At 38.8% G+C, this 144,179-nt stretch overlaps 1 pseudogene; it reads left to right on the forward strand.

The window, feature by feature from the left end:
* The first annotated feature begins 1,796 nt into the window (after positions 1-1,796).
* Positions 1,797-2,510, forward strand: LOC148026487 (uncharacterized; annotated as a pseudogene).
* Positions 2,511-144,179: the final 141,669 nt, after the last annotated feature.

Genomic DNA, 144,179 nt, shown 5'->3' on the forward strand with positions numbered 1-144,179 from the left:
TGAAAAGATGGTTTGGGCCATACATAGTCAGACATGTCTTTGATAATGCAACATATGAGTTGACAGAATTGGATGGGACAGTGCTTAGAGTGCCAATTGCTGGAAAAAGAATCAAGATTTTCAAGAAAAGAGATGATGAGGATTATGCATTGGAAGAATTTTCGAGAGAAGAGCAACGACAAGAAACTCCAGTGGAAGAGACAGATGATATGGCTGGAAATCTTGTTGATCTACCGGTAATGCATAACGAAGAGATTGATTTGTTTGTGGATCTTGATGATAATGATCATGGGTAGTTGGCCCATCCGGAGGATGCGCAGGATTAGAGGGGGTGGATGTCGTATTGCTGCGCATTTGAGGTGTGAAAACCACCCAAAAGTTGTACATGAGATTTGTTACTTTGTACATACTTTGGCGTAGACGTTGTGCTTTGCTTTGCTTGAACATTTTTCTTTCAGTTGGTTCATGTTCAATTTTACAGAAGAGACAAGCGCTGTTTGGGATTGAATCTGATATTTGGTATAAACAAATTAGAAGGAGAACGAGTTCTAGATCTGCAATGAGTATGGTTTTTCCGAGCTTCACAAGTTGTTTGCTTATGCTGGAGATGCAAATGGTATCAACAAGGGAGTTTAAGAAGACCAGTGAATTTTCAGATGAACATGAGGCTCATGTGTTATCCTTGATCATGGAACCACTGCTTGCCAAAATTCATTAGCACTATTGTTCATGTACTCAGCTGAGTGGATTTTACAGAACAGAAAAGTTTGAACCTTTGACATGCATTCAATATGCTTACATACACATGTGATGCTGAAATTGTGCTTTTCTTCCGAGCGGGAACACTTTCGATTGAAGTTCTTTGGCATTACAGCTCGCGGCTTTTCTGATTCTAGAGGGAAGCTAATTTGAGAGGAAGCAAAAGGGGAAAAGAAAACACGAAAAGAAGAGAAAAAAGAGGGGATTTTTGAAAAGCTAAAGAAGGAGGGAAAAAAGGGGAACAGAGGATACGAATGAAGAAAAGAAGGGGAGCTATTTTGAAAAGAAAAGAGGTATTTTGGGAGAGAGGAACGCGGCAGGAAAGGGAGGGGGATGAGGATATTCGAGGACAGAGGAAGGCGATGAAGGAGAAAGGAAACACTCGGCTTTTCAGGATATGCTGGAGCTTTGAGTGCAAGGGAAAAGAAAGCATTGATTTGGAGTTGAGGGAGTAGAGGGAGTCGAAGAGCTCTGCGGCTGATTGGAGGAAGGGGATGATGGTGTTTTCACAATTTTTGAATATCAAAAAAAGGAGTAGTGATCGATGGTAATCTGCGCTGTACAAGGGAAAAGAAAGGAGTTTTTTTTTAGCTCTGCTGGAATGCTACGGGCCTAATCTCTGTCTAACGCTGTGTACCGGAGTGGATTGGAGGGACCACGGTTCTTTTCAGCATGCCGAACTTGGGAAGCAATGCCATCGAAAGTGCGCACAAAGAGATCGCTCTCTGGTTTCCTGAGGGCGTAACTGACTGGCAAAGCAGCTTGCACTCTTGGATCTATGAGTAGAGAGCCTTTTCAATCTCGAATCCACTAGTGAAAAGTTTTTTTTCTGGCATTGGAGCCCGAGTTATGCTGAAGTAGCAGTATGCTGCAGTATGGTTTGAATTTACCATCACTCAATTGTCCGCTACGACGTAGTTCTTGCGGCAACAATTTTTTGTGTTTTGGGAGGGAGGCATGATTCTGAACGGCGAAAAAAAAAAAACAATGGAAATCGGATAGCTCTTCCTTATGCGCATATATCTGCATTCAGGGAGATGCTGTACAGTTTCTTCTCCCATCAGCAAGTTCGAGCTGATATTGCAGATGCTAACTTACCTTTGCAACTTTGTGCTTTGCTCTCAGGCCCTCCTCGCAGTGGCAAAACTTCCCTTCTGTATCAGTTTGCTTACAACTGTGCTAGACAAGAGTCCTCAGAAGTTGTCTTCATATGCAGCAAGTTTCGGAGAGGAAACCTCCTGTTTTATCCCAGGATGTTGATGCCGATTCAGAAGTATTTGAACGTGTTCGTATGAAGTATGCTGAGGATCATGAGGATATTCAAAAATATTTTGCTGCATTCGACCTGCATGAGAATCCACCGAGAGCAGTTATCATTGATGATTTCTGCGAGCTTTTGATGACTAAAAATTGTATGGACATCTGCGGTCAAGGGAAATTGCTATAATTAAGACCCTGGCACTTTGTAGATATGCTGTGGATTATGCAAATAAAGTTTCTTCGAAGGACAGGGGTTGCAAGCTCATGGTTTCAGATACACACGTTGGACAAGGCCCCGCCTACTTTACATGTATCAACGGTGGCTTCCCACAATTCTGACAATTGAAGCGCTTGGGTCGAGTTTCGTTTTGAGAACCCATCGGTTTGGCAATAGCCAAGAGGACACTCCTGCTGCAAGCGCGTGATATACTCTAGCACAGGAGAGTTTGAAGCTGGAAGCAGCCCATACCCATGGGCTGAGCTTCAGTTAGAATAGAACTGTGAGTAGCAGGAGATGAAAGCTTAGCCTTTGTCATCTCACCTGAAGGGCTTGGATTTGATCACTTTCAAGATCATGTTGAGTTTACCCAACAAAATTCTCTTCGTATTATGCAGTTTGCCTTTGAAGATGAAGTTAGCCTATTGATGTTTTGAAAGGCAGAAATACATTGATGCAAACTTACAAACTTGCATTAGAAGCTCCTCATGTTACTAATGTTGTGCATGAATGTACCCTGGTTATTTACAGATTTAGAGACTAAAAATGATGCAGAAATAGAGCTTTCAAATTGACTTTGATATGCTAAATTGACCTTCTATCCTGAAATTATTCAAAGTCCTCTGTGGTTGCGACATTGCTTTCACAAACCCTTCGACAGCGTTGAGTGAGAGATAGGATATCCCAAGCTGTAGGTAGATGTGGGTCCTAGGGGAAAGTAAAGTGAGGAAAATGGTACATCCCTGGATACGAAATAATTGGTACCTTGAGAGAACTATGTGCGAAGTGTTATATATGTTTAGTGACGCATCGAGGGGCCAATCCCAAGGTGTGGGAGAGTCATAGTGAGGTAGCGGCAGTCAGCCCCCATGGGAGAACCTCCTATGTTTGTACTTCGTGCTATTTGGCAATGTGCTAGGACTCCCTCTGAGGAGTGTTAATTGGGTTATGTTGGACTACGAGACGTGATACAAACGCAAGATGTTTAGGAAGATGATTTATGTGTCATCAACGCTCCTGGCCGCGAGCCGTGGGGTTGTTGAGTGCATGATAGAGGTCCGGCTAGTGCATGAGCCAGTGCCGGCCCGTTTTAGGTCCCATCAGTGGTGCGTCTACTGGGAGCCACTTATAAGTGGTGGTATTCGGATCTAGGGTTTCTAGGGACCAAAAGGAAGTTGGTTTATGTCCTCTGACAAGGACCGTCAAGCCGAAATCCAAAAAGCAGAACGTGCTGAGAGGGCTAGGTGGCGGTTAGAGATCGTAAACCGTTATTCTCCTCAATGGAGTAGTCCAGTACATATATGAAGCAGTGGTCTTAGTCGCTTAGCTGCTCCACCTATTCCATTAGGTGCAGGAGGAAGTGTAAGATCTTCATCCCCTCCACCAAGTTTACCCACTTCAAGTGGGGGTGTGAATGCGTCACTTCAAGCACCTATTACTAATCCGATAGTTACCATAGCACAGCCTATTGCGATTCCTGCAGGGACGCCGGATTTACCAGCCTTAGGAGTTCCCTTGTCCATTTTTAATGGGTTAGCAGAAGAGGATGCAGAATTTCACATTTGTGAATTTCAGAGGTTGATGTTCAATTATCGCATCCAAGACGAGGGACATCTCATGATGTTCTTCAATATGACATTAAAAGGAAGGGCTGCGATATGGTATCACAGCATAGAGTCTGGAACCATAACCACCATCGATCAATTCTATGCAGCTTTCCGAGTGGAATATGCCCCTGAAAGAGGTGGCCAATATTGGTTGCGGGTCTTGAATGTGATACGTCAAGATCCTCACGAGAATGTGAAATCATATGCTAAGAAGTTGAAGGAAGTATTCCGTAAGTTGCAAACTTACATTCCCATTCCACCAGCTGCCCAATTGCAATACTTTTTGCATGGGTTGGATTTTAACATCCAAGTACAATTGAGCAGTGTGGCCTTAGCTGATATAGACATCGCTATTACGCGGGCAGAGGGAGTAGAAGCACGATTACAAACGGCCTACTCCTCTCGAATGAATGTTAATGGGGGTTTAGTACCTAATGGCAATCCATCATTGACGAATGGAAGTCAAGGGATGCCTATGACTAACCCTATTGGGAGAGGGAGTATGGTTCAGAATGTACCTTTATTATCGGCTCCTCCCAGTGTGACTATGCCCATGGCAAGTTAGTTGGCTCCATCAAATGTTGGAGGTCAAGTTTCAAATTCTAACATTGTTCCTATGGGTCAACAGCCAATAACAAATCAGATGGTTAGGCCAATGGAATGACGGGTTGATGATCGAGGCTACGAGTCGAGTGCATCTAATGTCCTTGGCAAAGTTAAGGACATGATGAAGCATTATACCGATATGATTTCCGAACAATATCAACAAATAGCCGTCGACATTAATTTCTTGAAGAAGCAACAAAATTTGATAGGGATTCGATGCCTTGAAGAGGGTGGACTCTCTAGATTCAGTTGTAAATGGTGTGGTGGACAGCACTTCCCCAGAAACTGTCCAAATGTGAAATGTGACATTTGTGGGAAGTCGGGTCATCTAGCTACTACCTGTTGGAGTAAGATTAGTTCTCTCCAACAAGGTAGTAAACAATCGAGCCCAGTGAATCATAGAGCGCAAGGAAATAACTTGTAGCAGAATGATGCACCTAGGCAAATATTACAGAGGGGAAAAACAACTGTAGAAGAGTTGCCACAAGGCAACGGAGTCAGCCTTATTGAGGCTGTACGAGTCCATGATGCTGAAACCTCTAACTTAAGAGTCATGACAAGAGGCCAAAAGGCTAAAGAGGTTGACAAAGATAAGGAAAAACTGGTTGAGGCAAACCCTAAACAAGGGGATAAGGGGACGCAAGTCCAGAGTCCTAGCATAGGGCCGGTTGATGGAAAAGGCAACCCTAAGAAGGATGAGGCAGTGCCAAGAAAGAAGGCGAGAGCCAAGAAAGAAGCACCAAAACCGGTCCAAAGACCAAAAGAGAGGATGGTTTGGCGAGAAAAGAGAGCTTTGGCTACTTATCATGACTTTGATTTAGCAAGTTCTCTTTGCGAAGTTAAACCAGATGTGAACCTCCTACAGTTGATTAAATTACCTCCAGGAGTACGCAAGGAATTTAAGAAGATCCTGCATATCGGGTATATTGTGGAACCTCTGGGCATAGCACGAGTAGGGGAAGATTGGTTTGACCATGTTGAAAAGAACTGCCCTAGGGTTCCAGCTTATGTAGATGGAATATTAGTGGAACATGCCATTGTAGACACTGGATCCTCTGTCAACATCATGAGTTCAGAATTGATGGAGAGGTTGGGCGTAGGCATCCAGAAAGATAGCTCCACCCTTCTGAGAATGGCTGATGATAGTCTAAGACAACTAGAAGGTTGCATTACTAAGGTCCATGTTATAGTTGCAAGTGTAGAATGCTTCTTGGACTTTAGGGTGATAAGATTCGCAGGACGTCCTAGCTATCGGGTTTTGCTAGGGAGGCCTTGGATCTTACGAACAGACTGTCAAGTCGACATACCCGCCGGTCGAGTGGTTCTAGGTAGAGGTGCTAATCGAGTAATAGTCGATGCGTATCCTGAGTCTCCTCAAAGTGAGAGAGCTCCTTTATCTTCTACGTAATTAGAAACAACAGACGATCCATCTGGTAGTGAGACATCATCTAGTGATGAAACTAAAGAGGGGTCCACTACAGAGGATATCTATCAGATAACTCTAAATGAGCCGATAGAGCCTCAAGATAGGATAAGAGATGCGGATGTGATTGAGTTAGACCTTGGCACGCCAAATGATTTGCGGCCAATTAAATTAGGTTCCATGCTCAGTTCAGCAGAAAGGGAGGACTATATGTCCTTGATCCAAGAATTCTGCGATATCTTTGCTTGGAGTTATGATGAGTTGAGAGGCATCCCTCCCAGCCTGGCTGTTCATACTATTCCTGTAAAAGAAGGCAGTCGTCCTATGCATCAGAAGATAAGGTGTATGCCTTTTGAATTGAGGGACGGGCTATTTGAGGAGTTACAGAAGCTAAGGAAAGCTGGGTTAATCTTCCCCCTACAACACACAGAATGGTGTTCACCCATTGTTATCAGGAAGAAGAAAAATAACCAGATCCGACTATGTGTAGATTTTAGAGAGCTGAATAAGCAGATAGTTAAGGTTTACTACTTGTTGCCATTTATTGACCAGATCTTGGATCAATTAGCGGGTAGGGAGATATATTCGTTCATGGATTGCTTTGCAAGATATAACCAGATGGCAATTGCAAAGGAGGACAAGTTGAAAACCACTTTTATTACGGTCTTTGGTACTTTTGCGTACCATGTGATGGCCTTTGGTTTGTGCAATGCACCTGGATCATGGCAACAAACAGCAGACAAGACCTTTGGTGACATCTCCCCAGATGCATTGAAAGTATTTATTGACGACCTGGGGGCAACCACTATAAAGGAAAGGATGTTGGTTATTTTGAGAAAGTGCTTTGAGCGTTGCAGACAATTTTGTATCGCTCTTAACCCACATAAGTGTGTCTTTGGAGTACCTTATGGGCTATTTCTAGGCCATGTGGTCAGTTCAGTAGGGATAGCAACTGACTCTGAAAAGATCAAGGTCATAGTCGCTATGAGCCCGCCATGTACTCCAAAAGAGGTACACAGCTTTCTGTCATCAATAGGATATTATCAGAGGTTTATAAATGCCTTGGCAGAAAGAACGTTGCCATTAACGAATTTATTATCCTTTAGCTGTTCATTTGAATGGAGCGATCCTTGTAAGGTAGCTTTTGAGGATGTGAAACAGGAGCTAGTAAAAGCACCTGTTTTAAAAGCACCTAAAAGAGGTGATGTGTTCTATATATTTTCAGCAGCCACCATGCATAGTATCTACTGCTTAGCCCAAATTTGGAAAGAAAAGTGGTATCATCCGATAGCTTTCGCTAGTTGGAAATTGGGCATTTCAGAGATTAACTATACCTACATGGAGAAGTTGTGTCTTGCGATGGTCTTTGGGACTAAGAAATTCAGGCACTAAATCCTCTATGAAAAGGTAGTGTTCTATACGAAGGCGGAAGGACTTAGACTGCTTATGAACAAGCTGCAGCCGCCTGATCGTTTGGCAAAGTGGTTAATCACTTTACAGGAGTTCGATTATGAGATTAAGAGTAAGCCACCGAGGTTGCAGGGTATTGTGGACTGCCTTGTGGATTTCGAGGAGCCGAAAGAGACTCTGGCTGAAGGAAATGATATTGAGGAAATGTTTAAAATTGATACAATTTCTATCCCATCTTGGTATGCTGTTATTACGCGCTCTCTATCAACAGGAGAGATGAGAGTTGGTTTGTCCAAGTCTGAAAAGAGGAAGATCAAACAATAGGCAATCGGCAGGGTGTTGATGATATCTATCGCCAATGTGTGATGCCTGACGAGGTTCCTTTTATCTTAGAAGAGTGTCATGACTCTGCATGTGGAGGGCACTTTGCAGGACGGTTCACGGCGCAGAAAGCTTTAAGAGCTGGATACTGGTGGCCGTCCATCTTCCAAGATTCTTTTGAGTATGTAAAGAAATGTGATACCTGTCAGATACATGATAGTAGAGAGAATAGGAAACGTCCACTTACGCCTATCATGGCTATCCTTCCATTTGAGAAGTGGGGCATTGATTTTGTGGGTCCCATCACCTCGTTGTCTACTACCCAAAAGAGGTACATTATAGTAGCCACTGATTATTTTACAAAATGGTCAAAAGCGCGGGCGACGAGGCAGGACAATGCAAAAGAGACTACAAGTTTCCTGTTAGAGCAAATTATCTGTCGCTTTGGTCCACCGAGAGAATTAGTGTTCGACCGTGGAACCCATTTCCTGAATAAGGTGATCAAAAGCTTGACTGAGGCTTGGCAAATCAAGCACAATAAAACAACTCCTTATAATCCGCAAGCAAACGGGCAGGTGGAAAGTACTAATAAATAGCTTGTGGGGATCTTGTCTAAGATAGTCTCTGAGAAGAAACGAGATTGGGACAAGAAGCTGTATGTGGCAGTATGGGCGTATAATACCACGTTCAAGCGAGCTACCGGCCATACTCCATTTAAATTGGTTTATGGGGAAGAGTGTGTGTTACCCCTTGAAATTGAATTGCCGACCATACGGTTTGCAATTAACCATTCTTTGGGAGATAAGGATTCCCTTTTTAAACATTTCACGACTATAGCCCACTTGGATGAGCTGAAGTTGCAGAGCTTGTTACACCAGGAGGTAGCCATACGTTGGATGAAGCAATTGCATGACCTTAGAGCGAAGAAATATACCTTTAAAAAAGGGCAATCAGTCCTCTATTATGATGCGCGTAGGGAGCTGTTTCTAAGGAAGCTGGAACCTAAATGGGATGGTCCCTACAAGATTGTCAGGTTAGGGAAAAATAGGTCTACGGCCCTATTAGCTGATCTACAGGGAGTAGAGTTTAAAAATAAGGTTAATCTTAATAAGATTAAACCTTATTATTTCTAAGTCTGCTAATATAAAAAAATGCATTGCAGGTCCATGCTAGGGATGATTTGAGACCTGCGGAAAAGAGCTTAAAGTTGGTTGATGGGTTGGTTAATCCATTATTTGGAGCACCCATATCTGGAGTAGAGATATCATCAGGGGAAACTCATCTGGTGGAGCAAAGGATACAAAGTGATTGAGCAAGAAGACGGAACCTTTGTGTGGAAGATTAAAGACTTCTGCCATCACTACTTATGACTGTTGACAAGTATCCCTGTTGAGTTTAATGAAGAAGGTGGGATGGAGCCGTCAGTTCATCCTCTTAACATGCTAAACTTTGATTACCATAATTACGAATAGAGGAGTTCGTGATGGCAGGCTGTGTAAACCCATTGTGGACATATACATTATATTTTGATGGAGCGTCCAGGGGCCCTAATAAAAAAGGGAGTGTTGGAGTAGTAATCCGAGATCCCCGACGAAGAGTTACGATGAAGGTAGCTGCTTATCTCGAGGTAGGATTCACTAACAATATGGCGGAGTATAAAGCCTTGATTATGGGATTGCATATTGCCAAACAAGGTGGTATTCGTCGGTTGTTAGTAAAAGGGGATTCCCAGTTGATCCTGAATCAGCTAGATGGGACATACACAGTGCAGAATCCCATTCTTTGTATGTATCATCAAACTGCCATGACCCTACTTGAGGAGTTTGAGAGAGTGTCTTTTCAGCTGATTCCACGTTACTGGAATCAGTTTGCGGATTCATTGGCAAATCTTGCTTATGAGGAAGACCTCTTCTTTAATTGTGGTCCTAGTTTGGATATTGTGATCAATGATGAAATAGGACCCGGTCGCTTGTGGAGAATGTTATCAGAGCATGCAATATATGGCAGATGATGGTTGATATGGGTGATGCAAAGAGTAGCCGAGACCAAACTACCGTTATTATCCTGGACCCATAGGTTAATTAGACAACATGTTATCCATACGCCTCTTGCTATCTATGTAGGAGGGATGGGTCATAACCTTATGAATTTAGTTTAGGGCTACGAACCTGTTTTTCCTCCTTAGGAGGGAGCCTATTATTATAAATCTGGATTCTTCCAGGGAAGGATGTGTAGGTGTTATTCTATTTGATCTTGTTAGGCCAAGAGGGCCGATTAAGTTTTGTAGTGAAGTGCTTTCTTTCATTAGGCCAAGAGGGCCAGTTGTCTGTTTAGTGTAGGTGCGATTAATGGTTTCTTGTTTTAGTTTTGTGCTAGACAGGTTCGAAGAAGAGCTTGGAAGGAGCCTTTTGTTGTGCAGAAGCTTCTCGTGGCCCTATCCAGGTGATATCTCTCCTTTATGAGTACTGTGGTTTTCATGGTATATGTGTTTGTGTACTTGTTAAGGGGTTTTTCGTTTCTTATTGGGGACCGACGTCCAAAGCATGAAGTCACGAGATTTAGGATAAGTATGTCTGAGGGAGGTCTGAGTAGTTGTTGCCTTCTGTAAAGACATTGTCAGGCATTGAAAGACTTGTTTTAGAAGGGAGTCCTAGTGACTCTGTTCTGCTAGCCTGCTAGGCAGCTGTTCTAGGAGTTCTTGTTAGTTGTGAGGCAATTAGGGAAGCCTGCAGAAGGAACATAAAGATGATAAAGGAAAAGAAATCCTGAATATCTTACAGACACTAAATATATACAAAGGTGTGTAAAAAGGGGTTCTAACCCCTATCCAAAGAAAAGAAAAGAAAGGAAAATTTATGAGCAATTGATCATTGCCTTGCGAGGGCCTGGTAGGTTCCTGGGGACGAGTCAGACCCGGGGCCGATGCCTTGTCTTCCTAGGGGTGGCATCTTGCTGGAAAAGAAGAAATTAAGGAAGGTTGGAGCGAAAATAAAAGTGAGCGTCAGAAAAGTGAGCCTTGGTTCTGCTAGAGGGTAAGGTGCGCGTTTTGCTGTGTTTAGTGTGTATTTATTTTGTATCAGCTTGATGCTTCCTTTGGTTGTTTTGTGCAAATCTACTGTGGGATTCAACGGGCTAAGTCGCCCTATCCCGTGGTCGCCAATGAGAGCAAAATTTTGATGTTGAGAAATGCTTAAAAATAGCTAAAAATTACGAATATCAAGAGAAAAATATTCAACGTCGAAGGCGGCGGCTCGACCTAGGACGATTTTAAGCGGCAAAGTGCTTTAAAAGCGCCCGAGCGACACTTGTTGATTTTTCATAAATTTTCAGACTGACGTGCGGGTTGACAAGAGTTACTGGCCAATGCAGGATGTCAAGCCGGATACCCAGGATTTTTCAAAGTTCAATTCGGAGTCCGAATGGGGAAGGAGCCAAGAAACCGGTCAAGATACAAAAAGGTGGACATTAGAGTGGCTAAATGTAAGTGACCTTTGGGGGGGGGACATCTAACATTTTATGCAACAACCAAATCGTGGCATCTTCAAGAGCATGAAATGTGAGGAGAGTGTGCATCCTGATGGCGCCGAAATTTGCGCTTGATGCATGAAGATGGATCATGCAACCTCAATACAACCCCTGCAAATGATCATTGCCCTTGCTTCCCCTCTACCTGCTGGTCATATCAACGTGCTTCGCTCCTCCAATGGTGGCCTTTATGAAGATCTCTGATTTCAGTCTTTCTCTCTCCTCCCTCTCTCTCCTCTAAGGGCAGATTCATGCGGTGAAGAAGAAGAAGAAGAATGGATGATGGATGCTTGTCCAACCGAGACCGGATTGCTCCGTGGTGCAAGAGGAATGAAGATTGCTGATTGTGGACTATCATGAGCATTAATGGTTGCTGGAAATCAGTCCCGAGATATGGCGAATAAAAACCCACAACCCGCAAAGAACGGTAATTTCATTTTTACAAAGGAAATTGATGTTGTATGCAATTTGCTTCGGGAATATTTGTTCCCATGGGATGATTATGCATTATGTTGTTGTTTGCGATGAGTTTGATCAGTTTATGCTCAGAAAATCAAAAAATCATAAGTGTTGTGACTAAAATTAATGGGGTAAAACCCGTAAAATACGCGAAATAGGGGAAAATTGGGTTTTTTTATATATATATGGAAAATATAATAAGACACACCAACTAAATTTATATTTTGCTGCAAATGAACTAAGGGCCATAGCCCATAACCTGTTTTGAGTCTTTAGTAATTAAAAAATACAAAGAAAATAGGGAAAAACCACTGAAAATAGGGGAAAAATGGATTTTGAGTGCCGAAAAATAAGGAAAAATAAGAACCATATTTGTGAATATATGGGGGTCTGAAATATGGGGTTTAGCCTCAGTTCAGGCCTACCTTTATGTTTTAGTGAGTTTTTATTGCTTTTTATACAATAAAAACATGGAAAATATTACCCTAAACCTATCCATCGTGCACAATCTAAACGGCAAGGGGGTAGAGAGAATGAGAGTGGTGTTTAAGTGCTGAGAGCAAGAAAAGGCTGATTGTTTTCATCTATGCATATCATATAGATCGATCGTTAATTTAAAATAAGAACCTAGTAGCACGAGGGTTTCTCAGTGCTAGGTTCATGCAACGCCACATACGAGCAATAGTCAAAATCATTGAAAGAAATGTTTTCCACATGTGCACAAATGCTGACTTTCTTAATTGTTTGAGCACGTGGGCATTCACTACTTGCATAAATCATAAAGAAACTTAAAGGTATCAGGAACTCGTGGATGCATGGCAATTGTTTTCTAGAGGAACATGACCCGCGTTGAGTGAGAGACAGGATACCCCAAGCTGTAGGTAGACGTGGGTCCTAGGGGAAAGTAAAGTGAGGAAAATGGTACATCCCTGGATACGAAATAATTGGTACCTTGAGAGAACTATGTGCAAAGTGTTATATATGTTTAGTGACGTATCGAGGGGCCAATCCCCAAGGTGTAGGAGAGTCGTAGTGAGGTAGTGACAGTCAGCCATGGGAGAACCTCCTATGTTTGTACTTCGTGCTATTTGGCAATGTGCTGGGACTCCCTCTGAGGAGTGTTAATTGGGTTAGAGTTGGACTACGAGACGTGATACAAACGCAAGATGTTTAGGAAGGTGAAGTATGTATCATCAACGCTCCTGGCCGCGAGGCTGTGGGGTTGTTGAGTGCATAATAGAGGTCCGGCTAGTGCATGAGCCAGTGCCGGCCCGTTTTAGGTCCCATCAGAAAGAGATAGACAGTACACAAGAGATAAGAGGAGAATCAGTAAATTCTTTAACTCCAAACAACTGATACAAAGATGGCTCTGTCCACCCATGTGCTTCCACTGTGTGAAGCTTAGATGGCGATCTAGATAGAAGATAGGTGAAGAGCTTAAGGCTAGCTGGAACAACAACTCTGACTGGGTGAAAGATGAGTGATGGATGGTTGTGAAGGGGTTTAGCTTTTATAGCTCGCGAAGGCTAATAGGTCGGCCTGACCGACCTACCATTTGAGCCTCCACTAGTCGGCCAAGGAATATTTTCTTTACCATCGAGCCGGGGGCACCACCCCCAGACCCCTACCAGGGGGGCCGCTGGCCCCCGCGGGACCCCCCAGCCAGGGGCCACTTTCGTGGCCTCCGGACCCCAAAATAGGGCCCCCTCTTAACTCCCTTACACTGCAACTCGATGCAATGCGCCTCGAGTTGCTACCAGCTTAACCACTCCATCTAACCCAAAGATTAGACCCACAACGGTCACCTTTTTACCATCCGATCACATAGACCTCATCTGATATACAAGTCAGGACTCAATCAATGTCCGGGCTCACATTTGGCTTCTCCTCATAATGGGGGTCTTACAACTTTGAGCACCATAGATCATTGGTGGCACCTAATGAGGGTGGGATATTGATCATATCTAACACAACATCAAGGATATTTCTACTTACATCTCTATCATGTGAAAAGGGTTGTCTTGCCTGCTTACCAAACTGACATGCTTTGCATCTTATGAAATTCTGCAATTCTAAATGTAGAAAAACCTGTAACCAACCCTTTGGACTGCATTAATTTTAGCCTTTGTACATTTGCATGTCCAACGCGTTTGTGCCAAAATTCAATATCTGCAACAATACCTTTTCCTTTAGCATACATAGCAGCATTCATAGTAGAAATTCCAGCATCCAGAGTAAACATACGTCCAACTCTACTTCCCTTTGCAACCAATCTGCACTTGTCATTGAAGTCTTCTACAAAGCAACCCTTTGCATTAAATCTGACTTGTAGCCCTTGCTCTACCATCTGACCGATTGACACCATGTTCTTTGTAATAGATGGCACATGTAATACATCTAAAAGACTCTTTGTCTTACCATCATGCAAGGACAAGGGAACTTTTCCAATGTGTGAAATTGGGTGGCATGAATCATCACCCGTCTGCACATAACCTGTATTTTGCAAATCTTGCATCTCTCCAAATCATTCTACATGGCTGGTCATATGATTGGATGCACCTGAATCAACATACCAAACATCATCATGTGTTCCCTTTCCTTTAATAGCATTCAGCATATGCTGCATAACAAAAAGATATTCATTTTTGTCTTCATTCTGTCGTGAAGATGATGCATAGTTTCCTTGCTGCAACTTACCACTGCGAATATCATTTTTCTTAGCATAACATTGGGTTGCAATATGACCTGTTTTGCCACAGTAGTGACACACAATACCAGAGTTGTTAGAACCTCTATTCTGCCATCCACCTCTTCCTCTAAAGCTCCCCTGCCTCTAAATTTACCACGACCTCCTGAAACTTGCATATCGCCAAATTGCTGATTCAATTTGTTTTGCTGCTTGTCACTACCATGTCCTGTACCACGGCCTCTTGAAGAGGACCTGCCACATCCCCTTCCTGAACTGGAGTAGAAAGCTTGGACCTGTTCACCACTTTTTTCAGATGTCTCACTCTACATGTTGATCTCTTCAGTGATCATAAGGGAGACCAACTCATCGAAATCTGGAAATGACTTTCTGACATATACGGAAGTTACAAAAGACTTCCAAGCCTTTTCATTGTTAAGTCCACCCAAGGTAGACGACACCAAATCATCATTATCGGGCATTGCATCAATCGCTACCAAGGCATCTGCAATGCTCCTTACCTTCAATGCATACTCATTGATAGACATCTTCCCTTTCTTCAATGTATTCAACTACGATTAGAAATGCAAAAAGCATTGATTATATCAATCTCGCAAACCTATCAATCTATGTTTGAGGTCATTTGAGATGAACAACTGAGACACTGCAAGGCATCATGTCAATGAAAAGAAGTTAAAAACACTTTTGCTTATATGATAATGCTTTGATAAAGCATAAGGTTTTTAGCTTTTAAGACTTTTGATGGGCTTGATCACATGATTTTCAAGAAGAGAATTGAATACTCATTGGGATAGCATAAATGGAGCTGAACTTGTTAGTTGAAGGGCCTGAAGCAAAACAATATAGAGCTTCAATTAAGAGTTGGTCATGATAAGAGTTTCTAGCAAGATTGAGCTTGCCTAGAGAGGCAAATCTCATTGCAAATTAGATTATTGAGGAACTTTGTTCTTCTACTTTGTATACTATTTTCTCATGATATAAAGAGTTTCTTAATGTCATTTTGGTCACATATTTATTTTCTCATTGAGTTGATCCCCCTGCGGATTGCAACTAGATACACTACCCCCTAACATCTTTGGTAAACCCAACATGAAGAGCTACATCAAACTTTTAGTGAGATGGGTGAATAGCAATCATGAAGCATAAACCATCATGAATAGGGAAATAATCTTCAATACTACAAATGTGCATATGATACATGAACTTCACAATTTTATGTGGACCTATGAAGCCATAAATTATGAAAAATTTGTATCAATGGCACTTCAAGCAATTGTTACTGAGATAAAGATGTTCGATGGAAGATATATTCAAAATTTCTTCAAGTTATCAATAGAAATTGGAGTTTATGAATATGATAGCCAATGAAATGTCATGCTACTTTAGTAGAGTAGTTACTTATGAGCTGTGTAACTGAATCCATACCTTATACAAGACACATGGTAGAACATGGAAAAACTTCAAGAAGGCTTTAAAAGACTATTTTTTCTTAGAAGATGCGGATCACGTGATAAAGCACTCATTCTTGGAATGGATCATGAAGCACGAAAAGGGCTTATTTATTGCAAAGCTACAAAGGGAATTTGAACAAAGATTTGACCAGCTTAGTGCAATTGAGCAATTGGAAAGCCATTTCAAAGCTTGTAAAGAGACAAGGAAGGCATGAGTAGTTAATGGATCCACAACCTATGGTTTCTCCTTCGTGACCTACACCACCATCCATACCACAACCTACCCTGCATGCTCCCACTTTAGATAAACGTGATCTTATTGATCAGCTGGTTAAATATATGAGAGATTTGAAAATTAAGCTACATTTGAAGGAGGATTCAAACTGAGCTAGGTCTTCTCAGGCTCCTCCTAGGAGAAATCTTGTATGCAAGTGTATTTGATGCGACAACACTAACTATGAATGTAGGGAATGTAAAGCTTTTGATGATTCACATAAGCAAAATTTGGTCTTTTGGAAGAATAACAATATTTGTTTTTCAAAAATAGGGTAGTCATTGGTTGTGAACTTTGGGAAAGGAGGAATGAAGAAGATGTTTAAAGATACATTTGTGCTCTCATTTTATTGGGAGCTCTCATCGTATGGTAGATTCCTTGATGCTTCAACCTATGGTTTGCATCTTGAGTCAGCATCTGGGGCTAGGATAAAATTATGAAATGAGAGCACAAATGGCACTTCAAGCAATTGTTACTGAGATAAAGATGTTCGATGGAAGAGATATTCAAAATTTCTTCAAGTTATCAATAGAAATTGGAGTTTATGAATATGATAGCCAATGAAATGTCATGCTACTTTAGTAGAGTAGTTACTTATGAGCTATGTAATTGAATCCATACCTTATACAAGACACATGGTAGAACATGGAAAAACTTCAAGAAGGCTTTAAAAGACTATTTTTTCTTAGAAGATGTGGATCACGTGATAAAGCACTCATTCTTGGAATGGATCATGAAGCACGAAAAGGGCTTATTTATTGCAAAGCTACAAAGGGAATTTGAACAAAGATTTGACCAGCTTAGTGCAATTGAGCAATTGGAAAGCCATTTCAAAGCTTGTAAAGAGACAAGGAAGGCATGAGTAGTTAATGGATCCACAACCTATGGTTTCTCCTTCGTGACCTACACCACCATCCATACCACAACCTACCCTGCATGCTCCCACTTTAGATAAACGTGATCTTATTGATCAGCTGGTTAAATATATGAGAGATTTGAAAATTAAGCTACATTTGAAGGAGGATTCAAACTGAGCTAGGTCTTCTCAGGCTCCTCCTAGGAGAAATCTTGTATGCAAGTGTATTTGATGCGACAACACTAACTATGAATGTAGGGAATGTAAAGCTTTTGATGATTCACATAAGCAAAATTTGGTCTTTTGGAAGAATAACAATATTTGTTTTTCAAAAATAGGGTAGTCATTGGTTGTGAACTTTGGGAAAGGAGGAATGAAGAAGATGTTTAAAGATACATTTGTGCTCTCATTTTATTGGGAGCTCTCATCGTATGGTAGATTCCTTGATGCTTCAACCTATGGTTTGCATCTTGAGTCAGCATCTGGGGCTAGGATAAAATTATGAAATGAGAGCACAAATGGCACTTCAAGCAATTGTTACTGAGATAAAGATGTTCGATGGAAGAGATATTCAAAATTTCTTCAAGTTATCAATAGAAATTGGAGTTTATGAATATGATAGCCAATGAAATGTCATGCTACTTTAGTAGAGTAGTTACTTATGAGCTATGTAATTGAATCCATACCTTATACAAGACACATGGTAGAACATGGAAAAACTTCAAGAAGGCTTTAAAAGACTATTTTTTCTTAGAAGATGTGGATCACGTGATAAAGCACTCATTCTTGGAATGGATCATGAAGCACGAAAAGGGCTTATTTATTGCAAAGCTACAAAGGGAATTTGAACAAAGATTTGACCAGCTTAGTGCAATTGAGCAATTGGAAAGCCATTTCAAAGCTTGTAAAGAGACAAGGAAGGCATGAGTAGTTAATGGATCCACAACCTATGGTTTCTCCTTCGTGACCTACACCACCATCCATACCACAACCTACCCTGCATGCTCCCACTTTAGATAAACGTGATCTTATTGATCAGCTGGTTAAATATATGAGAGATTTGAAAATTAAGCTACATTTGAAGGAGGATTCAAACTGAGCTAGGTCTTCTCAGGCTCCTCCTAGGAGAAATCTTGTATGCAAGTGTATTTGATGCGACAACACTAACTATGAATGTAGGGAATGTAAAGCTTTTGATGATTCACATAAGCAAAATTTGGTCTTTTGGAAGAATAACAATATTTGTTTTTCAAAAATAGGGTAGTCATTGGTTGTGAACTTTGGGAAAGGAGGAATGAAGAAGATGTTTAAAGATACATTTGTGCTCTCATTTTATTGGGAGCTCTCATCGTATGGTAGATTCCTTGATGCTTCAACCTATGGTTTGCATCTTGAGTCAGCATCTGGGGCTAGGATAAAATTATGAAATGAGAGCACAAATGGCACTTCAAGCAATTGTTACTGAGATAAAGATGTTCGATGGAAGAGATATTCAAAATTTCTTCAAGTTATCAATAGAAATTGGAGTTTATGAATATGATAGCCAATGAAATGTCATGCTACTTTAGTAGAGTAGTTACTTATGAGCTATGTAATTGAATCCATACCTTATACAAGACACATGGTAGAACATGGAAAAACTTCAAGAAGGCTTTAAAAGACTATTTTTTCTTAGAAGATGCGGATCACGTGATAAAGCACTCATTCTTGGAATGGATCATGAAGCACGAAAAGGGCTTATTTATTGCAAAGCTACAAAGGGAATTTGAACAAAGATTTGACCAGCTTAGTGCAATTGAGCAATTGGAAAGCCATTTCAAAGCTTGTAAAGAGACAAGGAAGGCATGAGTAGTTAATGGATCCACAACCTATGGTTTCTCCTTCGTGACCTACACCACCATCCATACCACAACCTACCCTGCATGCTCCCACTTTAGATAAACGTGATCTTATTGATCAGCTGGTTAAATATATGAGAGATTTGAAAATTAAGCTACATTTGAAGGAGGATTCAAACTGAGCTAGGTCTTCTCAGGCTCCTCCTAGGAGAAATCTTGTATGCAAGTGTATTTGATGCGACAACACTAACTATGAATGTAGGGAATGTAAAGCTTTTGATGATTCACATAAGCAAAATTTGGTCTTTTGGAAGAATAACAATATTTGTTTTTCAAAAATAGGGTAGTCATTGGTTGTGAACTTTGGGAAAGGAGGAATGAAGAAGATGTTTAAAGATACATTTGTGCTCTCATTTTATTGGGAGCTCTCATCGTATGGTAGATTCCTTGATGCTTCAACCTATGGTTTGCATCTTGAGTCAGCATCTGGGGCTAGGATAAAATTATGAAATGAGAGCACAAATGGCACTTCAAGCAATTGTTACTGAGATAAAGATGTTCGATGGAAGAGATATTCAAAATTTCTTCAAGTTATCAATAGAAATTGGAGTTTATGAATATGATAGCCAATGAAATGTCATGCTACTTTAGTAGAGTAGTTACTTATGAGCTATGTAATTGAATCCATACCTTATACAAGACACATGGTAGAACATGGAAAAACTTCAAGAAGGCTTTAAAAGACTATTTTTTCTTAGAAGATGCGGATCACGTGATAAAGCACTCATTCTTGGAATGGATCATGAAGCACGAAAAGGGCTTATTTATTGCAAAGCTACAAAGGGAATTTGAACAAAGATTTGACCAGCTTAGTGCAATTGAGCAATTGGAAAGCCATTTCAAAGCTTGTAAAGAGACAAGGAAGGCATGAGTAGTTAATGGATCCACAACCTATGGTTTCTCCTTCGTGACCTACACCACCATCCATACCACAACCTACCCTGCATGCTCCCACTTTAGATAAACGTGATCTTATTGATCAGCTGGTTAAATATATGAGAGATTTGAAAATTAAGCTACATTTGAAGGAGGATTCAAACTGAGCTAGGTCTTCTCAGGCTCCTCCTAGGAGAAATCTTGTATGCAAGTGTATTTGATGCGACAACACTAACTATGAATGTAGGGAATGTAAAGCTTTTGATGATTCACATAAGCAAAATTTGGTCTTTTGGAAGAATAACAATATTTGTTTTTCAAAAATAGGGTAGTCATTGGTTGTGAACTTTGGGAAAGGAGGAATGAAGAAGATGTTTAAAGATACATTTGTGCTCTCATTTTATTGGGAGCTCTCATCGTATGGTAGATTCCTTGATGCTTCAACCTATGGTTTGCATCTTGAGTCAGCATCTGGGGCTAGGATAAAATTATGAAATGAGAGCACAAATGGCACTTCAAGCAATTGTTACTGAGATAAAGATGTTCGATGGAAGAGATATTCAAAATTTCTTCAAGTTATCAATAGAAATTGGAGTTTATGAATATGATAGCCAATGAAATGTCATGCTACTTTAGTAGAGTAGTTACTTATGAGCTATGTAATTGAATCCATACCTTATACAAGACACATGGTAGAACATGGAAAAACTTCAAGAAGGCTTTAAAAGACTATTTTTTCTTAGAAGATGCGGATCACGTGATAAAGCACTCATTCTTGGAATGGATCATGAAGCACGAAAAGGGCTTATTTATTGCAAAGCTACAAAGGGAATTTGAACAAAGATTTGACCAGCTTAGTGCAATTGAGCAATTGGAAAGCCATTTCAAAGCTTGTAAAGAGACAAGGAAGGCATGAGTAGTTAATGGATCCACAACCTATGGTTTCTCCTTCGTGACCTACACCACCATCCATACCACAACCTACCCTGCATGCTCCCACTTTAGATAAACGTGATCTTATTGATCAGCTGGTTAAATATATGAGAGATTTGAAAATTAAGCTACATTTGAAGGAGGATTCAAACTGAGCTAGGTCTTCTCAGGCTCCTCCTAGGAGAAATCTTGTATGCAAGTGTATTTGATGCGACAACACTAACTATGAATGTAGGGAATGTAAAGCTTTTGATGATTCACATAAGCAAAATTTGGTCTTTTGGAAGAATAACAATATTTGTTTTTCAAAAATAGGGTAGTCATTGGTTGTGAACTTTGGGAAAGGAGGAATGAAGAAGATGTTTAAAGATACATTTGTGCTCTCATTTTATTGGGAGCTCTCATCGTATGGTAGATTCCTTGATGCTTCAACCTATGGTTTGCATCTTGAGTCAGCATCTGGGGCTAGGATAAAATTATGAAATGAGAGCACAAATGGCACTTCAAGCAATTGTTACTGAGATAAAGATGTTCGATGGAAGAGATATTCAAAATTTCTTCAAGTTATCAATAGAAATTGGAGTTTATGAATATGATAGCCAATGAAATGTCATGCTACTTTAGTAGAGTAGTTACTTATGAGCTATGTAATTGAATCCATACCTTATACAAGACACATGGTAGAACATGGAAAAACTTCAAGAAGGCTTTAAAAGACTATTTTTTCTTAGAAGATGCGGATCACGTGATAAAGCACTCATTCTTGGAATGGATCATGAAGCACGAAAAGGGCTTATTTATTGCAAAGCTACAAAGGGAATTTGAACAAAGATTTGACCAGCTTAGTGCAATTGAGCAATTGGAAAGCCATTTCAAAGCTTGTAAAGAGACAAGGAAGGCATGAGTAGTTAATGGATCCACAACCTATGGTTTCTCCTTCGTGACCTACACCACCATCCATACCACAACCTACCCTGCATGCTCCCACTTTAGATAAACGTGATCTTATTGATCAGCTGGTTAAATATATGAGAGATTTGAAAATTAAGCTACATTTGAAGGAGGATTCAAACTGAGCTAGGTCTTCTCAGGCTCCTCCTAGGAGAAATCTTGTATGCAAGTGTATTTGATGCGACAACACTAACTATGAATGTAGGGAATGTAAAGCTTTTGATGATTCACATAAGCAAAATTTGGTCTTTTGGAAGAATAACAATATTTGTTTTTCAAAAATAGGGTAGTCATTGGTTGTGAACTTTGGGAAAGGAGGAATGAAGAAGATGTTTAAAGATACATTTGTGCTCTCATTTTATTGGGAGCTCTCATCGTATGGTAGATTCCTTGATGCTTCAACCTATGGTTTGCATCTTGAGTCAGCATCTGGGGCTAGGATAAAATTATGAAATGAGAGCACAAATGGCACTTCAAGCAATTGTTACTGAGATAAAGATGTTCGATGGAAGAGATATTCAAAATTTCTTCAAGTTATCAATAGAAATTGGAGTTTATGAATATGATAGCCAATGAAATGTCATGCTACTTTAGTAGAGTAGTTACTTATGAGCTATGTAATTGAATCCATACCTTATACAAGACACATGGTAGAACATGGAAAAACTTCAAGAAGGCTTTAAAAGACTATTTTTTCTTAGAAGATGCGGATCACGTGATAAAGCACTCATTCTTGGAATGGATCATGAAGCACGAAAAGGGCTTATTTATTGCAAAGCTACAAAGGGAATTTGAACAAAGATTTGACCAGCTTAGTGCAATTGAGCAATTGGAAAGCCATTTCAAAGCTTGTAAAGAGACAAGGAAGGCATGAGTAGTTAATGGATCCACAACCTATGGTTTCTCCTTCGTGACCTACACCACCATCCATACCACAACCTACCCTGCATGCTCCCACTTTAGATAAACGTGATCTTATTGATCAGCTGGTTAAATATATGAGAGATTTGAAAATTAAGCTACATTTGAAGGAGGATTCAAACTGAGCTAGGTCTTCTCAGGCTCCTCCTAGGAGAAATCTTGTATGCAAGTGTATTTGATGCGACAACACTAACTATGAATGTAGGGAATGTAAAGCTTTTGATGATTCACATAAGCAAAATTTGGTCTTTTGGAAGAATAACAATATTTGTTTTTCAAAAATAGGGTAGTCATTGGTTGTGAACTTTGGGAAAGGAGGAATGAAGAAGATGTTTAAAGATACATTTGTGCTCTCATTTTATTGGGAGCTCTCATCGTATGGTAGATTCCTTGATGCTTCAACCTATGGTTTGCATCTTGAGTCAGCATCTGGGGCTAGGATAAAATTATGAAATGAGAGCACAAATGGCACTTCAAGCAATTGTTACTGAGATAAAGATGTTCGATGGAAGAGATATTCAAAATTTCTTCAAGTTATCAATAGAAATTGGAGTTTATGAATATGATAGCCAATGAAATGTCATGCTACTTTAGTAGAGTAGTTACTTATGAGCTATGTAATTGAATCCATACCTTATACAAGACACATGGTAGAACATGGAAAAACTTCAAGAAGGCTTTAAAAGACTATTTTTTCTTAGAAGATGCGGATCACGTGATAAAGCACTCATTCTTGGAATGGATCATGAAGCACGAAAAGGGCTTATTTATTGCAAAGCTACAAAGGGAATTTGAACAAAGATTTGACCAGCTTAGTGCAATTGAGCAATTGGAAAGCCATTTCAAAGCTTGTAAAGAGACAAGGAAGGCATGAGTAGTTAATGGATCCACAACCTATGGTTTCTCCTTCGTGACCTACACCACCATCCATACCACAACCTACCCTGCATGCTCCCACTTTAGATAAACGTGATCTTATTGATCAGCTGGTTAAATATATGAGAGATTTGAAAATTAAGCTACATTTGAAGGAGGATTCAAACTGAGCTAGGTCTTCTCAGGCTCCTCCTAGGAGAAATCTTGTATGCAAGTGTATTTGATGCGACAACACTAACTATGAATGTAGGGAATGTAAAGCTTTTGATGATTCACATAAGCAAAATTTGGTCTTTTGGAAGAATAACAATATTTGTTTTTCAAAAATAGGGTAGTCATTGGTTGTGAACTTTGGGAAAGGAGGAATGAAGAAGATGTTTAAAGATACATTTGTGCTCTCATTTTATTGGGAGCTCTCATCGTATGGTAGATTCCTTGATGCTTCAACCTATGGTTTGCATCTTGAGTCAGCATCTGGGGCTAGGATAAAATTATGAAATGAGAGCACAAATGGCACTTCAAGCAATTGTTACTGAGATAAAGATGTTCGATGGAAGAGATATTCAAAATTTCTTCAAGTTATCAATAGAAATTGGAGTTTATGAATATGATAGCCAATGAAATGTCATGCTACTTTAGTAGAGTAGTTACTTATGAGCTATGTAATTGAATCCATACCTTATACAAGACACATGGTAGAACATGGAAAAACTTCAAGAAGGCTTTAAAAGACTATTTTTTCTTAGAAGATGCGGATCACGTGATAAAGCACTCATTCTTGGAATGGATCATGAAGCACGAAAAGGGCTTATTTATTGCAAAGCTACAAAGGGAATTTGAACAAAGATTTGACCAGCTTAGTGCAATTGAGCAATTGGAAAGCCATTTCAAAGCTTGTAAAGAGACAAGGAAGGCATGAGTAGTTAATGGATCCACAACCTATGGTTTCTCCTTCGTGACCTACACCACCATCCATACCACAACCTACCCTGCATGCTCCCACTTTAGATAAACGTGATCTTATTGATCAGCTGGTTAAATATATGAGAGATTTGAAAATTAAGCTACATTTGAAGGAGGATTCAAACTGAGCTAGGTCTTCTCAGGCTCCTCCTAGGAGAAATCTTGTATGCAAGTGTATTTGATGCGACAACACTAACTATGAATGTAGGGAATGTAAAGCTTTTGATGATTCACATAAGCAAAATTTGGTCTTTTGGAAGAATAACAATATTTGTTTTTCAAAAATAGGGTAGTCATTGGTTGTGAACTTTGGGAAAGGAGGAATGAAGAAGATGTTTAAAGATACATTTGTGCTCTCATTTTATTGGGAGCTCTCATCGTATGGTAGATTCCTTGATGCTTCAACCTATGGTTTGCATCTTGAGTCAGCATCTGGGGCTAGGATAAAATTATGAAATGAGAGCACAAATGGCACTTCAAGCAATTGTTACTGAGATAAAGATGTTCGATGGAAGAGATATTCAAAATTTCTTCAAGTTATCAATAGAAATTGGAGTTTATGAATATGATAGCCAATGAAATGTCATGCTACTTTAGTAGAGTAGTTACTTATGAGCTATGTAATTGAATCCATACCTTATACAAGACACATGGTAGAACATGGAAAAACTTCAAGAAGGCTTTAAAAGACTATTTTTTCTTAGAAGATGCGGATCACGTGATAAAGCACTCATTCTTGGAATGGATCATGAAGCACGAAAAGGGCTTATTTATTGCAAAGCTACAAAGGGAATTTGAACAAAGATTTGACCAGCTTAGTGCAATTGAGCAATTGGAAAGCCATTTCAAAGCTTGTAAAGAGACAAGGAAGGCATGAGTAGTTAATGGATCCACAACCTATGGTTTCTCCTTCGTGACCTACACCACCATCCATACCACAACCTACCCTGCATGCTCCCACTTTAGATAAACGTGATCTTATTGATCAGCTGGTTAAATATATGAGAGATTTGAAAATTAAGCTACATTTGAAGGAGGATTCAAACTGAGCTAGGTCTTCTCAGGCTCCTCCTAGGAGAAATCTTGTATGCAAGTGTATTTGATGCGACAACACTAACTATGAATGTAGGGAATGTAAAGCTTTTGATGATTCACATAAGCAAAATTTGGTCTTTTGGAAGAATAACAATATTTGTTTTTCAAAAATAGGGTAGTCATTGGTTGTGAACTTTGGGAAAGGAGGAATGAAGAAGATGTTTAAAGATACATTTGTGCTCTCATTTTATTGGGAGCTCTCATCGTATGGTAGATTCCTTGATGCTTCAACCTATGGTTTGCATCTTGAGTCAGCATCTGGGGCTAGGATAAAATTATGAAATGAGAGCACAAATGGCACTTCAAGCAATTGTTACTGAGATAAAGATGTTCGATGGAAGAGATATTCAAAATTTCTTCAAGTTATCAATAGAAATTGGAGTTTATGAATATGATAGCCAATGAAATGTCATGCTACTTTAGTAGAGTAGTTACTTATGAGCTATGTAATTGAATCCATACCTTATACAAGACACATGGTAGAACATGGAAAAACTTCAAGAAGGCTTTAAAAGACTATTTTTTCTTAGAAGATGCGGATCACGTGATAAAGCACTCATTCTTGGAATGGATCATGAAGCACGAAAAGGGCTTATTTATTGCAAAGCTACAAAGGGAATTTGAACAAAGATTTGACCAGCTTAGTGCAATTGAGCAATTGGAAAGCCATTTCAAAGCTTGTAAAGAGACAAGGAAGGCATGAGTAGTTAATGGATCCACAACCTATGGTTTCTCCTTCGTGACCTACACCACCATCCATACCACAACCTACCCTGCATGCTCCCACTTTAGATAAACGTGATCTTATTGATCAGCTGGTTAAATATATGAGAGATTTGAAAATTAAGCTACATTTGAAGGAGGATTCAAACTGAGCTAGGTCTTCTCAGGCTCCTCCTAGGAGAAATCTTGTATGCAAGTGTATTTGATGCGACAACACTAACTATGAATGTAGGGAATGTAAAGCTTTTGATGATTCACATAAGCAAAATTTGGTCTTTTGGAAGAATAACAATATTTGTTTTTCAAAAATAGGGTAGTCATTGGTTGTGAACTTTGGGAAAGGAGGAATGAAGAAGATGTTTAAAGATACATTTGTGCTCTCATTTTATTGGGAGCTCTCATCGTATGGTAGATTCCTTGATGCTTCAACCTATGGTTTGCATCTTGAGTCAGCATCTGGGGCTAGGATAAAATTATGAAATGAGAGCACAAATGGCACTTCAAGCAATTGTTACTGAGATAAAGATGTTCGATGGAAGAGATATTCAAAATTTCTTCAAGTTATCAATAGAAATTGGAGTTTATGAATATGATAGCCAATGAAATGTCATGCTACTTTAGTAGAGTAGTTACTTATGAGCTATGTAATTGAATCCATACCTTATACAAGACACATGGTAGAACATGGAAAAACTTCAAGAAGGCTTTAAAAGACTATTTTTTCTTAGAAGATGCGGATCACGTGATAAAGCACTCATTCTTGGAATGGATCATGAAGCACGAAAAGGGCTTATTTATTGCAAAGCTACAAAGGGAATTTGAACAAAGATTTGACCAGCTTAGTGCAATTGAGCAATTGGAAAGCCATTTCAAAGCTTGTAAAGAGACAAGGAAGGCATGAGTAGTTAATGGATCCACAACCTATGGTTTCTCCTTCGTGACCTACACCACCATCCATACCACAACCTACCCTGCATGCTCCCACTTTAGATAAACGTGATCTTATTGATCAGCTGGTTAAATATATGAGAGATTTGAAAATTAAGCTACATTTGAAGGAGGATTCAAACTGAGCTAGGTCTTCTCAGGCTCCTCCTAGGAGAAATCTTGTATGCAAGTGTATTTGATGCGACAACACTAACTATGAATGTAGGGAATGTAAAGCTTTTGATGATTCACATAAGCAAAATTTGGTCTTTTGGAAGAATAACAATATTTGTTTTTCAAAAATAGGGTAGTCATTGGTTGTGAACTTTGGGAAAGGAGGAATGAAGAAGATGTTTAAAGATACATTTGTGCTCTCATTTTATTGGGAGCTCTCATCGTATGGTAGATTCCTTGATGCTTCAACCTATGGTTTGCATCTTGAGTCAGCATCTGGGGCTAGGATAAAATTATGAAATGAGAGCACAAATGGCACTTCAAGCAATTGTTACTGAGATAAAGATGTTCGATGGAAGAGATATTCAAAATTTCTTCAAGTTATCAATAGAAATTGGAGTTTATGAATATGATAGCCAATGAAATGTCATGCTACTTTAGTAGAGTAGTTACTTATGAGCTATGTAATTGAATCCATACCTTATACAAGACACATGGTAGAACATGGAAAAACTTCAAGAAGGCTTTAAAAGACTATTTTTTCTTAGAAGATGCGGATCACGTGATAAAGCACTCATTCTTGGAATGGATCATGAAGCACGAAAAGGGCTTATTTATTGCAAAGCTACAAAGGGAATTTGAACAAAGATTTGACCAGCTTAGTGCAATTGAGCAATTGGAAAGCCATTTCAAAGCTTGTAAAGAGACAAGGAAGGCATGAGTAGTTAATGGATCCACAACCTATGGTTTCTCCTTCGTGACCTACACCACCATCCATACCACAACCTACCCTGCATGCTCCCACTTTAGATAAACGTGATCTTATTGATCAGCTGGTTAAATATATGAGAGATTTGAAAATTAAGCTACATTTGAAGGAGGATTCAAACTGAGCTAGGTCTTCTCAGGCTCCTCCTAGGAGAAATCTTGTATGCAAGTGTATTTGATGCGACAACACTAACTATGAATGTAGGGAATGTAAAGCTTTTGATGATTCACATAAGCAAAATTTGGTCTTTTGGAAGAATAACAATATTTGTTTTTCAAAAATAGGGTAGTCATTGGTTGTGAACTTTGGGAAAGGAGGAATGAAGAAGATGTTTAAAGATACATTTGTGCTCTCATTTTATTGGGAGCTCTCATCGTATGGTAGATTCCTTGATGCTTCAACCTATGGTTTGCATCTTGAGTCAGCATCTGGGGCTAGGATAAAATTATGAAATGAGAGCACAAATGGCACTTCAAGCAATTGTTACTGAGATAAAGATGTTCGATGGAAGAGATATTCAAAATTTCTTCAAGTTATCAATAGAAATTGGAGTTTATGAATATGATAGCCAATGAAATGTCATGCTACTTTAGTAGAGTAGTTACTTATGAGCTATGTAATTGAATCCATACCTTATACAAGACACATGGTAGAACATGGAAAAACTTCAAGAAGGCTTTAAAAGACTATTTTTTCTTAGAAGATGCGGATCACGTGATAAAGCACTCATTCTTGGAATGGATCATGAAGCACGAAAAGGGCTTATTTATTGCAAAGCTACAAAGGGAATTTGAACAAAGATTTGACCAGCTTAGTGCAATTGAGCAATTGGAAAGCCATTTCAAAGCTTGTAAAGAGACAAGGAAGGCATGAGTAGTTAATGGATCCACAACCTATGGTTTCTCCTTCGTGACCTACACCACCATCCATACCACAACCTACCCTGCATGCTCCCACTTTAGATAAACGTGATCTTATTGATCAGCTGGTTAAATATATGAGAGATTTGAAAATTAAGCTACATTTGAAGGAGGATTCAAACTGAGCTAGGTCTTCTCAGGCTCCTCCTAGGAGAAATCTTGTATGCAAGTGTATTTGATGCGACAACACTAACTATGAATGTAGGGAATGTAAAGCTTTTGATGATTCACATAAGCAAAATTTGGTCTTTTGGAAGAATAACAATATTTGTTTTTCAAAAATAGGGTAGTCATTGGTTGTGAACTTTGGGAAAGGAGGAATGAAGAAGATGTTTAAAGATACATTTGTGCTCTCATTTTATTGGGAGCTCTCATCGTATGGTAGATTCCTTGATGCTTCAACCTATGGTTTGCATCTTGAGTCAGCATCTGGGGCTAGGATAAAATTATGAAATGAGAGCACAAATGGCACTTCAAGCAATTGTTACTGAGATAAAGATGTTCGATGGAAGAGATATTCAAAATTTCTTCAAGTTATCAATAGAAATTGGAGTTTATGAATATGATAGCCAATGAAATGTCATGCTACTTTAGTAGAGTAGTTACTTATGAGCTATGTAATTGAATCCATACCTTATACAAGACACATGGTAGAACATGGAAAAACTTCAAGAAGGCTTTAAAAGACTATTTTTTCTTAGAAGATGCGGATCACGTGATAAAGCACTCATTCTTGGAATGGATCATGAAGCACGAAAAGGGCTTATTTATTGCAAAGCTACAAAGGGAATTTGAACAAAGATTTGACCAGCTTAGTGCAATTGAGCAATTGGAAAGCCATTTCAAAGCTTGTAAAGAGACAAGGAAGGCATGAGTAGTTAATGGATCCACAACCTATGGTTTCTCCTTCGTGACCTACACCACCATCCATACCACAACCTACCCTGCATGCTCCCACTTTAGATAAACGTGATCTTATTGATCAGCTGGTTAAATATATGAGAGATTTGAAAATTAAGCTACATTTGAAGGAGGATTCAAACTGAGCTAGGTCTTCTCAGGCTCCTCCTAGGAGAAATCTTGTATGCAAGTGTATTTGATGCGACAACACTAACTATGAATGTAGGGAATGTAAAGCTTTTGATGATTCACATAAGCAAAATTTGGTCTTTTGGAAGAATAACAATATTTGTTTTTCAAAAATAGGGTAGTCATTGGTTGTGAACTTTGGGAAAGGAGGAATGAAGAAGATGTTTAAAGATACATTTGTGCTCTCATTTTATTGGGAGCTCTCATCGTATGGTAGATTCCTTGATGCTTCAACCTATGGTTTGCATCTTGAGTCAGCATCTGGGGCTAGGATAAAATTATGAAATGAGAGCACAAATGGCACTTCAAGCAATTGTTACTGAGATAAAGATGTTCGATGGAAGAGATATTCAAAATTTCTTCAAGTTATCAATAGAAATTGGAGTTTATGAATATGATAGCCAATGAAATGTCATGCTACTTTAGTAGAGTAGTTACTTATGAGCTATGTAATTGAATCCATACCTTATACAAGACACATGGTAGAACATGGAAAAACTTCAAGAAGGCTTTAAAAGACTATTTTTTCTTAGAAGATGCGGATCACGTGATAAAGCACTCATTCTTGGAATGGATCATGAAGCACGAAAAGGGCTTATTTATTGCAAAGCTACAAAGGGAATTTGAACAAAGATTTGACCAGCTTAGTGCAATTGAGCAATTGGAAAGCCATTTCAAAGCTTGTAAAGAGACAAGGAAGGCATGAGTAGTTAATGGATCCACAACCTATGGTTTCTCCTTCGTGACCTACACCACCATCCATACCACAACCTACCCTGCATGCTCCCACTTTAGATAAACGTGATCTTATTGATCAGCTGGTTAAATATATGAGAGATTTGAAAATTAAGCTACATTTGAAGGAGGATTCAAACTGAGCTAGGTCTTCTCAGGCTCCTCCTAGGAGAAATCTTGTATGCAAGTGTATTTGATGCGACAACACTAACTATGAATGTAGGGAATGTAAAGCTTTTGATGATTCACATAAGCAAAATTTGGTCTTTTGGAAGAATAACAATATTTGTTTTTCAAAAATAGGGTAGTCATTGGTTGTGAACTTTGGGAAAGGAGGAATGAAGAAGATGTTTAAAGATACATTTGTGCTCTCATTTTATTGGGAGCTCTCATCGTATGGTAGATTCCTTGATGCTTCAACCTATGGTTTGCATCTTGAGTCAGCATCTGGGGCTAGGATAAAATTATGAAATGAGAGCACAAATGGCACTTCAAGCAATTGTTACTGAGATAAAGATGTTCGATGGAAGAGATATTCAAAATTTCTTCAAGTTATCAATAGAAATTGGAGTTTATGAATATGATAGCCAATGAAATGTCATGCTACTTTAGTAGAGTAGTTACTTATGAGCTATGTAATTGAATCCATACCTTATACAAGACACATGGTAGAACATGGAAAAACTTCAAGAAGGCTTTAAAAGACTATTTTTTCTTAGAAGATGCGGATCACGTGATAAAGCACTCATTCTTGGAATGGATCATGAAGCACGAAAAGGGCTTATTTATTGCAAAGCTACAAAGGGAATTTGAACAAAGATTTGACCAGCTTAGTGCAATTGAGCAATTGGAAAGCCATTTCAAAGCTTGTAAAGAGACAAGGAAGGCATGAGTAGTTAATGGATCCACAACCTATGGTTTCTCCTTCGTGACCTACACCACCATCCATACCACAACCTACCCTGCATGCTCCCACTTTAGATAAACGTGATCTTATTGATCAGCTGGTTAAATATATGAGAGATTTGAAAATTAAGCTACATTTGAAGGAGGATTCAAACTGAGCTAGGTCTTCTCAGGCTCCTCCTAGGAGAAATCTTGTATGCAAGTGTATTTGATGCGACAACACTAACTATGAATGTAGGGAATGTAAAGCTTTTGATGATTCACATAAGCAAAATTTGGTCTTTTGGAAGAATAACAATATTTGTTTTTCAAAAATAGGGTAGTCATTGGTTGTGAACTTTGGGAAAGGAGGAATGAAGAAGATGTTTAAAGATACATTTGTGCTCTCATTTTATTGGGAGCTCTCATCGTATGGTAGATTCCTTGATGCTTCAACCTATGGTTTGCATCTTGAGTCAGCATCTGGGGCTAGGATAAAATTATGAAATGAGAGCACAAATGGCACTTCAAGCAATTGTTACTGAGATAAAGATGTTCGATGGAAGAGATATTCAAAATTTCTTCAAGTTATCAATAGAAATTGGAGTTTATGAATATGATAGCCAATGAAATGTCATGCTACTTTAGTAGAGTAGTTACTTATGAGCTATGTAATTGAATCCATACCTTATACAAGACACATGGTAGAACATGGAAAAACTTCAAGAAGGCTTTAAAAGACTATTTTTTCTTAGAAGATGCGGATCACGTGATAAAGCACTCATTCTTGGAATGGATCATGAAGCACGAAAAGGGCTTATTTATTGCAAAGCTACAAAGGGAATTTGAACAAAGATTTGACCAGCTTAGTGCAATTGAGCAATTGGAAAGCCATTTCAAAGCTTGTAAAGAGACAAGGAAGGCATGAGTAGTTAATGGATCCACAACCTATGGTTTCTCCTTCGTGACCTACACCACCATCCATACCACAACCTACCCTGCATGCTCCCACTTTAGATAAACGTGATCTTATTGATCAGCTGGTTAAATATATGAGAGATTTGAAAATTAAGCTACATTTGAAGGAGGATTCAAACTGAGCTAGGTCTTCTCAGGCTCCTCCTAGGAGAAATCTTGTATGCAAGTGTATTTGATGCGACAACACTAACTATGAATGTAGGGAATGTAAAGCTTTTGATGATTCACATAAGCAAAATTTGGTCTTTTGGAAGAATAACAATATTTGTTTTTCAAAAATAGGGTAGTCATTGGTTGTGAACTTTGGGAAAGGAGGAATGAAGAAGATGTTTAAAGATACATTTGTGCTCTCATTTTATTGGGAGCTCTCATCGTATGGTAGATTCCTTGATGCTTCAACCTATGGTTTGCATCTTGAGTCAGCATCTGGGGCTAGGATAAAATTATGAAATGAGAGCACAAATGGCACTTCAAGCAATTGTTACTGAGATAAAGATGTTCGATGGAAGAGATATTCAAAATTTCTTCAAGTTATCAATAGAAATTGGAGTTTATGAATATGATAGCCAATGAAATGTCATGCTACTTTAGTAGAGTAGTTACTTATGAGCTATGTAATTGAATCCATACCTTATACAAGACACATGGTAGAACATGGAAAAACTTCAAGAAGGCTTTAAAAGACTATTTTTTCTTAGAAGATGCGGATCACGTGATAAAGCACTCATTCTTGGAATGGATCATGAAGCACGAAAAGGGCTTATTTATTGCAAAGCTACAAAGGGAATTTGAACAAAGATTTGACCAGCTTAGTGCAATTGAGCAATTGGAAAGCCATTTCAAAGCTTGTAAAGAGACAAGGAAGGCATGAGTAGTTAATGGATCCACAACCTATGGTTTCTCCTTCGTGACCTACACCACCATCCATACCACAACCTACCCTGCATGCTCCCACTTTAGATAAACGTGATCTTATTGATCAGCTGGTTAAATATATGAGAGATTTGAAAATTAAGCTACATTTGAAGGAGGATTCAAACTGAGCTAGGTCTTCTCAGGCTCCTCCTAGGAGAAATCTTGTATGCAAGTGTATTTGATGCGACAACACTAACTATGAATGTAGGGAATGTAAAGCTTTTGATGATTCACATAAGCAAAATTTGGTCTTTTGGAAGAATAACAATATTTGTTTTTCAAAAATAGGGTAGTCATTGGTTGTGAACTTTGGGAAAGGAGGAATGAAGAAGATGTTTAAAGATACATTTGTGCTCTCATTTTATTGGGAGCTCTCATCGTATGGTAGATTCCTTGATGCTTCAACCTATGGTTTGCATCTTGAGTCAGCATCTGGGGCTAGGATAAAATTATGAAATGAGAGCACAAATGGCACTTCAAGCAATTGTTACTGAGATAAAGATGTTCGATGGAAGAGATATTCAAAATTTCTTCAAGTTATCAATAGAAATTGGAGTTTATGAATATGATAGCCAATGAAATGTCATGCTACTTTAGTAGAGTAGTTACTTATGAGCTATGTAATTGAATCCATACCTTATACAAGACACATGGTAGAACATGGAAAAACTTCAAGAAGGCTTTAAAAGACTATTTTTTCTTAGAAGATGCGGATCACGTGATAAAGCACTCATTCTTGGAATGGATCATGAAGCACGAAAAGGGCTTATTTATTGCAAAGCTACAAAGGGAATTTGAACAAAGATTTGACCAGCTTAGTGCAATTGAGCAATTGGAAAGCCATTTCAAAGCTTGTAAAGAGACAAGGAAGGCATGAGTAGTTAATGGATCCACAACCTATGGTTTCTCCTTCGTGACCTACACCACCATCCATACCACAACCTACCCTGCATGCTCCCACTTTAGATAAACGTGATCTTATTGATCAGCTGGTTAAATATATGAGAGATTTGAAAATTAAGCTACATTTGAAGGAGGATTCAAACTGAGCTAGGTCTTCTCAGGCTCCTCCTAGGAGAAATCTTGTATGCAAGTGTATTTGATGCGACAACACTAACTATGAATGTAGGGAATGTAAAGCTTTTGATGATTCACATAAGCAAAATTTGGTCTTTTGGAAGAATAACAATATTTGTTTTTCAAAAATAGGGTAGTCATTGGTTGTGAACTTTGGGAAAGGAGGAATGAAGAAGATGTTTAAAGATACATTTGTGCTCTCATTTTATTGGGAGCTCTCATCGTATGGTAGATTCCTTGATGCTTCAACCTATGGTTTGCATCTTGAGTCAGCATCTGGGGCTAGGATAAAATTATGAAATGAGAGCACAAATGGCACTTCAAGCAATTGTTACTGAGATAAAGATGTTCGATGGAAGAGATATTCAAAATTTCTTCAAGTTATCAATAGAAATTGGAGTTTATGAATATGATAGCCAATGAAATGTCATGCTACTTTAGTAGAGTAGTTACTTATGAGCTATGTAATTGAATCCATACCTTATACAAGACACATGGTAGAACATGGAAAAACTTCAAGAAGGCTTTAAAAGACTATTTTTTCTTAGAAGATGCGGATCACGTGATAAAGCACTCATTCTTGGAATGGATCATGAAGCACGAAAAGGGCTTATTTATTGCAAAGCTACAAAGGGAATTTGAACAAAGATTTGACCAGCTTAGTGCAATTGAGCAATTGGAAAGCCATTTCAAAGCTTGTAAAGAGACAAGGAAGGCATGAGTAGTTAATGGATCCACAACCTATGGTTTCTCCTTCGTGACCTACACCACCATCCATACCACAACCTACCCTGCATGCTCCCACTTTAGATAAACGTGATCTTATTGATCAGCTGGTTAAATATATGAGAGATTTGAAAATTAAGCTACATTTGAAGGAGGATTCAAACTGAGCTAGGTCTTCTCAGGCTCCTCCTAGGAGAAATCTTGTATGCAAGTGTATTTGATGCGACAACACTAACTATGAATGTAGGGAATGTAAAGCTTTTGATGATTCACATAAGCAAAATTTGGTCTTTTGGAAGAATAACAATATTTGTTTTTCAAAAATAGGGTAGTCATTGGTTGTGAACTTTGGGAAAGGAGGAATGAAGAAGATGTTTAAAGATACATTTGTGCTCTCATTTTATTGGGAGCTCTCATCGTATGGTAGATTCCTTGATGCTTCAACCTATGGTTTGCATCTTGAGTCAGCATCTGGGGCTAGGATAAAATTATGAAATGAGAGCACAAATGGCACTTCAAGCAATTGTTACTGAGATAAAGATGTTCGATGGAAGAGATATTCAAAATTTCTTCAAGTTATCAATAGAAATTGGAGTTTATGAATATGATAGCCAATGAAATGTCATGCTACTTTAGTAGAGTAGTTACTTATGAGCTATGTAATTGAATCCATACCTTATACAAGACACATGGTAGAACATGGAAAAACTTCAAGAAGGCTTTAAAAGACTATTTTTTCTTAGAAGATGCGGATCACGTGATAAAGCACTCATTCTTGGAATGGATCATGAAGCACGAAAAGGGCTTATTTATTGCAAAGCTACAAAGGGAATTTGAACAAAGATTTGACCAGCTTAGTGCAATTGAGCAATTGGAAAGCCATTTCAAAGCTTGTAAAGAGACAAGGAAGGCATGAGTAGTTAATGGATCCACAACCTATGGTTTCTCCTTCGTGACCTACACCACCATCCATACCACAACCTACCCTGCATGCTCCCACTTTAGATAAACGTGATCTTATTGATCAGCTGGTTAAATATATGAGAGATTTGAAAATTAAGCTACATTTGAAGGAGGATTCAAACTGAGCTAGGTCTTCTCAGGCTCCTCCTAGGAGAAATCTTGTATGCAAGTGTATTTGATGCGACAACACTAACTATGAATGTAGGGAATGTAAAGCTTTTGATGATTCACATAAGCAAAATTTGGTCTTTTGGAAGAATAACAATATTTGTTTTTCAAAAATAGGGTAGTCATTGGTTGTGAACTTTGGGAAAGGAGGAATGAAGAAGATGTTTAAAGATACATTTGTGCTCTCATTTTATTGGGAGCTCTCATCGTATGGTAGATTCCTTGATGCTTCAACCTATGGTTTGCATCTTGAGTCAGCATCTGGGGCTAGGATAAAATTATGAAATGAGAGCACAAATGGCACTTCAAGCAATTGTTACTGAGATAAAGATGTTCGATGGAAGAGATATTCAAAATTTCTTCAAGTTATCAATAGAAATTGGAGTTTATGAATATGATAGCCAATGAAATGTCATGCTACTTTAGTAGAGTAGTTACTTATGAGCTATGTAATTGAATCCATACCTTATACAAGACACATGGTAGAACATGGAAAAACTTCAAGAAGGCTTTAAAAGACTATTTTTTCTTAGAAGATGCGGATCACGTGATAAAGCACTCATTCTTGGAATGGATCATGAAGCACGAAAAGGGCTTATTTATTGCAAAGCTACAAAGGGAATTTGAACAAAGATTTGACCAGCTTAGTGCAATTGAGCAATTGGAAAGCCATTTCAAAGCTTGTAAAGAGACAAGGAAGGCATGAGTAGTTAATGGATCCACAACCTATGGTTTCTCCTTCGTGACCTACACCACCATCCATACCACAACCTACCCTGCATGCTCCCACTTTAGATAAACGTGATCTTATTGATCAGCTGGTTAAATATATGAGAGATTTGAAAATTAAGCTACATTTGAAGGAGGATTCAAACTGAGCTAGGTCTTCTCAGGCTCCTCCTAGGAGAAATCTTGTATGCAAGTGTATTTGATGCGACAACACTAACTATGAATGTAGGGAATGTAAAGCTTTTGATGATTCACATAAGCAAAATTTGGTCTTTTGGAAGAATAACAATATTTGTTTTTCAAAAATAGGGTAGTCATTGGTTGTGAACTTTGGGAAAGGAGGAATGAAGAAGATGTTTAAAGATACATTTGTGCTCTCATTTTATTGGGAGCTCTCATCGTATGGTAGATTCCTTGATGCTTCAACCTATGGTTTGCATCTTGAGTCAGCATCTGGGGCTAGGATAAAATTATGAAATGAGAGCACAAATGGCACTTCAAGCAATTGTTACTGAGATAAAGATGTTCGATGGAAGAGATATTCAAAATTTCTTCAAGTTATCAATAGAAATTGGAGTTTATGAATATGATAGCCAATGAAATGTCATGCTACTTTAGTAGAGTAGTTACTTATGAGCTATGTAATTGAATCCATACCTTATACAAGACACATGGTAGAACATGGAAAAACTTCAAGAAGGCTTTAAAAGACTATTTTTTCTTAGAAGATGCGGATCACGTGATAAAGCACTCATTCTTGGAATGGATCATGAAGCACGAAAAGGGCTTATTTATTGCAAAGCTACAAAGGGAATTTGAACAAAGATTTGACCAGCTTAGTGCAATTGAGCAATTGGAAAGCCATTTCAAAGCTTGTAAAGAGACAAGGAAGGCATGAGTAGTTAATGGATCCACAACCTATGGTTTCTCCTTCGTGACCTACACCACCATCCATACCACAACCTACCCTGCATGCTCCCACTTTAGATAAACGTGATCTTATTGATCAGCTGGTTAAATATATGAGAGATTTGAAAATTAAGCTACATTTGAAGGAGGATTCAAACTGAGCTAGGTCTTCTCAGGCTCCTCCTAGGAGAAATCTTGTATGCAAGTGTATTTGATGCGACAACACTAACTATGAATGTAGGGAATGTAAAGCTTTTGATGATTCACATAAGCAAAATTTGGTCTTTTGGAAGAATAACAATATTTGTTTTTCAAAAATAGGGTAGTCATTGGTTGTGAACTTTGGGAAAGGAGGAATGAAGAAGATGTTTAAAGATACATTTGTGCTCTCATTTTATTGGGAGCTCTCATCGTATGGTAGATTCCTTGATGCTTCAACCTATGGTTTGCATCTTGAGTCAGCATCTGGGGCTAGGATAAAATTATGAAATGAGAGCACAAATGGCACTTCAAGCAATTGTTACTGAGATAAAGATGTTCGATGGAAGAGATATTCAAAATTTCTTCAAGTTATCAATAGAAATTGGAGTTTATGAATATGATAGCCAATGAAATGTCATGCTACTTTAGTAGAGTAGTTACTTATGAGCTATGTAATTGAATCCATACCTTATACAAGACACATGGTAGAACATGGAAAAACTTCAAGAAGGCTTTAAAAGACTATTTTTTCTTAGAAGATGCGGATCACGTGATAAAGCACTCATTCTTGGAATGGATCATGAAGCACGAAAAGGGCTTATTTATTGCAAAGCTACAAAGGGAATTTGAACAAAGATTTGACCAGCTTAGTGCAATTGAGCAATTGGAAAGCCATTTCAAAGCTTGTAAAGAGACAAGGAAGGCATGAGTAGTTAATGGATCCACAACCTATGGTTTCTCCTTCGTGACCTACACCACCATCCATACCACAACCTACCCTGCATGCTCCCACTTTAGATAAACGTGATCTTATTGATCAGCTGGTTAAATATATGAGAGATTTGAAAATTAAGCTACATTTGAAGGAGGATTCAAACTGAGCTAGGTCTTCTCAGGCTCCTCCTAGGAGAAATCTTGTATGCAAGTGTATTTGATGCGACAACACTAACTATGAATGTAGGGAATGTAAAGCTTTTGATGATTCACATAAGCAAAATTTGGTCTTTTGGAAGAATAACAATATTTGTTTTTCAAAAATAGGGTAGTCATTGGTTGTGAACTTTGGGAAAGGAGGAATGAAGAAGATGTTTAAAGATACATTTGTGCTCTCATTTTATTGGGAGCTCTCATCGTATGGTAGATTCCTTGATGCTTCAACCTATGGTTTGCATCTTGAGTCAGCATCTGGGGCTAGGATAAAATTATGAAATGAGAGCACAAATGGCACTTCAAGCAATTGTTACTGAGATAAAGATGTTCGATGGAAGAGATATTCAAAATTTCTTCAAGTTATCAATAGAAATTGGAGTTTATGAATATGATAGCCAATGAAATGTCATGCTACTTTAGTAGAGTAGTTACTTATGAGCTATGTAATTGAATCCATACCTTATACAAGACACATGGTAGAACATGGAAAAACTTCAAGAAGGCTTTAAAAGACTATTTTTTCTTAGAAGATGCGGATCACGTGATAAAGCACTCATTCTTGGAATGGATCATGAAGCACGAAAAGGGCTTATTTATTGCAAAGCTACAAAGGGAATTTGAACAAAGATTTGACCAGCTTAGTGCAATTGAGCAATTGGAAAGCCATTTCAAAGCTTGTAAAGAGACAAGGAAGGCATGAGTAGTTAATGGATCCACAACCTATGGTTTCTCCTTCGTGACCTACACCACCATCCATACCACAACCTACCCTGCATGCTCCCACTTTAGATAAACGTGATCTTATTGATCAGCTGGTTAAATATATGAGAGATTTGAAAATTAAGCTACATTTGAAGGAGGATTCAAACTGAGCTAGGTCTTCTCAGGCTCCTCCTAGGAGAAATCTTGTATGCAAGTGTATTTGATGCGACAACACTAACTATGAATGTAGGGAATGTAAAGCTTTTGATGATTCACATAAGCAAAATTTGGTCTTTTGGAAGAATAACAATATTTGTTTTTCAAAAATAGGGTAGTCATTGGTTGTGAACTTTGGGAAAGGAGGAATGAAGAAGATGTTTAAAGATACATTTGTGCTCTCATTTTATTGGGAGCTCTCATCGTATGGTAGATTCCTTGATGCTTCAACCTATGGTTTGCATCTTGAGTCAGCATCTGGGGCTAGGATAAAATTATGAAATGAGAGCACAAATGGCACTTCAAGCAATTGTTACTGAGATAAAGATGTTCGATGGAAGAGATATTCAAAATTTCTTCAAGTTATCAATAGAAATTGGAGTTTATGAATATGATAGCCAATGAAATGTCATGCTACTTTAGTAGAGTAGTTACTTATGAGCTATGTAATTGAATCCATACCTTATACAAGACACATGGTAGAACATGGAAAAACTTCAAGAAGGCTTTAAAAGACTATTTTTTCTTAGAAGATGTGGATCACGTGATAAAGCACTCATTCTTGGAATGGATCATGAAGCACGAAAAGGGCTTATTTATTGCAAAGCTACAAAGGGAATTTGAACAAAGATTTGACCAGCTTAGTGCAATTGAGCAATTGGAAAGCCATTTCAAAGCTTGTAAAGAGACAAGGAAGGCATGAGTAGTTAATGGATCCACAACCTATGGTTTCTCCTTCGCGACCTACACCACCATCCATACCACAACCTACCCTGCATGCTCCCACTTTAGATAAACGTGATCTTATTGATCAGCTGGTTAAATATATGAGAGATTTGAAAATTAAGCTACATTTGAAGGAGGATTCAAACTGAGCTAGGTCTTCTCAGGCTCCTCCTAGGAGAAATCTTGTATGCAAGTGTATTTGATGCGACAACACTAACTATGAATGTAGGGAATGTAAAGCTTTTGATGATTCACATAAGCAAAATTTGGTCTTTTGGAAGAATAACAATATTTGTTTTTCAAAAATAGGGTAGTCATTGGTTGTGAACTTTGGGAAAGGAGGAATGAAGAAGATGTTTAAAGATACATTTGTGCTCTCATTTTATTGGGAGCTCTCATCGTATGGTAGATTCCTTGATGCTTCAACCTATGGTTTGCATCTTGAGTCAGCATCTGGGGCTAGGATAAAATTATGAAATGAGAGCACAAATGGCACTTCAAGCAATTGTTACTGAGATAAAGATGTTCGATGGAAGAGATATTCAAAATTTCTTCAAGTTATCAATAGAAATTGGAGTTTATGAATATGATAGCCAATGAAATGTCATGCTACTTTAGTAGAGTAGTTACTTATGAGCTATGTAATTGAATCCATACCTTATACAAGACACATGGTAGAACATGGAAAAACTTCAAGAAGGCTTTAAAAGACTATTTTTTCTTAGAAGATGTGGATCACGTGATAAAGCACTCATTCTTGGAATGGATCATGAAGCACGAAAAGGGCTTATTTATTGCAAAGCTACAAAGGGAATTTGAACAAAGATTTGACCAGCTTAGTGCAATTGAGCAATTGGAAAGCCATTTCAAAGCTTGTAAAGAGACAAGGAAGGCATGAGTAGTTAATGGATCCACAACCTATGGTTTCTCCTTCGCGACCTACACCACCATCCATACCACAACCTACCCTGCATGCTCCCACTTTAGATAAACGTGATCTTATTGATCAGCTGGTTAAATATATGAGAGATTTGAAAATTAAGCTACATTTGAAGGAGGATTCAAACTGAGCTAGGTCTTCTCAGGCTCCTCCTAGGAGAAATCTTGTATGCAAGTGTATTTGATGCGACAACACTAACTATGAATGTAGGGAATGTAAAGCTTTTGATGATTCACATAAGCAAAATTTGGTCTTTTGGAAGAATAACAATATTTGTTTTTCAAAAATAGGGTAGTCATTGGTTGTGAACTTTGGGAAAGGAGGAATGAAGAAGATGTTTAAAGATACATTTGTGCTCTCATTTTATTGGGAGCTCTCATCGTATGGTAGATTCCTTGATGCTTCAACCTATGGTTTGCATCTTGAGTCAGCATCTGGGGCTAGGATAAAATTATGAAATGAGAGCACAAATGGCACTTCAAGCAATTGTTACTGAGATAAAGATGTTCGATGGAAGAGATATTCAAAATTTCTTCAAGTTATCAATAGAAATTGGAGTTTATGAATATGATAGCCAATGAAATGTCATGCTACTTTAGTAGAGTAGTTACTTATGAGCTATGTAATTGAATCCATACCTTATACAAGACACATGGTAGAACATGGAGAAACTTCAAGAAGGCTTTAAAAGACTATTTTTTCTTAGAAGATGTGGATCACGTGATAAAGCACTCATTCTTGGAATGGATCATGAAGCACGAAAAGGGCTTATTTATTGCAAAGCTACAAAGGGAATTTGAACAAAGATTTGACCAGCTTAGTGCAATTGAGCAATTGGAAAGCCATTTCAAAGCTTGTAAAGAGACAAGGAAGGCATGAGTAGTTAATGGATCCACAACCTATGGTTTCTCCTTCGCGACCTACACCACCATCCATACCACAACCTACCCTGCATGCTCCCACTTTAGATAAACGTGATCTTATTGATCAGCTGGTTAAATATATGAGAGATTTGAAAATTAAGCTACATTTGAAGGAGGATTCAAACTGAGCTAGGTCTTCTCAGGCTCCTCCTAGGAGAAATCTTGTATGCAAGTGTATTTGATGCGACAACACTAACTATGAATGTAGGGAATGTAAAGCTTTTGATGATTCACATAAGCAAAATTTGGTCTTTTGGAAGAATAACAATATTTGTTTTTCAAAAATAGGGTAGTCATTGGTTGTGAACTTTGGGAAAGGAGGAATGAAGAAGATGTTTAAAGATACATTTGTGCTCTCATTTTATTGGGAGCTCTCATCGTATGGTAGATTCCTTGATGCTTCAACCTATGGTTTGCATCTTGAGTCAGCATCTGGGGCTAGGATAAAATTATGAAATGAGAGCACAAATGGCACTTCAAGCAATTGTTACTGAGATAAAGATGTTCGATGGAAGAGATATTCAAAATTTCTTCAAGTTATCAATAGAAATTGGAGTTTATGAATATGATAGCCAATGAAATGTCATGCTACTTTAGTAGAGTAGTTACTTATGAGCTATGTAATTGAATCCATACCTTATACAAGACACATGGTAGAACATGGAGAAACTTCAAGAAGGCTTTAAAAGACTATTTTTTCTTAGAAGATGTGGATCACGTGATAAAGCACTCATTCTTGGAATGGATCATGAAGCACGAAAAGGGCTTATTTATTGCAAAGCTACAAAGGGAATTTGAACAAAGATTTGACCAGCTTAGTGCAATTGAGCAATTGGAAAGCCATTTCAAAGCTTGTAAAGAGACAAGGAAGGCATGAGTAGTTAATGGATCCACAACCTATGGTTTCTCCTTCGCGACCTACACCACCATCCATACCACAACCTACCCTGCATGCTCCCACTTTAGATAAACGTGATCTTATTGATCAGCTGGTTAAATATATGAGAGATTTGAAAATTAAGCTACATTTGAAGGAGGATTCAAACTGAGCTAGGTCTTCTCAGGCTCCTCCTAGGAGAAATCTTGTATGCAAGTGTATTTGATGCGACAACACTAACTATGAATGTAGGGAATGTAAAGCTTTTGATGATTCACATAAGCAAAATTTGGTCTTTTGGAAGAATAACAATATTTGTTTTTCAAAAATAGGGTAGTCATTGGTTGTGAACTTTGGGAAAGGAGGAATGAAGAAGATGTTTAAAGATACATTTGTGCTCTCATTTTATTGGGAGCTCTCATCGTATGGTAGATTCCTTGATGCTTCAACCTATGGTTTGCATCTTGAGTCAGCATCTGGGGCTAGGATAAAATTATGAAATGAGAGCACAAATGGCACTTCAAGCAATTGTTACTGAGATAAAGATGTTCGATGGAAGAGATATTCAAAATTTCTTCAAGTTATCAATAGAAATTGGAGTTTATGAATATGATAGCCAATGAAATGTCATGCTACTTTAGTAGAGTAGTTACTTATGAGCTATGTAATTGAATCCATACCTTATACAAGACACATGGTAGAACATGGAGAAACTTCAAGAAGGCTTTAAAAGACTATTTTTTCTTAGAAGATGTGGATCACGTGATAAAGCACTCATTCTTGGAATGGATCATGAAGCACGAAAAGGGCTTATTTATTGCAAAGCTACAAAGGGAATTTGAACAAAGATTTGACCAGCTTAGTGCAATTGAGCAATTGGAAAGCCATTTCAAAGCTTGTAAAGAGACAAGGAAGGCATGAGTAGTTAATGGATCCACAACCTATGGTTTCTCCTTCGCGACCTACACCACCATCCATACCACAACCTACCCTGCATGCTCCCACTTTAGATAAACGTGATCTTATTGATCAGCTGGTTAAATATATGAGAGATTTGAAAATTAAGCTACATTTGAAGGAGGATTCAAACTGAGCTAGGTCTTCTCAGGCTCCTCCTAGGAGAAATCTTGTATGCAAGTGTATTTGATGCGACAACACTAACTATGAATGTAGGGAATGTAAAGCTTTTGATGATTCACATAAGCAAAATTTGGTCTTTTGGAAGAATAACAATATTTGTTTTTCAAAAATAGGGTAGTCATTGGTTGTGAACTTTGGGAAAGGAGGAATGAAGAAGATGTTTAAAGATACATTTGTGCTCTCATTTTATTGGGAGCTCTCATCGTATGGTAGATTCCTTGATGCTTCAACCTATGGTTTGCATCTTGAGTCAGCATCTGGGGCTAGGATAAAATTATGAAATGAGAGCACAAATGGCACTTCAAGCAATTGTTACTGAGATAAAGATGTTCGATGGAAGAGATATTCAAAATTTCTTCAAGTTATCAATAGAAATTGGAGTTTATGAATATGATAGCCAATGAAATGTCATGCTACTTTAGTAGAGTAGTTACTTATGAGCTATGTAATTGAATCCATACCTTATACAAGACACATGGTAGAACATGGAGAAACTTCAAGAAGGCTTTAAAAGACTATTTTTTCTTAGAAGATGTGGATCACGTGATAAAGCACTCATTCTTGGAATGGATCATGAAGCACGAAAAGGGCTTATTTATTGCAAAGCTACAAAGGGAATTTGAACAAAGATTTGACCAGCTTAGTGCAATTGAGCAATTGGAAAGCCATTTCAAAGCTTGTAAAGAGACAAGGAAGGCATGAGTAGTTAATGGATCCACAACCTATGGTTTCTCCTTCGCGACCTACACCACCATCCATACCACAACCTACCCTGCATGCTCCCACTTTAGATAAACGTGATCTTATTGATCAGCTGGTTAAATATATGAGAGATTTGAAAATTAAGCTACATTTGAAGGAGGATTCAAACTGAGCTAGGTCTTCTCAGGCTCCTCCTAGGAGAAATCTTGTATGCAAGTGTATTTGATGCGACAACACTAACTATGAATGTAGGGAATGTAAAGCTTTTGATGATTCACATAAGCAAAATTTGGTCTTTTGGAAGAATAACAATATTTGTTTTTCAAAAATAGGGTAGTCATTGGTTGTGAACTTTGGGAAAGGAGGAATGAAGAAGATGTTTAAAGATACATTTGTGCTCTCATTTTATTGGGAGCTCTCATCGTATGGTAGATTCCTTGATGCTTCAACCTATGGTTTGCATCTTGAGTCAGCATCTGGGGCTAGGATAAAATTATGAAATGAGAGCACAAATGGCACTTCAAGCAATTGTTACTGAGATAAAGATGTTCGATGGAAGAGATATTCAAAATTTCTTCAAGTTATCAATAGAAATTGGAGTTTATGAATATGATAGCCAATGAAATGTCATGCTACTTTAGTAGAGTAGTTACTTATGAGCTATGTAATTGAATCCATACCTTATACAAGACACATGGTAGAACATGGAGAAACTTCAAGAAGGCTTTAAAAGACTATTTTTTCTTAGAAGATGTGGATCACGTGATAAAGCACTCATTCTTGGAATGGATCATGAAGCACGAAAAGGGCTTATTTATTGCAAAGCTACAAAGGGAATTTGAACAAAGATTTGACCAGCTTAGTGCAATTGAGCAATTGGAAAGCCATTTCAAAGCTTGTAAAGAGACAAGGAAGGCATGAGTAGTTAATGGATCCACAACCTATGGTTTCTCCTTCGCGACCTACACCACCATCCATACCACAACCTACCCTGCATGCTCCCACTTTAGATAAACGTGATCTTATTGATCAGCTGGTTAAATATATGAGAGATTTGAAAATTAAGCTACATTTGAAGGAGGATTCAAACTGAGCTAGGTCTTCTCAGGCTCCTCCTAGGAGAAATCTTGTATGCAAGTGTATTTGATGCGACAACACTAACTATGAATGTAGGGAATGTAAAGCTTTTGATGATTCACATAAGCAAAATTTGGTCTTTTGGAAGAATAACAATATTTGTTTTTCAAAAATAGGGTAGTCATTGGTTGTGAACTTTGGGAAAGGAGGAATGAAGAAGATGTTTAAAGATACATTTGTGCTCTCATTTTATTGGGAGCTCTCATCGTATGGTAGATTCCTTGATGCTTCAACCTATGGTTTGCATCTTGAGTCAGCATCTGGGGCTAGGATAAAATTATGAAATGAGAGCACAAATGGCACTTCAAGCAATTGTTACTGAGATAAAGATGTTCGATGGAAGAGATATTCAAAATTTCTTCAAGTTATCAATAGAAATTGGAGTTTATGAATATGATAGCCAATGAAATGTCATGCTACTTTAGTAGAGTAGTTACTTATGAGCTATGTAATTGAATCCATACCTTATACAAGACACATGGTAGAACATGGAGAAACTTCAAGAAGGCTTTAAAAGACTATTTTTTCTTAGAAGATGTGGATCACGTGATAAAGCACTCATTCTTGGAATGGATCATGAAGCACGAAAAGGGCTTATTTATTGCAAAGCTACAAAGGGAATTTGAACAAAGATTTGACCAGCTTAGTGCAATTGAGCAATTGGAAAGCCATTTCAAAGCTTGTAAAGAGACAAGGAAGGCATGAGTAGTTAATGGATCCACAACCTATGGTTTCTCCTTCGCGACCTACACCACCATCCATACCACAACCTACCCTGCATGCTCCCACTTTAGATAAACGTGATCTTATTGATCAGCTGGTTAAATATATGAGAGATTTGAAAATTAAGCTACATTTGAAGGAGGATTCAAACTGAGCTAGGTCTTCTCAGGCTCCTCCTAGGAGAAATCTTGTATGCAAGTGTATTTGATGCGACAACACTAACTATGAATGTAGGGAATGTAAAGCTTTTGATGATTCACATAAGCAAAATTTGGTCTTTTGGAAGAATAACAATATTTGTTTTTCAAAAATAGGGTAGTCATTGGTTGTGAACTTTGGGAAAGGAGGAATGAAGAAGATGTTTAAAGATACATTTGTGCTCTCATTTTATTGGGAGCTCTCATCGTATGGTAGATTCCTTGATGCTTCAACCTATGGTTTGCATCTTGAGTCAGCATCTGGGGCTAGGATAAAATTATGAAATGAGAGCACAAATGGCACTTCAAGCAATTGTTACTGAGATAAAGATGTTCGATGGAAGAGATATTCAAAATTTCTTCAAGTTATCAATAGAAATTGGAGTTTATGAATATGATAGCCAATGAAATGTCATGCTACTTTAGTAGAGTAGTTACTTATGAGCTATGTAATTGAATCCATACCTTATACAAGACACATGGTAGAACATGGAGAAACTTCAAGAAGGCTTTAAAAGACTATTTTTTCTTAGAAGATGTGGATCACGTGATAAAGCACTCATTCTTGGAATGGATCATGAAGCACGAAAAGGGCTTATTTATTGCAAAGCTACAAAGGGAATTTGAACAAAGATTTGACCAGCTTAGTGCAATTGAGCAATTGGAAAGCCATTTCAAAGCTTGTAAAGAGACAAGGAAGGCATGAGTAGTTAATGGATCCACAACCTATGGTTTCTCCTTCGCGACCTACACCACCATCCATACCACAACCTACCCTGCATGCTCCCACTTTAGATAAACGTGATCTTATTGATCAGCTGGTTAAATATATGAGAGATTTGAAAATTAAGCTACATTTGAAGGAGGATTCAAACTGAGCTAGGTCTTCTCAGGCTCCTCCTAGGAGAAATCTTGTATGCAAGTGTATTTGATGCGACAACACTAACTATGAATGTAGGGAATGTAAAGCTTTTGATGATTCACATAAGCAAAATTTGGTCTTTTGGAAGAATAACAATATTTGTTTTTCAAAAATAGGGTAGTCATTGGTTGTGAACTTTGGGAAAGGAGGAATGAAGAAGATGTTTAAAGATACATTTGTGCTCTCATTTTATTGGGAGCTCTCATCGTATGGTAGATTCCTTGATGCTTCAACCTATGGTTTGCATCTTGAGTCAGCATCTGGGGCTAGGATAAAATTATGAAATGAGAGCACAAATGGCACTTCAAGCAATTGTTACTGAGATAAAGATGTTCGATGGAAGAGATATTCAAAATTTCTTCAAGTTATCAATAGAAATTGGAGTTTATGAATATGATAGCCAATGAAATGTCATGCTACTTTAGTAGAGTAGTTACTTATGAGCTATGTAATTGAATCCATACCTTATACAAGACACATGGTAGAACATGGAGAAACTTCAAGAAGGCTTTAAAAGACTATTTTTTCTTAGAAGATGTGGATCACGTGATAAAGCACTCATTCTTGGAATGGATCATGAAGCACGAAAAGGGCTTATTTATTGCAAAGCTACAAAGGGAATTTGAACAAAGATTTGACCAGCTTAGTGCAATTGAGCAATTGGAAAGCCATTTCAAAGCTTGTAAAGAGACAAGGAAGGCATGAGTAGTTAATGGATCCACAACCTATGGTTTCTCCTTCGCGACCTACACCACCATCCATACCACAACCTACCCTGCATGCTCCCACTTTAGATAAACGTGATCTTATTGATCAGCTGGTTAAATATATGAGAGATTTGAAAATTAAGCTACATTTGAAGGAGGATTCAAACTGAGCTAGGTCTTCTCAGGCTCCTCCTAGGAGAAATCTTGTATGCAAGTGTATTTGATGCGACAACACTAACTATGAATGTAGGGAATGTAAAGCTTTTGATGATTCACATAAGCAAAATTTGGTCTTTTGGAAGAATAACAATATTTGTTTTTCAAAAATAGGGTAGTCATTGGTTGTGAACTTTGGGAAAGGAGGAATGAAGAAGATGTTTAAAGATACATTTGTGCTCTCATTTTATTGGGAGCTCTCATCGTATGGTAGATTCCTTGATGCTTCAACCTATGGTTTGCATCTTGAGTCAGCATCTGGGGCTAGGATAAAATTATGAAATGAGAGCACAAATGGCACTTCAAGCAATTGTTACTGAGATAAAGATGTTCGATGGAAGAGATATTCAAAATTTCTTCAAGTTATCAATAGAAATTGGAGTTTATGAATATGATAGCCAATGAAATGTCATGCTACTTTAGTAGAGTAGTTACTTATGAGCTATGTAATTGAATCCATACCTTATACAAGACACATGGTAGAACATGGAGAAACTTCAAGAAGGCTTTAAAAGACTATTTTTTCTTAGAAGATGTGGATCACGTGATAAAGCACTCATTCTTGGAATGGATCATGAAGCACGAAAAGGGCTTATTTATTGCAAAGCTACAAAGGGAATTTGAACAAAGATTTGACCAGCTTAGTGCAATTGAGCAATTGGAAAGCCATTTCAAAGCTTGTAAAGAGACAAGGAAGGCATGAGTAGTTAATGGATCCACAACCTATGGTTTCTCCTTCGCGACCTACACCACCATCCATACCACAACCTACCCTGCATGCTCCCACTTTAGATAAACGTGATCTTATTGATCAGCTGGTTAAATATATGAGAGATTTGAAAATTAAGCTACATTTGAAGGAGGATTCAAACTGAGCTAGGTCTTCTCAGGCTCCTCCTAGGAGAAATCTTGTATGCAAGTGTATTTGATGCGACAACACTAACTATGAATGTAGGGAATGTAAAGCTTTTGATGATTCACATAAGCAAAATTTGGTCTTTTGGAAGAATAACAATATTTGTTTTTCAAAAATAGGGTAGTCATTGGTTGTGAACTTTGGGAAAGGAGGAATGAAGAAGATGTTTAAAGATACATTTGTGCTCTCATTTTATTGGGAGCTCTCATCGTATGGTAGATTCCTTGATGCTTCAACCTATGGTTTGCATCTTGAGTCAGCATCTGGGGCTAGGATAAAATTATGAAATGAGAGCACAAATGGCACTTCAAGCAATTGTTACTGAGATAAAGATGTTCGATGGAAGAGATATTCAAAATTTCTTCAAGTTATCAATAGAAATTGGAGTTTATGAATATGATAGCCAATGAAATGTCATGCTACTTTAGTAGAGTAGTTACTTATGAGCTATGTAATTGAATCCATACCTTATACAAGACACATGGTAGAACATGGAGAAACTTCAAGAAGGCTTTAAAAGACTATTTTTTCTTAGAAGATGTGGATCACGTGATAAAGCACTCATTCTTGGAATGGATCATGAAGCACGAAAAGGGCTTATTTATTGCAAAGCTACAAAGGGAATTTGAACAAAGATTTGACCAGCTTAGTGCAATTGAGCAATTGGAAAGCCATTTCAAAGCTTGTAAAGAGACAAGGAAGGCATGAGTAGTTAATGGATCCACAACCTATGGTTTCTCCTTCGCGACCTACACCACCATCCATACCACAACCTACCCTGCATGCTCCCACTTTAGATAAACGTGATCTTATTGATCAGCTGGTTAAATATATGAGAGATTTGAAAATTAAGCTACATTTGAAGGAGGATTCAAACTGAGCTAGGTCTTCTCAGGCTCCTCCTAGGAGAAATCTTGTATGCAAGTGTATTTGATGCGACAACACTAACTATGAATGTAGGGAATGTAAAGCTTTTGATGATTCACATAAGCAAAATTTGGTCTTTTGGAAGAATAACAATATTTGTTTTTCAAAAATAGGGTAGTCATTGGTTGTGAACTTTGGGAAAGGAGGAATGAAGAAGATGTTTAAAGATACATTTGTGCTCTCATTTTATTGGGAGCTCTCATCGTATGGTAGATTCCTTGATGCTTCAACCTATGGTTTGCATCTTGAGTCAGCATCTGGGGCTAGGATAAAATTATGAAATGAGAGCACAAATGGCACTTCAAGCAATTGTTACTGAGATAAAGATGTTCGATGGAAGAGATATTCAAAATTTCTTCAAGTTATCAATAGAAATTGGAGTTTATGAATATGATAGCCAATGAAATGTCATGCTACTTTAGTAGAGTAGTTACTTATGAGCTATGTAATTGAATCCATACCTTATACAAGACACATGGTAGAACATGGAGAAACTTCAAGAAGGCTTTAAAAGACTATTTTTTCTTAGAAGATGTGGATCACGTGATAAAGCACTCATTCTTGGAATGGATCATGAAGCACGAAAAGGGCTTATTTATTGCAAAGCTACAAAGGGAATTTGAACAAAGATTTGACCAGCTTAGTGCAATTGAGCAATTGGAAAGCCATTTCAAAGCTTGTAAAGAGACAAGGAAGGCATGAGTAGTTAATGGATCCACAACCTATGGTTTCTCCTTCGCGACCTACACCACCATCCATACCACAACCTACCCTGCATGCTCCCACTTTAGATAAACGTGATCTTATTGATCAGCTGGTTAAATATATGAGAGATTTGAAAATTAAGCTACATTTGAAGGAGGATTCAAACTGAGCTAGGTCTTCTCAGGCTCCTCCTAGGAGAAATCTTGTATGCAAGTGTATTTGATGCGACAACACTAACTATGAATGTAGGGAATGTAAAGCTTTTGATGATTCACATAAGCAAAATTTGGTCTTTTGGAAGAATAACAATATTTGTTTTTCAAAAATAGGGTAGTCATTGGTTGTGAACTTTGGGAAAGGAGGAATGAAGAAGATGTTTAAAGATACATTTGTGCTCTCATTTTATTGGGAGCTCTCATCGTATGGTAGATTCCTTGATGCTTCAACCTATGGTTTGCATCTTGAGTCAGCATCTGGGGCTAGGATAAAATTATGAAATGAGAGCACAAATGGCACTTCAAGCAATTGTTACTGAGATAAAGATGTTCGATGGAAGAGATATTCAAAATTTCTTCAAGTTATCAATAGAAATTGGAGTTTATGAATATGATAGCCAATGAAATGTCATGCTACTTTAGTAGAGTAGTTACTTATGAGCTATGTAATTGAATCCATACCTTATACAAGACACATGGTAGAACATGGAGAAACTTCAAGAAGGCTTTAAAAGACTATTTTTTCTTAGAAGATGTGGATCACGTGATAAAGCACTCATTCTTGGAATGGATCATGAAGCACGAAAAGGGCTTATTTATTGCAAAGCTACAAAGGGAATTTGAACAAAGATTTGACCAGCTTAGTGCAATTGAGCAATTGGAAAGCCATTTCAAAGCTTGTAAAGAGACAAGGAAGGCATGAGTAGTTAATGGATCCACAACCTATGGTTTCTCCTTCGCGACCTACACCACCATCCATACCACAACCTACCCTGCATGCTCCCACTTTAGATAAACGTGATCTTATTGATCAGCTGGTTAAATATATGAGAGATTTGAAAATTAAGCTACATTTGAAGGAGGATTCAAACTGAGCTAGGTCTTCTCAGGCTCCTCCTAGGAGAAATCTTGTATGCAAGTGTATTTGATGCGACAACACTAACTATGAATGTAGGGAATGTAAAGCTTTTGATGATTCACATAAGCAAAATTTGGTCTTTTGGAAGAATAACAATATTTGTTTTTCAAAAATAGGGTAGTCATTGGTTGTGAACTTTGGGAAAGGAGGAATGAAGAAGATGTTTAAAGATACATTTGTGCTCTCATTTTATTGGGAGCTCTCATCGTATGGTAGATTCCTTGATGCTTCAACCTATGGTTTGCATCTTGAGTCAGCATCTGGGGCTAGGATAAAATTATGAAATGAGAGCACAAATGGCACTTCAAGCAATTGTTACTGAGATAAAGATGTTCGATGGAAGAGATATTCAAAATTTCTTCAAGTTATCAATAGAAATTGGAGTTTATGAATATGATAGCCAATGAAATGTCATGCTACTTTAGTAGAGTAGTTACTTATGAGCTATGTAATTGAATCCATACCTTATACAAGACACATGGTAGAACATGGAGAAACTTCAAGAAGGCTTTAAAAGACTATTTTTTCTTAGAAGATGTGGATCACGTGATAAAGCACTCATTCTTGGAATGGATCATGAAGCACGAAAAGGGCTTATTTATTGCAAAGCTACAAAGGGAATTTGAACAAAGATTTGACCAGCTTAGTGCAATTGAGCAATTGGAAAGCCATTTCAAAGCTTGTAAAGAGACAAGGAAGGCATGAGTAGTTAATGGATCCACAACCTATGGTTTCTCCTTCGCGACCTACACCACCATCCATACCACAACCTACCCTGCATGCTCCCACTTTAGATAAACGTGATCTTATTGATCAGCTGGTTAAATATATGAGAGATTTGAAAATTAAGCTACATTTGAAGGAGGATTCAAACTGAGCTAGGTCTTCTCAGGCTCCTCCTAGGAGAAATCTTGTATGCAAGTGTATTTGATGCGACAACACTAACTATGAATGTAGGGAATGTAAAGCTTTTGATGATTCACATAAGCAAAATTTGGTCTTTTGGAAGAATAACAATATTTGTTTTTCAAAAATAGGGTAGTCATTGGTTGTGAACTTTGGGAAAGGAGGAATGAAGAAGATGTTTAAAGATACATTTGTGCTCTCATTTTATTGGGAGCTCTCATCGTATGGTAGATTCCTTGATGCTTCAACCTATGGTTTGCATCTTGAGTCAGCATCTGGGGCTAGGATAAAATTATGAAATGAGAGCACAAATGGCACTTCAAGCAATTGTTACTGAGATAAAGATGTTCGATGGAAGAGATATTCAAAATTTCTTCAAGTTATCAATAGAAATTGGAGTTTATGAATATGATAGCCAATGAAATGTCATGCTACTTTAGTAGAGTAGTTACTTATGAGCTATGTAATTGAATCCATACCTTATACAAGACACATGGTAGAACATGGAGAAACTTCAAGAAGGCTTTAAAAGACTATTTTTTCTTAGAAGATGTGGATCACGTGATAAAGCACTCATTCTTGGAATGGATCATGAAGCACGAAAAGGGCTTATTTATTGCAAAGCTACAAAGGGAATTTGAACAAAGATTTGACCAGCTTAGTGCAATTGAGCAATTGGAAAGCCATTTCAAAGCTTGTAAAGAGACAAGGAAGGCATGAGTAGTTAATGGATCCACAACCTATGGTTTCTCCTTCGCGACCTACACCACCATCCATACCACAACCTACCCTGCATGCTCCCACTTTAGATAAACGTGATCTTATTGATCAGCTGGTTAAATATATGAGAGATTTGAAAATTAAGCTACATTTGAAGGAGGATTCAAACTGAGCTAGGTCTTCTCAGGCTCCTCCTAGGAGAAATCTTGTATGCAAGTGTATTTGATGCGACAACACTAACTATGAATGTAGGGAATGTAAAGCTTTTGATGATTCACATAAGCAAAATTTGGTCTTTTGGAAGAATAACAATATTTGTTTTTCAAAAATAGGGTAGTCATTGGTTGTGAACTTTGGGAAAGGAGGAATGAAGAAGATGTTTAAAGATACATTTGTGCTCTCATTTTATTGGGAGCTCTCATCGTATGGTAGATTCCTTGATGCTTCAACCTATGGTTTGCATCTTGAGTCAGCATCTGGGGCTAGGATAAAATTATGAAATGAGAGCACAAATGGCACTTCAAGCAATTGTTACTGAGATAAAGATGTTCGATGGAAGAGATATTCAAAATTTCTTCAAGTTATCAATAGAAATTGGAGTTTATGAATATGATAGCCAATGAAATGTCATGCTACTTTAGTAGAGTAGTTACTTATGAGCTATGTAATTGAATCCATACCTTATACAAGACACATGGTAGAACATGGAGAAACTTCAAGAAGGCTTTAAAAGACTATTTTTTCTTAGAAGATGTGGATCACGTGATAAAGCACTCATTCTTGGAATGGATCATGAAGCACGAAAAGGGCTTATTTATTGCAAAGCTACAAAGGGAATTTGAACAAAGATTTGACCAGCTTAGTGCAATTGAGCAATTGGAAAGCCATTTCAAAGCTTGTAAAGAGACAAGGAAGGCATGAGTAGTTAATGGATCCACAACCTATGGTTTCTCCTTCGCGACCTACACCACCATCCATACCACAACCTACCCTGCATGCTCCCACTTTAGATAAACGTGATCTTATTGATCAGCTGGTTAAATATATGAGAGATTTGAAAATTAAGCTACATTTGAAGGAGGATTCAAACTGAGCTAGGTCTTCTCAGGCTCCTCCTAGGAGAAATCTTGTATGCAAGTGTATTTGATGCGACAACACTAACTATGAATGTAGGGAATGTAAAGCTTTTGATGATTCACATAAGCAAAATTTGGTCTTTTGGAAGAATAACAATATTTGTTTTTCAAAAATAGGGTAGTCATTGGTTGTGAACTTTGGGAAAGGAGGAATGAAGAAGATGTTTAAAGATACATTTGTGCTCTCATTTTATTGGGAGCTCTCATCGTATGGTAGATTCCTTGATGCTTCAACCTATGGTTTGCATCTTGAGTCAGCATCTGGGGCTAGGATAAAATTATGAAATGAGAGCACAAATGGCACTTCAAGCAATTGTTACTGAGATAAAGATGTTCGATGGAAGAGATATTCAAAATTTCTTCAAGTTATCAATAGAAATTGGAGTTTATGAATATGATAGCCAATGAAATGTCATGCTACTTTAGTAGAGTAGTTACTTATGAGCTATGTAATTGAATCCATACCTTATACAAGACACATGGTAGAACATGGAGAAACTTCAAGAAGGCTTTAAAAGACTATTTTTTCTTAGAAGATGTGGATCACGTGATAAAGCACTCATTCTTGGAATGGATCATGAAGCACGAAAAGGGCTTATTTATTGCAAAGCTACAAAGGGAATTTGAACAAAGATTTGACCAGCTTAGTGCAATTGAGCAATTGGAAAGCCATTTCAAAGCTTGTAAAGAGACAAGGAAGGCATGAGTAGTTAATGGATCCACAACCTATGGTTTCTCCTTCGCGACCTACACCACCATCCATACCACAACCTACCCTGCATGCTCCCACTTTAGATAAACGTGATCTTATTGATCAGCTGGTTAAATATATGAGAGATTTGAAAATTAAGCTACATTTGAAGGAGGATTCAAACTGAGCTAGGTCTTCTCAGGCTCCTCCTAGGAGAAATCTTGTATGCAAGTGTATTTGATGCGACAACACTAACTATGAATGTAGGGAATGTAAAGCTTTTGATGATTCACATAAGCAAAATTTGGTCTTTTGGAAGAATAACAATATTTGTTTTTCAAAAATAGGGTAGTCATTGGTTGTGAACTTTGGGAAAGGAGGAATGAAGAAGATGTTTAAAGATACATTTGTGCTCTCATTTTATTGGGAGCTCTCATCGTATGGTAGATTCCTTGATGCTTCAACCTATGGTTTGCATCTTGAGTCAGCATCTGGGGCTAGGATAAAATTATGAAATGAGAGCACAAATGGCACTTCAAGCAATTGTTACTGAGATAAAGATGTTCGATGGAAGAGATATTCAAAATTTCTTCAAGTTATCAATAGAAATTGGAGTTTATGAATATGATAGCCAATGAAATGTCATGCTACTTTAGTAGAGTAGTTACTTATGAGCTATGTAATTGAATCCATACCTTATACAAGACACATGGTAGAACATGGAAAAACTTCAAGAAGGCTTTAAAAGACTATTTTTTCTTAGAAGATGTGGATCACGTGATAAAGCACTCATTCTTGGAATGGATCATGAAGCACGAAAAGGGCTTATTTATTGCAAAGCTACAAAGGGAATTTGAACAAAGATTTGACCAGCTTAGTGCAATTGAGCAATTGGAAAGCCATTTCAAAGCTTGTAAAGAGACAAGGAAGGCATGAGTAGTTAATGGATCCACAACCTATGGTTTCTCCTTCGTGACCTACACCACCATCCATACCACAACCTACCCTGCATGCTCCCACTTTAGATAAACGTGATCTTATTGATCAGCTGGTTAAATATATGAGAGATTTGAAAATTAAGCTACATTTGAAGGAGGATTCAAACTGAGCTAGGTCTTCTCAGGCTCCTCCTAGGAGAAATCTTGTATGCAAGTGTATTTGATGCGACAACACTAACTATGAATGTAGGGAATGTAAAGCTTTTGATGATTCACATAAGCAAAATTTGGTCTTTTGGAAGAATAACAATATTTGTTTTTCAAAAATAGGGTAGTCATTGGTTGTGAACTTTGGGAAAGGAGGAATGAAGAAGATGTTTAAAGATACATTTGTGCTCTCATTTTATTGGGAGCTCTCATCGTATGGTAGATTCCTTGATGCTTCAACCTATGGTTTGCATCTTGAGTCAGCATCTGGGGCTAGGATAAAATTATGAAATGAGAGCACAAATGGCACTTCAAGCAATTGTTACTGAGATAAAGATGTTCGATGGAAGAGATATTCAAAATTTCTTCAAGTTATCAATAGAAATTGGAGTTTATGAATATGATAGCCAATGAAATGTCATGCTACTTTAGTAGAGTAGTTACTTATGAGCTATGTAATTGAATCCATACCTTATACAAGACACATGGTAGAACATGGAAAAACTTCAAGAAGGCTTTAAAAGACTATTTTTTCTTAGAAGATGTGGATCACGTGATAAAGCACTCATTCTTGGAATGGATCATGAAGCACGAAAAGGGCTTATTTATTGCAAAGCTACAAAGGGAATTTGAACAAAGATTTGACCAGCTTAGTGCAATTGAGCAATTGGAAAGCCATTTCAAAGCTTGTAAAGAGACAAGGAAGGCATGAGTAGTTAATGGATCCACAACCTATGGTTTCTCCTTCGCGACCTACACCACCATCCATACCACAACCTACCCTGCATGCTCCCACTTTAGATAAACGTGATCTTATTGATCAGCTGGTTAAATATATGAGAGATTTGAAAATTAAGCTACATTTGAAGGAGGATTCAAACTGAGCTAGGTCTTCTCAGGCTCCTCCTAGGAGAAATCTTGTATGCAAGTGTATTTGATGCGACAACACTAACTATGAATGTAGGGAATGTAAAGCTTTTGATGATTCACATAAGCAAAATTTGGTCTTTTGGAAGAATAACAATATTTGTTTTTCAAAAATAGGGTAGTCATTGGTTGTGAACTTTGGGAAAGGAGGAATGAAGAAGATGTTTAAAGATACATTTGTGCTCTCATTTTATTGGGAGCTCTCATCGTATGGTAGATTCCTTGATGCTTCAACCTATGGTTTGCATCTTGAGTCAGCATCTGGGGCTAGGATAAAATTATGAAATGAGAGCACAAATGGCACTTCAAGCAATTGTTACTGAGATAAAGATGTTCGATGGAAGAGATATTCAAAATTTCTTCAAGTTATCAATAGAAATTGGAGTTTATGAATATGATAGCCAATGAAATGTCATGCTACTTTAGTAGAGTAGTTACTTATGAGCTATGTAATTGAATCCATACCTTATACAAGACACATGGTAGAACATGGAAAAACTTCAAGAAGGCTTTAAAAGACTATTTTTTCTTAGAAGATGTGGATCACGTGATAAAGCACTCATTCTTGGAATGGATCATGAAGCACGAAAAGGGCTTATTTATTGCAAAGCTACAAAGGGAATTTGAACAAAGATTTGACCAGCTTAGTGCAATTGAGCAATTGGAAAGCCATTTCAAAGCTTGTAAAGAGACAAGGAAGGCATGAGTAGTTAATGGATCCACAACCTATGGTTTCTCCTTCGTGACCTACACCACCATCCATACCACAACCTACCCTGCATGCTCCCACTTTAGATAAACGTGATCTTATTGATCAGCTGGTTAAATATATGAGAGATTTGAAAATTAAGCTACATTTGAAGGAGGATTCAAACTGAGCTAGGTCTTCTCAGGCTCCTCCTAGGAGAAATCTTGTATGCAAGTGTATTTGATGCGACAACACTAACTATGAATGTAGGGAATGTAAAGCTTTTGATGATTCACATAAGCAAAATTTGGTCTTTTGGAAGAATAACAATATTTGTTTTTCAAAAATAGGGTAGTCATTGGTTGTGAACTTTGGGAAAGGAGGAATGAAGAAGATGTTTAAAGATACATTTGTGCTCTCATTTTATTGGGAGCTCTCATCGTATGGTAGATTCCTTGATGCTTCAACCTATGGTTTGCATCTTGAGTCAGCATCTGGGGCTAGGATAAAATTATGAAATGAGAGCACAAATGGCACTTCAAGCAATTGTTACTGAGATAAAGATGTTCGATGGAAGAGATATTCAAAATTTCTTCAAGTTATCAATAGAAATTGGAGTTTATGAATATGATAGCCAATGAAATGTCATGCTACTTTAGTAGAGTAGTTACTTATGAGCTATGTAATTGAATCCATACCTTATACAAGACACATGGTAGAACATGGAAAAACTTCAAGAAGGCTTTAAAAGACTATTTTTTCTTAGAAGATGTGGATCACGTGATAAAGCACTCATTCTTGGAATGGATCATGAAGCACGAAAAGGGCTTATTTATTGCAAAGCTACAAAGGGAATTTGAACAAAGATTTGACCAGCTTAGTGCAATTGAGCAATTGGAAAGCCATTTCAAAGCTTGTAAAGAGACAAGGAAGGCATGAGTAGTTAATGGATCCACAACCTATGGTTTCTCCTTCGTGACCTACACCACCATCCATACCACAACCTACCCTGCATGCTCCCACTTTAGATAAACGTGATCTTATTGATCAGCTGGTTAAATATATGAGAGATTTGAAAATTAAGCTACATTTGAAGGAGGATTCAAACTGAGCTAGGTCTTCTCAGGCTCCTCCTAGGAGAAATCTTGTATGCAAGTGTATTTGATGCGACAACACTAACTATGAATGTAGGGAATGTAAAGCTTTTGATGATTCACATAAGCAAAATTTGGTCTTTTGGAAGAATAACAATATTTGTTTTTCAAAAATAGGGTAGTCATTGGTTGTGAACTTTGGGAAAGGAGGAATGAAGAAGATGTTTAAAGATACATTTGTGCTCTCATTTTATTGGGAGCTCTCATCGTATGGTAGATTCCTTGATGCTTCAACCTATGGTTTGCATCTTGAGTCAGCATCTGGGGCTAGGATAAAATTATGAAATGAGAGCACAAATGGCACTTCAAGCAATTGTTACTGAGATAAAGATGTTCGATGGAAGAGATATTCAAAATTTCTTCAAGTTATCAATAGAAATTGGAGTTTATGAATATGATAGCCAATGAAATGTCATGCTACTTTAGTAGAGTAGTTACTTATGAGCTATGTAATTGAATCCATACCTTATACAAGACACATGGTAGAACATGGAAAAACTTCAAGAAGGCTTTAAAAGACTATTTTTTCTTAGAAGATGTGGATCACGTGATAAAGCACTCATTCTTGGAATGGATCATGAAGCACGAAAAGGGCTTATTTATTGCAAAGCTACAAAGGGAATTTGAACAAAGATTTGACCAGCTTAGTGCAATTGAGCAATTGGAAAGCCATTTCAAAGCTTGTAAAGAGACAAGGAAGGCATGAGTAGTTAATGGATCCACAACCTATGGTTTCTCCTTCGTGACCTACACCACCATCCATACCACAACCTACCCTGCATGCTCCCACTTTAGATAAACGTGATCTTATTGATCAGCTGGTTAAATATATGAGAGATTTGAAAATTAAGCTACATTTGAAGGAGGATTCAAACTGAGCTAGGTCTTCTCAGGCTCCTCCTAGGAGAAATCTTGTATGCAAGTGTATTTGATGCGACAACACTAACTATGAATGTAGGGAATGTAAAGCTTTTGATGATTCACATAAGCAAAATTTGGTCTTTTGGAAGAATAACAATATTTGTTTTTCAAAAATAGGGTAGTCATTGGTTGTGAACTTTGGGAAAGGAGGAATGAAGAAGATGTTTAAAGATACATTTGTGCTCTCATTTTATTGGGAGCTCTCATCGTATGGTAGATTCCTTGATGCTTCAACCTATGGTTTGCATCTTGAGTCAGCATCTGGGGCTAGGATAAAATTATGAAATGAGAGCACAAATGGCACTTCAAGCAATTGTTACTGAGATAAAGATGTTCGATGGAAGAGATATTCAAAATTTCTTCAAGTTATCAATAGAAATTGGAGTTTATGAATATGATAGCCAATGAAATGTCATGCTACTTTAGTAGAGTAGTTACTTATGAGCTATGTAATTGAATCCATACCTTATACAAGACACATGGTAGAACATGGAAAAACTTCAAGAAGGCTTTAAAAGACTATTTTTTCTTAGAAGATGTGGATCACGTGATAAAGCACTCATTCTTGGAATGGATCATGAAGCACGAAAAGGGCTTATTTATTGCAAAGCTACAAAGGGAATTTGAACAAAGATTTGACCAGCTTAGTGCAATTGAGCAATTGGAAAGCCATTTCAAAGCTTGTAAAGAGACAAGGAAGGCATGAGTAGTTAATGGATCCACAACCTATGGTTTCTCCTTCGTGACCTACACCACCATCCATACCACAACCTACCCTGCATGCTCCCACTTTAGATAAACGTGATCTTATTGATCAGCTGGTTAAATATATGAGAGATTTGAAAATTAAGCTACATTTGAAGGAGGATTCAAACTGAGCTAGGTCTTCTCAGGCTCCTCCTAGGAGAAATCTTGTATGCAAGTGTATTTGATGCGACAACACTAACTATGAATGTAGGGAATGTAAAGCTTTTGATGATTCACATAAGCAAAATTTGGTCTTTTGGAAGAATAACAATATTTGTTTTTCAAAAATAGGGTAGTCATTGGTTGTGAACTTTGGGAAAGGAGGAATGAAGAAGATGTTTAAAGATACATTTGTGCTCTCATTTTATTGGGAGCTCTCATCGTATGGTAGATTCCTTGATGCTTCAACCTATGGTTTGCATCTTGAGTCAGCATCTGGGGCTAGGATAAAATTATGAAATGAGAGCACAAATGGCACTTCAAGCAATTGTTACTGAGATAAAGATGTTCGATGGAAGAGATATTCAAAATTTCTTCAAGTTATCAATAGAAATTGGAGTTTATGAATATGATAGCCAATGAAATGTCATGCTACTTTAGTAGAGTAGTTACTTATGAGCTATGTAATTGAATCCATACCTTATACAAGACACATGGTAGAACATGGAAAAACTTCAAGAAGGCTTTAAAAGACTATTTTTTCTTAGAAGATGTGGATCACGTGATAAAGCACTCATTCTTGGAATGGATCATGAAGCACGAAAAGGGCTTATTTATTGCAAAGCTACAAAGGGAATTTGAACAAAGATTTGACCAGCTTAGTGCAATTGAGCAATTGGAAAGCCATTTCAAAGCTTGTAAAGAGACAAGGAAGGCATGAGTAGTTAATGGATCCACAACCTATGGTTTCTCCTTCGTGACCTACACCACCATCCATACCACAACCTACCCTGCATGCTCCCACTTTAGATAAACGTGATCTTATTGATCAGCTGGTTAAATATATGAGAGATTTGAAAATTAAGCTACATTTGAAGGAGGATTCAAACTGAGCTAGGTCTTCTCAGGCTCCTCCTAGGAGAAATCTTGTATGCAAGTGTATTTGATGCGACAACACTAACTATGAATGTAGGGAATGTAAAGCTTTTGATGATTCACATAAGCAAAATTTGGTCTTTTGGAAGAATAACAATATTTGTTTTTCAAAAATAGGGTAGTCATTGGTTGTGAACTTTGGGAAAGGAGGAATGAAGAAGATGTTTAAAGATACATTTGTGCTCTCATTTTATTGGGAGCTCTCATCGTATGGTAGATTCCTTGATGCTTCAACCTATGGTTTGCATCTTGAGTCAGCATCTGGGGCTAGGATAAAATTATGAAATGAGAGCACAAATGGCACTTCAAGCAATTGTTACTGAGATAAAGATGTTCGATGGAAGAGATATTCAAAATTTCTTCAAGTTATCAATAGAAATTGGAGTTTATGAATATGATAGCCAATGAAATGTCATGCTACTTTAGTAGAGTAGTTACTTATGAGCTATGTAATTGAATCCATACCTTATACAAGACACATGGTAGAACATGGAAAAACTTCAAGAAGGCTTTAAAAGACTATTTTTTCTTAGAAGATGTGGATCACGTGATAAAGCACTCATTCTTGGAATGGATCATGAAGCACGAAAAGGGCTTATTTATTGCAAAGCTACAAAGGGAATTTGAACAAAGATTTGACCAGCTTAGTGCAATTGAGCAATTGGAAAGCCATTTCAAAGCTTGTAAAGAGACAAGGAAGGCATGAGTAGTTAATGGATCCACAACCTATGGTTTCTCCTTCGTGACCTACACCACCATCCATACCACAACCTACCCTGCATGCTCCCACTTTAGATAAACGTGATCTTATTGATCAGCTGGTTAAATATATGAGAGATTTGAAAATTAAGCTACATTTGAAGGAGGATTCAAACTGAGCTAGGTCTTCTCAGGCTCCTCCTAGGAGAAATCTTGTATGCAAGTGTATTTGATGCGACAACACTAACTATGAATGTAGGGAATGTAAAGCTTTTGATGATTCACATAAGCAAAATTTGGTCTTTTGGAAGAATAACAATATTTGTTTTTCAAAAATAGGGTAGTCATTGGTTGTGAACTTTGGGAAAGGAGGAATGAAGAAGATGTTTAAAGATACATTTGTGCTCTCATTTTATTGGGAGCTCTCATCGTATGGTAGATTCCTTGATGCTTCAACCTATGGTTTGCATCTTGAGTCAGCATCTGGGGCTAGGATAAAATTATGAAATGAGAGCACAAATGGCACTTCAAGCAATTGTTACTGAGATAAAGATGTTCGATGGAAGAGATATTCAAAATTTCTTCAAGTTATCAATAGAAATTGGAGTTTATGAATATGATAGCCAATGAAATGTCATGCTACTTTAGTAGAGTAGTTACTTATGAGCTATGTAATTGAATCCATACCTTATACAAGACACATGGTAGAACATGGAAAAACTTCAAGAAGGCTTTAAAAGACTATTTTTTCTTAGAAGATGTGGATCACGTGATAAAGCACTCATTCTTGGAATGGATCATGAAGCACGAAAAGGGCTTATTTATTGCAAAGCTACAAAGGGAATTTGAACAAAGATTTGACCAGCTTAGTGCAATTGAGCAATTGGAAAGCCATTTCAAAGCTTGTAAAGAGACAAGGAAGGCATGAGTAGTTAATGGATCCACAACCTATGGTTTCTCCTTCGTGACCTACACCACCATCCATACCACAACCTACCCTGCATGCTCCCACTTTAGATAAACGTGATCTTATTGATCAGCTGGTTAAATATATGAGAGATTTGAAAATTAAGCTACATTTGAAGGAGGATTCAAACTGAGCTAGGTCTTCTCAGGCTCCTCCTAGGAGAAATCTTGTATGCAAGTGTATTTGATGCGACAACACTAACTATGAATGTAGGGAATGTAAAGCTTTTGATGATTCACATAAGCAAAATTTGGTCTTTTGGAAGAATAACAATATTTGTTTTTCAAAAATAGGGTAGTCATTGGTTGTGAACTTTGGGAAAGGAGGAATGAAGAAGATGTTTAAAGATACATTTGTGCTCTCATTTTATTGGGAGCTCTCATCGTATGGTAGATTCCTTGATGCTTCAACCTATGGTTTGCATCTTGAGTCAGCATCTGGGGCTAGGATAAAATTATGAAATGAGAGCACAAATGGCACTTCAAGCAATTGTTACTGAGATAAAGATGTTCGATGGAAGAGATATTCAAAATTTCTTCAAGTTATCAATAGAAATTGGAGTTTATGAATATGATAGCCAATGAAATGTCATGCTACTTTAGTAGAGTAGTTACTTATGAGCTATGTAATTGAATCCATACCTTATACAAGACACATGGTAGAACATGGAAAAACTTCAAGAAGGCTTTAAAAGACTATTTTTTCTTAGAAGATGTGGATCACGTGATAAAGCACTCATTCTTGGAATGGATCATGAAGCACGAAAAGGGCTTATTTATTGCAAAGCTACAAAGGGAATTTGAACAAAGATTTGACCAGCTTAGTGCAATTGAGCAATTGGAAAGCCATTTCAAAGCTTGTAAAGAGACAAGGAAGGCATGAGTAGTTAATGGATCCACAACCTATGGTTTCTCCTTCGTGACCTACACCACCATCCATACCACAACCTACCCTGCATGCTCCCACTTTAGATAAACGTGATCTTATTGATCAGCTGGTTAAATATATGAGAGATTTGAAAATTAAGCTACATTTGAAGGAGGATTCAAACTGAGCTAGGTCTTCTCAGGCTCCTCCTAGGAGAAATCTTGTATGCAAGTGTATTTGATGCGACAACACTAACTATGAATGTAGGGAATGTAAAGCTTTTGATGATTCACATAAGCAAAATTTGGTCTTTTGGAAGAATAACAATATTTGTTTTTCAAAAATAGGGTAGTCATTGGTTGTGAACTTTGGGAAAGGAGGAATGAAGAAGATGTTTAAAGATACATTTGTGCTCTCATTTTATTGGGAGCTCTCATCGTATGGTAGATTCCTTGATGCTTCAACCTATGGTTTGCATCTTGAGTCAGCATCTGGGGCTAGGATAAAATTATGAAATGAGAGCACAAATGGCACTTCAAGCAATTGTTACTGAGATAAAGATGTTCGATGGAAGAGATATTCAAAATTTCTTCAAGTTATCAATAGAAATTGGAGTTTATGAATATGATAGCCAATGAAATGTCATGCTACTTTAGTAGAGTAGTTACTTATGAGCTATGTAATTGAATCCATACCTTATACAAGACACATGGTAGAACATGGAAAAACTTCAAGAAGGCTTTAAAAGACTATTTTTTCTTAGAAGATGTGGATCACGTGATAAAGCACTCATTCTTGGAATGGATCATGAAGCACGAAAAGGGCTTATTTATTGCAAAGCTACAAAGGGAATTTGAACAAAGATTTGACCAGCTTAGTGCAATTGAGCAATTGGAAAGCCATTTCAAAGCTTGTAAAGAGACAAGGAAGGCATGAGTAGTTAATGGATCCACAACCTATGGTTTCTCCTTCGTGACCTACACCACCATCCATACCACAACCTACCCTGCATGCTCCCACTTTAGATAAACGTGATCTTATTGATCAGCTGGTTAAATATATGAGAGATTTGAAAATTAAGCTACATTTGAAGGAGGATTCAAACTGAGCTAGGTCTTCTCAGGCTCCTCCTAGGAGAAATCTTGTATGCAAGTGTATTTGATGCGACAACACTAACTATGAATGTAGGGAATGTAAAGCTTTTGATGATTCACATAAGCAAAATTTGGTCTTTTGGAAGAATAACAATATTTGTTTTTCAAAAATAGGGTAGTCATTGGTTGTGAACTTTGGGAAAGGAGGAATGAAGAAGATGTTTAAAGATACATTTGTGCTCTCATTTTATTGGGAGCTCTCATCGTATGGTAGATTCCTTGATGCTTCAACCTATGGTTTGCATCTTGAGTCAGCATCTGGGGCTAGGATAAAATTATGAAATGAGAGCACAAATGGCACTTCAAGCAATTGTTACTGAGATAAAGATGTTCGATGGAAGAGATATTCAAAATTTCTTCAAGTTATCAATAGAAATTGGAGTTTATGAATATGATAGCCAATGAAATGTCATGCTACTTTAGTAGAGTAGTTACTTATGAGCTATGTAATTGAATCCATACCTTATACAAGACACATGGTAGAACATGGAAAAACTTCAAGAAGGCTTTAAAAGACTATTTTTTCTTAGAAGATGTGGATCACGTGATAAAGCACTCATTCTTGGAATGGATCATGAAGCACGAAAAGGGCTTATTTATTGCAAAGCTACAAAGGGAATTTGAACAAAGATTTGACCAGCTTAGTGCAATTGAGCAATTGGAAAGCCATTTCAAAGCTTGTAAAGAGACAAGGAAGGCATGAGTAGTTAATGGATCCACAACCTATGGTTTCTCCTTCGTGACCTACACCACCATCCATACCACAACCTACCCTGCATGCTCCCACTTTAGATAAACGTGATCTTATTGATCAGCTGGTTAAATATATGAGAGATTTGAAAATTAAGCTACATTTGAAGGAGGATTCAAACTGAGCTAGGTCTTCTCAGGCTCCTCCTAGGAGAAATCTTGTATGCAAGTGTATTTGATGCGACAACACTAACTATGAATGTAGGGAATGTAAAGCTTTTGATGATTCACATAAGCAAAATTTGGTCTTTTGGAAGAATAACAATATTTGTTTTTCAAAAATAGGGTAGTCATTGGTTGTGAACTTTGGGAAAGGAGGAATGAAGAAGATGTTTAAAGATACATTTGTGCTCTCATTTTATTGGGAGCTCTCATCGTATGGTAGATTCCTTGATGCTTCAACCTATGGTTTGCATCTTGAGTCAGCATCTGGGGCTAGGATAAAATTATGAAATGAGAGCACAAATGGCACTTCAAGCAATTGTTACTGAGATAAAGATGTTCGATGGAAGAGATATTCAAAATTTCTTCAAGTTATCAATAGAAATTGGAGTTTATGAATATGATAGCCAATGAAATGTCATGCTACTTTAGTAGAGTAGTTACTTATGAGCTATGTAATTGAATCCATACCTTATACAAGACACATGGTAGAACATGGAAAAACTTCAAGAAGGCTTTAAAAGACTATTTTTTCTTAGAAGATGTGGATCACGTGATAAAGCACTCATTCTTGGAATGGATCATGAAGCACGAAAAGGGCTTATTTATTGCAAAGCTACAAAGGGAATTTGAACAAAGATTTGACCAGCTTAGTGCAATTGAGCAATTGGAAAGCCATTTCAAAGCTTGTAAAGAGACAAGGAAGGCATGAGTAGTTAATGGATCCACAACCTATGGTTTCTCCTTCGTGACCTACACCACCATCCATACCACAACCTACCCTGCATGCTCCCACTTTAGATAAACGTGATCTTATTGATCAGCTGGTTAAATATATGAGAGATTTGAAAATTAAGCTACATTTGAAGGAGGATTCAAACTGAGCTAGGTCTTCTCAGGCTCCTCCTAGGAGAAATCTTGTATGCAAGTGTATTTGATGCGACAACACTAACTATGAATGTAGGGAATGTAAAGCTTTTGATGATTCACATAAGCAAAATTTGGTCTTTTGGAAGAATAACAATATTTGTTTTTCAAAAATAGGGTAGTCATTGGTTGTGAACTTTGGGAAAGGAGGAATGAAGAAGATGTTTAAAGATACATTTGTGCTCTCATTTTATTGGGAGCTCTCATCGTATGGTAGATTCCTTGATGCTTCAACCTATGGTTTGCATCTTGAGTCAGCATCTGGGGCTAGGATAAAATTATGAAATGAGAGCACAAATGGCACTTCAAGCAATTGTTACTGAGATAAAGATGTTCGATGGAAGAGATATTCAAAATTTCTTCAAGTTATCAATAGAAATTGGAGTTTATGAATATGATAGCCAATGAAATGTCATGCTACTTTAGTAGAGTAGTTACTTATGAGCTATGTAATTGAATCCATACCTTATACAAGACACATGGTAGAACATGGAAAAACTTCAAGAAGGCTTTAAAAGACTATTTTTTCTTAGAAGATGTGGATCACGTGATAAAGCACTCATTCTTGGAATGGATCATGAAGCACGAAAAGGGCTTATTTATTGCAAAGCTACAAAGGGAATTTGAACAAAGATTTGACCAGCTTAGTGCAATTGAGCAATTGGAAAGCCATTTCAAAGCTTGTAAAGAGACAAGGAAGGCATGAGTAGTTAATGGATCCACAACCTATGGTTTCTCCTTCGTGACCTACACCACCATCCATACCACAACCTACCCTGCATGCTCCCACTTTAGATAAACGTGATCTTATTGATCAGCTGGTTAAATATATGAGAGATTTGAAAATTAAGCTACATTTGAAGGAGGATTCAAACTGAGCTAGGTCTTCTCAGGCTCCTCCTAGGAGAAATCTTGTATGCAAGTGTATTTGATGCGACAACACTAACTATGAATGTAGGGAATGTAAAGCTTTTGATGATTCACATAAGCAAAATTTGGTCTTTTGGAAGAATAACAATATTTGTTTTTCAAAAATAGGGTAGTCATTGGTTGTGAACTTTGGGAAAGGAGGAATGAAGAAGATGTTTAAAGATACATTTGTGCTCTCATTTTATTGGGAGCTCTCATCGTATGGTAGATTCCTTGATGCTTCAACCTATGGTTTGCATCTTGAGTCAGCATCTGGGGCTAGGATAAAATTATGAAATGAGAGCACAAATGGCACTTCAAGCAATTGTTACTGAGATAAAGATGTTCGATGGAAGAGATATTCAAAATTTCTTCAAGTTATCAATAGAAATTGGAGTTTATGAATATGATAGCCAATGAAATGTCATGCTACTTTAGTAGAGTAGTTACTTATGAGCTATGTAATTGAATCCATACCTTATACAAGACACATGGTAGAACATGGAAAAACTTCAAGAAGGCTTTAAAAGACTATTTTTTCTTAGAAGATGTGGATCACGTGATAAAGCACTCATTCTTGGAATGGATCATGAAGCACGAAAAGGGCTTATTTATTGCAAAGCTACAAAGGGAATTTGAACAAAGATTTGACCAGCTTAGTGCAATTGAGCAATTGGAAAGCCATTTCAAAGCTTGTAAAGAGACAAGGAAGGCATGAGTAGTTAATGGATCCACAACCTATGGTTTCTCCTTCGTGACCTACACCACCATCCATACCACAACCTACCCTGCATGCTCCCACTTTAGATAAACGTGATCTTATTGATCAGCTGGTTAAATATATGAGAGATTTGAAAATTAAGCTACATTTGAAGGAGGATTCAAACTGAGCTAGGTCTTCTCAGGCTCCTCCTAGGAGAAATCTTGTATGCAAGTGTATTTGATGCGACAACACTAACTATGAATGTAGGGAATGTAAAGCTTTTGATGATTCACATAAGCAAAATTTGGTCTTTTGGAAGAATAACAATATTTGTTTTTCAAAAATAGGGTAGTCATTGGTTGTGAACTTTGGGAAAGGAGGAATGAAGAAGATGTTTAAAGATACATTTGTGCTCTCATTTTATTGGGAGCTCTCATCGTATGGTAGATTCCTTGATGCTTCAACCTATGGTTTGCATCTTGAGTCAGCATCTGGGGCTAGGATAAAATTATGAAATGAGAGCACAAATGGCACTTCAAGCAATTGTTACTGAGATAAAGATGTTCGATGGAAGAGATATTCAAAATTTCTTCAAGTTATCAATAGAAATTGGAGTTTATGAATATGATAGCCAATGAAATGTCATGCTACTTTAGTAGAGTAGTTACTTATGAGCTATGTAATTGAATCCATACCTTATACAAGACACATGGTAGAACATGGAAAAACTTCAAGAAGGCTTTAAAAGACTATTTTTTCTTAGAAGATGTGGATCACGTGATAAAGCACTCATTCTTGGAATGGATCATGAAGCACGAAAAGGGCTTATTTATTGCAAAGCTACAAAGGGAATTTGAACAAAGATTTGACCAGCTTAGTGCAATTGAGCAATTGGAAAGCCATTTCAAAGCTTGTAAAGAGACAAGGAAGGCATGAGTAGTTAATGGATCCACAACCTATGGTTTCTCCTTCGTGACCTACACCACCATCCATACCACAACCTACCCTGCATGCTCCCACTTTAGATAAACGTGATCTTATTGATCAGCTGGTTAAATATATGAGAGATTTGAAAATTAAGCTACATTTGAAGGAGGATTCAAACTGAGCTAGGTCTTCTCAGGCTCCTCCTAGGAGAAATCTTGTATGCAAGTGTATTTGATGCGACAACACTAACTATGAATGTAGGGAATGTAAAGCTTTTGATGATTCACATAAGCAAAATTTGGTCTTTTGGAAGAATAACAATATTTGTTTTTCAAAAATAGGGTAGTCATTGGTTGTGAACTTTGGGAAAGGAGGAATGAAGAAGATGTTTAAAGATACATTTGTGCTCTCATTTTATTGGGAGCTCTCATCGTATGGTAGATTCCTTGATGCTTCAACCTATGGTTTGCATCTTGAGTCAGCATCTGGGGCTAGGATAAAATTATGAAATGAGAGCACAAATGGCACTTCAAGCAATTGTTACTGAGATAAAGATGTTCGATGGAAGAGATATTCAAAATTTCTTCAAGTTATCAATAGAAATTGGAGTTTATGAATATGATAGCCAATGAAATGTCATGCTACTTTAGTAGAGTAGTTACTTATGAGCTATGTAATTGAATCCATACCTTATACAAGACACATGGTAGAACATGGAAAAACTTCAAGAAGGCTTTAAAAGACTATTTTTTCTTAGAAGATGTGGATCACGTGATAAAGCACTCATTCTTGGAATGGATCATGAAGCACGAAAAGGGCTTATTTATTGCAAAGCTACAAAGGGAATTTGAACAAAGATTTGACCAGCTTAGTGCAATTGAGCAATTGGAAAGCCATTTCAAAGCTTGTAAAGAGACAAGGAAGGCATGAGTAGTTAATGGATCCACAACCTATGGTTTCTCCTTCGTGACCTACACCACCATCCATACCACAACCTACCCTGCATGCTCCCACTTTAGATAAACGTGATCTTATTGATCAGCTGGTTAAATATATGAGAGATTTGAAAATTAAGCTACATTTGAAGGAGGATTCAAACTGAGCTAGGTCTTCTCAGGCTCCTCCTAGGAGAAATCTTGTATGCAAGTGTATTTGATGCGACAACACTAACTATGAATGTAGGGAATGTAAAGCTTTTGATGATTCACATAAGCAAAATTTGGTCTTTTGGAAGAATAACAATATTTGTTTTTCAAAAATAGGGTAGTCATTGGTTGTGAACTTTGGGAAAGGAGGAATGAAGAAGATGTTTAAAGATACATTTGTGCTCTCATTTTATTGGGAGCTCTCATCGTATGGTAGATTCCTTGATGCTTCAACCTATGGTTTGCATCTTGAGTCAGCATCTGGGGCTAGGATAAAATTATGAAATGAGAGCACAAATGGCACTTCAAGCAATTGTTACTGAGATAAAGATGTTCGATGGAAGAGATATTCAAAATTTCTTCAAGTTATCAATAGAAATTGGAGTTTATGAATATGATAGCCAATGAAATGTCATGCTACTTTAGTAGAGTAGTTACTTATGAGCTATGTAATTGAATCCATACCTTATACAAGACACATGGTAGAACATGGAAAAACTTCAAGAAGGCTTTAAAAGACTATTTTTTCTTAGAAGATGTGGATCACGTGATAAAGCACTCATTCTTGGAATGGATCATGAAGCACGAAAAGGGCTTATTTATTGCAAAGCTACAAAGGGAATTTGAACAAAGATTTGACCAGCTTAGTGCAATTGAGCAATTGGAAAGCCATTTCAAAGCTTGTAAAGAGACAAGGAAGGCATGAGTAGTTAATGGATCCACAACCTATGGTTTCTCCTTCGTGACCTACACCACCATCCATACCACAACCTACCCTGCATGCTCCCACTTTAGATAAACGTGATCTTATTGATCAGCTGGTTAAATATATGAGAGATTTGAAAATTAAGCTACATTTGAAGGAGGATTCAAACTGAGCTAGGTCTTCTCAGGCTCCTCCTAGGAGAAATCTTGTATGCAAGTGTATTTGATGCGACAACACTAACTATGAATGTAGGGAATGTAAAGCTTTTGATGATTCACATAAGCAAAATTTGGTCTTTTGGAAGAATAACAATATTTGTTTTTCAAAAATAGGGTAGTCATTGGTTGTGAACTTTGGGAAAGGAGGAATGAAGAAGATGTTTAAAGATACATTTGTGCTCTCATTTTATTGGGAGCTCTCATCGTATGGTAGATTCCTTGATGCTTCAACCTATGGTTTGCATCTTGAGTCAGCATCTGGGGCTAGGATAAAATTATGAAATGAGAGCACAAATGGCACTTCAAGCAATTGTTACTGAGATAAAGATGTTCGATGGAAGAGATATTCAAAATTTCTTCAAGTTATCAATAGAAATTGGAGTTTATGAATATGATAGCCAATGAAATGTCATGCTACTTTAGTAGAGTAGTTACTTATGAGCTATGTAATTGAATCCATACCTTATACAAGACACATGGTAGAACATGGAAAAACTTCAAGAAGGCTTTAAAAGACTATTTTTTCTTAGAAGATGTGGATCACGTGATAAAGCACTCATTCTTGGAATGGATCATGAAGCACGAAAAGGGCTTATTTATTGCAAAGCTACAAAGGGAATTTGAACAAAGATTTGACCAGCTTAGTGCAATTGAGCAATTGGAAAGCCATTTCAAAGCTTGTAAAGAGACAAGGAAGGCATGAGTAGTTAATGGATCCACAACCTATGGTTTCTCCTTCGTGACCTACACCACCATCCATACCACAACCTACCCTGCATGCTCCCACTTTAGATAAACGTGATCTTATTGATCAGCTGGTTAAATATATGAGAGATTTGAAAATTAAGCTACATTTGAAGGAGGATTCAAACTGAGCTAGGTCTTCTCAGGCTCCTCCTAGGAGAAATCTTGTATGCAAGTGTATTTGATGCGACAACACTAACTATGAATGTAGGGAATGTAAAGCTTTTGATGATTCACATAAGCAAAATTTGGTCTTTTGGAAGAATAACAATATTTGTTTTTCAAAAATAGGGTAGTCATTGGTTGTGAACTTTGGGAAAGGAGGAATGAAGAAGATGTTTAAAGATACATTTGTGCTCTCATTTTATTGGGAGCTCTCATCGTATGGTAGATTCCTTGATGCTTCAACCTATGGTTTGCATCTTGAGTCAGCATCTGGGGCTAGGATAAAATTATGAAATGAGAGCACAAATGGCACTTCAAGCAATTGTTACTGAGATAAAGATGTTCGATGGAAGAGATATTCAAAATTTCTTCAAGTTATCAATAGAAATTGGAGTTTATGAATATGATAGCCAATGAAATGTCATGCTACTTTAGTAGAGTAGTTACTTATGAGCTATGTAATTGAATCCATACCTTATACAAGACACATGGTAGAACATGGAAAAACTTCAAGAAGGCTTTAAAAGACTATTTTTTCTTAGAAGATGTGGATCACGTGATAAAGCACTCATTCTTGGAATGGATCATGAAGCACGAAAAGGGCTTATTTATTGCAAAGCTACAAAGGGAATTTGAACAAAGATTTGACCAGCTTAGTGCAATTGAGCAATTGGAAAGCCATTTCAAAGCTTGTAAAGAGACAAGGAAGGCATGAGTAGTTAATGGATCCACAACCTATGGTTTCTCCTTCGTGACCTACACCACCATCCATACCACAACCTACCCTGCATGCTCCCACTTTAGATAAACGTGATCTTATTGATCAGCTGGTTAAATATATGAGAGATTTGAAAATTAAGCTACATTTGAAGGAGGATTCAAACTGAGCTAGGTCTTCTCAGGCTCCTCCTAGGAGAAATCTTGTATGCAAGTGTATTTGATGCGACAACACTAACTATGAATGTAGGGAATGTAAAGCTTTTGATGATTCACATAAGCAAAATTTGGTCTTTTGGAAGAATAACAATATTTGTTTTTCAAAAATAGGGTAGTCATTGGTTGTGAACTTTGGGAAAGGAGGAATGAAGAAGATGTTTAAAGATACATTTGTGCTCTCATTTTATTGGGAGCTCTCATCGTATGGTAGATTCCTTGATGCTTCAACCTATGGTTTGCATCTTGAGTCAGCATCTGGGGCTAGGATAAAATTATGAAATGAGAGCACAAATGGCACTTCAAGCAATTGTTACTGAGATAAAGATGTTCGATGGAAGAGATATTCAAAATTTCTTCAAGTTATCAATAGAAATTGGAGTTTATGAATATGATAGCCAATGAAATGTCATGCTACTTTAGTAGAGTAGTTACTTATGAGCTATGTAATTGAATCCATACCTTATACAAGACACATGGTAGAACATGGAAAAACTTCAAGAAGGCTTTAAAAGACTATTTTTTCTTAGAAGATGTGGATCACGTGATAAAGCACTCATTCTTGGAATGGATCATGAAGCACGAAAAGGGCTTATTTATTGCAAAGCTACAAAGGGAATTTGAACAAAGATTTGACCAGCTTAGTGCAATTGAGCAATTGGAAAGCCATTTCAAAGCTTGTAAAGAGACAAGGAAGGCATGAGTAGTTAATGGATCCACAACCTATGGTTTCTCCTTCGTGACCTACACCACCATCCATACCACAACCTACCCTGCATGCTCCCACTTTAGATAAACGTGATCTTATTGATCAGCTGGTTAAATATATGAGAGATTTGAAAATTAAGCTACATTTGAAGGAGGATTCAAACTGAGCTAGGTCTTCTCAGGCTCCTCCTAGGAGAAATCTTGTATGCAAGTGTATTTGATGCGACAACACTAACTATGAATGTAGGGAATGTAAAGCTTTTGATGATTCACATAAGCAAAATTTGGTCTTTTGGAAGAATAACAATATTTGTTTTTCAAAAATAGGGTAGTCATTGGTTGTGAACTTTGGGAAAGGAGGAATGAAGAAGATGTTTAAAGATACATTTGTGCTCTCATTTTATTGGGAGCTCTCATCGTATGGTAGATTCCTTGATGCTTCAACCTATGGTTTGCATCTTGAGTCAGCATCTGGGGCTAGGATAAAATTATGAAATGAGAGCACAAATGGCACTTCAAGCAATTGTTACTGAGATAAAGATGTTCGATGGAAGAGATATTCAAAATTTCTTCAAGTTATCAATAGAAATTGGAGTTTATGAATATGATAGCCAATGAAATGTCATGCTACTTTAGTAGAGTAGTTACTTATGAGCTATGTAATTGAATCCATACCTTATACAAGACACATGGTAGAACATGGAAAAACTTCAAGAAGGCTTTAAAAGACTATTTTTTCTTAGAAGATGTGGATCACGTGATAAAGCACTCATTCTTGGAATGGATCATGAAGCACGAAAAGGGCTTATTTATTGCAAAGCTACAAAGGGAATTTGAACAAAGATTTGACCAGCTTAGTGCAATTGAGCAATTGGAAAGCCATTTCAAAGCTTGTAAAGAGACAAGGAAGGCATGAGTAGTTAATGGATCCACAACCTATGGTTTCTCCTTCGTGACCTACACCACCATCCATACCACAACCTACCCTGCATGCTCCCACTTTAGATAAACGTGATCTTATTGATCAGCTGGTTAAATATATGAGAGATTTGAAAATTAAGCTACATTTGAAGGAGGATTCAAACTGAGCTAGGTCTTCTCAGGCTCCTCCTAGGAGAAATCTTGTATGCAAGTGTATTTGATGCGACAACACTAACTATGAATGTAGGGAATGTAAAGCTTTTGATGATTCACATAAGCAAAATTTGGTCTTTTGGAAGAATAACAATATTTGTTTTTCAAAAATAGGGTAGTCATTGGTTGTGAACTTTGGGAAAGGAGGAATGAAGAAGATGTTTAAAGATACATTTGTGCTCTCATTTTATTGGGAGCTCTCATCGTATGGTAGATTCCTTGATGCTTCAACCTATGGTTTGCATCTTGAGTCAGCATCTGGGGCTAGGATAAAATTATGAAATGAGAGCACAAATGGCACTTCAAGCAATTGTTACTGAGATAAAGATGTTCGATGGAAGAGATATTCAAAATTTCTTCAAGTTATCAATAGAAATTGGAGTTTATGAATATGATAGCCAATGAAATGTCATGCTACTTTAGTAGAGTAGTTACTTATGAGCTATGTAATTGAATCCATACCTTATACAAGACACATGGTAGAACATGGAAAAACTTCAAGAAGGCTTTAAAAGACTATTTTTTCTTAGAAGATGTGGATCACGTGATAAAGCACTCATTCTTGGAATGGATCATGAAGCACGAAAAGGGCTTATTTATTGCAAAGCTACAAAGGGAATTTGAACAAAGATTTGACCAGCTTAGTGCAATTGAGCAATTGGAAAGCCATTTCAAAGCTTGTAAAGAGACAAGGAAGGCATGAGTAGTTAATGGATCCACAACCTATGGTTTCTCCTTCGTGACCTACACCACCATCCATACCACAACCTACCCTGCATGCTCCCACTTTAGATAAACGTGATCTTATTGATCAGCTGGTTAAATATATGAGAGATTTGAAAATTAAGCTACATTTGAAGGAGGATTCAAACTGAGCTAGGTCTTCTCAGGCTCCTCCTAGGAGAAATCTTGTATGCAAGTGTATTTGATGCGACAACACTAACTATGAATGTAGGGAATGTAAAGCTTTTGATGATTCACATAAGCAAAATTTGGTCTTTTGGAAGAATAACAATATTTGTTTTTCAAAAATAGGGTAGTCATTGGTTGTGAACTTTGGGAAAGGAGGAATGAAGAAGATGTTTAAAGATACATTTGTGCTCTCATTTTATTGGGAGCTCTCATCGTATGGTAGATTCCTTGATGCTTCAACCTATGGTTTGCATCTTGAGTCAGCATCTGGGGCTAGGATAAAATTATGAAATGAGAGCACAAATGGCACTTCAAGCAATTGTTACTGAGATAAAGATGTTCGATGGAAGAGATATTCAAAATTTCTTCAAGTTATCAATAGAAATTGGAGTTTATGAATATGATAGCCAATGAAATGTCATGCTACTTTAGTAGAGTAGTTACTTATGAGCTATGTAATTGAATCCATACCTTATACAAGACACATGGTAGAACATGGAAAAACTTCAAGAAGGCTTTAAAAGACTATTTTTTCTTAGAAGATGTGGATCACGTGATAAAGCACTCATTCTTGGAATGGATCATGAAGCACGAAAAGGGCTTATTTATTGCAAAGCTACAAAGGGAATTTGAACAAAGATTTGACCAGCTTAGTGCAATTGAGCAATTGGAAAGCCATTTCAAAGCTTGTAAAGAGACAAGGAAGGCATGAGTAGTTAATGGATCCACAACCTATGGTTTCTCCTTCGTGACCTACACCACCATCCATACCACAACCTACCCTGCATGCTCCCACTTTAGATAAACGTGATCTTATTGATCAGCTGGTTAAATATATGAGAGATTTGAAAATTAAGCTACATTTGAAGGAGGATTCAAACTGAGCTAGGTCTTCTCAGGCTCCTCCTAGGAGAAATCTTGTATGCAAGTGTATTTGATGCGACAACACTAACTATGAATGTAGGGAATGTAAAGCTTTTGATGATTCACATAAGCAAAATTTGGTCTTTTGGAAGAATAACAATATTTGTTTTTCAAAAATAGGGTAGTCATTGGTTGTGAACTTTGGGAAAGGAGGAATGAAGAAGATGTTTAAAGATACATTTGTGCTCTCATTTTATTGGGAGCTCTCATCGTATGGTAGATTCCTTGATGCTTCAACCTATGGTTTGCATCTTGAGTCAGCATCTGGGGCTAGGATAAAATTATGAAATGAGAGCACAAATGGCACTTCAAGCAATTGTTACTGAGATAAAGATGTTCGATGGAAGAGATATTCAAAATTTCTTCAAGTTATCAATAGAAATTGGAGTTTATGAATATGATAGCCAATGAAATGTCATGCTACTTTAGTAGAGTAGTTACTTATGAGCTATGTAATTGAATCCATACCTTATACAAGACACATGGTAGAACATGGAAAAACTTCAAGAATGCTTTAAAAGACTATTTTTTCTTAGAAGATGTGGATCACGTGATAAAGCACTCATTCTTGGAATGGATCATGAAGCACGAAAAGGGCTTATTTATTGCAAAGCTACAAAGGGAATTTGAACAAAGATTTGACCAGCTTAGTGCAATTGAGCAATTGGAAAGCCATTTCAAAGCTTGTAAAGAGACAAGGAAGGCATGAGTAGTTAATGGATCCACAACCTATGGTTTCTCCTTCGCGACCTACACCACCATCCATACCACAACCTACCCTGCATGCTCCCACTTTAGATAAACGTGATCTTATTGATCAGCTGGTTAAATATATGAGAGATTTGAAAATTAAGCTACATTTGAAGGAGGATTCAAACTGAGCTAGGTCTTCTCAGGCTCCTCCTAGGAGAAATCTTGTATGCAAGTGTATTTGATGCGACAACACTAACTATGAATGTAGGGAATGTAAAGCTTTTGATGATTCACATAAGCAAAATTTGGTCTTTTGGAAGAATAACAATATTTGTTTTTCAAAAATAGGGTAGTCATTGGTTGTGAACTTTGGGAAAGGAGGAATGAAGAAGATGTTTAAAGATACATTTGTGCTCTACCATACGATGAGAGCTCCCAATAATACTGTAAGTGAGTTTTATGTTGCATGTCCGAACATGAGGGTATCCATAGAGGATGTATCAAATGATCATAATTTCTTCATACAAGATTCCTACTCCTATCCGATCGTATTGGGGGAGTATTGGGGTAGCCATATATTACTAAGGTAAGGATGAAAACTAAAGTGATGAACTATATGCTCAAGTCAAGAACGGGGATAGAATGAGAGAAATGCAATTTATAATTGTATGTGTGAATCATCATAGAAACAAGAATACATTGCAAGCTTCCCCATTACTGGCTGAGGAGATAGATTTTCCTAGGTATCACTATTCTACGAGATGATGGTGGTGTGAGAAGAAGGAAAAAGATTTCACCTCCTAGTAGTAAGGATTTTTCTATGGCATTTGATATGTCTAATGTAGATATCCTAGAGTTGACTAGTTTAATAGGAGAAAAGAGAAAAAGATGAAGAGAAAGGGACTTTTGCATGTTGCAAATTATTTGAGTATGCTAAAAAATAAAGTTTACAAGAGATCCTATCTTATGCAAGGTAAAAAACATGAGTATGATAATTTTATATAGCAAGGTGAGTTAGAGGCTAAGGCATTCAACAAGTAAGGTTTCTTGCTGAATTATTTTAATAAGAAGAGTTCCAAGGGGATGAAAATAACTAGCTAAGAGAGTTTATAGCTAAAGTAATCCAACCAACAAAGTTAGGGGTTGAGAATTCTCAACAAATAGAGATACTTGCTTATTTATTTTAGCACAAGGGTTGCAAACGACTGAAAATTTTCAGCCAATTGAGTTATGTGCTTATTCAATTCAGCAAAATGATTACATGATTGATTATGAGTCACTTGAAAAACTTGTCGATGAACTATTAGATTCATTGGGTAGTGGTGATGCAGGGTTTGTGAATGATATTATGGTAGGGATAGAGATACAAGAGGATGATATTCTTGATAAGATAATGAGTGTTACTGATATGTTGAATGAATTGCTTAAGGATACCTATATGAAAGATACATAGGCTAGGGAAGAGCATGATGTAGACAATGAGAAGACATTACTACATGGTTTTTCTAAACAAGAACATATGATAGATTATGAGATTATAGGATATGGTATAGATAATGGTTTACCCTATGACCCAAAAGGGAGTACATGGATATAGAGCCGGATTTTGGACTCATGTGAAATAAAAGAAAGAGAAGCTGCAAGAAATAAAATCATCAAAATATAGGGATTGATGAATACGAGCTATTTGCAAAGTCTACAGATGATGGAGATGGGTAGATTTGGCCCATTTAGAGGATGTGCAAGTTTAGAGCATGTGGATAACATGATGTTGCACATCCACTTGCAAAGAACATTAGAGAGACATCATATAGTATGGTTTCAATGTATGATCATCACTGTATCCATAGAAGCCTTGCAAAACTTGAAGATAAAAGAGTAAGTGTGTGTGAAATGCCTAACAAACTAATTCAAGTCTAGATTGTGTGAAAAAATCAAAGCAGATTACTTCCAAATCATATGTGGTGATTAGAAGAAGAAGCTTAGAAGCTTCTAAGACTTTTGCCTACTTCTGCAAACAATGATTAAAAATGCAAAATGCATTGATTTTGTGGATCTTGTAGACCTCTCAGTCTATGTTTGAGATCATTGATGATGAATAGTCCAAGACATTGCAAGGCATCATGGCAATGAGCAAAAATTAGAAACACTTTTGCTTACATGATGATTTGGTAAAGCATAAGGCTCTTAGCTTTTAAGCCTTTTTGAAGAGCTTGATCACATGGATTTCAAGCAAAGCATAATGCTTTTTTTTTGCTAGAAAAAATGTATTGGGATCTTGGCCACCTAACATGTGCGCGTGTGAAGTTGACACATTCTGATATAGTTTGGTATTTTTAAAATTATATTGCACCAAAAGTATGGATGGATCTATAATCGAGAAATGAATGTTGTGATTACGAGCCCTTAGAAACTTTGCACCACATAGACTATATAGAGGTATCAAGAGTAAAGTCTCAAATGCGAAATGGAAAATTTTCACATGTTTTCCCTATTGAAATTGACAGTGCTAGCAAAAACAACAGCGAAGATGCACATTGAAGTTGAGAGTGAAGGATGAGAGAAAAAACTTAATTAATATTTCTAGGCGAGTACAATAGTTTTGTGATCAAATATAGTCATGTGTATAGTGCACAAGGAGTACACTACACTATTCTGAAAAAGATAACATTACAAACTATATTCATTCCATTGGAATGAACATATCCTCCATTGCTTAAATATTTCTTACAAGTTGGAAGTCCTTGGTAGTTACAATGATGAACTTCACATGTATTGCACCATGTTGAGCATTAGCCATCAAGTCTACCAAAAAGGCCTCTGTATCACACTACAAAGCATGAAGACATTCTTTTGTTAAGAAATTGGGTGTATCCTAACCTTTTGCAAGAAGCCACCTCCTACTTTCTGTGTGGTAGAGGTCTTGCACAATCTCGTGAACAAGTTTTAAGAAACTTGCCTTTGAAATGATAAGATTATAAGAGCATTGAAACTTTTTTATTTTCTTAAGGCCACTACATCTGGCTTCCACTTACATTTCTTGTGCTTAGGGTGACTTGAGGAAGCTAGGTTAGGTTGAGAAGGGGATGGTTGGTCATTGTCTAAGACTATACTTGAGCTAGTAGGCACTCCATGAAGTTGAATATGATATGGGGCTCTAAGGGGAAGCTTTTGGTGGCTACCTTAGACCTAGCCATCTTTTCTACATAGTAAGAGATTTGAAATCTCAATGGATAAGATAGAAAGTGAAACCATCTTATATATTGCTTAAAGTTTAAGACTCATTCACATAAGTGCACTCTCTCTTTCTCTCTTAAATAATGAATTGCATTCACAATGAATACATTCTTCATCTTACTATTTTAACTCTTTTGAACCCATTTGCTGCCTTCTCAAAGCCTTATTTCTAGCCACTTGACATGGTTTTCTTTGGCACTTGAGGTATCATGACACACTCTTTTAGTGACACAAAGTGATTCAATCACATCTATAGCCGATTGAGAGCCGCGTTTTAGGAGCCAACTTTGGGGCATTCTTGAAGCATTTAAGGCCGGTTCTGGCAGAAAAGTGCCCGAGAGACGCCAAAGAGCGACTTTTCATGGAAAATTCAACGATGACAGATAGCGGAGCTGGAGTTTTCCTAGGTTCATTTCGACGCTAGGAATCCAATGCAAGTCTCGGTTCATCGATTGGAGGTCGTTTGACCCCCCATTTAATCCCCGCAAGGTTCAGCGCTCTAAAGCGGCTATTGGATATGGAAGCTAGCAAGGGCGGATGGGGTCCAGATTTGTAGATTTTCGATGTCACAAAGCCACCCATCTAGATAGATCTCAATTTTGACGTCGTTAGGCCCCTCAAAACTAAAAAAACCACTTGCTAGTAGTGTGAAACCAAAAGGCTGGAACCAGTTTTTTCAAAGTTTAAAAGCTTAAAGCTCTTAATGAAGATTTAAAAAAAACGTTTTTTGCATATGTTTGTCGAGGGGGGGTGCAAATTTTTTTGCGCCCCCTCAAATCTTCGATTGATGCTAGGGGATGTAGAGAGAGAAAGGGAGATTGGTAATCTACTCCCTGAGAGGAACATGATGGCTTCAATCTTGCAGAATATAGTGGAGAATTGGAAAAACTTGTTTTTAGTCTTTCTCTCTCCCCTCTAAGGGGCTGCTCCTGTGCACTACCTTGAAGAAAGAATCGGAAAGGAGATTGAAGCAAACGATTATGGAAATTAATGGAGATGCTGAAGATTAATGTGCAGCATGGAATTGAGAGCAATGGAGACTCTGTCTGCTGGTCACGCAGTCATTTAATGCGTCTCGGGTTTCATAAAAACACAATATGACTAATTTTTATGAAGGAAATGAAGTTTTTTTGATATTTTATGATGGAAATGATGTTCTTATGCGATGAAAATTTGTTTGAGTGTTGTTTACATTATTTTTAATTGCTGTACATCATAAAATTCCAATTTCATAATGATTTACATGCACTATTTAAATCCCGCAAACCCAAAATGCGATTTTAAAAAATGGTAAAATGATGGTTTTGTCATTTGGGTGAAATGTGTTCATATGGGGGAAAATAGAAAATAAAATTTAATTGTAGTATGTTGAAATGATTGGAATGAAAAAATTAGAAATAATAGTGATTATTTTTGAATAAATATATAAAAATATAAAAAAGTAAAAAAAATAAAAATATGCTTCATTAAAAAAAGGAAAAATACAATGAGTGTTTGTGAATGTATGGTAGTAGCGGAGCATGAGGTTTAGCCTCATTTTTTCCTATCTTTTTGTCAAATTTCATGATAACCCCTACAACTATACAACGGAAGCAATACCTAAACGTAGGGGTGGGGTATTTGAGTGATGCGATTTAGGTGCTCTTTATTACTGATTTTACTGATGCATATCATGCTATAGAGCTCATTGTATTTTAATTAAGAGGATAGTAGCATGAGCATTATCTCAGTGCTATCCTTACATCATTGCAATGAGTTAGTGAATGAGCATCGAAAAGCCTAGTTATGCATGACACCTTTCTAATTGAAAATTATGTTTGAGCACATTAGGATCATCCAATTTTGCATGTGCATATCAACCATGGTATCGGAATATGAATAACTGGATGCATAGCACCTGTTTTCCATTATGATGACCTACGCTTGAGAGTGTAAGGGACAATCTAATCCGTAGGCTAGTCGATCGGGTTTCTTGGGAAATTATTTGGTAAGGGCCCATGGTATCTCTTGGAATACATTCAAAATGAAAGAGTGGAGCTTGTATCGTGTGTACTTTATGTTGGAGCGACACATCTGGGGGCCAATCCCCGAGGTATAGGAGAGTCGCAATGGAGCCGTGACAATCAGCCGAGAGGTGCTTCCTTATGTTTGTGCTACGAGACACTATGCCTATATGTTATGGGATCTCCCTCTGAGGAGAAGAGATGGTGAACGTTGGACTATGACTCAATACAAAGGCAGAATCGATTAGTGTAGAGTGAGACTTAGACTCTCCTGGCCCATGAGGCCGTGTGGTGGGGTTGTCTGTTGTGTGCATGAGGTCGGCTAGTGCCATAGCCAATGCGGGCCCATTTTAGATCCCATTAGTGGTGCATCTGCCAAGAGCTGCCAATAAGTGCTAGTTTCGAATTTAGGGTTTCTAGGACCAAATAGTTGGTTTATGTCCTTTGACAAGAACCGTCAAGCTGAAATACAAAAAGCAGAATAATGTGCTGAGAGGGCTAGACGACAGTTGGAGATTTTAAGGTGTTATTATCCTCAAAGAAGCAGCCCGTTACGCATAAATGGTAGTGGTTCTAATAACCTAAGTGTCATAAGTATCCCTTTGAGTGCAAGTGGAAGTCTTAGTACTTCCCCGCTTCCAGTCAACCAACCCATTCAAGTGGGGGTGTAGTTTTACCTACACAAACTCCTGTTGTCAATCCAGTTGTAGCCATGTCACAACCCATCGCAATTCCAGTAGGGACACCAAATTTATCAGCATTAGGAGCACCTTTTTACATCTTCCATGGGTTAGTAGAAGAAGATGGAGAACTCCATATTAAGGAGTTTCAAATGCTCATGTTCAACTATCGAATCCAAGACAAAGAACACCTAATGGTGTTCTTCAATATGACGTTAAAAGGAAGGGTGGCAGTATGATATCACGGTCTAGAGGCTGGAACCATAACTAGCACTGACCAATTCTTCACGACCTTCCATAGAGAGTTTGCTCTTGAGAGGAGTGGATAGTATTGGTTGCGTGTCTTGAATGTAACACGCCAAGAGCCAAATGAGAATGTCAGGCCTATGCCAAGAAACTAAAGTAAGTTCTTCGCAAACTCAATACTTATATCCCCATTCCACTGATTGCACAGTTGCAATATTTTCTACATGGATTAGATTTCAATATCTAGGTGCAGCTTAGTAGTGTTGCTTTGGCCAATATTGACATTGCTATAAGCCAAGCTGAAGGAGTAGAGTCGCGTTTGCAAGCGGCTTACACAACAAGTGTAAATTGGAATGGTAATAATTTGGAACTGACCAATGGGGGTCAAGGGGACCCTATGTCAAATGCGAATATGGCAGAGGGAGTATCATGCCAAATTTGCCTATGTTACCAGCTCCTCCCAGTAGTATGACTATGCCTATGGCTAGTCAGACAGCCCCACTAAATGGTGGAGGCAAAATAATCCTAATGTTGTCCTAGTAGGTCAGCGGCCAATTCCTAATCAAGTGGTTAGGTCGATGGGATGACAAACAGATGATCGTGGTTATGAGTCGAGTGCCTATAATGTCCTTGGTGAAGTTAAGGACATGATGAAGCACTAGACCGACATGATTAGCGAACATTATAGATAAATAGATGTGGATGTTAATTTCCTTAAGAAGGAGCAGAATTTGATAGGGAGCTGACGTCCTGAAGAGGGTGACCCCTCAAGATTCAGCTATAAGTGGTGTGGTGGCCAACATTTCCCTAGGAATTATCCAAATGTCAAATGCGATATTTGTGAAAAGTTTGGCCACTTGACTGCTACCTATTGGAGTAAGATTAGTTCTCTCCAACAAGGGAGTAAACTGCCAGGTCCAGTTAACCATCACGCACAAGGGAATAATCTCTAGTAAGATGAGGGACCAAGACAAATACTGCAAAGAGGAAAGGCTATTGTAGAGGAGTTGTCTCATGGCAGTGGAGTTAGTATTATTGAGGCCGTGTGTGTCAATGATGCTGAAACTTCTAATCTATGAGCGTAACAAGAGGTTAAAAGATTAAAGAGGGTGATAAAGGAACTGTAAAACCTGTCGAGGAAAACCCTAAGCAAGATGCTAGGGGAAACCAAGTTCTAAATCCTAATATGGAAGGTGGATCTCTAAGGCCTACTGATAGTAATGTTGATTCCAAGAAGGATAAAGGATTGCCAAGAAAGAAGGCAAAAGTTAAAAAAGAGGCACCAAAGCCGATCCAAAGACCAAAGGAGAGAATGGTTTGGCACGAGAAGAGAACTTTGGCTAACTACCATGACTTTGATCTAGCAAGTTCTCTTTGCAAAGTTAAATCAGACGTGAACCTCTTGCAATTGATTAAACTTTCTCTAGGAGTACGCAAGGAATTCAAGAAAATCTTATGTATTAGGTATATTGTAGAACCTTTGGGCATAGCACGAGTGGGAGAAGATTTGTTTGATCATGCTGAAAAGCATTGCCCTAGGGTTCTAGCGCACGTGGATGGAATATTAGTGGAGTACGCTATCATGGACACTGGATCCTCCATCAATATCATGAGTTCAGACTTAACAGAGAGGCTAGGTCTAGAAATTTAAAAAGATGTCTCCACACTTCTTAGGATGGTGGATGACAGTCTAAGACAACGAGAAGGTTGCATCACTAAAGTCCACGTTACCATTGTGAGTGTGGAATGCTATCTAAACTTTAGGGTGATAAGGTTTGCAAGATGTCTTAGCTATCGAGTTTTCCTAGGCAGGCCATGGATTTTACAAATAGATTGCTAAGTCGATATAACTATTGGTCGAGTGATTCTAGGTAGAGGTGACAATCGTGTAATAGTGGATGCTTACCCTGAGTCTCCTCAGAGTAAGAGAGCTCCTTTAGCCTCTGCTAAACTAGAAATAGTAGATGATCCATCTGGTAGTGAGACGTCATCGAGTGATGGATCTAAAGAAGGGTCCACTATAGAGGACATTTATCAGATAACATTGAATGAGCCGATAGAGCCTCAAGATTGAATAAGAGACACGAATACTATTGTGTTGGACCTTGGTACGCCTAATGATCCGTGGCCAATCAAAGTAGGTTCCATGCCCAGTTCGGAAGAGAGAGAGGACTATGTGTCCCTAATTCAGGAGTTCCGTGACATCTTTGCTTGGAGCTATGACAAACTTAGGGGCATTCCCCTTAGCCTGGCTGTACATAATATTTCTGTAAAGGAAGGTACATGTCCTATATGTCAGAAAGTAAGGCGCATGCCTTTTGAATTAAGGGACGGGTTGTTTGAGGAGCTTTAGAAGTTGCAAAAAGTGGGTTTGATCTTCCCTAATCAACATACTGAATGGTGTTCACTAGTTGTGATTTGGAAGAAGAATAATAATCAAATCTGGCTTTGTGTAGACTTTAGAGAGTTGAACAAATAGACTATTAAAGACTACTACCCCTTGCCCTTTATTGACCAAATTTTGGATCAATTTGCAGGTAGGGAAATATATTCTTTCATGGATTGCTTCAGGGGGTATAAACAAATGGCGATTGCTGAGCAAGACAAGCTTAAAATGACATTTATTACTATCTTTGGTAGCTTTGCATATCATGTGATGGCATTTATGTAATGCACCTGGTTCGTGGCAAAGAACAGTCGACAAGACCTTTGGTGACATCTCCCCATAGAAGTTGAAAGTATTCATTGATGACCTAGGGGTAGCCACCACAAGAGAAAGGTAGTTGATTATTTTACGGAAGTGTTTTGAGCATTGTAGACAATTTTGCATAGCTCTCAATCCACGAAAGTGTGTCTTTGGAGTGCCTTATGGGCTATTGTTAGGCCATGTGGTCAGTTTAGTAGGGATCGTGCAACTGACCTTGAAAAGATCAAGGTCATAGTCACCATGAGTACGCCTCGTACTCCAAAGGAAGTACATAGCTTTCTGTCATCAGTAGGGTATTATTGGAGGTTTATCAATGCCCTAGCAGAAAGAACATTGCCATTGACGAACCTATTGTCCTTAAACTATCAGTTTGCATCATGGAGTGATGCTTGCAAAGTATGTTTTGATGATGTGAAGCAGGAGCTGGCCAAAGCACCTGTTTTAAAAGCACCTAAAAGGGGCGAAATGTTCTATATATTTTTAGAGCCACCATGTATAAAGACAATATTAGTGAGTTTGGGAATCTCTCAATTCCCATTTTTTGAATACTAAAAAGATGGCACCCGAGTAACATGCTCATAAGTTTCTCAAAACTATATGATGTGACCTATCATTGGAAAGCATTTGAAAAATGGAATCTATTGATCTATAGAGTGCTCAATTTGGAGTTATAATGTTTAAGTTATGACAAATCCAAAGATTTGACCACGTGTCCCAAACTTGTGGAAAATTCCCATATTCCCCAATATGGTGTTTATAGTATCAACTACTGCGTATCCCAAATTTAGGAGGAAAAGTGGTACCATCCAATAGCCTTTGCTAGTAGGAAGTTGGGCATATAAAAAATTAACTATATCTATATGGAGAAGTTGTGCCTTGTGATGGTATTTGCGACCAAAAAGTTTAGGCACTACATTCTCTATGAGAAGGTGGTTTTTTATACGAAGGCGGAAGGGATTTGATTGTTGCTGAACAAGTTACAGCCACCGGATCATTTAGCAAAGTGGTTAATCACTTTGCAGGAGTTTGATTATGAGATCAAGAGAAAGCCACCGAAGCTACAGGGCATTGTAGAATGCCTTGTGGATTTCAAAGATCCAAAAGAGGTCTTGGTTGAAGGAAGTGACATCAAAACATTGTTTAAGATTGTACGACGTCTATTCCCTCCTGGTATGCTGCTCTAACGCACTATTTATCTACGGGAGAGACTAGAGCTACTCTATCCAAATCGAGAAGAGAAAAATTAAATAGCAGACATTGAAATTTTCCTTGCTCGTAGGAACACTATATCGATAGGGTGTTGATGATATCTATCGTCGATGTGTGATGCCTGACGAGGTTCCATTTATCTTGGAGGAGTGCCATGACTCGGCTTCTTGTGGAGGGTGCTTTGCTGGGCTGTTGATGGCACAGGAGACTTTACGAGCTAGATATTGGTGTCCGTCCATCTTCCAAGATTCATTTGAGTATGTTAAGAGATGTGATACATGTCAAAGACATGAGACTAGAGAGAATAGGAAGCGTCCACTTACGCATATTATGGCTATCCTTCCATTTGAGAACTGGGGCATTGACTTTGTGGATCCTATTACCCTGTCATCTACTACTCAGAAGATATATATTATAGTAGCCACTGATTAATTTACAAAGAGGTCAGAAGCATGGGTGACAAGGCAGGACAATGCAAAGGAGATTGCCAGTTTTCTACTTGACCAGATCATTTGCCATTTCAATCCGCCAAAGGAAATAGTATTGGACTGTGGAACTCACTTTTTGAATAAGGTGATTAAAAGTCTGACTGAAACTTGGAAAATTAAGCATAACAAGACAACTCCCTATAATCCGCAAACAAATGGACAAGTTGAAAGTATTAATAAGCAGCTTGTGGATATTCTATCCAAGATAGTCTCCGAAAAGAAATGAGACTAGGATACAAAACTGTATGTGGTGGTGTGGGTGTATAACACAGCGTTTAAATGGGCCACTAGCCACACCCCATTTAAATTAGTTTATGGTCCTTATAAGATAGTTAGGATAGTTATGGCCACTAGCCACTAGCCCTTAGAAATTGAGTTGCCGACCATAAGATTCACAATTAATCATTCTTTGGGTGATGAAGACGCCCTATTCAAGAGGTTTGCGACTATAGCCCACTTGGATGAGCTTAAATTGCAGAGTCTATTGCACCAAGAGGTAGCTAAGTGTCGGATGAAGCGGTTTCATGATCTAAAAGCAAATAAATATATATTTAAAAAGGGGCAGTTAGTATTGTATTATGATGCACGTAGGGAGCTATTTCCAAGGAAGTTGGAACCTAGATGGGATGGTCCTTATAAGATAGTTAGGATAGGTAAAAATAAGTCCACGGCTTTATTATTTGTTCTACAGGGTGTGGAAGTTAAAAATAAGGTCAATCTTAATAAGATTAAATCTTATTATTTTTAAATACACTAATGCAATAAATGCATTGTAGGTCCATGCTGGGGTTGATTTGAGACCTGCAAGAGAGCTTAAATTGGTTGATGGGGCAGTTAATCCCTTATTTTGAGGACCCATATCTAGAGAAAAGATATCATCAGGGGAATCTAGTGGAGCAAATGATACAAAGTGATTGAGCATGAAGATGATACCTTTGTGTGGGAGATCAAAGTTTTCTGCCATCACTGTTTACAAATTTTTACAAGCATCCATGTTTGAGTTTAATGAAGGAGGTAGGATGGAGCCGTCAGTTCATCCTGTAAATGTCAAGATTGTGGGAGAGAAGGAAGGAGTCTCACTTGTAGCTTTCTTGCTTGCACAATGGGGGAATACACACAAAGGTGGAGGCTAAAAACAGTTTTCCTCTTCTTAGTTGTGTAAGCCAAAAGAACTCACGTACATAGAAATAGAAGAACCCTATATATGGGTCTCAAACCAAACTCAACTAACTAAGGTGTCATAATAACTGAGCCACAAACTAGAGTAGATAAGGATAGCTGTCATCTAGCTATTATCATGGGCGGTGTACCAACCGCATCTGCAAACAACTGACAACTCGGTGACATAAATGCACAATGGTCACCCTGGCATATCACGAGTGGAGCTCGATATCTCAACACTCCCCCTCGAGCTCAATCCCAATTCCTGCACACCAAGCAGGTCTCTGAACTTGCGTAGCTTCTCTGTGCCCAATGCCTTCGTAAATATGTCAGCTACCTGATCCTCTATGCTGACATAAACTAGATTAATAAGACTTAGTAAAACCCTCTCCCGCACATAGTGATAATGCACCTCAATGTGCTTTGTTCTAGCATGATAGACTGGATTATTTGCTAAGTGTATACTGCTCATGTTGTCACAATAAATGACAACTGGCCCATCTGTAGGCTGATGCATATCATAAAGTAGCTTATGCAACCAAGCTACCTCACATGCAGCCATTGCTGCACCCCTGTACTGAGCCTCTGTGCTTGACAAGGCAACTATAGGCTACTTCTTACTGCTCCAAGTGACTGCAGCACTTCTAAGAGAGAACACATATCCATTAGTAGATCGTCTATCAGAAATACTACCAGCCCAATCAGCATCAGTGTATCCATGCAACTATATCTGAATCCCAGTCTCATAAAATAGTCCATACTACAATGTGGACTTCACATACATGAGTATGCGTCTAGCTGCATCCAAATGCGGTTTCCTTAGAGCCTGCATAAACTGACTTACCAATCCAACAACATAGCTCAAATATGGCCTGGTAATAGTCATATAAATCAAACTTTCTACTATGCGTCTGTACATAGTAGGGTCTTCGAGAAGCTCACCTGCATCTGCGCTCAACTTCACATTCTGCTCCAAAGGAACTGAAATAGGTTACAGCCTGTCATCCCATATTTGGACAGCATGTCCAATCCATACTGCCTTTGCAAGAGCCATATCGCACTTGGTGATCTAATCACCTCAATGCCCAAGAAATAACGCAGCTCTCCCAAATCCTTCATCTCAAACTTCTGCTTCAATAGCATTTTCACATGAAGGATATCTTCATCACTATCACCTGTGATAATCAAATCATCAACATAAATGACAAGCAGCATAATACCTTTCTCTGTTTTTCTCATATAAAGTGAGAAATCTGCCTTGGAAATCTGAAAGCCAATAGTGACAAGATACTATCCTATCTTGTCAGACCATGCTCTAGGTGCTTGCTTCAAGCCATATAGGGCTTTCTTCAACCTGCAAACAAACTCAGGATGAACAGCACGCACATAACCTGGTGGCTGCTCCATATAGACCTCTTCTTGAAAATCGCCATGCAAGAAAGCATTCTTTACATCCATCTGATGTAAAGACCATCCCTTTGATGCAGCCATAGCAATGGCTACTCTTACGGTTGCCATCCTTGCAACTGGACTGAATGTTTCTTCATAATCAATGCGATATGTTTGTGCATATCCCTTGACTACTAATCTTGCCTTGTATGTGTTCACAGAACCATCTGCATTGTGCTTCACCTTATAAACCCACTTACAACCAATTGCATTCTTATCTTTAGACAAAGGTACCAATTCCCATGTAGCATTTTCTTCCAAAGCATCCATTTCTTCATCCCTGGCTTTCTCCCATTTTTCTTTTCCCATGGCTTGCTCAAAAGACGTGGGTTCTGGTTCCTGTATCACTTTGACTATATAGGCATAGTGAATGGCTGTAAATCCATCATATTTCAACCTATCCACAGGATACCTAGCTCTGGTAGACCTGTGCAAAGTAGGCTCACTTCTAGATGCTCTCAAAACATCCCTGGTCTTCCTTACTCCAGGTGTAATAACAAAAGGAATACCCAACTCATCATCAATGCTCTGTTCTGAGCCACTGGATTCACCATCCACATAAGAGTGACCTACATTCACATCAAGCATGGGCTGATCTACCTTCTCTTTTCCTTTTCATGATACCTGCATACCACTATCTGCATTACTTTGAGAAGATTCTCCTGATCTCAATCTGCCTGTCCATGGTGAAGAATGTCAACCACTGCTAGAGGACACTCCAGGTCCACTAATATTTTCTGACTGCTGCTGTGAATTCTGTGCAGCATTACCATTTTGTGCATCTACATCATCAATCACATTTACTGGTTTATACCAGCTACTCATCTCATCAAAAACAACATCTCTGCTCACTGTAAACTTACGAGTAGAAGGGTTATAACATCTATACCCTTTCTGCTTGCAGAGAGTAACCAATAAAGATGCATTTCTCAGCTTTTGGATCCAACTTGGATCTCAACTCATCTGGCACATGAACATAGGCAATGCAACAAAAAATCTTCAAATGAGAAATATCTGGTTTCCTACTAGTATACCTCTTCTTTGGAGTCATCCCATGTATTGCTGCAGTGGGAGTCCTGTTCATTATGTAGACTGCTGTAGCAACTGCTTCAGCCCGTAAAAATCTGGCAAGTCTTTTTCGTTGAGCATGACACAAGATACCTCTCCAATATGCCCATTTTTCCTTTCTGCAATTCCATTTTGTTGTGGGGTATGACTGTATGAATATTGCTGCTTTATGCCAAGCTCCTGTAGGAACCTTGCAAACTCATTTGAGAGGTACTCTCCCCCTCCATCTGATCTTAGGCATTTTAATTGCATACTTGTTTCTTTTTCAACCATAGCTTTAAGAGATTTGAAATGCCCAAACACTTCACTTTTCTTTTTCATAAAATACACCCAAACTTTTCTGCTATAGTCATCAATAAAATTGACAAAATAATGACAGCCTCCAAGAGATGCAACTTTAGTAGTCCACACATCAGAGTGGATTAATTCCAATGGCTTCTTACTCTCTTGAACATGTCTAGGAAATGGTTTCCTTGCCTGTTTTCCAAACTGACAGGCTTCACAGTATGCATTTCTGCAACCTTGAATTTAGGCAATCCTGCAATAATATTTTGGGCCTGTATTGATTTAAGTCATTGTACATTAACATGACCAATGCGTTTATGCCAGATATCAATATCTGCAACTACACCGGTCCCATGTGCAAACATTGCTGCACTCAATTCAGACATGTGTGCATCAAATGTAAACATTCTGCCCTTCTTCTTTCCTTTTGCTATCAAGCGACCTTTATTTTTCATATCCTCAACAAAGCATCCATGAGGATTAAATCTGACCTGCAAACCCTACTCAACCATTTGACCAACAGAAACCAGGTTCTTGGTGATATTCGGGACATGAAATACATCCGACAGGTATTTCTTTTTCCCATCCTACATAGACAAATGAATTTTTCCAATCTGCACAATAGGATGTGCAGTATCATCACCAGTCTCCACAAATCCTAGTTTTTCCATTTTCCTTGCATCCTACATCCATTCTGCATGACCTGTCATGTGGTTTGATGCACTTGAGTCAACATACCACACTTCGTTGCTTTCTTCTGCACTTGTCACAGAATTGTTCATGTGCTGCACCATAAACAAATGCTCATTTCTGTCATCACCCTATCTACTAGAAGATGAATAATTTCCTTGTTGTAATTTTCCATTCATGATGTCATTTTGCTTTTTATAGCAGTCTTTAGCCATATGACCCATTTTACCACAATAGTAGCATTCAACATTGCTGTTTGCATTTTGGCCTCTTTGCCATCCACCATGACCTCTTTGGCTTCCCCTGCCACTAGAGTTACCATGTCCTCCTCCATAGGACTGGTTTTCTTGAGTTTGCTGCATATTCTGATTTCTACCATGGCCTCCAGATTGGCCTCCTCTACCTCTGCCTCTGCCTCTTCCAGCATTTGAGTAGAAGACAATTTCTTTTGAAGTTCCTCCTGAAGAAGATGCACCACCATTTCTCTGCTTCTCAGAAATTAGAAGAGCAATCAACTCCTCAAAGTCAGTAAATCTTTCACGGACGAAAATGGATGTTCGGAACTATGCATAATCCTTTCCTAGACCATTCAAGGTCATAGAAACTAAATCATCATCTTCCACTGGCGACTCAATGGAAGCAAGTGCATCTGCAATCTTCTTCACCTTCATGTGGTAGTCATTGATGCTCATACTTTCTCTTTGCACATTGTGCAACTCTTGCTTGAGCTGCATTTTCCTGGCTTGTGTATTCGTGCTATACATTTTTGACAAAGTATCCCATGCCTCCTTTGGCGTACTTGCATCTTGAATATGCAGAATCATAGAGTCTAAAATACTGATAGACAACCAGTACATAACTTTTCTGGCTCTCTCATGCAATCCTTTAAATACCTGCATTTGCTGTTGATTGGGAACATCAGGAAGAACTGGTTCTTCTTCATTTCCTACAACAAATTCCTAATATCCTTTTCCCATAAGGAAATTCGTCATTCTAAACTTCCATGCTTGGAAGTTGTTCTTGTCAAGCTTTTCAGTGACAATCTGTGAAAGAGAATCAGACGCCATTACAAAACACTGCAAAAAATTCTGTCACTGCAAAGAACACAGCTTCAGCCTCACAAGGGCAAATCTGCAAAACTGACGAAAGTGGTATTTGACCACACAGTCACTTCCTAGTGACGATTTTCCATCAACAGGCAACAAGGATGATTCTGTAACTCCCAATGTCTCTGCGCACAGGCATACGATGCAATTTCTACAGTAACTTTTCATCGACCTGTAGAACAGTGGTCGCACAGCATAAAATAGGGCCTTTTCTTGAGTGCGTGGAGAAAACTTCCGCCTCCAAAACAGGCCCCGAAATGGCCTCAAATAAAAAAAACAGAGCAACCAAGGGCTAAAGCCCTTACCCGCAGCATATACTGCCCTCTTGCTACACCGCGAAGGGTCTCTCAATCTGAGACAATGCACTCTTGCACTTTCCGGCTGTGCTACCTGTAGAGACTTGCTCCCAAAATAGAAAAATGAAAGCAACACTGGTCCTCTTACCAGAACACCGTGAACTTGGTTTGCTTTCTTGAGCTCCTTACCACGAACAAGGCTCTGATACCATGTCAAGATTGTGGGAGAGAAGGAAGGAGTCTCACTTGTAGCTTTCTTGCTTGCACAATGGGGGAATACACACAAAGGTGGAGACTGAAAACAGTTTTCCTCTTCTTAGTTGTGTAAGCCAAAAGAACTCAAGTACATAGAAATAGAAGAACCCTATATATGGGTCTCAAACCAAACTCAACTAACTAAGGTGTCATACTAACTGAGCCATGAACTAGAGTAGATAAGGATAGCTGTCATCTAGCTATTATTCATGGGCGGTGTACCAACCGCATCTACAACTGACAAGTCGGTGACATAAATGCACAACGGTCACCCTGGCATATCACGAGTGGAGCTCGATATCTCAACAGTAAATATGTTGAATTCTGATTATCATAATTAAGAATAGGGGAGTTCTTGATTGCTAGCTATGTAAACCCATTGTGGACGTACACGTTATACTTTGATGGAGCGTCCAGGGGCCCTAATAAAAAAGGGAGTGTTGGAGTAGTTATCTGAGATCCTCGACATAGAGTTACAATGAAATTAGCTATTTATCTCGGGGTAAGATTCACTAACCACATGGCAGAGTATAAAGCCTTGATTATGGGACTAAATATTGCCAAGAAAGGTGGTATTGGATGGTTGTTAGTAAAAAGGGATTCCTAGCTGATCATAAATCAACTAAATGGGACATACACAGTCAGTAATCCTATCCTTCATATGTATCATCGAACTGCTATGACCCTACTTGATGAATTTGAGAGCATATCTCTTCAGTTGATTCCACATTCTAGGAATCAGTTTTGCAGATTCCCTAGAGAATTTTGCTTATGAAGAGGATATCTTCTTCAACTGTGGTCCTAGTTTGGATATTGCTATTGATAATGAGACAAGACCTGGTTGCTTGTGGGAAAATTTATCAGACCACGTGTTATATGGCAAGTGATGGTTGAATGGGTAATGCAAAGAGTGGCCAAGACCCATCTACCACTATTATCTTGGACTCATAGGTTGATCAAATGATATGTTATGCGTACGTCTCTTGCTATATATGCAAGAGGGATGGGTCACAACTTGATGCATTTAGTTTAGGGCTGAGAGCCCTATTTTTTCCCTTGGGCTAGATCATATTTTTGTATATCTACCTTATTCCAAGGAGGGATGCGTAGGTGTTGTTCTGTTTGATCTCATTAGGCCAAGAGGGCCAATTGCTTTAAGGTTTTAATGTTTGATTTTATTAGGCCAAGAGGGCCAGTTATTTTGCAGTGAAATGTGCTATTTCTTTAAGCTAAGAGGGCCCTATGTTTGCTTGGTGCAAGTACGTTTAATGGTTTGTTGTCTTAGTGATTGCATCATACAGGTTGACGAAGTTGCTGGAGGGAGCCTTTGCTGTGGAGGAGCTTCTTGTGGCCATTCCAGGTGGTTTTGTCCCCTTTCTAAATCTTTTTTCCTTAAGCAAATAATGATACATGTGTATGTAAGGGTGCTTTCTTTTTGTTTGTTGGGGACCGACAATCAAGGCATGAAGTCCCAGGTTTAGGTTAGTTATGTATGTGGGAGGTTTGAGTAGTCATTACCTCCTGCAAAGGCATTGTCAAACACTGAAAGACCTATTTTTGAAGGCAATCCTAGTGACCCTATTCTGTTGACCTGGTAGGTGGCCATGCTAGGAGTTCCTATTAGTGTGGGGGTAGTTAGAGAAGCCTACTATAAATAACCAAAAGAAAAAAACCCTAAATATTTGAAAGAAAATACATGATTATACAAAGGTGTGTAAAAAGGGGTCCTAACCCTATAAAAATAAAAAAGAAAGAAAAATATTTGAGCAATTATTTATCACCTTGCGAAGGCCTAGTAGGTTCCTAGGGACGAGACAAGACTTGGGGCCAAGGCCCAGGGCCGATGCCTTGTTTTTCTAGGGTTGGCATCTAGTTGAAAAGCAAATAACAATAAGGAAGGTTGGAGCGAAAATAAAAGTGAGAGTCAGAAAAGGATTAAGTGACGCCTTGAGAGGGCTTGGGAGGCTCAAGGGAGGCTCTTGGGTACTGAGACATGACCTAAGGCCAATGCCCTGTTCTCCTTGGGTCACTACGCTTAGCTCCCTCCTTTTTACACACTCGAGTATGCAAAATCAAGGGCTACAAGGAAAATGTACTAAAAGATGTCAAGATTGTGGGAGAGAAGGAAGAAGTCTCGCTTGAAGCTTTCTTGCTTGCACAATGGGGGAAGACACACAAGGGTGGAAGCTGAAAACAATTTTCCTCTTCTTAGTTGTGTAAGCCAAAAAAACTCCAGTACAAAGAAATAGAAGAACCCTAGATATGGGTCTCAAACCAAACTCAACTAACTAAGGTGGCATACTAACTGAGCCACGAACTAGAGTAGATAAGGATAGCTATCATGTAGCTATTATTCAGGGGCGGTGTACCAACCGCATCTGCAACTGACAAGTCGGTGACATAAATACACAACGGTCACCCTGGCGTATCACGAGTGGAGCTCGATATCTCAACACTCCCCCTCGAGCTCAATCCCAATTCCTGCACACCAAGCAGGTCTCTGAACTTGCGCAGCTTCTCTGCACCCAATGCCTTCGTGAATATGTCAGCTATCTGATCCTCTATGCTGACATAAACTAGATCAATAAGACCTAGTAAAACCCTCTCTCGCACATAGTGATAATGCACCTCAATGTGCTTTGTTCTAGCATGATAGACTGGGTTATTTGGCAAGTGTATACTACTCATGTTGTCACAATAAATGACAACTGGCCCATCTGTAGACTGATGCATATCATAAAGTAGCTTATGCAACCAAGCTACCTCACATGCAGCCATTGCTGCACCCCTGTACTCAGCCTCTGTGCTCGAACAAGGCAACTGTAGGCTGTTTCTTGCTGCTCCAAGTGACTGCAGCACTCCCAAAAGAGAACACATATCCACTGGTAGATCGTCTATCAGAAATACTACCAGCCCAATTAGCATCAGTGTATCCATACAACTGTATCTGAACCCCAGTCTCATAAAATAGTCCATAGTGCAATGTGGACTTCGCATACCTGAGTATGCGTCTAGCCGCATCCAAATGTGGTTTCCTTGGAGCCTGCATAAACTGACTTACCAATCCAACAGCATAGCTCAAGTCTGGCCTGGTAATAGTCATATAAATCAAACTTCCTACTATGCGTCTGTACATAGTAGGGTCTTCTAGAAGCTCACCTGCATCTGTGCTCAGTTTCACATTCTGCTCCAAAGGATTTGAAATAGGCTTACAGCCTGTCATCCCATATTTGGACAGCATGTCCAATCCATACTGCCTCTGCAAGAGCTGTATCCCACTTGGTGATCTAATCACCTCAATGCCCAAGAAATAACGCAGCTCTCCCAAATCCTTCATCTCAAACTTCTGCTTCAATAGCATTTTCACATGAAGGATATCTTCATCACTGTCACCTGTCGTAATCAAATCATCAACATAAATGACAAGTAGCATAATACCTTTCTCTGTTTTTCTCACATAAAGTGAGAAATCTGCCTTGGAAATCTGAAAGCCAATAGTGACAAGATACTGTCCTACATTGTCAGACCATGCTCTAGGTGCTTGCTTCAAGCCATACAAGGCTTTCTTCAACCTGCAAACAAACTCAGGATGAACAGCATGCACATAACCTGGTGGCTGCTCCATATAGACCTCTTCTTGCAAATCACCATGCAAGAAGGCATTCTTTACATCCATCTGATGTAAAGACCATCCCTTTGATGCAGCCATAGCAATGACTGCTCTTACGGTTGCCATCCTTGCAACCGGACTGAATGTTTCTTCATAGTCAATGCCATATGTTTGTGCATACCCCTTGACTACTAATCTTGCCTTGTATCTGTTCACAGAACCATCAGCATTGTGCTTCACCTTATAAACCCACTTATAGCCAATTGCATTCTTACCTTTAGGTAAAGGTACCAATTCCCATGTAGCGTTTGCTTCCAAGGCATCCATTTCTTCATCCATGGCTTTCTCCCATTTTTCTTTTCCCATGGCTTGCTCAAAAGAAGTGGGTTCTGGTTCCTGTATCACCTTGACCATATATGCATAGTGAATGGCTGTAAATCCATCATACTTCAGCCTATCCACATGATACCTAACTCTGGTAGACCTGTGCAAAGTGAGTTCACTCCCAGGTGCTCTCAAAACATCCCTGGTCTTCCTTACTCCAGGTGTAACAATAGAAGGAATACCCAACTCATCATCAATGCTCTGTTCTGAGCCACTGGATTCACCATCCACATAAGAGTGACCTGCATTCACATCAAACATGGGCTGATCAACCTTCTCTTTTCCTTTTCGTGATACCTGCATACCACTATCTGCATTGCTTTGAGAAGATTCTCCTGATCTCAATCTGCCTGTCCATGGCGAAGAATGTGAATCACTGCTAGAGGACGCTCCAGGTCCACTAATATTTTGTGACTGCTGCTGTGAATTCTGTGCAGCATTACCATTTTGTGCATCTACATCATCAATCACATTTACTGGTTTATACCAGCTACTCATCTCATAAAAAACATCTCTGCTCACTATAAACTTACGAGTAGAAGGGTTATAGCATCTATACCCTTTTTGCTGCAGAGAGTAACCAATAAAGATGCACTTCTCAGCTTTTTGATCCAACTTGGATCTCAGCTCATCTGGCACATGTGCATAGGCAATGCAACCAAAATTTTTCAAATGAGAAATATCTGGTTTCCTACCAGTATACCTCTCCTCTGGAGTCATTCCATGTATTGCTGCAGTGGGAGTCCTGTTCATTATGTAGACTGCTGTAGCAACTGCTTCAGCCCAATAAAAATCTGGCAAGTCTTTTTCATTGAGCATGGCACGAGATACCTCTCCAATATGCCTGTTTTTCCTTTCTGCAATTCCATTTTGTTGTGGGGTATAACTGCATGAATATTGCTGCTTTATGCCATGCTCCTATAAGAACTTTGCAAACTCATTTGAGAGGTACTCTCCCCCTCCATCTGACCTTAGGCATTTTATTTGCAGACCTGTTTCTTTTTCAGCCATAGCTTTAAGGGTTTTGAAATGCCCAAAAACTCCACTTTTCTTTTTCATAAAATACACCCAAACTTTTCTGCTATAGTCATCAATAAAAGTGACAAAATAATGATAGCCTCCAAGAGATGCAGCTTTAGTAGTCCACACATCAGAGTGGATTAATTCCAATGGCTTCTCACTCTCTTGAACATGTCTAGGAAATGGTTTCCTTGCCTGTTTTCCAAATTGACAGGCTTCACATACCTTATGCATTTCTGCAACCTTGAATTTCGGAAAACCTGCAACAATATTTTGGGCCTGCATTGATTTAAGTCGTTGTACATTAACATGACCAATGTGTTTATGCTAGATATCAATATCTGCAACTACACCGGTCCCATGTGCAAACATTGCTGCACTCAATTCAGACATGTCTGCATCCAATGTAAACATTCTGCCCTTCTTCTTTCCTTTTGCTATCAAGCGACCTTTATTTTTCATATCCTCAACAAAGCATCCATGAGGATTAAATCTGACCTGCAAGCCCTGTTCAACCATTTGACCAACAGAAACCAGATTCTTGGTGATATTCGGGACATGAAATACATCGGACATGTATTTCTTTTTCCCATCCTGCATAGACAAGGGAATTTTTCCAATCTGCACAATAGGATGTGCAGTATCATCACCAGTCTCCACAAATCCTGGTTTTTCCATTTTCCTTGCATCCTCCATCCATTCTGCATGACCTGTCATGTGGTTTGATGCACCTGAGTCAACATACCATACATCGTTGCTTTCTTCTGCACTTGTCACATAATTGTTCATGTGCTGCACCATAAACAGATGCTCATTTTTATCATCACCGTGTCTACTAGAGGATGCATAATTTCCTTGTTGCAGTTTTCCATTCATGATGTCATTCTGCTTTTTATAGCAGACTTTAGCCATATGACCCATTTTACCACAATAGTAGCATTCAACATTACTGTTTGCATTTTGGCCTCTTTGCCATCCACCACGACCTCTTTGGCTCCCCCTGCCTCTAGAGTTACCACGTCCTCCTCCATAGGACTGGTTTTCTTGAGTTTGCTGCATATTCTGATTTCTACCACGGCCTCCAAAGCGGCCTCCTCTACCTCTGCCTCTATCTCTTCCAGCATTTGAGTAGAAGACAACTTCTTTTGAAGTTCCTCCTGAAGAAGATGCACCACCATTTCTCTGCTCCTCAGAAATTAGAAGAGCAATCAACTCCTCAAAATCAGGAAATCTTTCACGAACTGAGATGGATGTCCGAAACTGTGCATAATCCTTTCCTAGACCATTCAAGGTCACAAAAACTAAATCATCATCTTCCACTGGTGACCCAATGGAAGCAAGTGCATCTGCAATCTTCTTCACCTTCATGTGGTAGTCATTGATGCTCATATTTTCTCTTTGCACATTGTGCAACTCTTGCTTGAGCTGCATTTTCCTGGCTTGTGTATTTGTGCTATACATCTTTGACAGAGTATCCCATGCCTCCTTTGGCGTACTTGCATCCTGAATATGCATAATCATAGAGTCTGAAATACTGATAGACAGCCAATACATAACTTTCCTGGCTCTCTCATGCCATGCTTTAAATGCCTGCATTTGCTGTTGATTGGGAACATCAGGAAGAACTGGTTCTTCTTCATTTCCTGCAACAAATTCCCAATATCCTTTTCCCATAAGGAAATTCGTCATTCTAAACTTCCATGCTTGGAAGTTGTTCTTGTCAAGCTTTTCAGTGACAATCTGTGAAAGAGAATCAGATGCCATTATAGAAGACTGCAAAAAATTCTGTCACTGCAAAAACCACAGCTTCACCCTCACAAGGGAAAATCTGCAGAACTGGCGAAAGTGGTATTTGACCACACAGTCACTTCCTAGTGACGATTTTGCATCAACAGGCAACAAGGATGATTCTGTAACTCCCAATGTCTCTGCGCACAAGCATACAATGCAATTTTTATAGTAACTATTCACCGACCTGTAGAACAATGGCTGCACAGCATAAAACTGGGCCTTTTCCTGAGTGCGTGCAGAAAACTTCCGCCTCCAAAACAGGCCCCGAAATGGCCTCAAATCAAAAAAATAAGGTCGCCAAGGGCTAAAGCCCTCACCCGCAGCATATATTGCCCTCTTGCTTTACCGCGAAGGGCGTCTCAACCTGAGACAATGCACTCCTGCACTTTCCGGCTGTGCTACTTGCAGAGATCTGCTCCCAAAACAGAAAATAAAAGCAACACTGCTCCTCTTACCAGAACACCGCGAGCTTGGCTTGCTTTCTTGAGCTCCTTACCACGAACAAGGCTCTGATACCATGTCAAGATTGTGGGAGAGAAGGAAGAAGTCTCGCTTGAAGCTTTCTTGCTTGCACAATGGGGGAAGACACACAAGGGTGGAGGCTGAAAACAATTTTCCTCTTCTTAGTTGTGTAAGCCAAAAAAAACTCCAGTACAAAGAAATAGAAGAACCCTAGATATGGGTCTCAAACCAAACTCAACTAACTAAGGTGGCATACTAACTGAGCCACGAACTAGAGTAGATAAGGATAGCTATCATGTAGCTATTATTCAGGGGCGGTGTACCAACCGCATCTGCAACTGACAAGTCGGTGACATAAATACACAACGGTCACCCTGGCGTATCACGAGTGGAGCTCGATATCTCAACAAAAGACACCATTTATTGATTAGGCTATAAGAGTCCTTGCCTAGGAGGAGCCCCTAGTAGAGCTATCCTTAGTTAGGTAGGTAGTTCAGACCACCACTTAGGATCCCCTCTTTGATAGTTCTTTTTAGCTTGGTTGTGTTAGAGCAGTCGGTTAGTGACTAGCTTTAGCCTTTCTGACATAGTATGCTAGGCGGGTTTCATGCCTGGGTTTTGTCAAGGGGTAGGGTGAAAGCTGTGATGTGTTTTGTTAGATATTTTTTGTAACAACTTGATGCTCTTTGTGGTTGTGTTGTTGTGCATATCTGTTTGTGGGATTCGACGGGCTGAGTCGCCCTATCCCATGGTTGCCAATGGGAGCCGCATTTTAGGAGCCAACTTTGGGGCATTCTTGAAGTATTTAAGGCTAGTTCTGGAGCAGAAAAGTTTCCGAGAGAAGCTAAAGAGCGATTCTTCATGGAAAATTAATGGTGGCAAATAGCTGGAGCTGGAGTTGCATTTTGGCATCAAGAATCCAACGCAAGTCTCGGTTCGTCGATTGGAGGTTGTTTAACCCCCCATTTAATCCCCATAAGGTTCAGCACTCTAAAGCAACTATTGGATCCAGAAGGAGTGGGACGGGGCTCAGATTTGTAGATTTCGACGTCACGAAGCCACCCGTCTAGACAGATCTCAATTCCGACGTCGTTAAGCCTCTCAAAACTGAAAAACCACTTGCGAGTAGCGTGAAACCAAAAGGATGGAACCGGTTTTTTCAAATTTTAAAAGCTTAAATCTCTTAATGAAGATTTAAAAAAAATGTGTTTTGCATACGGCAAGGGGGACACAAATTTTTTTGCACCCCCTCAATTCTTCGATTGATGCCTCTTGATGGCTGGGGGATGCAGAGAGAGGAAGGGAGATTGCTGATCTACTCCCCTGAGATGAACATGAGGGTGGAGAATTGGAAAAATTGGTTTTTAGTCTTTCTCTCTCCTCCCTCTCTCTCCCCTCTAAGGGGCTGTTCTTGTGCACTACCTTGAAGAAGGAATCGGGAAGGAGATTGAAGCAAATGATGATGGAAATTAATGGAGATGCTGAAGATTGATGTGCAGCATAGAATTGAGAGTAATGGAGGCTCCGTCTACTGGTCACACAGTCATTTAATGCATCTCGGGTTTCATAAAAACATGTCATTACTATTTTTTATGAAAGAAATGAAGTTTTTTTTACATTTTATGATGGAAATGATGTTCTTATTTATGCAATGAAAATTTGTTTGAGTGCTATTTGCATTATGTTTAATTGATATACATCATAAAATTCTGATTTCATAATGATTTATATGCACTATTGAAATCTCACAAACCCGAAATGCGATTTTTAAGGGTAAAATGATGGTTTTGTCATTTCGGGTGGGTGAAATGTGTTCCTATGGGAAAAAATAGAAAATAAAATTGTAGTATGATGAAATGATTGGCATGAAACTTTTATAAAATAATAGTGATTATTATCAAATAAATGCATAAAAATAAGAAAAAATAGAAAAAAAAATACGCTTCATTAAAAAAAGGAAAAATACAATGAGTATTTGTGAATGTATGGTAGTGGCGGAGCATGAGGTTTAGCCTCATTTTTTCCTATCTTTTTGTCAAATTTCATGATTGATCACTTTTCCTACATCAAAACATGAACCCCTACACTTATGCAATGGAAGCAATACCTAAACGTAGGGGTGGGGTATTTGAGTGATGCGACTTAGGTGCTCTTTATTGCCGGTTTTACTGATTCATATCATGCTATAGAGCTCGTTCTATTTTAATTAAGAGGATAGTAGCATGATCGTTGTCTCGGTGCTATCTTTACATTACCGCAACGAGTTAGTGAATGAGCATTGGAAAGCCTAGTTGTGCATGACACGTTTCTAATTGAAAATTATATTTAAGCACATTAGCATCATCCACTTTTGCATGTGCATATCAACCATGGTATCAGAATATGAAGAACTCGATGCATAGCACATGTTTTCCGTTATGATGACCTACCCTTGAGAGTGTGAGGGACAACCTAATCCGTAGGCTAGTTGATCGGGTTTCTTGGGAAACTATTCATAGTTGGTTCTTCCTCTTCTTTTACTTTTTTGATGGTGATATTGGAAGTCCTTGCCCTCCCCATTGCTGCTTGACCCCGATCATGTGCAACTCTTGTTTATCCATGGAATCGTCCTTGGTGGTGGTCCTCACCAAGTTTGGGACACTCTCTTTTGAGGTGCCTAGGTTCCTTGCAGTAGAAGCACCATAGGTTTTGGTAATTTCTCTGTGTAGGAACAAAGTCACTGACTGCATTCACCTTTGGTTTCTTCTATTGTCCTTGACCTTGTCCTTGTACTCTTTTAAATTTGGCTTTTGTGTCATTCTCCCTAGTTCTAGTCTTTGTAAGACCAAGATCTATTATTCCTAGATTTGGGCTGAACTTCTTGGGCGATGGGACCTGCTCTTATCAATGCGTCTTGTAAATCTGTAGGATGCATAGATTCCAATTGGGTACTCATTGGTGGATCTAACACATCACAAAATTGTGAAACCTATTAGGATATGCTCATAGTCAGGGCATACTTTAGCGATGAGACAAATTTTGAGTAGTATGCCTCCAGAGATAGATCAAACTGCTTTATCTTAAAGAACTCATTCATCTTCTGAGTCCTATATGCCGGGGGCATATATCTCCCTTGCACTACCTCTTTGAGTTTATCCCAAGTTACTGTTCTTTCAGCTACTGCTTGGTCCTTGCACCACTGCTTCCACCAGAGCCTAGCTTTGTCGATCAGCTTGAGCCTGGCAATCATAGCCTAGTTTGCAGGTACTATTTCTACTACACTGAAGTAATCCTCCATGGATTCAATCCATACTTCAACATTGGCTTCAACAGTCTTCCGTTTCCAAAAAATGTTTTCTAGTGAAAGCATTACTTCACTCTACCTGATTTACTCTTATCTTGCTTATGTTGTTTGTTGGTTTGCTTTGATACCAACTGTAACATGCATAGATCTCGACATGTTTTAGTAGTCCAATGCTGCATGGCACTACCACAAAATGTCACAGAGTTTGTTAGTTAGCAACTCTCGAGTCTACTCCACAACAAAACGTATCGGCCAACACCGTTAGGATCGACCTAAATCTTCTTGGGTTTCTAATGGTCAAGTCATTCTACGGCCTTCTAGTATTGGCGATCTACTTTGCACAGAGCATCTAAACTGAGTCGGACTCATATCGTACTTGGTTTAAAGAGAATGGGAAACAAGAGGGATGCATCGCTCGACCTCTCTACCCGTAGGGTAAAGTCCCATTCTGGTCCCCTCGAACGATATGAGCTAGGTTCTATCTTACATTATATAATATCAATACGCCATCGTCATTTGAATGGTGAGAAGCCTCCCAATTCTTTGGGACCACCCTGCCATAGGATGGACCCACCGGGGGTTCTGTCCACCCGCGTCCCTTGATAGCTTTAGTTTCGTACTTACCTAAGGGCACATTATTGGTAGCACATATAAGCAGCTTCCTTAATTAACCCATTAGTCACATGTTCCTTTACGTAATTTTATGCATTGACACGAAAACAGATAAGACAAATTCCCTGAAAGTAAACTTTATATTAAAATTTCAATTGAGATACAAATCCTGCCAATAAGACGATTACCGCAATCCGTAAGGATGTGTCTTATTTTCCTACAAGTTTCCACGCTTGCACTAGTAACATGGCCTCAAGATTCCTTCTCGAGCCACGTAGACCATTTGAATAGGACCTAGAGGCAAGGGATTTATAGCCAAAGCCCCTGGCACCCGAGTATCCTCTACGAATAGATGTTTTTATGGAGAGACCTCTCACGATCGATTCGGTCCAGATTCCTGACATGGCTATCAAAACCCCCTTGGATAGGGTTGGCGACTAGTTGGGAGTGCTCAACATGCCTTTCCCAAGTGTTTCAACCTGAATCCAATTTGAAATATTTTCTTCTTATCAATTCCTTTGTTAGACGACTCTTTTTCCAAACAGGTGTTCTTAAGTACAAACACAAGCAGAAGTGCATAATATGTACTAGACAAATCTTTGTTCTCTCTGTCGAAGGAAATTCTGATTTGATGCAATAGCATCTAGTCTCGGCTTTATCCCCATTATCGACTAAGATTTCTAGAGATAACCTAATTTAATTTCCTCATTCTTTTTGATGAAGGAGTATCCTTGCAATGTTGATTGCAATTTGGGACATTGGCTTCCCTACAACAAAACCCTACATATTCATTTGAACTAGGATTTGTCGGTAATTCATAAAGTTACTTAAGGACTTTGAATTCCTTTTAGCTTCAAGCAAGATGGGCCTTGAGAAGAATCCTTTCAATTTCTAACACTTTAGGGTTTGAAATTCTTTCAACTTCCTAGGAACCCTACATATTCTATCACAAGTTCAATCTTTGTTTTGTGAGATGTAATAGGATTTCCTATTATTTCAACCAAGCAAATAGATGTGGATGTATAAAATCTATCTGGCTTAGTTGTTGTTTAATGCGTAATCTTAAAAATTTTCATACATATGTTAGCATGAAATTTCCATGCAATTTATGTGCACTTTAATGACTTCTAAGTGCAATTTTAATCGATCACCTAAGATGAATGCGAGGAACAAAATTTTCCTAGTATACTCATTATCTCGAAACATGCTCAATTAAGGTGCGATAATTAATGTAAATGTTTTTTTCTCCCAATTTCTTTTCCCTAATACAACGGGGTGCACCTGTTTCATAAGAGATGTGTTTCTCGTAGTTGCGGTCCCTCGGTTTGCAGTCCCGTTGGTTGTGGTGGGAGTTTCAACGTTTGGAAGATCTTTCACTTGGGGGCCATCGTCGGAAAATGGATTCAAGAGATGAAGAAGGAGGAATGGATTTGAGATGGGAGAGCGTAAGAGAAGATGGCTTAGTAAAAGATTGAGATAGGGGGCATTGAGCTAACTCTCTCCCTCACAGCTTCTTGGGATAACTCCTCTCTCTCTCTCTCTCTCTCTCTCTCTCTCTCTCTCTCTCTCTCTCTCTCTCTCAAGCTCCTTCTTGCAATCTCTTGGAGGGGTATCCTTCTACCTCCTTGTCTCTACCTCTCTCTCGCAGCCTCTCGGGTCTCCTTGTCCTTCTCTAACTACTCCCCATGCCTCATATTTATAGCTAAACAAGAGAAGAAGGGTTGTGGCTGAGAAGAAGAGCTCTTTATGGAGGAGATCTTGGAAAATCAGCAATTTGATGCTCAAATCACAATTCTGATAGTTCTGTTGACTCTGAAAGGGGTGTAAAACCGCAAGACACTTGCTTAGAAATCTTCCAGATCACTCCTTCCTCATGTTTGAAGTGTTGTTTAATGCATGTAAAGTGCGATCACACGGCATGCATGATTTCGCCAATCCTTCTTTTTTGTATTAAATCTCCAAAACAAGCTGAAAGAAATCACTTTTTTTTTTACATGACATCATGTTCTAGAAATCTCCATAGCTTTTTAGGATATTTACAATAAGTAATATCTAAAATATGCTAGTTTTGCCCAAAAATCTAATATCTTTGGACCATCCATACTATACACATTAACACTAGTGATTAATATGGCTCATAACTCTCGTTCACATTGTAACTTCCCTGAAGGGTGGCTATACTCCTTATCAATCTAGAAAAAATGTCAGATTACAACTCTCGATTTTTTAATATTTTTTATTAAATAATTTTTTTTAGTTATTAATGTTAGTTAGTTTTTAATTTAGTAAGTCTTTAATTAGTAACCTTACTAACTTATTGATTGACTAACTAACTTTTGAACTAACCAAATAATTTTTAATTCATGGAAGTATTACACCTCGCTCCACTCAAATACAATCAACAACTTGTAAAGTGGTCTAGCAATCAATGCGTTGTTCAAAATGAAGTGTCGATTGTACCTTGTGTGCATCCTAGGAACTATCAGAATTGTACCTTGTCAACAATAACCATGATCTTAGAGGAGTCAATAGCAATGCCATTCTTGGACACCATGTGCCCTAAGATACATTCGTGTTTCACCCAGAATTGGCACTTTAGGGGGTTCAAAGAGAGATTATAGAGCCTACATCATTCAAAGACTGCGCGAAGCTTATCCAAGTGTTCTTTTTAGCAAGAGGGCATGCATAGATCATCAAAAAATACCTCTAGATCTTGCCTAAGCACATCAGTCCAAATGGCATGACTATGTATGCAAATACATCCCACTATGTGGGGCAAACATTGTCTTATGCCTATCATCGGGGTGTACTTGAACTTGGTTGTAACATGAGGAACCATCCAAGAAACTGTAGGCCTCTTTTCCTACTACTCTCTCAAGCATGTGCTTTGTATAAGGCAATGGATAATTATCTCTCTTAGTCGCTACATTGACTTTCTTGTAGTTCACACACACTCGTATTTTTTTGTTCTTCTTCAAGACAATCACAGTGGATGACACCCAATCTATGTGCTCAATCTTGTAGATGAATCATGCCTTCAATAGCTTATTGATCTCTTCCTTCATAGTGCAAGCCTGCTTTGGATTCATCGAGTAAGGTCGTTGCTTTATTGGCATTGTGTCAGGAGTCATTAGAATGTTATGCATTTTGACCCTCATATCGACTCCTTTGAGTTTAGTGAACACATCTATGTACTCTCACAAGAGAGCAATAAGATTAGCCTCTTCTTGCTAGGTCAGGTTGTTAGCTATAGACATCTTTGAGTTTAGTGAACACATCTATGTACTCTCGCAAGAGAGCAATAAGATTAGCCTCTTCTTGCTTGGTCAGGTTGTTAGCTATAGACATGGGTTGAGGCCTCTCCCCTTCCCTTGCTAAGTTGACTTCCTTGACTTTGAGGTCCTTCTATCGATTCACTTGTCTATCCTTGTCTCTTTGCACCCAAAAAGATCACTACCCTATCCCCTTTCTTGAATTTAGTGAAGCGCTTTGGTAGGTCTTGGATTTTCTTTTGCTATTTGGCACCTAGCCCTTTTGGTTGTCCTCTCTTTTCTTTCCTCAACTATCTATGCCTTAGGTAGTCCGACAAGTCCCCTCTGGTGCGCCTAGTTTTAGGTGGTCATGGTATCTCTAGATTGCTCTCAAAGCTTACTTCTAGTTCTGAGTTGAACTCACAACCCTCACTAGAGGATGGAGTTTCCCCTGGTGGTCATAGCTTTGAGGTTGAAGAGAGGTGTGACACTTGGCTAGACTAGCCCTGCTTACTCATAGACTATCACACCTAAGTGATCCATCCAAGTGTGATCGCATTTAGTTTTGAAGATTTCTCTTTTAATTCTAAATGCATTGGCTCTCCATGGCTTGGATTTCACTTTCATTTTTTCAATCACTCAACAATCAAGTGTTGCACTCTATCATCTTGGCCTCTTCTTCACTACTTTCATTTATGGAATAGTAGTCCTCATACTCATCATCTAAATTGCTACATCCTGATTGCTCATCATCATCTAGGCCTCTATTCTCAACTCTCTTTTCATCCATGATCAGTGCCCAATTGTACATAGGGTTACGGTTGTGCACTTTAGTCCATTGCCATTTCATTTTATCCATGAGATCTTAGAGCAGCTTAAGATTAGTAGCTAGGTGACCGGCTAGCTCCCTTGTTAGATACTCAAGAATCCCCTAGAGCTCAAGTCTATTAGAAGGGATATGGAAAGGGGTTGGTATTTGTTGTCTACTAGGGGTTTTGGCCATTAGATAGAGTGGCACTAATGCTAGGGCCTTAACCCTTGGAATCTGCAGTGAGGTGGCTTTATGGGACTCATGCACTATTCTTGTAGCTTGCTTATAATCTTCTTCCTTAGCTAAAAATGGCAAGTCAATGGTGGCTAGCATGTGCATCCAATCCCGCTCGTCTTCGAGGTAGGGAATGTACTTTGTTAATGGTCCACTCAAATTCGTGGCTTGGGTGTCTCCTTTCAAGATAGAGGAGATGGCATCTAAGTTGACCGGTGTGGTCTTCCAGGTATCTATCTCAACTCTTACTGCCTCCAATCTATTACCTAGGAATATGAGACTGTTACTCCAGTCTTCGATTACTCGTGCATTTCTCATCCATGGTCGGCCTAGCAAGATATTGTAGTCTACTCCCTTTATAAGTGTTAGGGCTTGAACTTCACCATATATTTAGTACTATTTCATACATTAGTATTAGTATGCATGTAGTCTTTTGGATCAACATATGTAAAGCAGTCCTTATACTTCATATGATGTGCTGCCTGAAAGTTAGGGCACATGTCAAAAACGTCATACAATTATATTTGAGAAATTGGTTCTTGATAATGGATGGAATATGACTGTGCACAATGCGCACAAATGGCTGCTGATGTTTGATCCCATTATCTTCTGATTGTCTCTTGAGTGTTGTGTTATTCTCTCTTTCATGTTATTCAATCAATAATGATTATGGTGATAGAAAAATGTGTCGCAATTGATGAACATCAATTCTATGTTGCTGAGTATGATGTTTGCTTTGTGTTTGAATGTATTTCTTGAACATAATGTAGTGTTGATGGCTAGAAATACATTCAAGAAGTTCCTTTACAGCACTGTTATGTATTCAAGAAGAATGATGTTTTGTGGCTGTTATGGCATGTTGAAAGGCCATAACACTTTGGCGATCCCTGCCAGGTTCAAGAAAATAATTTCTTGATTTAGGTGCAGATCTAGAATCAGGGCCTAAGAGATTCTGGCAATAGGAATGTTGATGGCATTGGGATTGGGTAAGGTGCCTTCTATGGGTAGTATTTATGTCAGAAAATTACCCTTATTTATCCAATCCTATCCCCTTACCAAGAGCAGGTCCTAGGAAATCAGGGAGATTTTGGCAAGATAGCAACAACAGGTTGCAAGGCTGGATGATAGGGGTTGATCAGAAGGTTTGGATAGGTTGGATGAGGAGCAGTTTATTGATGCTCGGCAAACTTCTTTGGAAGGGGATACCTTTGTAGGTACCTCAATATTCTATCATTCTCCTGCCACTTCATCAGACTCTCCAAATTTGTTAGATGATGATGGAATATTACCTCTTGACCAGCAGGATACTCCTCCTAGGCAGGCATTTGAGAGGCTACAACATGCAGTGCTTGGAATAACATTTTTGTTAAGAAGTGCTAGAATTCCACCTCAGAGGGTTTTTAATTTTAATCCATTACCACCTCCAAGGAAGCCCAAGAAGGGACCCAAAATGAATCTGAATTAGTTGATTAATCCAAAGGTTTGTGCATCTAAATTTTCAGGCAAGAAGAAAGAAGACCCTGATTACCATGTGGCACAATTCGAGACCAGATGGACAGCCAGTGGTTTCAATCAAATGTACGGGGATCAGGTTAAAATGTAATAGTTTGTTGCCACCTTCTAGGGAAAGGCTATGGATTGGTTTGCCAGTTTTGGTATGGCAGCCTTTAATTCATATGATGCTTTAAAAACAACATTTTTCGGTAGGTTTCGTAAAGATAAAACTATGGGAGAAATTCTCAGGAAGATCAAGAAGATCACATAAAAGGCTATGTTGGTGGAGGACTATGCTCAGAAGTTCGGGAATTTGTTAAATAGGCTGCATGTTGATGATATACCTTCAGTTGAAATGCACATTACCTACTTTATGAAGGGTTTGAGAGGTAAGATTCGGAATCCCATTGCCAATGTTGAGATGGGCCATAATGATACATTGGACACAATGATCAGGGCAGCTATGAGAGTGGGAAAAAGACTTGGTACCTCTAGATCTAAGAATAGTAAAGATGAGGACTCTTTGGATTCAAATTCTGATGCAGATTCAATATCAGACTTAGATACAGATAGTGATGATGAGGGTAGTGATTATAGTTTAGATTTTGATGATGATTCCAGTGACTCTGATGAAGATAATTCTAGCAGGAGGAGGCATAAGAAGAAGAATAAGAAATCAGGATTAGCCAAGACCAAAAAGAAGAAAGCAAAGGACAAAGATAGGAAGAAGTCAACAGACAGCAAGTTAGATAAAATGATAAAATAGAAGTTAAAAGATTTGGGTATTTCTGAAAGGAAGAGGAAGGAAAAGCATTGTGAGATATGCCAGAGAAAGGGCCAAAAACTGGGACTTCTTGGTATAATCCTAATGTCAGGATGGCACATCAGATGCCAGTGATGTAGACTAGACCGAGACCTATTCAATCAGCTGCAGTAAATTAGATTACCCCAAACACCATACCAAAGAGACCCTTCAGAGGACCTAGAAGAATGCAGGTTAGATAGCCTTGGGAAAATTTTTAGGCACAGCAGTAAACTACACAAATGGGAGCATGCCACTATTGTGGAGGTCAATGACACTTTGTTGGACCAAACTGTGAGCTTTGGGCAAGGCATCAGACTGAGAGAGGAATGCCAGTAGCAAGGCCTCGCAATGACGGAAGATCTACATGAGCATCTCATCAACAACATCCACCTGCCCTAGTTGCAGCAATCCTTATAGAGTTACCTGATCAAGATGAGAAAGGGCAGACTTCTGAAGGTACATGAACTGTTGGCTGTATGGAAATTCAGCAAGAGAAGGTTCATGAAGAGGCAATGGAGGTGTCATGTAACAGTAATGCAGTAAGTACGCATGTTAATTGTGATTGTTCTAATTGTATTGAAGTAGAGGAATTTCAAGAGGAACCAATGGTATGAGCAGTAACTAGAAGCCAAGATGGTAAGAAGCTTGATTAGCAGGAACAAGAAAAGACAAGAAAAAATGCAACAAAACATGTTAGAAAGTTGCAAAAACTTGCTGCATAATTTGAATTTGATCAAGTTGATGATGTAGGGACTTTAGGCATACAGTAGTCTGAACTATAGGACCAACTTCCTGAACGTCAGGAGTATGTTCATGAACAACATAATCAATTTCTTAATAGTAGAATTGTTGGACAATTACATCAAGGAGGTTCAAAATAGCTTTTTCAAGCTTTGGCCAAGTGTTCTTTGCAGTTGACCTTGGAGCAAATTTTGGATCTGATACCAGGATTTAAGGAGAAGTTACTCTTGAAGATTAGGCAGAAGTGACAAGAAGTCCTTGAAAATACAGCCATTCAAGATCAAGCAATTCCTGTTTGTTAGGCAGTCATACCAATTCAACAAGCGGTTGTGGATTACCAAGTACCCACCATTCAAGTTGTGTATGCAGGAATAAAACATGATGATGTCCTGTTGGATGGGGGTTCAGGAGTTAATATACTTCCTCAACATACATATTTGGCAACTAAGCAAGAGAAGCTTTTACCAGCCCCATTTCAGGTCCGGATGGTAGATCAAATGAGGTTACAGCCTTTGGGTATCTTAATGATTCAAAAAAATTTAGTGATTGGTCTGAAGTTTAGGGTGAGCTTTGTTGTGCTGAGAATATCAGAAATTGGAGACTCTTATGCAATGCTTTTGGGGAGACCATGGTTTAGATTGGCCAAACTCAAGTAGGATTGGGGAAATGATTATGTGTGTATTCCAAGAGGACTCAAGGAGATTAGGTAATCTATAGTTAATAAGGTTATCTTGAAAAGTTCAGCTCGACCTGTAGTAGCTCAGACTATTAACCTTGTAGATGAAGTAGAAGATGATGAGGAGGAATTATTTCTTCTGGCAAATCCTTCTGTGGTTCCAGTTTTTGAGATAGATGTTGATGGTATTATACAAGGGTTTCAAGAGTAGCCCAATGTGACTAGAAATGCACTTTTGGAGCATCCATCTGTTGAAATTTTAGGTCAAAATCAGTTTGGACAGGAATCAGAGGGTCTTCCTGAAGGTTAGGAGCATCCTGAATTTCAGGACAGGTTAGGGAATGAACATGATAAATTATTTCAGGACCAAGGCACTACTCATCCTGAAGTTTTGCAGCAAGAAGGACCTGAAAAATAACAAACTGGTATGGATAGTTTCATAGACAGTTCAGGTCTACTAGATGATGAAGGGTAGAAAGCCATTGTGTAGGCTGAATTAAGGTATGAGCATACAATGAGAAGATATGCAAGAGTTGTTGAAGATGAGGTTCAAGAGCTTAACCTAAATATTGGAAGAGAGCCTAAACCCATCACGGTCAGTATTTTTGTTTAGGACAATTTCAAGCAGGATCTAATTCAATTTTGTAGAGAGTTTCAATATATTTTTGCCTGACCTATAGAACAATCTATAATTTAGTTACAATCTATAGAACAATCTATATTGGTATAGAACAAATCCTTTCATATTTTTGTTGGTATAGAACAATCTATTATGCAAGCAGGAGATTAAGCAGTGTTGAAAGGAACTATTCAGTAACTGAAAGAGATGCACTTGGAATGGTTTTTTTAGTGCAGAAATTTAGACATTATTTGCTAGGAAATCAAGTCATTTTTCATGTCGACCATCAAGAACTCTTGTTCTTGATAAATAAGCCTCAATTGATAGGTATATTGGCAAGATGGATGTTGCTGTTATTGGAGTTTGACTTCAAGGTTGTGCATACCCCCGGGAAAGAGCATGCTATAGCTGATTATTTAAGTAGATTGGAAAATGATGAGTTTGAAGTTGGAGTTTCTAATCAATTACTTGATACTGAACTTTTTGAGGTTCAGGTCCTTGATCCTGATTCATATTATGACCAGATACTGCATTTCCTGAAGTCAAAAATTATGCCTATACACCTTTCAGCAGATCAGAGAAGAAGGTCGGCACTAAAGAGAGGAATGTTTCAAGTTATTATGAACACAATGTACAGGAGGGGAGTTGGTAATGTCTTGAGAAAGTGTGTTCCTAAGTTTGAGCAACCAGCAGTGTTACATGAAACTCATGCCAGACTATCAGGAGATCATTTTTCAGGAGAGATTATAGGCATGAAAATACTACAAGTAGGGTTATGGTGGCCTACTATGTTGAAAGATGCTCATCAGTATGCTAAAGAGTGTTTGCAGTGTCTCAAGGAAGGTCAACCACTTGACAGGGATAGGATGCAAGATCATATTGTGTTGCCACTTGAGCCATTTCAAAAGTGGGGAATTGACTTCATTGGTCCCATCAAACTAGCTGCGAAAAGGACAAGTAACAGATACATTTTGGTTTGCATTGATTCTACTACTAAGTGGGTAGAAGCCTAGGCATTAAAGGATAATAAAGAAGCAAGTGTGGCAAAGTTTTTATACTCTAATGTTATGACTAGATTTGGATATCCTATTGAGCTGATTAGTGATCAAGGTAAGCATTTCCTGAATCAAGTGATCAGAGAAGTGACTATCAGACATATGATTCTGCACAAGAAGTCTACTCCTTATCATGCTCAGGCTAATGGTCAAGCTAAAAGTTCCAAGATTTTGCTTCGTATCTTGAAAAAAATTGTTGAAGATAATTGGGAAGATTGGGATATTAAACTTGATTTAGCATTGTGGGCTTTCATGACAGCATATAAAGTTGCAATAGGGCTTACACCTTTTAGGCGGTTTGGAACTAGTAGTTCCTATGGAATTTGTAGTTCCAAGTTTGAGTGTTGCTGTTATGAGCAAGATGGATCCTGAAGAATCAGTGCAGCATAGATTAGAACAACTTTTGAAATTGGAAGAGGACTGTGGCTATTAGTAGCTTATATTATGGGTGTCATACAACGGGGAGATAGGCATGGGTTAATAGACATGTCAAGAAGAAAAAATTTCAGGAGGGAGACTGGGTTTTAGTTTATAACTCTCACCTTGGCAAGTTTCCTAGTAAGTTGAAACTCAGGTATGCAGGTCCCTTTGTCATTTTCAAAGACATGGGTTAGGGTACTTGTTTTTTGCAGGACTTGCAAGGGAAGGTTTTACACCCTGCAGTGAATGGATTTAGGCTTGAGAGGTTAGTACAACCTTATTATTCAAATGTTTATTTTATCATTCAAAATGGGACAAAAGAATCAGTTATTGGTAGTTACATGTGTGAATGGTCTAAATACCATGATGTTGAGGTGACACTTAGCACAAACCAGTGTGGACTGAGAGAGGACTTGGACTTTGGCATGCAAATGGAAAAGAGCACGTATTCTTTTGGGGGTTTCTCTCCTTCTCCACTCTCGACTCATTCTCGGCCTGCAACTCTCACTGCCATGACACATACTCATCGCTCTTTAGCCTGGAAGCTGTCCCTGACCAAGCATGGCCGCCAGGAAGATGATGATGATGAGCTCTATGTGGCCAACGATGATGACAGGTTGGTGCAGCAGGGAGATGATGAGGTAACGTTGCCAAATGCTTCATCTCTTTCCAGCCCTAGTGCTGTTGGTACTCCCTTCATGGACTCCAACTTGTATTTGAATGTTGAGGCAGAAGTTCACTGGTTATGGTTGCAAAAAATTGGGTTGTATGATTATGCTCGTTTGCCATGGGATCGTTGGGCATCGAATGTGCATGCCTCCATATAGATGGATATTTTGAGGCACTCAAATTGCAAAATTTCGAGTTGTCTTGAGTTAACTCCTGCCATTGTCAGTCAAGTGTTTGCACTCCCTATGAATGATAATTCGATTGCATATCGGTGTATAGAAGACCAGATGCAATATGTTTTCAGTGAACCAGCTAGACCTAGGAATGTTTATGTGGTGAAGCATATTGATGGTGTCAAGAAATTGCAGTTGTGTTGGTTCATGGAGCGCTTCATGATGTTCATTAAGATCGATAGTATTGCTCGAGATACTTATGGCATTCTTTACTATGCAGAGCATTTGGGGATGCCAAATTGGGCTGGCCTTATGTTTGATAGGCTAAAGGCTGAGGTAAAGATCTCCAAAACTAAGAAGATCTTTCAAAAATCTCAGATGGGTTGCTTTCTAGCAGGTTTGTATGAGCATGCACGGGTCTTGTATCCAGAGCTTACGACTGAGTATTTGCTAAAAATGGATGTTACTTCTTTGGCCGAAGATGCAATGGAATTATTGTGACTTGAAACAGGTTGGATATGATGAGGCATATGCCAAGCACACTGCTTCCGAATTTGTTAAGGGAGATCATAAAGAGGTAGGTATTAAAGATGTACTTCATGTTGGTAAGCAGGATGACGGGGATGCTTTTAAAGTGGATGGCAATCTTTATGCAAAGAAAAAGCAAAAAATTGGGAAAATATGGTTGAGGAGTAGGTCTGTATTACAGGAGAAGAAGCAAGATGCTAATCTTGATGATCGGAATCATCTTGACAATGTCTTTGATGATCAACAAGTGAATGAAGGTTCAGCAGAAATACCTTCGGTTTTACCTGGTTCTAGGATGCATGATGATCAATTTTATAGTCTTTCTGATACTGTTGGAATTATACAGAAACTCATGGCATACTTTCGGGATTATGATAAGCGGACTGCTCGGACTGTTGTTGAGATTACTGATATGCAGGTTCAGTTGGCTACCAGGCAGTGAGAACTTGAGTCAGAAACTACAGCACAAGTAGTTAGAGTATGATGCATTAGAATTGGACCTTAGGGGTAAATTTGCATATATGCAGCATAAACAAAATGTCTACTGCACTTTTTGAAAAATGGACTAGTGAACTTAAGACTAAATGCTTGGAGGAGATGTAGTTTTTTATGGGGAAACATGTTCAACTTCAGGTTGATTATCAAATGTTGTTGGAGAGATTTCAGCCATTGAAGGAAGTTGAAAAGAAAATTTTGAGCAATGTTGAAGTTGAAGTGGACGCTTCAGTGATATTGAAATATGACTTTGAGGATATTAGAAATGCATTGGTGAATGATGTCAAACTTGCATGGCAAATGGTTGTAGATAGGTTTGAAGGCATGATTTCTCGGCCTTATCATATGCTTAAGAATGTCTTTGTGTTTGCAGATTATGAGGATGTCATGCATAAGAGAGATGCTTTGAAATTGAAAGTGGAGGAATTGGAGACAAAATGCATGGATGTCAATGCAAAATTGGAGAAGGCTTTGGATGCAAAGAAAGCAAGTGAAGAGCATGTAGCTTCTTTATTGTAACATAGAGAATTTTAGTCTAATGAGCATGATTCTATCATTCAGGAGGTGGTTCATACACTTTATCAAGATTTTTCTGTCATGGATCATGGGATAGTTCAGAATCATGATGTTGATGCTGTGGCATGTTAGATATCTTCTGCATAGACATCATTCCCTATACACCTAAATCTTTCTAGCCATTACTTTGGATGTAGTTTTGTTTTGTTCATCTCACTGACTCTTAGAACCAATTATGCAAGTGCATAAGAGGATTATTAGTACCCTAGAGGGGCTCTACTCATGATAGCTCAGTGTGGCTTGTCAAGGGATACAAGGCCTCTGACAAGGCATAATTGTGTTCTCTGAGTAGTTATTCATCATATTTAGTTTCTATATGTTCAATTAGCTATCTACATGCTTGTGGGTTTGAGTCATGACTGGCCCAGTCATCCACCGGGCTGTGCTAGGTGTTAGGACTTGAACTTCACCATCTATTTAGTACTATTTCATACCTTAGTATTAGTATGCATGTATTCTTCTGGATCAGCATATGTAAAGCAATCCTTATACTTCATATGATGTGTCATCTAAAAGTCAGGGTGCAAGTCAAAAACGCCAAGTAGTTGTATTCGAGCAGTTGGTTCTTGATAATGGATGGAATATGATTGTGTGCAGCACCCAGAAATGGCTGTTGATGTTTGATCCCATTATCTTCTGATTGTCTCTTGAGTGTTGGTGTTATTCTCTTTCACATTGTTCAATAAATAATGATTATGGTGATAGAAAACAATGTTGCAATTGATGAACATCAATTCTATGTTGCTGAGTATGATGTTTACTTTGTGTTTGAATGTATTTCTCTAAACATAATGTAGTGTTGATGGCTAGAAATGCATTCAGGAAGTTCTTTTATAGCACTGTTATGTATTCAGGCAGAATGATGTTTTGTGGCTGTTATGGCATGTTGAAATGTCATAACAATAAGGATGAAGTTCATCAAGAATTGAACACCTACTATCTTCAAGGGGGACAGTCCTTCAATACTCTGAATGGCTTAACTTTCATGCCATTAGATAGAGTGACATTAAACCTTGCGATCTCCATTGGCAAGTTATCCCAAGCCTGTAGAACTATATGGCTAAGCACACTGACTCTAGCTCCTATGTCTACAATCCCCTTTCTCATGACATCTCCTAGTACTGCCACTAGTAGGACCACATGCATCTCCATGCTTTCCCAGAAAGAATTCACATGCAAGGACTTATGCACTGAGCTCAATGTGAGGCTAGGTATCTGTGTGGCTGCATTCAACATAATGAAAGACATGCACTCAATTCAATGTGAGGCTAGGTATTTGTGTGGCTACATTCAACATAATGAAGGGCCTTGCTTAAGCATATCCCCCATCGACAACATTGCAAGTGCCAATAACAATGTCGTAAGTAGGCCACTAGCCACTTGCCTTCTATGTTTCCCTACATTATTTTTCCAATGGTCTTGGGTAGCTTGCCTATTGATGGTGTCTAAGCCTTGTCTTCGTGGTTCTGCATGAGATGCAGATGCATCTCTTGAGTTTATGCATGGCAATGAGACATGCATGCTTATAATGGAGAACTCATTGATCTCATCTTCTAGGATGGGCTCAACATTCTTTAGATGCTCTTGGGCTTCTCTCACCCACTCCTTAACCTTGTCAACCATTTTCAATTGGCGCTTTGGATTAGGATATTTCCCAACCTTGGCACTCCCCTTCTCCACCATTTTAGGTGTTGAAATCTTAGCCTCTATATTTTCCACTTACTTCCCTCTCATTAGTGTGGTTGCACTATCTGTTTTTAGTGTCACTTTGGCATCAGCCCTCTTTTTCTTCCTTCGATGAGCCTTCTTTCCTATCAAGGCTACATCTAGTTTGCTAGGTCTTGGTAATGAAATACCAGCCTACTTCATTTGTGCTCTAGTCATGACATTCAATGAGATTCGAGTGGCCTCACCATCAAGTGTTTTGACTCCAAATAGCCCCAAAGGTATGGTTGATTGAGCTAGGAGATGAAATTCACCCAGGACATTTGGCATATAAGTGAGTGATACCATAGAGACCGCTCACTCACTAGGTCACTTTGCAATTGGGATTCTCTTAAAGAGACTCTGATGCGGGTGATGTAATCTCTAATTTCCTCATTGTCCTTTTGACTAACATTCATCAATCAAAAAATAAGGTTATTTGAGTACCCTGCCTAAAAGAATCTCTTGATGAAGAGACTATTGAGGGTATTGAAGTTGTTGCATTCGGCATTATCTAGATTGGTGTACCACATCCATCCTTTATCTCTACGACAAAGACCAAAAGCTTGTGTACATTAAGCAGGGTCTATTAGGCCATTCACCTTGCACACCTGCTCAAACTACTCCATGGAGCTATATGGATCGTTGTTGGGCTGGTACTTGTTGAGTTGCTTGGCAACTATAGGTATCTTTGTTTGGATCTATGAATTTGGAGTGATTCCTAGTCCTACTAGCAATAAAGTGTTGCTAGGGCTACTTTGCTCTACTCTACAGTCATGTTGTCTATGTGTCACTTCGTGAGAAGCTTGCTCAATGTGAGATCAACTTCTAGTGCTCTTTCCCTCTCCGCATTGGGTCCTGTCCTATTCCAATTGGTAAAGCACTAAAACTCATTGTGGAACTCTCACATTTCTATTTTTTGCCTCTGCCTTTGAGCTCGATGTTCTTGGTTGTAAGCATCTATGTCACCCTACAATACCTTCTTGGCCAATCTCCGCTCTTTCTCAAGGTGAGCTATCATGTCCTCAGCTAGCCTACCATGATGCTCCATCTTGGTTTGTAAGTCATATCGATTGATCATTTGTAAGTTATTTTCACCATTGGAGCTTGGTCATGATATCTTATTGACCTCTTGGTCGAGTAGGTTGTCCATCAAATTGATCAACTCAAGTAAGGTTTGAGTCCCTAATTGTATCGGTCTTCTTGCTCTCCAAGATGCTTGCTTTTGATACTTGGTATCATTGGCAACACATTTGAGATTTGAGGGTCTTCTCCTATTAGTGGGTTCATTTAGGTTGCTTATCTTGCATGTGAGTTCCTTGTTAGTTCAGCCACTCCTCAAATTTAAGTTCACTCAAGTGTTCGTGGGGTGCTTCTTTTCATGTGCAGTGCGAAATCACGCTTTCTACTTTCTCAGTGAGCTTCAAGTGATTATTCATGCAGTGGGCAATTGTGATGAAAAAAATGTGATGCAACACACTTTTCCAGTCCATCCCTCAGTGATGGTCACTCTACCAAGTTAGTTTGGGTCCTTTAAGACATTTTAGATGGGTGGTCTAAGAGGCTTTGTTCAAGGTCACTTTCTCCTAGGCAATTGAGTCGCCATCTTTGAAGTCTAGAGGCTCTATGAGCCGTGTGACATGTCCGGATGCTTACAAGGTGTTACCTTGCTTTGGGTTGAGCTCTACCTGGCCTAGGATATGCTGGATTGATCAATTTCCAAGTTTTGGCTAGTATGTCTAATTCCCAAAATCAGACTATTTGATTTTGGGTCTCTTTGGGTGAGCAAATCAAACAGTTTAAGTCTAAATGAGAAAATTAGATTGAAAAGTCTCGTTTCCGAGTTGATTGTCTGAATGGATGGTCCAAGTCTGATAGCAGTTTGATCAGGTGGGTCCGAGTAGTCTGGATGTCCCATTTTGAGTCGTCCGACTGAGACTAGCTAGCAATGTCCAATCATACAAGGAATTGTAGGTGTCTAAGTGGGACAAATTAGACTATTCGAGCCTGAGTGGTGTGATTCTTGAAATCAGACTCTGCAACATGCATCCAATTTTGGAAGAGAAAACAAACCACAAGTCAAAATTTTGATTTTTTTAATCTTTGTAGAACTAATGCTAAGCTATGAGGACTCTAGAATCAATGGTGCTAAGCTTTATGTGTACCTGGGGTAGTCGAGAACCTCTGAATCGGAGCATGGATCTTGTCTTTGCCTTGGAGCTCTAGATCTTTCTCATTCACTCTCTCTCAAGACCTTGAAACTGAAAATGAGCTCTCTTCCCCCTTTCTCAGGGTTTTAGAATCCCTCTCCAATACTCATTGGATGCCTTTTCCTCTTCTTTCTCAAATTTCAACCCTGTTTTCCTTTGATTTAGGCATGATGTTACACAAAACCCCATTGTGGTTTTCTTTATCTTCCCCTATCTTTCCTACCTAAATGCCTAAAAATTCCTACAAATCATAAGCAAATGCTAATGCTAATCCAACCAACTTATCCAAGCTTCAAAAATCCAAAACAATTTCTTCCTACCTATTTACCTCAAGCACCGGTTTGGGGAAAACACTCCAACGCTTGATTCATAGCATTCAAGCACTCAAGGCTGAAATCCATTGTCCTGGAAATGGAACCAAAATGTGGAATCTTTTGCTTGACCGCCAAGACCCATGGACCGCTTATTGCTCAAGCGTTTCAAGCCAAATGCCAATGGCTACCTCTCACATAACTATACGTGCTCTCAATCCTACGAGTGTAATGAGATTGCCTCAATGTCCAATTGAGTATCCTTCTCTCTCCAAGCACAGTAGTAGCTCCACAATCTGAGATGTGAGCTCAAGCAACCTCAATCCTCCACCTTCAAGCTCCATGCTCCATAGCCATATGCACAAGATAAGAGAAGAGAAGAGAAGAGAAGAGAAGAAAATACGAGAAGATGGAGAACTTCTCCACCACAGTCCCTCACCCTCTCACACTTACTCCCTCACACTCTCACACTCCCTGTCTCAAGCACAAGCACAAGAAAGAAATAAGAATAAGAGAATAAGAAGAGAAGAAGAAGAGAAGGAGAGAGCCAATTTTGCCATACACAAAGAATGAGCTTCTCTATTCACTTTTTTCGCTTTTATACATGCCCTTATCCCTTTGGGCACCCATCCTCTTTTTTGCATGACTGGCCATCTTGTAAGGTCCTATTTTCCTATTCTCTTCTATTTACATTATGCCTTCACCTATGCTCATCTACTCTTTACAACTTGCACAGGAGGGAGCCTAATGCTCTTTTACAAAAATTTGGGGGTGCCTTTACATTTTAAAATGCACTTTTGCCTTTGTCTCAACTTTTAAGTTTGCCCTTGTGCTTCTGGCCTTTTCTCCTCTTATCCTTTTATCAGGCCACCTTTTTCCTCTTTGCTCCATATTTTTGAATTTTCTTGAATTTGCTTTTGCTTTCTTTTTCTTTGTCTTGCACTAGGGTTAACATCTTGGCTTCTTACTTCTTGGTTGCTCACAGTTGGTTTTGTTAGCATATTGATGTAGCTTATTACAACAACCTATCATTTCCGTTTATGTATTCTTTTTGAGGTCAATCACCTGGACTTGATAGTCTTTTGCTTATAAGTCATGGGCAGCTCATTACTTTGGCAACATCTCATATCTCCCACTTGATTTAGTAGTGGCTTTGGAGTTGATTTACAAGGTATTACAGTAGTTAGCATCTTGCCCTTGTTTGTACTTGCTTGGTCTCATTATGGCTAGTGGTTCTTGCAAAAGTGATATCTTCAATATTGATAAACTAGATGGGACCAATTAAAACTATTGGAAGACCTAGACATGCTAGATCTTAGTACATAAATTGTAGGTTAGGCCACTAAAAAATGGGGGTGCCAAATCCAAAAACATTGCTACTAAGGATTGGGATGCAGTTATGCAAGTCCACAATCATTTTATCACTCTGTAAGTAGGTTTACTACAATGTTGTAACTGGAAATCAAATTGCATATGAGTTTTGGACATAGATTGGGAATCTTTATGATAAGTAGAGTCCTGTATCTCAAATGTACCGACTGAAACAATTGATGGACCTTCGCATGAAGGAAGGTACTTATATGTCTATACACTTGAATGAGTTTCATTCCATCATTAGCCTTTTAGCTTTGCAAGAGATTAAGTTCAAGGATACTTTGTATCCTTTATTTCTACTTGGTACTCTATTTGAATCGTGGGACACTTTTTGTATGGCTCTTTATACTAAGGATGGGCTGAAATTGCAAGATGTTGAGAGTGTCCTCTTGACAGAAGAGGTGAATAGAAAGAATGTAGATGTTTCCCATACGTCCCATGTATTGACTATGAGAGGCTTGTAGGATGGAAATGGCTATAGTAGAGACTCTAATAAGTCTCCGTCTAGGACATTGGTGAAATGTGAGAAGGATTGAAGCTTTCTTGGAAGTGAGCTATGGTGGAGAGCAAGAGCAAGAAGAGAGAGAGACAAAAATGGGAACTCCAACAGACACAATGTGTGACCAGGCCTTCCTTTATTCAAACTGTCACTAAAAGAATAAAGAATAAAGTGACAGTGATGGGTGCATGCCACTTGCAATGTGCAGTGGCGGGTACTGTCAGTGTAGTAATACACGGGCAGCTAGGCATAGGCACCTTTATCCCCAATAACCTTCCACTTAAAGGAAAATCTGCCCCAGTGAGGAGGGAAAAGAAAACAAAAGACAGTACAATGTACATATGTACAACAGGATGAGGAAAAATGTCATCTCATCCAATGCCCATCAATCTCCTGAGAAAGGCAAAGCGCTCAGTAGTGAGGCTTTTCCTGAGCAGATCTATAGGATTTTCATGAGTGGATTTCTTGACAAGGTCAACAGACTTGTCCTCCACAACCCCACATATGAAGTGATACCTCACCTCAATGTGTTTTGTCTTCGCATGGAAGACTAGATTCTTGGCTAGTTGAATAGTACTCATAGAATCCGAATGCAGCGTAGGTATAGTATCAATCCCAAAGTCATGAACCAAACGACCCAACCATATGGCCTCCTTGCAAGCCTCAATGGTGGCTGAAACATACTCGGTCTCAATGGTAGAGAGAGATGTACACTTCTGAATCTTGGACATCCAAGAAATAGCACCTCTAGCATAGGTAAAGACATAGCCAGAAGTGGACTTCCTACTATCTGCATGTCTTGCATAATCGGAGTCTATGTAGCCCACAAGTCCTATATCTTGGCTACCATAGCAAATACATATATATGTTGTGCCCTTCAGGTATCTCATGAAATCCTTTACGGCATCCCAATGCTTTTCCACGTGTAGCTATATAGCGTGCCACAATACCAACTTCAAAGGCAATATCTAGACAAGTGGCTATCATGGCATACATCAAACTGCCCACGGCTGATGCATAAGGGATCTTGGCCATCTCGGCCCTTTGCTCATCCCTCTGTGGACAATCAACCTGTGAAACCTTCATATAAGAAGGTAATGGACAGCCAATAGGCTTTATGTCCTGCATGCGAAAATGCTCAAGGACTTTATGAATGTACTCTCTTTGTGAGAGGTAGAGTAGTCCCTAGTCTTGTCGTGCTTAATGCGCATAACAAGAATGTGAGAGGCTTGGCCCAGATCCTTCATCTCAAAGCTCTTGTTCAGCTGAGATTTAAGAGCATCTAGCTCATCATGAGCTTTCCATGCTATCAGCATATCATCCACATAAAGTACCAAAATAAGTAAGGAGCCATCACAAGCTTTCTTCGAGTAAAGACACAGATCTATAGCACTCCTGTTGTAGCCTTGTGGTGACTGCATAAAGGCATCAAACTTGTGATACCACTCCCTAGGTGCCTACTTCAAGCCATAAAGATTTTTCTTCAACTTGCACACTAGGTGCTCCCAGCTAGGTTTTGCAAAGCCCTTAGGCTGCTCCATGTATATCTCATCATGCAAATCCCCATGCAAGAATGCAGTTTTGACATCCATCTGATACATGTCCAAGTCAAGCTGCATGACTTAGGCCAAAACCAAGCATATGGTGGTCATCTTGACCACAAGAGATAAGACTTTATCAAAGCCAACTCCATGGTCTTGTTTAAAACCCTTAGCAAAAAGTCTTGCCTTATAAGCCAGCTTGGGGTTTCCAGGGGTACTTTTCAGCTTGTACACCCATTTGCATAGCAAAGTCTTCTTGCCATGAGGCAAGGCAACCAAATAGCAAAGTCTTCTTGCCATGAGGCAAGGCACCTCATAGCAAAGTCTTCTTGCCACATGAGGCAAGGCAACCAAATCCCAAGTCATATTCTTGTGCAAGGAGTCTATCTCAGACTGCATAGCCCGCTCCCAGGAGTGATTGTCACCATTGCGTATAGCCTCATCATAGGTGAGAGGATCTCCTGCATCTGTAACCAAGACATAATGCATCTAGGGCTCAAATCTATCAGGTGGACGTCTATCTCTAGTAGACCATCTCACGGCAGGCTCTGCAGCCGGTCCAACACCCTAGCCATGTGTACCAACTGTTGCTACTACAAGCTGTCCAACTGGCTGTGTAGGAGCACGTGGCTCCTCCTGTAATATAACCCTTTGTATCTCTACCACCTTCTTAGGATGCCTATGCATCTTTTCTTCATGGAAGAATACATCATGGCTGCAGATGACTTTCTGTGTTTGTAGATCCCAGAGGTGGTAACCCATCTCGCTTGCATCCCCATAGCCAAGGAAAATGCATTTGACACTCTTAGGATCCGACTTAGTACACTTATCTTTGGGCGCATGGCAGAATTCCTCACATTTAGACACGTAGATGCGCAGAGGCAGTCAATTGAACGAGCGAACAAAACCGAGCGAGCCCAAAAAAGCGAGCAAGAAAATTTAATGGTATAATAAAAGTAAAGTGTAGTTCAAAACAAAGATTCATAACTAGTTTCACCATAACTACACATAAGTTCTACTGATAAAAGTGACAATAATAAAAGTTGCTTCCAAAGTATCAGAAGTTTGAATGCTCACTAATCATCATAGGGATTGTCCACAACTTGCACTTTGTAGGCATCTAGTTCTAGCTCCTCATCATCAAGACCCAAGCGTGCTCTCTTTGCACCTACTTCTTCTACAAGAGGTCGAACCACAACATCGACTATATCTTCACATATATCAAATGAAAAACATGGACGAGAAGATGCTTGGCATGCACGCATCAGAGGTGCAGTGATGTTCACTACAAGAATTAAAAACCAAAAGTTTAAGATCATTACTGAAACCTCAAGATCGCATTGTTCCCCATAGCCATATGGAAGCTTGTCAAGCACAAAAACTCGCATGACAACTTCGAGACCAAGCACATGTATGTAATTCTCAAGCCAAGATAATGCATCACCTATTTTATCAAAGAAAAACTTTGCTTTCTTGTTTAGTTAAGTACTTATGCCAACACACATTGACCAGGACAATATACCTGTCAAAGTAATCCAAGTAACTAACCATCCACTATCTCCCAAAGAGGCAGCAGCAACTGTAATTCCTAGGCGAATGTGTGCCTCCGTGAGCATATTCCAAGCAGGCAAGGTGGTTTCTTTATCAATCAAACATCCAGTAGGAAAGTCAATGAAGACAACATCGCAAGCCCATTTCACATGCTTCCCAAATCTTGCCCCATAGAGATGTAGTCACCCATCATGCACTCATAACTTATCACGTCATCATCTTTATTGGAATGCATATCATTTAGTGGGCAAGGAAGAAATACAAATGGAATGATCTCCTTGATGGCAACCCTTTGCCCTGCAATAAACAAGAATATATGAGTATAAATTGGATGCAACATGTGTTACGATCTCTAATGATATAATCTATTCCACCTCCTTGGACGCTACTCCTTTGCTCCACTTCATGTTGTTTGGGACTATTGTCTTCTCTCTCTTGCATTGCTGCAGCACAAAGCGTTTGCAATGATTCGCATTTTAACAAGGGAAAAAAACTTCACAACCATTGCACCCAAAATATAATCTTACCATCACTTTCTTTCTTTGTCTCCTTTTTAGACCGTGTATTGCATCGATCCCCAAGAGGTGTATCAACATATTTTTTGGAATGCACTTTGTGCAATTCCTTCTCTCTTGCCAAAACATATCCACTTCTAAGATCCACCCACCAAGGGCAATGGTCGATCTCCCAATCAGAGAGATTATGCATGCTCTTGGGATACATGCATACTTCCTCATTATCTCTGTCAATCCATCCTTTGCAATGATCTGGAACCCTGGCTATCTTCTTCTCTCTAATCAAATGAAGTAGATACCTTTTGCATGACATATTAGCACAAGCTATTAAAATAAACAAAGAGCAACTAAATTTAAGCTCATTATGGCAACAAATCTACTTGTAGACAACTCGATATGCAGACATTATGATTTCATTTCTCTTTTGGCGCTGAGGACCTTCCACCTTCTTTGATCCTCAAGCATCTATAGCTTGCTCTCTTGCTCTTACGTGAACAAACATATATTTTCTAGCCTCTAATTTCACACCCTCCATGTAATCCTGTAATAAGTAATCCTGTGGAAGATCCAATGATGTACCTAAAACACACATTTTTTTCAAGTCTTCCAATGCTTGAATAGCCTCGACCTCAACCTTTTCCAAAAAGCACTCCCGTGTCAACCACCTTAGCAAAAAAAATCAAATCTATTAGTATCACAAGATACACATGATGCTAGCAATATCAAGACTACAAAAGCTTTCAAATTGACACTTACAATCTGTACTCATTATCCGACGATGGCATACCACACATATCTTTTAATCTCTTGTTTGCATCCAAGAGAGAGAGCATCACCAATCTTTTTTCTTCCCTCATATCAGCATTTGCTAGGAATTTCAACTTGGCAATAGTAATCACTGAGTCTGGGCTATCAAACTTCAGTGTAAATATTCTATCCAACCATTGATCCTCTAGCTTGGGATCAAGCACATTAAGAACCTGCAAAGTGGATAAGAAACCTATATTTAGAGATTTTACTGTAATGGGGAGTAAACTAAGAAGCAAAGGGGCCATACCATGCCCATCTTGTCTGCCAATATTTTATGTATCTTGGCACGTTCCTTTTTCAATGTCTCCTCTCTATTCTCAATAGAGACTGTGTTTAATACCAAATCCTCAACCTTTTTGAGTTCTAAAGTATACTCAACCTTCACAACAAAAGAGAAGCTTTTAAATTTTACCCTAAAAAGGAAACTTATCTATTATAATCCCTCTTAATAACAACCATGACATTTATTACATGAAATACCAATCTTGCCAAGTACCCCCTTGTCAGTGGATACCATTGTTGTTTTCCCTTGACAGTGCTATCTTTTGCTCTCAAGGACTCCAACAGTTTTAGTTGATCTTGGGGTAAGGCACTCAAGAATGCATTGATGTCACACTTGAAGATGTTGTTGCAGTTCCAAAGTACATCCCGCAAGCTAGGTTTTACGATGGCATACTTGTTCATGCTAATAAAGGAAAATTTGTAAGATTGAGTTCTATAGATAAAAATATAGACGTCAATTCATTGTAACAAATATTGATACACTCACCTATTGACTCTTTGGAGTCCAGCGAGAAGAGCAATCTCTGAAATCCGTGTGGGATCAATAACAGAACAAACAACCCTGACATGGCGAGCTCTATTCTCTTTGTACATTTGTGAGATCAACTCCATCCAAGCAGTCAACCGATGATTTCCTTCCCATACGTAAATCATTTTACCAGACAAGAACCTAAACTCCGGTTTTGCCAAGACCTCCTTCTCAAACTCTGCATCCACTTCAGGCCATAGAGGAGACCAAGTTGACACTATGGCAGGGGTCACTAGTGTTTCTTCTCCTTTATACTTACATACAGACACAACAAATGAGCCCTTCTCTGGTAAATAACCCTCATACTGAAATGCACTTCTTAAAGAGGACATGTCTGTACGAATCCCTCTAACAACAGCATGTGCAATCATACGACACAAGGGGATACGAGGGCAAACTTCTTAAGATAGAAGTCTACATTGACTTATTACATCTCCACATCCTACCATTTGCATATCAATATCGAAAACCTGGCTTGTTGCTTCCTCGTCTTTCTCCTGTACCAGTTGAGACCCTTGCTCCACCACTGTGTCATCTCCTTCTTCACTTTCTTCTTGCAGTTGAGGATCTGAAGTCCCCACTACAACACTCAAAGTCTTTTCACTTTCTATAGTTGGTGTTCCCTCCTTTAGAACTGTACAGAGGGATGATCCACGAGTTCTTTTTTGTGGAGTGGCTAAATTATCTTTGGATGATCTTGCACGACCTTTGCCTCTGGCCTTTCGTGGAGACATGACTGAAATACCACATAAAAGAATCAGTACATGTGTAGCGCTTGAATATATATCTATTTGTATTACTTGAATATGCACAAAGAGTACTTGAGATTGGCCTTTCAAAATACCAACAGTATCTCTGCTGAGATGCTCAACACAAATAGATACGTGTGAGAGACTGGATCGTTTGACCTGCAACATTCGAGAAACAAAAGTCTCATCTCACTCTGGCTAAAAAATGTAAGTGTTTTAAAACGTTGTTACAAAATGCAAACAAAGTATAAAACACTATTACAAAATACAAAGCACTGAGCTTGTAGAGAGTAATCCATTATTAAACGGCCAAACATTGCAAGTATAATGGCAGATAATGTCTTAAACCAAGCAAATAATGTCTCAAACTCTATTCTTGGAGTGCTTGGCAACTGTCCTGTAGCTAAAATGTAACATTTTAGTTTGAAGAGCAAGTCTAATTACTATACTGGCCTTCAAACATTGTCTGCCCAATCATAGACAAAAGCCTCATCCATTTTTTACTGCGTTTTAAAACACACCCTAATCTAGGTGCAGTCCATGTAACATCCATGCAACTTCACTTGCTTGCATCATGACTTTTGCTTGCATCATCTGGGCTATATCATTACTTACAATGGCATACAATGGGATCATCCAATTTCACTGTGTTTGCTCTACATACAATGGCATCATCCAACACTTTGTGCTCCACATAAAATGGCATCAATAGCTCTGCATACATTAGCATCATCCAATTTCACTGCGTTTTAAAACGCAGCCCTTTTCTCTACTTGTAATAGATCATGAGCTATCCAGTCATACTGCAGAAGTTGCAATCCTTAATAGATGTGACATTACATTACGCGTTTTGCATGTTACTGCAATCCAAGCTCAAGAACTGCGTTTTAAAACGCACCACTTAATCACCCAATTCTCTGGCCTCTGCAGTTCCATTTCCTACTGTATGTCAACACAAGCTCGAGCTCCATGGCAACAACTTCAACATAACCCAGAACCAGCCCTTTCCTGTACATAACCTGGACTGCTGCCTAGCCTGGAGCGACGTGCCAACAGAGCATTGATGGCCAACAGAGCGGCCCAACCAAAAGGCAACCCTTGGGAATTTTTTCACCCAAGGCAGTGTACTTGTCAGGGTTATCAAGAAAGTCCAAAACTTCTTGCAATTTATGGAAGGCGTAGAGGAGCAAACAGGGAAGGGGCTCTATTGCAGAAAATGCAGATAAAATTAGCTTCTAAAGCTGCCAAAAGTGTGGAGTATCACAATTATGTTGCACCTCCCATCATACATAGGCGTATCAAGAGCTCAAATTGACTTGGATAGTGGATGGACTGTCAGGGTTTTTGATTTCAGGATTTCACACCTGGTCTTGGTGAGGATTTGCATGTCTTTGATGGCTGAAAACACACTACAGTATCAGCTTCAGCACCATACTATCACAAGCAATGTGTATAGATTTCGTGTTGTATTGCTTGAGTTTACCACAGGGGAGCAGGCTATTCATAAAGCAACCCATGGGCCTGTCAACAAAGTATGTAGTACCCAGATAGGGGAAGAGAAATTGGTAACTGTTTGGCCTGATCAGCACTGGCTACATCCTGAATCGTAACACCAGTCTCAGCTATAGAGAAGTCATTTGTAAGCGTGACACTGGCGCGATGGCCACGACAGTAGTGAGCTGCAGGGTAGAACCATCCTTGTTGAAGCGGACCCTCTCCACTTTGCCTTTCTTGATAGCGTTCAGAAACTCGCTGTAGCGCCATTGGGTGCCCTCAGGAATTGAACCATGATGTGCTTCTGTGAGTCGAATTGGCCATCATAATAGCAGGAATTGGCCATCATAATAGCACATCATAAGTGCCAGAGAGAAGCACATCTTTGTACAGTGGAGCTTTCTTGAGCAAACTTCATACTTCTTGAAAAGCATTGGTGGCTATTAGAGCTATTAGAGGGCCGCCTTGCAGGACTCGAAGAGGAAGCCCCATTGTGACTACGACTACGTTTTGAAACGCACTTGAAACAGGCCATACATACAAAGCTTTCTTGAGCAAGTCTTCATACTTCTCTCCCGCCTACACGGACTGCCTCTTGCAAAGTTTAGAGGGCCGCCTTACTGGCCTTGCATCACTCGCAGATCCCCTGCTTTGCGAGCTGCAGAAGACACATCAGCACTCTCTGATTGCCCACTGTGTGGTTATGAATTGTGTTTTAAAACGCACTAGTAAACCTTGTTGGAGCCAGAGCGAGCCTTGTGGAAGCCCCAACGTGACTGAGAGTGTGTTTTGAAACGCAGCTGAAACACACACTCTAACCTCAAACACACCCAAGAGAGGAGAAGCACCTACCTTGTGGCTTTGATCAATGCAAGCTACAAGCCTCTGGCTCTTCACAGTCGACTCACAGAAGCAGCACCCCTGTTGTACCTGTGTTTTGAAACGCACCCATATTGACACACAAAAAACTTGCTCTCGCTTGCTTGATTGGTCTGCCTTCTCCTCTGTGCAAGGTTGTTTTGGTCCTCCTTCTACTTGCTTGTTTGGGGGGGGAGAGAGAGAGAGAGAGAGAGAGAGAGAGAGAGAGCGCAGATTCTATTTAGAGGTGTCTTCTTCTCTATCATGTGAGAGAGAGTGTGTGTGCCCGTGCGTGTGTGAAAGGACCATTAGTGTGAGAGAGTATTAGTGTGTTAGTAAATAAATAACACTAGAAGAGAGAGTGTGTGTAATGATTGTCGTTGAGAGAGAGAGAGAGGTGGAGTTAATGACCATCAGATGTGTTTGTGGCCATTATTATGAATATTTAGTGCAGAGGGGGACTACAGTTCCTAATGAGAGGTGTCCTTTTTTTGTTGCAAGAGAGGGAGAGAGAAAGAGAATCTGTGTGTGTAACAACCATCAATGTGAGAGAGTGTTTGTGTGTGCTAGTAAATAAAAACACCAAAAAAGAGTGTGTGTAATGATTGAGTGTGTGTGTGAGAGAGAGAGACAGAGGTGGAGTTAATGATCACTAGAGAATTACTATTTTCATATTGAGAACTATTTTCATATCGCCATCTTATTACAGTTACTTGAAGAACAACTCTTCTCTTGTTCCCTTTGCATAGATTGTTCTTCAACTCTATTGAGGTTCTAACTGTGTCTATTGGCTTCTTAAGAAGACATTCACACAGACATGACTATTTACCTATTTAGCAACAATGCCAAACACTGTGCAAATCAAATATGGTAGTTTCAGTACCTTGTCAATAAGGTATGACTCATGTTTCTGTGAGGTGGCATTGGAAGAGCTTAAGAGTCACTTTGAGATTGGTGATGATATTGATGTGGAAGTGCAGCATGCAACAAGCCAGCCGGGTGTGTACACGACCATGCCATTGATGAGACTAGAAGATGGTAGCAAGGGATTCATACTAGATGGTGGACAAAGCAGTGTCTATAGTCTCCAAGTTAAGCATATCCCTCTTATAAAGCAAATGACTGACTCAATGAGTGTGCAAGTTCTACTGGATAGGCTTCCCTTATCTAGTTCTCTTCATGTTGCATACTCATCTGTCAAAGAGATACAAAAGGTGGATGAGATACCAATTACATACAATGGCTACATTATGTTTGAGTTGCCACCTAAGCCGATCGAGGGCAGCTCAATTCATGGAATGGACCAAAAGAATGATGGGCACACATGGGCAGAGTACACTACTGTTTCTCAAGATTTCTTCAATGGCACGGTGAGGATGAGCAGATGTTGTGGTTATCTTAGATGCTTCTCCTTGGAATGTCCATATCTAGAGAGGACTGGTATTGCTAACGAGAACCAGTGGAAAGGTAATTTGAAGAGGCCTCCTTCATCAACTAGCCCTTTGTAGCCTGAGGTTGGGACCCTGAGGTGTACACATTGTGGAATGTCTCCTGAGTGTGTAAAGGCTTGTGTTGCATATATATACTACTGTATTCCATTTGACAAAGTGAATACCACAAGATGTGCTATTCATGTTGGTTTTCATGATCACCCTGTGCAAGATGGCTTGTGTCAACAAAAGCAAAAGCAGATTGAAGACATGGTGCAAACTCATGCACAAATAAATCCTTCCGTGTCATGTAAAAGCATTGAAGTGTCTGTTGGTCAAGATCTTGTGATGGAAATGTTGATTTCAAAAGAAGATTGCTCCGAGAATTTCAATGAAGCCAAGTTGCATGAGGTGCTGGAGAACCTTACCCCATTGTCTCAGAGAAGAAGGATGCAAAGGTCAGTAAACATTGCTAGAAGAGACAAGCGACATGCTGAAGGTGGGCTTGATGCAATTTTGGCATTGAAAATAAAGTGCATGTACCCCTTCTTTCACAGTATTTTGTTTCCGCAATAGCTTGGAGATAATGTCATGCCACACATATTCAGGATGTCTACAATTGGACCAGGCTCAGGAGTTGACCTTGTTAATAGAATGCAACCTGGTGGATCTTTGGGAGATCAATGGATCCACTTTGACCATGTGCATAGGGTGAAAGGTTGGAACACAATGGGAGCTCATGTTTATGATCCCCATATTCGAGAAATAATGACCATTGCAACCTGTGAGTTCAAAGTGGAGGATGAGCATGCATAAGTATCATTTTGGCAAATGTTAAATAATGTTATGATAGAAAATGGATTCTCTATCCCAAAATTTCGAGGTTTTATGGGAGATGCAGCACAAGCAAATTGGCTAGCAATTAGAATAGTCTACAATGGAGGACCAAGCAACATCATGCATGGCAGGGAAAGGACTTGCACATTTCATTGGGAGATGAGCATGGTCATGCATGCAAAGAGATGTGTCAAGGCCCCATATCTAGAGGAGCACAAACTTCTTTGTAGAAAATGGAAGGTTGCAAGGACAGAGCAAGAAGCCGAACAGTGCAAAGAGTCACTCTTAAAGTTTTGGTCTCCTGTCCATGTAAAGGATGGAGAGCTCCCTGGATTGATGGCTTGGTTCCACTGGTGGGATGTCAGGGTTTCCCAATGGGGAGGGATGTTCATGGAGCAGCATGAAAATGCACGGTTTGTGCCAACAACAAATTTATCAGAATGTAAGCACTCGAGCATGTGAGCAACTCATGGGCAATCTAAGTATGTCTCACTCTATGAGGCATGTAGTGCTGATTTGGCATTGGCTGTGTTGCAAAGTGCACACTACAAAGCATTTATGGAAGGAAAGCACCTTGGTAGTGGACCAACCTTGCAAAGATTGAAAGAAAAAATTTTGTGTGGAGAATCAAGTGGTTCTAGTCAAAAGCTGATTGATCTGACACATGCAGTGCTCTCAGAGGTAGGTGTGCAATCACCAGAGATGTTTAAACCACAACAAGAGACAAGAAGTGTTAGAAGAAAAAGGGGTAACGTAGACCCAAGAGTGATCTTACCAACAGATGGCCATAGACCTGAATATTCAACAGTGACTGTTGGCAAAACAATGGGGTTTAGAGGTGATGGAATGGAGCAGAATTTGCAAAAGGAGACAGAAATTGCCATGAAGATATGCAAAGAGAGCACAGTCCACCCTACGCATTGGGCCATCAGAAGAACATAAGCACATAGTCTTGTGACTTGTTTTGGCTTCTTGGAGTCCAAGAAGGCTAGATGTGGGAAACTAATTAACCCTCTTGGTAAGAATGCAACTGTAGGTGTGCCTGCACATGTTTCAAATGAAGGAGATGTTATAGTTCTGATGGTACAGTGGGACAATTCATATGGTTTTGTGGAAATGATGTTCTCCATACATGGAAGGTGGATAGCTCAGTGATGGGAATACCAGGAGATGCTCTAGCGACATGGAAGATTGCTCAAAGCACCATGGTGACAGAGACAGAGAAAGCAAACTTGCAAAGAGCTAGATTTGTTCTTGCAGAGAATGATGAGGTTGTGGATAGCTTCACAGATCCACGTGATAGGCCACCTCCAAGCCATGAGCGGCCACTGTGGAGAAATGGAAAGCCTGTGAAGTGGAGAAGCAAGTTATTTAAACAGTTTCAAGAACGAATAAATAGGGAAAAGTCAATGGTTGCAGAGGTTGTGAAAGAGAGTATTGTTACTCTTGGTGAAGCTCATGTTTCCTTTCTAAAGACAGAATGCTCAATAGCAGATGGGTTGACCTATTCTATCACTGTGTCACAATATCCAAGATGCTCATGTGAGGACTTTACTCAGTGAGACACGAAGAATTTGGTATACATGCCATGAAAACACCTATACTATGTCTTCATAAAGGTCTTGGGACTCAATGAAGTCATGCATCAATTCATACACCAAGCAGCTCTTACTAAGGTGGAGCTGGCTCAAGCACTACTTCCAAGAGTTGGATAGTGCACTTTTTGGTCTTGTGGATGGCCAAAGCTTTGAGGAAACATTTTCCTAAATGTTTTGTCATTTAAAAAAAGTATCCTTTCGTCTTAAGGGTTTTATATAGGCACAAAAGCTAATAAAACGATGTGGTCTACAATCTAATGTTAGAACACATAGCATGTGAAAGATGCGGATCTAGAGCATGGCTATGTGGATGGAAGATGAAGATTAAGTTCATGATGACATAGACTGAAGACTTGACCAACTGTTACTCAAGTGAATTAGGTGTTCCAAGATGAAAGCTTGGACTCATAAACACAATCTTGAGTTGAGACTGACAATGACCAAGACACTAACTGAGATGGAAAAGCATCATGGTATTGTATTCATCATATATGAAAAAGTGGTAGTCAAGTACAATGCTTTATAGTTGCTGGATGGGTAGCAGTTTTCCCTCTCTATGCATATGGGATTCTTGCAGCCTGCATGACTTCAGCCAAAAGTGCCTCATACAAAGAGGCCATAATGTGTGTGATTGCAAATATCTCAACATCCCTCCTCAATCACAACCAAAAAGTACAAAGTGTGTAGAGGCTTTAGTGAGACCAACACCTGCAAAGTGTGGGCACACCATAAACATGGCAAAACACCAGAGGTTGTCGCAAAAAAGGCTAAGTGTGGGTACCACAAACATGGTGGACATCCAAAAGCTATAAGAGGGGCCTCACAAAGTGTATAGAGGATATAGTAAAAGGCTACATGAGGAGTAGCTTATGATAGGAGCATTTTGGGCTAGGCAATACAAGGCTAAAAAAGTCAGTAAAAATTTGGGTCAAGGACCGTGAGGTCCTTGTTTTTAGCATTTACATAGATCTTCAATTCATTGCAGGTCTTCGTGTTGGTGTAGTCCAGCTTGCTCTTTTTGATCTTGTACTTGTTCTTCAGTTTTCTTGCAGCTTCAATGTCCACCACTTTGATATTTTGGTCCTCTTCTTCTAGATTCTCCTGGTCTTCTTCTTTATTGACTTTGCTTGCATTAGTTGCATTAGTCTTAATGTCCATGTCCCCCTCAAGCAAAGGTGTCATCTTTGAAGTTTGCATGATGACCAAGGTAGCTAGAGTGTCTTCAAAATCTTTAGATGGAATCATTGATTGCACTTGAGTGTGAGCAGCTCCATTTCCTCCTATAGGTAGAGTAAAAACATCTTCTATGTAATTGAACTGAGCAGTATGAGTAATGCTACTCTTCATGAGAAGCATCCACTTAAAGACCTTCATGTTTGGCATTACTATGACTAGGAATCAGCTTCTAATGACTGAGAATAACCAGCAATCTAGATGATCTTGAACGTGTTTAAAAAACACGAGTGCCAAGAAGCACTAGACTAGTATCAAGAGATACCATGTAATTCAAGCACTTGATGTTGATTCTTGAGACATGATTTCTCACTTCCCTTTCTAATTTGAATGAGGCACTTAGTAGATCAGAGTTGCAAATTGTTGATTGAGACCAAAGGAATGAGAAATTGAATAGCCTTATGAGTTTTGAGTTCAAGGGCTATGGTTGCCCTTCAGGGTTTGCAGGGAGCAGCCTGGTTTTTCAACTCGTGTAGTTTGTGACATAACCATTTTGCACAAGACTTGATGGGAAGAAAGCGTGGGTAATGAGCTTCAATTGCCCTATGGATATGGATTAGATCATAGCACGCAAAGGCAGCACAAACTGTACCACCATAATATGGCGCAGAATGGGCAATGACTTTCAATTTGTGCAATGGTGGAGCTAGGATTTACCAACGTCAAGCTCTCATGTGACAAGGAGCTGCGCCAAGAGTAGAGAAAAGTTTCTCCAGAAGGAAGCATGGGGAAATATGGGCTGTAGGACTAGATCAAGAAGCTCCAAGTGAGCTGGGTACTGTCTGGCTATGGCAGACAAGAGGGCAAAGTGAGGATGAAGTTTGAAATGGATTCATACACTAATCTTGAGCTGTTCAGAGATGAAGAGGAGTTGAAAGAGCAGAGATGAGACCTGAGACATTCTAATCCATGCTCATGGGGGCTTCACTCATAGTAAAGAAGACATGTGTGCAAGGACTTCTTAAAAAAACCCTATATTATGAAGCTTGTAAGACTAATATATCCCCCTATTTAAGCTTATAAAATATATACATGTATGACTTTTTAGGTATCCTCTTTCTTAAATGTAAGCCTTCATAGAAAATATACTAAGTTTCTTTTTAAAAGTTGGAATTATCCTAAGCAATTAAAACTATCAAAATGGTCATATCACAAAGTGATTTATGTAGTGCCACTTGGATACCATCGAAGTATTTGTTGCAATGTTTTTGAGTGCCCGTGCCCCCTTATCAGATGAGTAGAAAGAGTAGGGGAATCGAACCCCTTTATACTTAAAGTGACTACACCAAGCGGACACCAAGCTCTCTTTGGAAGAAGGGGAGTTGAATCTCTCTACCAAAACCATGGGAGAGTGCCACCCCCCCCCCCCCCCCCCCCCCCCGCACACTATGATTAATTCAATAACCCTACTATGTGAGGGTTTAGGGTATTAACCTTACTTGTCAAGGTCTCTTGTATGCCATGGAGAAACCAATCTATGGAGAGAGGTGATCAAATGCATCCCCCCTTCTTTTTTCCCTCTATCCCCTCCTTAAATTTAAGTTCAATATAGGAAATTAAGAGGGGTCTACCTCTAATGTATGCGCTTAAGTGTCCCCTTCCAAAAAACCCCCTCCCTTACACTCACATGATACCATACAACATCTATTGTGAACCCCCCAGGGCCATGCTCAACTATGCTCTAATACCATGTGAAAGATGCGGATCTAGAGCATGGCTATGGTGGATGGAAGGTGAAGATTAAGTTCATGATGACATAGACCAGAAGACTTGATCAACTGTTACTCAAGTGAATTAGGTTCCAAGATGAAAGCTTGGACTCATAAACACAATCTTGAGTTGAGACCACAATGACCAAGACACTAACTGAGATGGAAAAGCATCATGGTATTGTATTCATCATATATGAAAAAGTGGTGGTCAAGTACAATGCTTTATAATTGCTGGATGGGTAGCAGTTTTCCCTCTCTGTGCATATGGGATTCCTGCAGCCTGCATGTCTTCAGCCCAAACTTCCTCATACAAAGAGGCCACTTACTCATTTAAACACATGTTTGAACTTCATTCAAGACTATGAACCGTAGTCAAAAACTTGTGTATTAGGCTATTGGGAAAGATAGAAAAAAGTTTCAATAGTGACACTTACACTTACATCGCCACTAATAGAACTTACACTAGAAATCAACTTTCAAAAATAGAAAATATGAGAAACCCTCATAAACACCTAGAGTCTCTCAACAATTGAAAAATCTTGATAGCAATCAAAATGGACTCCTATTTAGTACCATTGTGGAGAAAGAATTGTATCTAATCGCCAAATCTTCCACCATAAATTCACTTACAGCAAACCAACCTCTTCCACAACAAGGATTCTTAATATCCTCATGAAAGACATACTAACATAGAAGATTGTGACTAGGAATTTGAATGACTTTTGAATAGAGAGAATTCATGATTCCATAGTGAGGGCTAAAAAGACTCTCATTTAAGATTGTGGTACAAGTTCCATTGAACTAACATAGTGTTGGGACTCTCCACAAAAGCACCACTTGCCCAAGGGTTTGTTACATTCTGGAAAAAGTCACCACTACATAAGAAACAACACAAGAACAATCACTCACAAAAGAGACAAGATAATGAGCTAGGATTAAGGAAAAAATTGGAGGGAAGAGGAAAAGAGAAGCCAATCATTCAAAGTAGCCAAGGGGGAGAAAGGAGACATAGGGAAGAGAGTGATGAAAGCCAATCTACCATAGATTCTAGTAGATGAGATATCTTAAAAGAAAAACTAGCACACCATGATGCCAAGAGAAGATCAAAAAAGGACTTAAAGAACTTGGAAGCCAAGATGTGAAAGCACATGAATTACTTTGAGAGAACTCTCTTACAGTCCTATAAGAAAGCTAGGCAACAAATGGATCTAAATCTTGTACAATTGGTAGAGGTATAATAGTAGAGAGGTGAATACAACTTTAATATAGGGGAGAAAAATATCTCACTGACCACTGGCCAAGGAATCCTCCAACAACAAGTGACATAGATATAGAATATGCAAAGCTAAAATCACCAAGATTGAGAAGATAAAGACCACATAGAAGGTCACTACCATTTTAAAAATAGACAAGCATCACGATGTTAAGTCCATCTCATGCCCAAAGAAGTACACTTCAATTCCAAGTATAGCATACAACCTAAATGCCTACAAATTACTATATGAAGATGAGATAATATAGAAGGAATTGAGGTAAAGCAGGAGCTCCAAGTGTAGTGAGGCAATGCCAAGAGGCCTACAGAAGATTGATAATTTAGACTAATCAATGAATACAAGATCTCTAGGCAAAATTGAACTAGTAGGACCTAGCATTACTATCTAAGAACCAAGAGACAGAGGCTAAGTTGTATTTATATGGTTATATTATTTTCTTTATACTTTCAATATCCATGTGTAATCCTTGTAATATCCTAGTTATCATATGATTACTAATCTTTCATATAAAAGATTCATTCACACCTTTTTCCATATGAAATATCTTTTGTTTGAAAGAAATATTTCATACAAAAATTTATTTTTTATTAAATTATATTACAGAAGTAAGTTATACTGTCCTTATATAACATTAAAAGATTTGTATGAAAGAAAGAATTAACAGAATCATATTTTGAGCTCACAATACTGCAAGCTTTATTAATATTAGCAAACCTATCTTAACATCATTAACAATATTTTTTTAAAAATAAATAAATATGAAAATAGAGATTGATCAATAAAAAATAACATTTATACTTGTTTAGAATGAGACTTGTTAGTAGATTAATAAAGATAACTCTTAACTTGCCCTTTATCAAGATAGCCTCAACTTTGAATAATAGTAACTCTCCTTGGGATGTGTTTTTCTTACTTTTCTCTTGTTTCAATGTGCACTTCTTTGTCCACTTCACATTTCCCAATTGCAATATCCAAGGTCTAAGTAGTACACATTATACTTGCTAGCAATGGAAGGAAATGTAAGAAAGTCATGCCTCAACCATGCAATCAAGGAGAGGTCATATTATTCAAAGTCAAGGGTACCTTCATTAAGGAAGAGGTAGTTCTAATCAAAGTAAAGAGTATCCTAGTTAAGGGAAAGTTAATAGTTTTCCATACTAGTCTACTAACAAATTTTGTTCAATTGGACTAGCATGTAGGGGCACTAGCAATGATCACTTAACAAGATATGGAAAATCCCATAACCCAAGACCGTAGGTATAGACAACAAGACTTGATACGATATGAAGGATCTCATAACCTAAGACCATAGGTATGGATACAAGATATCAAAATGGCAAGATCTCCCTCGAAGGGGATGAATGAGATACAAGACATTACTAGACAAGATCTCGTACTATGAGAGTACAAGGTGCCAACACAATAGGAGTATAATGGAAGACAAGGCAAGACTAGATACAGTGACTAGACAAGAACTAGAACGGGAACTCAAAGTTACTTAGTGTGAGGTCTTGACTCATTGAGCTCTTAAGATTGGCATTGGCAAGATTGAGGAGCTCTATGGCAAGCCCCTCCTTTTATAGGTG

Source organism: Lygodium microphyllum, chromosome 13 (assembly GCF_053477565.2).
Source record: "Lygodium microphyllum isolate KBCC chromosome 13, Lygodium_microphyllum_v1.1.10, whole genome shotgun sequence".
In the NCBI taxonomy this organism is placed as follows: Eukaryota; Viridiplantae; Streptophyta; class Polypodiopsida; order Schizaeales; family Lygodiaceae; genus Lygodium; species Lygodium microphyllum.